The following is a 144179-nucleotide window of genomic DNA, read 5'->3' as shown; positions in this document are numbered from 1 at the left end:
GGATTTTGTATCGGTCAGGGTGGCTCTAATTAATGCCAGCAGTTTCAAATCAACTCCAAATTCATTTAAGATGTTTAGCAGGACTTCCCGGTCAATGGAGTCGTACGCTTTCTTAAAGTCCACAAAGACAGACACATACTGCTTGGACCTTAGTGTACAATATCTGATGATCGTTTTGAGATTTTGGATCTGTTCAGCTGTTGAGCGACCTTTTCTGAACCCTCCCTGGTATTCACCTATTTGATGTTCGACTTGTGCTTCCAAACGCTCCAGGATGGCAAGTGATAGAATTTTGTAAGTCACTGGTAGCAAAGATATTCCTCTGTAGTTATTGATGTTCTTCATGCTGCCTTTTTTGTGTAATGGATGGATCAAAGCTATTTTCCAATCTTCGGGTAGGGTCTCCTTGTACCAAATTTCTTCTATTTGCTTTTGCAAGATATCAAGTGATTCTTCTGGAGCATATTTCCATAGTTCTGCTACTACTGAGTCTTCCCCCGGCGCTTTGTTATTTTTGAGACGGTCAATATGGCGCTTGATTTCATCTCTGTCGGGTGGTCTGGAGTCTGGGTACCTGAGTAAGGGTTCCTTGGCCTCAATGGCGCTTTGCGGTTTAGAGCAATTAAGTAAATTCTTGAACTAATCTGCCAGAATGCTGCAATTTTCTTCATTTGACGTCGCCAGTGTGCCATCCGTTCGCTCAAAGCATAGAGATGGTGGTTTATAGCCAGTGAGTTTGCGTTTGAAGGCTCTGTAGTACTCTCTGCTTTCATTCTTCCTAAAGTTTTGTTCTATCTTTTCAATGAGAGATTTTTCGTATTTACGTTTCTCAGTTCTGAACACCCTAGCTGCTTGGGCACGTTGGGTTTTGTAGGTTTCCCAATCATTTCCTGATTTCGTAGAGTAGTACTGTTTCCACGCATTGAGTCTTTCTTTGAGGACTGATTCGCAGGTACTATTCCACCAGGCATGCTTTTTGCTTCTCTTGATTTCTGCAACGTCTTTGGCGGCCTCAACAAGGAGACTTTTGGCATTGTTAAAGTCACAGTCATTTGGTCTAGCCTTCTCCTGGAACTCCTCGACCCTTTGCCGAAGTTTATCATTGTCGAAGCGTGTGATCTGTTTGGTCGTCTTCCTTGTGTTTGCGGGAATTGGTTTAAATTTGATAAGAGACATATAATGATCTGAGGCCACACTGATGCCTTTCTTTACCTTGACATTCATAATCTCAGGGCTGTTTCTCCTGGAGATTGCAACATGATCAATTTGGAACTCTCCGAGAGCTTGGACGGGAGAACGCCAAGTCATTTGCTTTCTTGGTAGATGGCGAAAGTGGGTCGACATGACCTGAAGGTTGTGATTTTCGCAAATGGACACCAGTCTTTTGCCGTTGGGATTGGTTCTTTTGTGAGCAGGGTAATTTCCTACAACTTTCTTGTACTTCTGCTCACGACCTAGTTGGGCATTGAAGTCACCCAAAAGAAGCTTGACATGGTGTTTGGGGATTTTGTTCAATTTTTCATCCAGTAGGTCCCAGAAATTATCAACTTCGTCTGGATCAGACTTGTTCTTATCGTTTGTAGGAGCATGTGCGTTAACTAGGGCGTAGGTTTTGTTCGCGCATTTAATTTTGAGTATAGACAATCTGTCATTCACAGGTTCGAAATTTGCAACCGATTTACGGATCTTGGTTCTAACAGCAAACGCGGTTCCAAGCATCACAGCTCCATTGAGGATTCCTCTTTGCGCTTTGCTCTTGAAAAATCGGTAGCCTTCAGATTCAAAAATCTCTTCATCTGGGTACCTTGTTTCCTGTAGGGCCACTAAGGATATCTGATTTTCGTGAAGAGCTTTGGTGAGGGTTTTCGGCTTGTCAGTTTGTGTAAGTGAATTTATGTTGAAAGTTGCTAGAAAGGTTTTAGATTTTGGCCTGAGTTTTTGACTCTTCGGGGTACACCGAGACGCTCCGACTCGTCTCTTGCATGATGTCGAGTCTCCCCCAGAATCCGAACAAGACTCGTGCGCCGTGGCGTTCACGACGAGGGATTTATCCGAAGATTTACCCCCTGGGGTATGTTTCTTGAAATGTTGTGCCATCATGCTTTTTGACTTGACTTTGCTTTGGACGGGTACCCATCCTTTTACAACTAGGGTTGTTAGCCCTAGAGGTTGCCTCAAGATGTTTTCTGGCTTCTGGTCATTTACCAGTCTTCGCCGTAACCCTGGCAAGGGACCAGTTTTTTTTCACGGTGGTATTTTATTTCCCTACTACCCTCTGACTCTGCTGGCGGCAGAGCCAGCGAGCTTCCCCAATTCCAATGGGACGCGCCCGATGGAGGTAACCGGTAAATTATTATTATTATTATTATTATTATTATTATTATTATTATTATTATTATTATTATTATTATTATTATTATTATTATTATTATTATTATTATTAAGTCTGTACCGCGGTGTAGGGATAGCCTGCCTGCCTCTTACCCGGAGGGCCCGGGTGCGATTCCCGGCCAGGTCAGGGATTTTTACCTGCACCTGAGGGCTGGTTCGAGCTCCACTCAGCCTACGTGATTAGAATTGAGGAGCTGTCTGACAGTGAGGTAGCAGCCCCGGTGTAGAAAGCCAAGAATAACGGCCGAGAGGATTCGTCGTGCTGACCACACGACACCTCGTAATCTGCAGTCCTTCCGCTTGAGTAGCGGCTGCTTGGTAGGCCACGGCCCGTCAAGGACTGTAGTGCCATGGGGTTTGCTTTTTATTATTATTATTATTATTATTATTATTATTATTATTATTATTATTATTATTATTATTATTATTATTATTATTATTATTATTATTATATGCGAATAATTCCATTAGAACCACTCAAAATACTTAAGAGGCGTTTAGTTGCCTTCCTCTGTGGCCATATTTATTTTATTCTTTTACTGTGGTCTTCCTTTCTGTCTTCAGACCAGAATGTTCTGGTCTCCTTCTTTATACTATACACTTTCCTCTTGGTCAATTTGCCATTTATAAATTTTGGATCTGAAGATTACCCTGTTCTGAACATCTGCTGGTATAATTCCTGCCTGTTTCGGGTCAGTTTTGACTTCGCCAATTCATTTCATTGTGTCCGTTTTTCCCATACTCCTGTTTTCATAGAATTCGACTGTTTGTCTGGATGCATTCTTTTAATATGTCCACATAAACTTAACCTTTTAAACTTCTAATGTAACTGTGATTGTTCGATTTGCCGTGCGCCTCTAAGTTGGTATTGTCCGTTGGTTAGCTTTCAGTCTAGAATTATTCTTACGATTTTGTGTTTCTTTTTCTCAATGTCTGCGTCTCTGGTCCATAATGACTGTCTCAGTTTTGTGTGCTTCGAGGTACATTTTTTGTTATAGATATTTTGGGTTAGCAGATGTGCAGTTTCCATCTTTAGGCATCTAATTCCATTGGTTTTTGTTTCGAGTCCATTTTTCTGAATTGTTTCACTGTGATTTTCCTAACTAATTTTACAAACATATAAAACTGATTTTAACTTGAAAAATCTGAAATATCTGCATTTAAAATGGAAATTATGAAAATTAACATTTATTAAATAAAATACACACTCGTCGAACCTTGTACTCACACTTACTAGTTACCTGCTTACTTACACATACGTTATTTGAAGGGCGCCAGCTGTCACTCAGTACAGCAATAATAGAATGAGACTCTTGACTATCTCTAGGGTGTGGGGTAATAAGCTTACTTTTGACAACATACCATATAAGTTCTGGGAAAAGGAGATTGGCGTTCGGTTTCCCCATTAATTTTGAGGTTAAGATATTTTACTGTCAATGAAATGAAACTATGAATTCGTTTGATAGAACAATATCCATATCATTCTTTAAATAATATATCAAAAAATAGTGAGTCTTGTTGCGATAAAACAGATGAGAATATGAAATTATGACATTGCAACTGAAAGAAACTAGGCATGAATTTGAATTCTTCTTGACCGGACATTTAACAATTTATACAAAATATTTCCCTCACTGATTCACTTGACTGTACCTTCAACACTTTTAGTGTAATTACGACGTATTCCTTTGCTCTGGTGTTTACTGTAGATGTGTCACGCCTAACGTGGTGATACATCCTTGTGACTGCTTCTTCTCCATATCATCTGACTTCTTTGTAAGTCAATATGGTATGACCTCTTGGCAGGTCCAGGGTTGCCCTCTCTGACTCCTTGGTAAGCCTTGCGTCCGCGTCTTCCACTAAGTGACGGACCAACCATTTGGTCTCACTCTCTCAATGACCAATAATGGCTCACTGAGTCTTCACCATCTCTCGTTCACACTGGTTGACGGACCAACTAAGGCCTCTTGATCTAGTAGACTACTTCACTGTACTGCATCCGTATAACTAATGACTGACGCTACAATATGCACCCACCTTATATAGACGTTGGTTGACACAACTACGTAATCTCCAGAAATAACAATGACATACTCCCACCTACGCGACAGATATTACATACAGTGGTGAAATAGCCCAGCGGCGACTGAGTCCGTGCGCACATTGCTAAATAAATACGATGACGTAGCCATGGCGCGGCGATGACTTGGCAGAATCGCCACTAATCTTGCACAATGTCCCAACGTCACCTCCAATCTCTAATATATACAACAATTCTCACTGTACAGGTATTGAGTGTTATCCTACACATACGTATATATGTATACATCTAAGTACAATCTTGCAAGCAACAGGCAATTGCAAAATCGAATTGAATAAAACGGATAATTACAATAATAGTAACAATATCACAGATAAAATAATAATAATAATACTGACATAATAATAATAATAATAATAATAATAATAATAATAATAATAAAATACAGATAAAATCATACAATAATAAAAATACAGATATCATCTTGTAACGGGATTTGAACCGTTACATCACCAACGTACTTAAACTCTGATACTCATTTAATTTTGCCCTATTTTGTTTCCATAAATTTTGGTGCTTGTTTGTTGCATTCATGTATTCTGTCTTTTCAAAAGATATCTGAAGACAGTTCCTTTCAGTCTGATCGTGGCCTGTTGAAATGTCTCGGGTCGTCCGCAAATGCTAAGCAATCTACCGCTCATTTTTCTCTGCCTAAAGTGATCGGTTGGTGAACTCTATTATTATTATTATTACTATTATTATTATTATTATTATTATTATTATTATTATTATTATTATTATTATTTTACTTCTTTATGTATTTATTTAGTTATTTTTATTTTCCTTTTTCTTTTGTCTTTCGTTTTGACCGCCTATGGACCACGTGTGACAATCTTTGCGGTATTTTTAGCATTCACATCCTTCGCACTCTGTCAGTACGTTTTCATTCTTTCTCGTACTTCCTTCTTCTATTACCTTTTCTCACTATTGTTTCCCCACTCCTCTAGAAACTTGTTGACGAACTGTGCATGATGTAATCCTACGGAACCCCCATCATCTCACTTCTAGAAACCATTTCAGTTCTGTCTTCCTCTTGCTGAAGAATTCAATGATTCTCTTCGTTATTCTGTTGCTTTCCATCTTTAACAAGTGTCCATAGAACTCTAACCTTCTCTTCCTCATCAGGTCAACCACTACTTGTGTTCTCTCACACAATTCGTTCTTAGATTTGAGACTCCTCGTTCCATATTTTACATTTGGCCTACGTTTTTCTTAAACTTTTTCTTTCTCTTTTCCGGATAATATCACACCAACTTTTTCTAGTCATATACAACGTCTCTGTTACATACAGGCACTTCGGTTTTAAAACAGTGTCTAGATGCCTGAATTTAAGCTCTTAATTTTATTTTATTTTTCCGTCTCCTAACTTCAACACCTGTCCTTAGTGTTGGTCATGAGCGCAGTTCCCTCAAAATGAATTGTTATTATTATTATTATTATTATTATTATTATTATTATTATTATTATTATTATTATTATTATTATTATTATTATTATTATTATTATTATTATTATTATTATTATTATTATTAGATACGAAAAAGACCAGAAAACTGATCACGCAAAGCTCACTTAGAAGTTGTGCATTTCCTTCTTTGCCAGGCAGCTTTCAATTTTTCTCTCATCGTGGTTCTTCGTTCTTCTGTCCACTTAGCTCCTGTCTTCTTCTTGTGGTTTCTCTCTGACTCTACTTCCCACTTGTTGATTTTCGTTCTGTAGCAGGTTCGGTTAGCGATGTCGGCCACTTTGATTCCTGATTTTATCAGGTCTTGGAGGATTTCCGTTGTCCACCCATTTTGTGTTGATGTTTTCTGTTGTCTCAAGTAAGATTCTTGTCAGTCTGTTTTCTGGAAGGCGTTTGATGTGGCCGTAAAATTTCAGGCGTCTTTTTCTGATATCGGCCGCAAGGTTTGAGAGCTCCTCGATTTTTGTAGGAGATTGCAGTCTATATTCTTCGTCAGTCAGTTTTGGGTCGAGCATTTTTCTGTTGATTTTACGTACCTCTTTCAGGATGTCTTCGAGTACTGTTTTCCTGTGGAGATCCAGTATTTCACTCGCGTATAGTATTTTAGGTTTGATCACAGTATTGTAATGTCGAATTTTTTGAAGATTGAAAGGCATTTTTTGTTGTAAATGTTTCGAGTTCGGCCGAAGGCTCTCTTCATTTTCTGGATGCGGACCTCGGTGGCCTTCTGTTCTTTTCCTGTTGGTACTATAATTTCTCCGAGATATCGGAACTCAGTTACTTTTTCGATTGTGCCAAATTTCGTGTTCCGGAGGCTGCAATGGTTACACATGACCTTGGTTTTTGAGAAGAAGATTTGTAGGCCAAATTTTTCTGAGCATTTTGAGGGTTTCGAATTTGCTGATTGCCTGTTGCTCGTTTCTTGCGAGGATCGCGAGATCATCTGCGAAGCGAGACAGTATATTTTTACATGTTTTCGTGTCATACTTAATGGTTGCCAACTTCCTTGAGCTTTTAGAGCTTGTTCCCATTCTCTCATGATTTTGTCCAGAGCTATGTTAAAGAATAGTGGGGAAAGTCCACCTCCTTGTCGGACACCGGTTTTTATCTGAAATTTTTCAGATATATTTCCCATGAATTTTACTTGGGAGGTTGTGTTGGTGAGAGTTAGTCTGATGATTTTTTGAGTCTTGTTGTCCAGTCCGTACTCACTCAGTGTTTGGAAGAGGGATTGCCGGTCAATGGAGTCGTATGCTTTCTGGAAGTCCACGAAGGTGCAGATTGTGGGTTGTTTTCTTGTGTGTCGTAGTTTCAAGATGGTTTTCAGGTTGAGTATCTGTTCTGCACAGGATCTGTGGGGCCTGAAGCCCGCTTGGTATTCGCCTATGAGTGGTTCTATTGCTTCTGTGTTCTATGGAGGTGGACTGCGGAGAGGATTTTGTATGCGACATGCACCAGGGAAATTCCCCAGTAATTGTACACATCTGTTCGGTCACCTTTTTTGTGAAGTGGAATGAGGAGGGCGTTTGTCCAACCTAGTTTTTCCGTTGTCCAAGTTTCTTGTATGATTTGTGTGAGTTCTTGGAGAGAATTCTTTCCTAGATGTTTAAGAAGCTCTGCTATGATGCCGTCGTCTCCGGATGCCTTGTTGTTTTTCAGTCGTTGTATGTCTCAGTGTATTTCCTCATGTGTAGGTGGGGATGAGTCTGTGTTTGGGTTCGGGTGGGGTTTAAGTGGAAACCTTTCCGTTGGTTCTGGGCAGTTAAATAGTGACTCGAAGTATCTCGCGAGTTCCTTGGTGTTTCCGTCATCTGTGAGTGCCAATTTTCTGTTTTGTTTTCTGAAGCAGAGGTTCTTGGGCGTGTACCCATTTAATGTGTTGCGGAAAACGCTGTAAAAATCTCTGGTGTTGTAGTTGCGGAAGTCCTGTTCGGCCGACTTCAGTTGGTCCTGCATGTATTTCCTCTTGGTTTGTCTGATGACTTTAGAGGTCTGTCAACGGACTTCGCGGAATTTTTCTTCGTTTTCAGGTGTACGGTTGCTGATGAACTTCTGGCATGCGTTTTTTCTATTCAATATGGGTTGGTCACATTCGGCGTTCCTAAAGAAGTGTTTGCTCTTTTTCTGTAGTGGGATTAGCTCTGATGCATTCTTCATGATTTTGTCGTGGAATTCGTTCCAAGTTTTGGCTGGGATTTTTTCCACGTTTCACTGAGATTTGATATTTTTATTTGTTCTGTGTCCAATTTTTTGCTTGCCTTGGATTTCTGGTAGAAGCGTTTTGAGGTAAATTTCACTTTGATTCTTGTTAGATGATGGCCCGAGTCAATGTTGGCTCCTCTGCGGACTTGAATGTTGTGTACTTCTTTTTGTGCTGGGAAGGAGATGGCGATATGATCGATCTGGTGTTTGCCGCAGCAGGTGTTGGGTGCTTCCCGTGTGAAGAGCTTATTGGGGTTTTCCGTAGGGATTTCGACATGATTTTCTGGTCGTGTTGTTGACAGAGCTCGATGAGGCGTTTGCCATTTCTGTTGGTCTTTTCGTGTGCTGAGAATCTTCCTGCGGTTTTTCTGTAGCACTTTTCTTTACCAATTTTACCGTTGAAATCGCCGAGGAGAATGATTGTGTCTTTTTCAGGTTTATTGATGAGTGTGGTTTCAAGTTTGTTCCAGAAGTTTTCTGTTTGTTTCTGATCTTTGCATTCGTTGGTGGGTGCGTGGGCATTTACAAAGGTGTAGTGGCGATTTGCACAGCGAAGTCGCAAGATCACTAGTCTGTTGTTCATGGCTGTGATCTCTTCTACGGAGTTCACGATCTTTTTGTGCACAAAAAGGCCATGCCTAACATTGGTGTGGCTTTTCCTACTGTTCGTGTAGTTTTGCTCTTGAAAATGTGGTAGTTACCATATTCTGATGTCTCCGACTCAGTGAGTCTGGTCTCTTGTACGGCGAGTAGCTGGATTTTTTGCTGATCTAATTCTGATGTTAATCTCAGAAGTTTGCCTACTTGTAGGAGTGTGTTTATGTTTAGCGTGCCGATGTAGAAGGGCGTTTTAGTGGGAAGTTTGCCAGAGAGCTCCGACTCTCTCTCTTTCGTGTCAGCCCGGCTCCTCCAGAATCCGAGTGGCCGGTTGCTGCCTTCGTTTTCTGTTGGCGGATGGATTGGTTACCACCTGGAGTAGTATTGTTCTTACTTGCACGAATCGTTGTGTGCTTGTTCTCAAGCGATTGGGTTGATCCCGAGGGATCAGAGAACAATCAGGTGGGCGAGTTCCTGAAAGTTTCCTGAGGCAGCCGCTCCGACTAGGAGTACAGTTGCCGCACCAAATAGGTGAACAGACGCTACTGGATTTATTATTATCCTATGCCGTTGGCCATGTAGTGGCTCTTCGGCCTTTAGGGGCAGTTTCCCACCCCAAGGGCAAGAGAGTGCCCTGAACCTCTACCCGCCGTTGGCACTTGGTAGAGGAGGACCACTTATACCGGTGGTCACTCGGTTTGTGGACGCAGTTTAACGTCATGCCCGGGACATATTATTATTATTATTATTATTATTATTATTATTATTATTATTATTATTATTATTATTATTATTATTATTATTATTATTACTATTATTTGGAGGCCTTCGACGCTTAAATGTGACACAGTAAGAAATGCTGCTCAGTGCTACGACAAAGATAAAAAATCGAGCGATTTAATTAATAACTGTGCAGGAAGAGAAAAATGAAATCAGTCAATACTCCTGCCTTTAGAAGTCATGATTATGGATTTTAATTAGTGATAAATGTTGAGTTGTATCGGATATTCTTATCTTCAAAAATATCGGCTGTACTTCTCATCACTGATGTGCTCTGGTGACTGAATATTTCGCTCTATCACAAAATAGGAAATAATTCATTGGTTTGCTCGGAATCCAACAAAGGTAACACCCTGGAATGTGGAGTGACTGATAAAAGTTTCAGAGTTATGGAAATTCGCAGAATTATGTAGTCCATTCCTGTTTGGTCCCGGCAGTGCGTGAGTGATCTAAAACCTTGAACATGCTTTATGCATCAGCAGACGAGATATGGCCGTAATTGTAAATGAAGGAAAAACAAAAAGCTTCTGTACAGTAATTCTTCATAAGGTCCATAATTCTTTGTGACACGGAGACCCAGGCTTTTAACACGATTGCTCTAGCGAGAGAGGGTTGTCCCTGCACGAAGGCCACCAGCATCACACCGCAGCTTCAACCCTTCCCCTATCATGCTAAGAGTAGCATGGCGTTACGCTATCCCCTTTGTTGTGGAAGGAAACATTGCCCGCCACGGTTTAAATATTTTTTCTGCTTCATTTATTTATTCTCGCGTGATTATTAAAAAGAAAATATACAACTCGACAGTCTAAGTATTCAGGAGGAATGGGGAAAAATGCAAACTTGCAAGGGAATAATTCATGGAACATAGGATTGTGGTCACTTTCACGTGAGATAGCAACCGGGGCATTACAGATCGAAAATACCACGTTCATTCAAACAATGACCTCCTTAGTTAGAAAGCAGCGCCGGTTCTATTCACGTATAACGTTCCAGATAATTGAAAACAGATGTGGAGAATATAACATACACACTATTAAACCAAGGATGACATGTTTCATTCTTGAAATAACATCATCAGGTGAAGTAATTCCTGGAGTAGAGAGAAAGTGAGATAAGTGCCAGATTTCAAGTTGCTAAGTATTAAACAGAAATATTGCAAATATTTGAATGTGACTTGATGATGTTCTTTCCAGAAGGAAACATGTCATTCTTGGTTTAATAGCGAGTATTTTTATTCTTGTTTAATAATGTGTTATATTGTAGTAGCAATATTTAACTTGTGAAAATCTCTTAATTTACTTTCACCTGAGTCCACACTGGAATGTATGGCTTCCTTCTTAAGAAAAGAAAGTGACTAGTGAGCCACATTCATTGTTGAAATGTATAGATGGCTCAATTCATATAGTGTCTGTGTAAGACAGATTCTTCCTCCTGGCTTGTCCCCAGTTTATTGGGATGTGGACTTGATGCAGTTTTACGGTCGCTGCCCTTCCCCACGCCAACTCTATGTGGATGGAAGTATGCATCATTGCTTGTTTCTGTAATCGAAGTGTATTAAGTTATTAAGCCGAACACAAGCATCCAGTATCCGAGATAGATGAATGACACACACGCAGTTAAAACCTCCGGCTCCGTCAGGAATCGAACCCAGAACCTTCTGGACCGTTCAGCTATTCTAAGACAGACACCGTAATCATACGGTAAAATGTCTCCACACTAGTAAAAATAATATTACCAAAAAATGTAAAAGGAATGACGAATCTGTTCGCATGGAAAGAAGACATTGGAACACATTAATCGAACTAGCTGGCGCTCAATTCTCATCCTTATTATATTAACACAACGAATCCGTGGCAAAACAGTTCCTTTTGGAGTCAGATGGTGAGCGTCACGCGTATTTGCGATCGTGCACACTACCTGTCGTGCCAGACAGCTCCTCGGTTTGTCTCACGAGACTGAGAGAACACTTTCGGATTGCACTTTGTTTGACCCCAGGAGGAAAGTAAACTCATCTGCTGTTACTTTTAGGTCCGCGAGACATTATTAAACATTATTATTATTATTATTATTATTATTATTATTATTATTATTATTATTATTATTATTATTATTATTATTATTATTATTATTATTATTATTATTATTATTATTATTATTATTATTATTATTTACACTGAGGCCTAGTAGGAACCACATGTCAGTTTGAATTCATCACTGGACTACGCTTATATTTCTCTCCTCAGACCACTTTAGTCAGAGTTCCCTTTCATTCTTCTTTGGAATTCATTCATTCTCAAAACCTTATTGTTTTAAATTTCTCTTTCGATACTTTCATTTTGTCTTATTTTCTTTCTTTTCTAAATCCTTCTCGATCTCTTGTGTCCGACTTCCTGTTGACATTTTCTTCCAAATGTAAATTTTGTCAATTTGTTACAACCCATTCTGTAGATATGTCCAAATTTCTCCTTTTTCCCTATTGTTTCTGTTATATTTTCATTTTTGTTATATTTACTTATAACGTCCTCCTCTGCGAACCATGTGACCTTGCCGTGGTGGGGAGGCTTGCGTGTCCCAATGATGCAGATAGCCGAGCCGCAGGTGCAACCATATCGGATGGGTATCTGTTGAGAGACCAGACTAACGAATGGTTCATCGAAAGGCGGGTAGCAGCCTTTCGGTTGTTGCAAGGGCGGCAGTCTAGATGATTGACTGATACGGCCTTGTAATAACACTCAACATGGCTTAGCTGTGTTGTTACTGCTACACGGCTGAAAGCAACGGGAAACTACAGCCGTAACCACCTCCCGAGGACATGCAGCTCTCTCTGTATGAAAGATGTACTGATGATGGCTTCCTCCCGGGTAAAATATTCCGGAGGTAAACTAGTCCCCCATTCGGATCTCCGGGTGGGGACTACACGAGAGGGGGCGATCATCAGGAAGATGGATACTGACATTCTGCGAGTCGGAGCGTGGAATGTTAAAAGTTTGAATCGTTGTGGTAGGTTAGAAAATCTGAAAAGGGAGATGGATAGGCTAAAGTTAGATGTAGTTGGTATAAGTGAAGTACGTTGGCAGGAAGAACAGGATTTTTGGTCAGGCGACTACTGAATTATCAACACAAAATCAAACAGGGGAAATGCAGGAGTTGGTATAATAATGAATAAGAAAATAGGGCAGCGGATAAGCTACTACGATCAGCATAGTGAAAGAATTATTGTCGTCAGGATAGACACCAAACCAATGCCCACCACAATAGTACAGGTCTATATGCCTACTAGTTCAGCGGATGATGAATAAATTGAAAGAATATATGAAGAGATAGAAGATTTAATATAATATGTAAAAGGTGACGAGAATCTAATTGTGATGGGAGACTGATATGCAGTGGTAGGCCAAGGAAGAGAAGGTAGTACAGTAGGAGAATTTGGATTGGGACAAAGGAACGAAAGAGGAAGTCGGCTGGTTGAATTCTGCACTGATCATAATTTAGTCATTGCCAATACTTGGTTCAAACACCACAAATGACGGCTGTATACGTGGATGAGACCTGCAGACACTGGAAGGTATCAAATAAACTTCATTATGATTAGGCAGAGATTCAGAAACCAGGTGTTGGATTGCAAAACTTTCCCAGGAGCAGACGTGGACTCTGACCACAACTTATTGGTCATGAAATGCCATCTGAAGTTGAAGAAATTGAAGAAAGGAAAGAATGCAAAAAGATGGGATCTAGACAAGTTGAAAGAAAAGAGTGTGAGGGATTGTTTCAAGGAACATGTTGCACAAGGACTAAATGAAAAGGCTGAAGGAAACACAATAGAGGAAGAGTGGAGAGTCATGAAAAATGAAGTCAGTAGGGCTGCTGAAAAAAAGTTAGGAAGGAAGAAAAGATCAACTAAGAATCAGTGGATAACTCAGGAGATACTAGACCTGATTGATGAACGACGAAAATACAAGAATGCTAGAAATGAAGAGGGCAGGAAAGAATACAGGCGATTAAAGAATCAAGTGGATAGAAAGTGCAAGGTAGCTAAGGAAGAATGGCTGAAGGAGATGTACAAGGATGTCGAAGGTTATATAGTCCTAGGAAAGGTAGAGTCTGCATACAGGAAAATCAAGGAAACCTTTGGAGAAAGGAAATCTAGGTGCATGAATATTAAGAGCTCAGATGGAAAGTCACTTCTAGGGAAAGAAGACAAAGCAGAAAGATGGCAGGAGCATATCCAACAGTTGTATCAAGGTAACGATGTAGATAATTTGGTTCTGGAACACGAAGAGGCTCCTGATGCTGATGAAATGGGAGACCCAATTTTGAGGTCAGAGTTTGACAGAGCTGTGAGTGACCTAAATAGGAACAAGGCACCTGGAATTGATGATATTCCCTCTGAATTACTGACTGCCTTAGGAGAAACCAGCATGGTAACGTTATTTCATTTAGTGTGCAGAATGTATGAGACAGGAGAAGTCCCATCCGATTTTCGGCAGAATGTTGTTATACCTATTCCCAAGAAAGCCGGTGCTGACAGGTGTGAAAACTACCGCACCATTAGTTTAGTACCTCATGCCTGCAAAATTTTAACATGTATTATTTACAGAAGAATGGAAAAACAAGTTGAAGCTGAGTTGGGAGAAGATCAATTTGGCTTCAGAAGAAATGTAGGAACACGTGAAGCAATCCTGACTTTACGTCTGATCTTAGAGGATCGAATCAAGAAGGACAAGCCCACGTACATGGCATTCGTAGATCTAGCAATGGCATTCGATAATGTTGATTGGAACAAGCTATTTATGATTCTGAAGATGATAGGGATCAGATACCGAGAACGAAGAATTATCTACAACCTGTAAAAAAATCGGTCTGCAGTGATAAGAATCGAGGGCTTTGAAAAAGAAGCAGCAATCCAGAAAGGAGTGAGGCAAGGCTGCAGTTTGTCCCCTCTCCTTTTCAATGTTTACATAGAACAGGCAGTAAAGGAAATCAAAGAGAAATTTGGAAAGGGAATCAGAGTCCAAGGAGAGGAAATCAAAACCTTGAGATTTGCCGATGATATTGTTATTTTATCTGAGACTGCAGAAGATCTCGAGAAGTTGCTTAATGGTATGGATGAAGTCTTGGGTAAGGAGTACAAGATTAAAATAAATAAGTCCAAAACAAAAGTAATGGAGTGCAGTCGAACGAAGGCAGGTGATGTAGGAAATATTAGATTAGGATTCGAAGTCTTAAAGTAAGTAGATGAATATTGCTACTTGGGTAGTAAAATAACTAACGATGGCAGAAGTAAGGAGGAAATAAAATGCAGACTAGCACAAGCAAGGAAGAGCTTTCTTAAGAAAAGAAATTTGCTCACTTCAAACATTGATATCGGAATTAGAAAGATGTTTTTGAAGACTTTCGTGTGGAGCGTGGCATTGTATGGAAGTGAAACATGGACGATAACTAGCTCAGAAAGAAAGAGAATAGAAGCTTTTGAAATGTGGTGTTACAGAAGAATGCTGAAGGTGAGATGGGTAGATCGAATCACGAATGAAGAGACACTGAATCGAATTGGTGAGAGGAGATCGATTTGGATAAATTTGACGAGAAGAAGAGATAGAATGATAGGACACATCTTAAGACACCCAGGACTTGTTCAGTTGGTTTTTGAAGGAAGTGTAGGTGGTAAGAACGGTAGGGGTAGACCAAGGTATGAATATGACAAGCAGATTAGAGCAGATGTAGGATGCAATAGTTACGTAGAAATAAAAAGGTTAGCACAGGATAGGGTGGAATGGAGAGTTGCATCAAACCAGTCTATGGACTGATGACTCAAACAACAACAACAACAACTTATAACGTCTTAATTTCCATTGTTCTGTTGTTCTCATTGAGTCTAAGATTTTTCTCGTGGTTCATCTTTCTTGGACTTTAAGTTTATCTAAACGATAGATCTAAACTAGACATTCAGTTGCATTAAAACATTTTGCTTTTACCACTCTTCTGTAGTACGCTCTTTCAAGATTTTTAGATAAACATTTCTCAGTGACGCCACACGCTCTTTCCATCTTGTCCAACCTTCCTTCTATAGCTGATGTTTCTGAACTATTTTCTTGAAATATTTATTCCAGATATTTAAATTTCTTTACTTTCTCTATTCGACCAATATCTGTCGTCAAAAAATTGGGAGTATTTTATATGTTTGTAATACATTTGTTCTTTCTACAGAGGTTATTATTATCTATATTTGTGGAACCTATGAAGGTGCTACAGTAATGCTCGGTCCTTCCTTTCAGTTTGTTTATCAACGCAATAAAATGTCACGAGTTCACTCTATATTGTGGCAGCCTGGAGCACGCCCTCGTACAATGTACACCTGTGTTGTAATAGGCTGATTGAAAGGGTCGCGCTGTATATCACACATGTCACAAGAAGTCCTCTTCACTTTCCACTCGAACCACCTCTAGTGGACATAACATGAACTACCTCACGTGGCATGTCGCCGACATAAAAGCGGCAGAGAGGGGAAATGAAACTGTTTTAGGTATCTTCTCAACCCTGTATATTGAGTTCTGTTCTCCTTTGAAACACAAGCCTTCTCTTTCTCTTGCTGCAAGTTTATTTAGTAGCTCCTTTGTGTAGGCAACCTTCATCACGTCTGTGTGTTACAAAGACGCATACGATACCGCAACCTCTTTCAAGCTGATAATGCTAATGAAGTCTCCTACTGTATTACGGTATAAAGGAATTCGTTCCGGATGACCGACAAAAGGAGAATTTGTTTTAGAAATGTAGTAACCAAGGTGTGAAAGACAGAAGTTATGATTAAATTGATTATGAACTGTAATATTAGGTTTAGCTGTACGAACAGGGTAAGGCACCTTGACGTGAAAATTATCGAATATTAACGTTTTGGTCTTTCCCTTCGTTGTATAGGGAAAACTCTCCTAAATCCAACAATGAATAACATGTGACTATTTCGGTAATTGAAATGCATTACATGTGGCAGCCCCAAAGCCAACTGTCAACTTCTTCCTTAATATTTACGAAGATTACTGAAACGCAAATGAATTCCTGCAGAACAAAACCTTAGCTTTACACACAACTTTTATGGAACTGTAAGGGCCACAGCAATTTCAATTATTTTGTTCTACTTCTTGAGCTTTTGCAAATTAACTTGTGTCAGAACACTGTATGGATTTATTCCAGTTTTACGTCTCGGATGCCCTTACTGACGCAACCCTATTAACTATTTTGTGTTACTGTAGTGGTTTGTAGTGTAATGTAAATGAAGCAGTTAATGAGACTAAGATAAGTAAGTTACCCAACCGCCTACGCGAGAGGATTTTAGCAATAAAGTGAAAATCCCTGGTCCGGACGGGAATCGAACCCGTGGCCCTATGAACCGATTGCCACTACTCTGATCGTTCGCTGAAGGAGCAGAAGACAGAAATCGAACTCATTACATATTTTTAATTGGACGGTGCGCGAGCAATCCCACAACGCTCTATTCCCCTGACTGGTCACGCCTCCTAGCCACACATGGAAATGCAGGCCATCGCAACAACGATCGTTGTGTTTGTACTAATGTGTAAAGGAAAATGAACCGTATACTGCAGGAGCGCGTAAATACTTCATGAAAATATACATTCCTACAGTACGGCAAAATAAGGCTCATTTTCCTTTATACTTGCATACGAAAATGAACGTAACGAAAATTGTTCTGATGGACTGCATATCCAGGTGTGCTTGGGAGGCGTGACCGGTCTAATAGGTACGAAGAGTATTACGAGTTATTGCTCGCGCACCGTCCAATTTACAAGGAGGGTTTGTTTCCTTCTTCATTATATGTACTTCAAATCTGTTATATACAATAGGAATCTTTGATTTTATAATACTATTGTAGTTTCCTCTTATCATCCTGTAATTTAAGTGGTTTTGTGTAACAGTGGACCACTAGACGTAATTTCGCCACTGCTAAAAGAAATAATTAAATAAATGTAACATAAGTTGTATGCCACTAAACAAACCCAAAATCTTGAGAGGAAAATATTTTTCTTTCTGAAAGCCCACAGGGTAAAATGGTATTTGGATAAGCAGGCATTAGCCTTGCACATATGACTCGTAAAGTATTGCAGTGCTTTCCATAAAAAAAATAGTTAAGTAATCTGTGTTATTTTTACATGTTAATCGCATCCCAATTCACGGTTTGGTTCCATGGCTAAATGACTAGCTTGCTGCCCTTTTGTCAAAGGGGTCACGGGTTCGATTCCCGGCAGGGTCGGGAATTTTAACCATCTTCGTTAATGTGTGTATGGGTGTATGTGTTGTCTTCGACGTCATTTCATCCTCATCATAACGCGCAGGTCGCCTACGGTAGTCAAATTCAAAGACCTGCACCTGGCGAGCGGAACATGCCCTCGGACACTCCTGGTACTAAAAGATATACGCAATTCCATTTCCCAATTCACGAAGTAAGGGGCTCAGGTAATTTGATAATATTGAAATAAAGAGTTTCCCAGGCGGACAAAGTGGACGTGATTCACGACCATGTGTCACCTATCTGTACTAGGACGTGCTGGTATTATAAACTCCAGGTACCGGGATGTGTTCTCTAAAGGCCCAATAGAAGTAATGTCCGCTACATGGGGCTCCCATTCCCGTAAAGTTGGTCAGAGGGGTTTACTTCGCCTTCAAGAGTTATTGTGATACTCATTCTTCGTGTGAGGCCCGCAATCACACGCCTCGACACGAGTGTAAATTATTTTCTAATATTTGAAAATTTTGTCTAGGAATTAAACCCATGTCCTTCGTAGTGAAGCGACCACAGTTTTAGCATCTTGGCTAGGCAGAAGAATGATATCATTGTCTGACAAGTATTTGCCATCCATTAGCATTCATGAAATTCTTAGTAGCAATTTGAACTCTTCTGACAGAGAGAGTAGTTTGCTCCGCACTTCAGAGCTTGAATTCGGGAGATGATGGATTCCAACCTGATCATCGGCAGCCATGGAGATAATTCTCGGTTTTCTCACAAGTTTGCACGAGACAAATTTTGGGGCTGTTAACTTCCCACCCTTTCCTTATGTGTTAATGCTACGTCAAAACAAAGAAACATACATTATTATTATTATTATTATTATTATTATTATTATTATTATTATTATTATTATTATTATTATTATTATTATTATTATTATTATATTTACAAAATTACCTGAAGGAGACAAAATGTTACCATATATTCTCCCAGACTCTCCTGGGTTAGTGGGTGGGAACTGCTGTGTCGCACACGTTGAGTTGGTCCAGTTAAATGGCCGGATGCCCTTCTTGACACGCACTGGAAATTGGACGGAAATTATTATAAATTACAATGTGTTTCTTTTTAAATTGAATTACGCTTCACGAACCACTTTTACGGGTTTCTAACACGCCAATGTGCCATAATTTTGTCTCTACCACCGGAATCAGAGGAGTCAGCCAGGTGTGACTGTAATCCCGAAAGAGGCCAGGATTCCAACGAGCGACCCTCTGAAGTGAACGGCATGACTTGGCTTGCTCAGGTCAAGGATTTTAAACTATATTTGTTATTATTTCTTCTGTCTCTATGACTGGGAATTTTTCAACACTAAATCATCCCAGTTAGGTCGTACACGGGAGACAGCTCGAACGATGTCCTCCAAGTTTCTCAGGGAGTCATTTAGTAAATTAATTCCAAATAAACTTCCAATGTATTTGGTCATCTTCATTACAGACAACACATATGGAAGATACATTAAGTACAGAGTGGAATCCAATCCCACATTTTTCCGATTTCGCGTCGGACGCTGTTAACAATTGAGCTGTGGTCACATTACTTTTCCTGGAGAGTATCTAAGTTAAGGTCTGACACTACAGCCGAGTGCGGCTGTCTACGCACTATCATCACCTCACTGCAAGTCGCCCGTTGTGGACAATTCAAGGAATATACGTTGGAACTTTATTTAGCAATTTATGAGTCGTGAAAAGTAGATATATTTATTATTATCAAGAATTATTCAGTGTTTTAGTTGGATGGATTGTCGTTGTCTGAGTCATCAGTCCATAGAATTGTTTGATGCAGCACTCCATGTCACCCTATTATGTGCTAACCTTTACATTTCTACGTAACTACTACATACTACATCTGCTCTAATCTCCTTGTGATATTCATATCTCGCTGTACTCTTACCGTTCTTTCCACCTATACTTCCCTCAAAACCAACTGAACAAGTCCTGGTGTCTTAAGATGTGCCTTATCATTCTATCTCTTCTCATCGTCAAATTTAGCCAAATCGATCTCCTCTCACCAATTCGATTCAGTATCTCTTCATTCGTGATTCGATCTACCCATCTCACCTTCAGCATTCTTCTGTAACACCACATTTCAAAAGCTTACATTCTCTTCCTTTCTGAGCTAGTTATCGTCCATGTTTCACTTCCGTGCTAGTCTGCATTTGTATCCTCCTTATTTCTACCATCGTTAGTTATTTTACTACCCAAGTAGCTATATTCATCTACTTCCTTTGAAACTTCATTTCCTAATCTAATATTACCCACATCACCTGAATTCGTTCGACTGCACCCTATTACTTTTATTTTGGACTTATTTATTTTCCTCTTGCACTCTTTACCGTCCATACCATTCAGCAATGTCTCCATTATGCATTTGCTGGCAGGACCTGGCGTTTACAGTGCACTATGTCTTCTGGTATAGGCCAGAGCAATTTTCTTACTTTCATAGATCTGCCTCTGTCGTATCCTTGGCTTTGACAATATAAAAGTGACTGAGGTGTGAGTGAGGCTTGTAATGCCAATCCTCATGCAGCCAGTCCCTACTATGAATTATGTGAAAATATTGCTCATAGGGTCGGTTGGTGCATGCATTTCAGTGGGCTTGGCAGACTGATATGTAATAGTAACTCTGACTTGATGAGGAAAGCAACGGGAAACTACCTCACTCCTCATTTCCCTAGTACGCCTCTTCAGTGATGCCTAGGCCATCTATGACAGCTGATGGCAGAGGTGTTGAGGATCCCACCAGCGTTAGCGCTGACGGTCTGAACATACATAACTAATGTCTCCATATCATCTGCAGTCTCAGTTAAAATAATACCATCGAACACCCTCAGAGTTTTGATTTCCTCTCCTTGGATTGTGATTCCCGTTCCAAATTCCTCTTTGATTTTCTTTACTGCCTATTCTATATAAAAACGGATTGATAACTCCATTAAAATAACCATCACTGGTTTCAATAAGTGCACAATTTATTTCGCCATGAAATCTTAGGCAAATCTTACTTTCTGATCATCTCTGACAGTTTACACTATGAACGACAATGTGAACGTGATAGACAGAAATATTGCAATAAGGTGGGAACAAATAATGTTAGTAAAACTGCAACAAAGTTGTGCGGAGTTACGGCCCAATACAAGCCTCTTTCTAACACAATGTCCTTCGAATTTCTGGCGCATGAAATGAATTGGAGGGTGTTATTAATTTTACAGGTGTACGGTCCAATATACTCCGCGACAAACACTGAAAAATAATTGTGTTCCAATATTAGTTTTGAGAGCGCGGCAGATAAACTACGGTTTTATAGCCGCACTGGGAGAAAGTTTGTTTGAGCTGAATATAGTTGGAGTAGCGACATATGAGAACGGTGTGTTTGCCTGTCAGAGATATATACGAATATAACCCGAGCAGAAAATATGAAGTTATATATTTATGTGCAATAGTTTTCGAGGGAGCAGTATTGGTGTAACTTAGAGGGAATTGCCCTCTATCATCCTACAGGATGAGTCCAAAGTCCTGTTACACACTGTAGGTTTCAATGCTTGCACATCGAACATCAAGGTATGTGTGCACGCGACGTTTCCAGTTCTCTAGAATCGTTTGCAGAACGGCTGGCATAGTCATTTTCTCACGTTGCAGAGTTCGTTCCTTCAGACAGTGGACATTCTATCTCTTAAGGGTATATGGAGTACTCTATGTTCACAACTTAACATCGTTCAACATATTAGGAAAGCCTACTGCAGTTAGATATTTACAATGTTTACAACGTATGCATAATTACATGAAGTGACCCTCTAGCACCATCCTTTCTACTTATAAGTGATGAATGGGATGCCTAATAACAGGGGTATTACTGCCTCACGCATGTTACGTCAGGCATTAGCGGTGCACGTCTAGTGCGCCTCCTTGCGTTTGTAAACCTCGTTTTCGAACACAGAGTAGTAGGCTCATATTTGGTACAGGAGTACTATAGTCGATGTCAACATATCGACAATAGCTGGCGTGTCCAGCAACGACGAATACACGGAGATCATTTGATCTATGGAGAATCTGGTCGGAATGCAGCCGAAGCTCGCAGACCGTACGCGCAGGAGTTTGGCACGAATTTTTCCGAACATAGTTTCAGTTAAGAGGTAATAGATCGTTCAATGCACATACCACATGCACACAAGTCTTCGATAGAGTTGAGTGTCTGTACGTGAATAAAGCAATGAATTATTACATCTTATTTTCTGCACCTGTATTAAAACGACTTCTATTTGTTTGATGCAGAAATATACCACGTTGTAGAGCCCCTATGTATCCCCTTCATCATTAGTGCACGTGGGACACTTATAAGCAGAAAGTACGGAGCTGAGGGGGCCCCTGGAACATATTACATGGCTTGAAGTAAAAACTGACGATTTAAAAGAAAGGCATTAACTTTTTATGTGATTTATCGGGATATTCATAATATTTTCTTCGTCTAGTATTTCGATGTAATTTTCTCCGATTTTGTGTGAAAAAATCTCTAATATCAAAATTATCACCAAAGTACAATTTCAGCATATTTATGACAACAGCGTAAATAATATTATCAAGTTTCAAGTCCATGCACTTGAAAAGAACTGCTTAAATATACCTTAAGTATTAAAAACGTTGATTTGTAATAAATATCTTTTACAGCAACAGATTTAATACCTGGAGCACATCTACTGTTTTACAAGAAAAATAGTGTTAAATTTGCAATGCTTCCAGAAAATATACTATCATAAATTATATACCATTTAAAGGGGCATTGTAACCGATCCAAAAATAAAAAGGGGAATAAATTGATTTTTTCATAAATTATGAGGCAATAGGCAACCTGCCGTAAAATAGTCCTACAGTAAAAATCAAGTTATGTCTGGAATCCGTGCTGGCCACACGGCAGGGCCATGGTAACCGATGCCAAGAGAAAAGGAAATTACCAAACGCAGAGTTACTTTTTACTCAGACTTTTGTGAAGTTACATAGCGTTCACGTTAATTCTACCGAAAATTAGTTCAAGCCTCCATTCAATTATGTTATCTTTGTGGTATAATATCCAGTCACCTCAATTTGCACAAACCTACCAGTGCAGCCATTCTAAAAAGATAAGCTTTCAACCTCAAGACGACAACCGTCACGAAACCTTCCGGGGTGAACAGGCAAGCGACTAAAGTAACTAACGTCAAATGTGGCATTTCACTAACATCCACAACCCCTAACCAAGGCCAATGGTAATATTAGTGTTCGTGGCGTGCCAAATATACCGTCCATTGAGGGCAATGATATCATTATGTGAAACTGTGTACATTTGAGTACACCAGTGTTTGTTGCTGCAGAGCATTGGCCTGTTCCTATACTGTATGTGGAATACTTGCATACGATTATGTGTTCAGGAAAAAGATTTGTGATACATACATTTAGGTAATTCAAAATTACTAAGCGAACAATTCGCCTCCAACGCAGATCGAGAGGCGAATTTCACGGGTGTTACATAACCTACGGTGGCGCTGTCATATGGGAAGAACAGAGATTGTGATGTGATAGTAATAGAACGTCACCCTCATCGCCTGCCCGCCCGCCGAGAGTGAAACACAGAAATATCCCAATGGTGAACTTTCTAAAAAAACTGTGCGAAGGTTTATGACTGCAGGGAGGTTAAAGAAAACCGTTGCAGCGACTGCAGGGAAAAAGTGTTGTAAATAATAAACGCGCTTGAAGAAGGTGAGTTGCCAGAACACAGAAATACTTGAATTCTCGAGCATATGGACACTGATTATCGGCACACGCGTGGCATGGAACACGCAAGTCACTATTAGCAATTAAAAATGGATGAAAGGAGTAGCTATCTCATTGAACATTCCCAATTTCAAAGTCAGAAAATATATCCCGCACCAGTTGGATAGCCATTCTAAATTAACATGACTCAAAATATCACAAATTTCTTTATTAGGAGAGATGTTGGTCTTGAGATCGCCGTAAGGACCAGAGCTTTCTTTTCTACGAAAAGTTATGTCTCAATTTTTAGTAATACAATCGATGCCGACATCGTACTAAATGCAGACCAAAGGCAATATCGTGTGAATGCACGTCAAATAGGACACTGTCAATGACCGAGGAAAAGATCTGCTGTTCTAAGCATTACCCATTCATACATCGTTCAGGTGCTTGCGTTCATGTCAGAACGTATAGTAAAGGAACAGCTTTCAGCAAGCGGATGTTAAATGAGGCAAACATATTTTCGATTCACTATGATGTACGCAACCTCCAACTAAAAAATATGATTGCACATCGGTCGTAAGGTGTCAACCGCTCTCGTACTGTCCTGGATGCGTAAAATACTGGAGGCGGAAGTAAAAACAGCATCGCGTCTGTTGCTGGATTCATTGGATTCATTGTCTGTCCACCTGACTCAATATTTTGGACCGCGCATAGAAATCATCACGTAAAACCACAAGGTATTGTCAAGCTGTTTATGTCTATTTCCTTCGCAAGTACAAACTATTTGCGTGACACATGCAAGAGTACGTATGTCATGATTTTCAAGTTGCAGTGTTTGATACACAATCAGTTGAGTGCATCCCTCTGCGTGGAAGGGATCTAGAACACACCACTTCCGTTCTGGTGACACACGCAGCACTCCTAACTCCTAACGTGATTATTTGTTCGTGATGAAATGCAACTTAGTTTCCAACGCTGCATCCACACAGCACGATGTAGAATGATGTGCGTGAATGATATTTGAAAATAGAATATGTACGTAATTTCAGCATTTACATGTCTCATATTTCACAGTTTTAGTGTATTTGGGAACAGTCACGCATCCTTCTTTCCTACTGCCGGATATCACTAAGTGCCACGCATTTTCCAGAATCCGGAGTATTAGGCACTTATAGGTCAGAATGAGTATTTCTTTAAGCGACTAACAAGTATACTCTACGCTGCACAACGGTTATGCTATGAGATTTGCATTTATTTTAGGAGTACGGCCTATAGAACTCCTAGAATTTATGTTACTGTCGCTACATTACGGAAGAACGGGTTGCACGACACTTCCCAATAACCAAATTAGTTTGCATTCTAACCTATTACTGCATAAAAATGCGGTTCCGATTGCTATACATTACACTTCGGTCTCATGCTTGTTCACCCCCAGAAAGTGTGCTGACGATATTTATCTTTGGGTGGGAAGTTACCGTTCAAAGTCCGAGCAAGTAAATCCGAATCTTTCCATCTCCAGCAGTTTACAGTCTGATTAAACTTAGAGTGTCCTGTTTCGAATTCGGTACCAGAACGAGGTAGTATACAGAGTCTATGCGACTTTGTTGTTCAAATACCTGCACGAAATTCAACTTAAACGATAACAGTACTAGTAATAATATTATTCATATCTTCTTCTTCCTTTTTTACTACCACCACTTTTCCCCCACCTGTGGGGTCGCGATTCCGAACTCTGCCACACATGTGGGTTTGATCCTGTTTTATGGCCGCATTCCCTTCGTAACGCCAACCGTGTATGAGGGATGTGATCACTATTGCGTGTCTTTTTTGGTTGGTAGTGCAGTGTGTTGTCCGAATATGAAGAGGAAAGGGTCGGGACAAACACAAAAATACAGTCCCCGAACCAGAAGGATTAATCAATCGCGATTAAAAACCGCGACCCATTTGGGAATCGAAACCGAGATCCTCTCAACTGAAGACGTCAACGCTGTCCATTCAGCCAAGGAGTAGGACAATAATTAATAATAATAAAGTTTTAACTGCGGTGTTTCAGATATTTCGTTTTCATGCCGGCATTTAGGTTGCCGGTGTATCAATTTCGACATTCCGTTTTACTCAAGCAGACGGCAGACTCTTGGATGACCTATTTCTACCGCATAAACAGCAAATGTATCAATAAAGATCTTTCACGTGCCGGCAACGTACGCCATCGAGTGTCAAATTATTAATTTCTCGCCCTTTAAAAGTCTGATCCAGAACCGAATCCATAGAATTTGGTTACTGATCTACAATGGAAGCCTATGTCAGTGAGACTTAAGGAGCTCGTATTGTAGCACATAACACCAGCACATGAATATTCGATGGTTGTTATCATTCTAGCGTCATCATTTTTGGTAAGTTTCAAGCCGATCTTTACTACACATCTCGTTACGTTATAAAACGACCTTCTCCCTTTGAATTCTATACCAATACGTCCCATTCTGATATAACCTACTGAAACCTTCGTACTTAAAGCGGCAACTTCCTTTGAAAATGAAGAAACATTATAATCATTCAAATTACAATATACAGTATTTACCAAGGTACCTTTAGCAAAATCGCTAAATGTAAGAATGTTACTGTGATACAAATCGTATTAGTGAGCCATAGTATAGCACTTCTCTGGATGTGCGCCCTTCCAAGTGGATATAACAGACGTAATTTTCGTCACTAGAATTATGTTCATGTGAACTATTTTCACTTTGGTTAAGAACATCGCTCTCCCCTGCAAAGGATTCAATATTACAGTAACTATAAAGAAACGTTTCTCGCTATCCTTACAAGTGGACAGATATATATCTTTAAATACTCTGAAACATACGCCGATATTTTAGTGTTTTATTGAAAAAGTTTTAAATTGCTTTGTAGTAAAATACAATAATTATGTGACCCAACTTGTGTCTGTCATGTAAATCACATTCATTAAATAGTTATGCAGCAGTTCTGAATGTTGGCTTTTGCCCCACGATAGACTGAACCGATGCTTAAAATATATCCATTTCGTCTGCGATTGGTGCCCAATAATCTGACATATAACACAACGATTTCCTATGACCTGCTTCCAAGAAATCGAAATTTCCCATAAAATAACACATTTAAAAATATATAAATGTTAAAAACAGGAACCAGGTATAAAACTTGATGTCCACCGTGTACTCGTTCTCATTTAGGGTGCCCAGTTTTTTTAGTTATTCCTTTGAGTGTTGTTTTACTCCCCCTGCCCCTCGCACCTGATAACCTTGTCGGGCGCGGTAACTAGAGAGTGCTGAGATCAGTTTTCCGACTGTCGCGGTGCGCGAGGGGCGCACGGCGTACAGCATCATTTGGTGCTACAAAGAACTTAACTGCAAGTTAGACTTACACCAGCGTTAACCCACAAAATGTATGGCTAACATTCATTTCACTCGACAATGTTAAGATTTTAAAATTAAATTAAATTAGAAGAACAATGTCCTGCTCCTTGGCTCAATCTTCAGCGTCTTTCCCTTCGGTTCAGAGAGACCCGGGTTCAATTCTTGGTAGGGTTGAGGATTTTAATTTTAGATATATATTTCCGGTCGCTCGGAAACTGGGTATTTGTGCTGTCTACAACATTTCTGGAAGTCTCACAGCACACACAGCACTACTCTCCAGCACAGTAACTCCCTGTTTCTTAATTAGGGCTAATGGCACGCACCCATATCGGAAGGATTAGCTCACAAGGGCTTCGCCAGATAAGCAATAACCACGTGAAATAAATTATTATTATTATTATTATTATTATTATTATTATTATTATTATTATTATTATTATTATTATTATTATTATTATTATTTTAATTCGTTTGGGCCACCTAAGAACCACGGTGCTTGTGGTTTAGCTGTATTGTTGGCGACTTTCGCACTACTGGTTGCTTGTCAGGCCAAAGGCTCCTCGGGAGAGGTGCAGTGGTTTGAGAGTTCACTCACTAGAAAATCACAAATACAAATCAAGCTGTATCAGCCCACTCCAGCCCACTTAGTGGCCATGATGGTTAAGGCATCAAGTCTATATGGTCTGACACCGTGGTTATCCAGTTCGAGTCCCGTTGGTCGAAAAATATTTCCCCATCAGAATGTTTGCTGGCAGGGTAGGGGAGATGGTTGTATACAATTTCTAATCACTAGATTGCGTGCCAAAAGTCTGTATTAAATTCCAAACTTCTCCGCAGTGATCATATGGAGTGAGGGCGTATGACGCTGTTGATGGCGATTCGTTCGTCGGATGGGGACGTTAAGCTTTGAGCAGACCCCTTGATGTTATTCGACAGGAGTAGGAAAAAGATGGAAATGGCGTATGCCTTTTTTAGTGCCGGGAGTGTCCGAGGACAAGTTCGGCTCGCCAGATGCAGGTCTTTTGATTTGACGCCCGTAGGAAACCTGCGAGTCGTGATGAAGATGAAATGGTGATGAAGACGACACATACACCCAACCACCGTGCCAGCGAAATTAACCAATTACGGATAAAATTCCCGCCCTACCGGGAATCGAACCCGTGACCCCTGTGACCAAAGGCCAGCACGCTAACCATTTAGTCATGGAGTCGCACGGCAGGAGTAGGTGACGTACCGACACTGGGTTACATCATTATTACCACCCCTCATTCAGACGCGCAGGTCGCCTCTTGGCGTCAAATAAAAAGACCAGAACAAGGTGAGCTGATCAAATCCTCGGACATTCCCGGCACTAAAATCCAAAAGAAAGCAGCTCACTCCGCGCAATAAGAATGAATATAGGTGAAAACTTCACTAAAGGACATAGTGATGTGTCCACCTCTCTTTTACCGGTAGATATGAGACGTATCCACGAAGCAACGCTGTAGTTTATTGGCTTGAAGCTGACATACAGTAGTCTGTGCTGTGACATCGGCCTGTGCAAAGGTTTCCGACAAATTCTGAGTGTTAGAAAGGTGAGACTACATTTTTACGTAAGCGTGACGCATGAACGGAGGAATGTATTAGCTCTGGAACTGGCAAAGAATGTGGATAGTGCAGAAGTGTTAAAACAGAGTAGAAGTAAGTGGCCCCATAGTTCAACTTTCCAGGTGGAAATATAAGGTTAAATGAGATTCGAGACACTGTTGTGATTTATACATGAAGGTGGCACAGGGGGGTCTGATTAACAAGTGAGTAACACAGTGCGATACGAGTCTTCTTAATGGTAATGATATTCAGGTGTGTCTCACACTAGTTCCACACCTCAAGTAATTCAAAGCAAGTCACCAGAGGAATCTACACTCATCAATCAAATTTAAATACATGCTCTAATGGAATTGAAATACCATTTTAACCCTTGAACAGCTGAACATACTTCTTGCTAAAACGCTTCTTTTTCTTCAAGTTTGTACTTGTCAACTGCTGATGTTTGTGTCGCTCATCACCCACGAGATCCGCTCCCAGATTAGCTGTTGCAATATTGGGATATATTTGCTGACATACCTACAGTGCGTTATATTAGTTACGTAGAAAAATTGTAGTATTATTTTATTTCAATTAATTCATTTCTACAAGTTGATGGTTATATTTTTCAAAACAAACATTTGTGCACACATTGGATTTTATCCGGAATATTACCATTACTGTATTATGCTAAATAAGCTAAATATTACGAGGAATTAAGACAAGAACTCGATATATTCACAACAAGGCAATGTGTATTATTATTATTATTATTATTATTATTATTATTATTATTATTATTATTATTATTATTATTATTATTATTATTATTATTATGGGACTCCCTGATCCACAAAACCCCACTGATTTTTGTAAATTTTCTGCAACTTGGACATTAGCTATGAACATTAATCAGTTAATTTACATAAAACATTATATTTTTCGTATTTGAATTTTGGTCATATTGATGTACCTTTTTCTCAGCAACGCCGAGGTCCTCGACGTTGTAATTGTTCTGGTTATTTTCTAAGAATTTGATGGTTAATGCCTGCGGGCGTTTTTAATTTAATGCCAATTTCATTTTTTTTAGAATAGTGAACTTTTCAATTTGCTTATTTCCCAAATGACATATATTAAACTCTAAAATCCATAAAATAATATATTTTGTAATTTCCGTGCAGGAAAATATGTGAATCTGTTCAGGCTACCCGTCTATTAAGTTTGAGATTGATACCTTTAATAATTCCAAAGAAAAATGCACCTTTGTCATGGGAAAATAATCTACCAAATGATTGAATTTCACTGTACTTCTCAAATCAAAACAAACCTTTGCGGTGATCGCCATACTTGACCAACCGCTTCACAGCCTTCTTCAGTACTCCTAAGTGTGATCCGTCAAGTGTCTGACGAAAGAAACGTAAAGTGTTAACAGAAGATTTTCGAACTCGTGGTAGTTTTATAGGCCCTGGGTCACCTTCCCCCTCTTCAGTTTCATTTATTTAAAGACATACTTATGCCCACTCATTTTCCTACGAGAAATTTGATACAATTGTTTATGCATAAGTCCCTATAAAAACAATAAGTAGTATCTGTCTCCTTGGCTTAAGGATCGCTATAGTGACCTTCGATTCAGAGGGTATTTGGTTCGATGAATTTAAGTATTCGTGTGATTCGAGAACTGTTTGCACACATCAGTAGCAGACGAAGAACCCTGGCACATACACTTTACATACAACATGAAAATAAACATACGATTTCAAAGGAAGAATTCAGAGTTCATGTTACGACAGTTCTCAGTAACTTAGAGGCACTGTATGGCTGACCAGAGAAATTCTTTCTCGTAGTCTATTGAGTAGAGTATTTTACGCAAAATAACGCTCCCTCTTAAAATTCCCCTGCTTTTAGCTACCAAATTAGGGGATTCGCTCTTCAGTTGTACATTTTGTTCTGTTTCACCAACGAACAAAATGACTTCCTGTGTCATTGTTGCTATATGAACAAAAAATGAGCAGAATTACACAATATTAACAAGAAGTTTATGGTGGGTTTCGTGGATATCGGATGTGGTCGCTACAATGGCGGCCTTAAATCACGGTATAAAAGAGAGTGTTGTACCGGCAAAATTCATCGCCCATAAGGACAGAATTATTGTGTGTAAATCTATGGGGCATTGATGTAAGCAAATTTTTCATCAACACCAAACAATAGTCTTTGTGGACAACACCACGGTGTATATCATTAGATATTGACCAATTACGTGGCCCCAGTCCAGGTGAACGTGAAACAACCCTTTCTTTATTGTTAATTTATGTAACACTGCGAGGAATGTGCGGTCTATAGAGGGAGTTTTGTGGGAATAATAGCAAGTGAATTCATGTGATACTTTGTACTAAGAAATTTATTTTATTAATGTACTTTATTTAGTGAATATCGAACTAGTGGCTGCGACGTTTGGGTCTTATAGGAGTCAGGACATGGTAGGTTCGAACCCCACTGTCGGCAGCCCTGAAGATATCATTCTGTGGTTTTCAATGTTCACAACAGTAAAATGCTGTAGCTGTACCTTAATCAAGTCCACCGTCTATTTCTTCCTACTCCTAACGCTTTCCTGACACATCGTCGCCATAAAACCTATCCGTGTCGGTGCGACGTAAAGCAAATTTATAGATTCGGCGTTTTAAAGCAGGATACAACAATGACCGTATAATAATAATAATAATAATTGTACCGGGCGGTACACCTCTACACCGTTTATTTAAAAGTTGCGCCAGTTGAAACTCCTCTTCTGGAGGAAGGTTGAACTTTATCTACTCTATTAATTCTCTACTTTCTCAGAAGATGTCACCACGTGGAAAATTTTGAGTTTTTGAACTGTGTCACCTTTGATGTGTTTTTGTTTAGCTTGAAGTAAGAAGTGTGAACTTTCTCTTCTAGAGGACACTACTGAAGATCAACAATAGTGCAACCTAGTGCGGAGTCAAAGAACTATTTTGTTGAAGAAATTTTTATTTCAAATGTTTGTTCTATGCTAAATTTCTTTCTGTTATTGTTTAAGTTGGCTGTATACCCCTCTCTTTCCCCTTGTTTTGCATGTAGCGAATCCCGAATTTCTTAAATTAATTTCTATCCAATCAGATGTATCTTCCCCCAACTTGAATCGATTGCGGGGTCCTAGCCAATAAAATAATTGTGGGCGGGTGTTTTCATTCCCCTAACGCCTAGAACCTTCCACGAGAGGTTATAAACTGCTGATTTTTGGGTCTCCGGGCCACTTCTGTTCCATCTTTCAGTGTATTAAGTACATCGCAGGAGGCGGGTAGCGCCTCTTTCTTCTGCAGCGGTCAACAATAAGGTAATGGCCGATTAATAAATTCTTTCTTTTATTGCTCAGCAGTTTAACTCTCGGGGCGGGTGCGAAGCGTTCTACCATGTAACCTTTTCCTAAAATGTAACTACTCTTTTCTTCGATTCTCTTGTAAAGCTACATTCTGGGATAGAGAGTGCTAACCCTCTCGAGCTCCCACTCATATTGTTCGGAGGTGAACTTATTTTTCTCAACGTATTCTTCGATAATGTAAAACAAATTGTTCTTTTCTAAGTCACCTCTGTAGTGTGGGATTAGCCCTTGCATCAGTGGCCTAAGAGCCAAAGTAGGTCTTAAAATCAAAGTGTATTAGGAGTGCAAGTTCGCCTCCTCTCAAATTGTTTTAGAGGTCATTTAATTAACCTGCTTTTCATTTAATAGACCTCAGTAGATTGGGTATTTTACCCCTGTGTTTATGTCCGTTGACGGACAACTTGAAGGTGGAGTTTGGTGTGGCCTGGGAAAGGCTTAAATGAAAGAGCGAGTGGCTCCTTTGGAAACGGAGTGTTGTGTGCCTCGAGGAGGCTTTACTGTGTAATTTGGAGCAAGTGCTCCAGGGTTTGATTGGGGTCTTCTGCCCCTTTGTTAAAATTTGTATATTGGAAAGTTGGGCCAGTTGCTCAAAAATTGTGAACTCAGGGCTCGAAGCCCAAACTCTGTAACCCCTGCAATTGTACATTTCAAATTGTGTTCCGGCTACTAAGTACCTGTTCTTTGTTATTACTTAATATTGAAAAGAAAATATAACCTTGTTAAATTTTACGTTAACTTTGATTCCGTAGTTTGAGACCCATTCACGCCCGCACCTTCTTACACCTCTACCTACCATCAAAACGCGGTAACAAGTGGTAGCAGAGCGTGGTTGAATGGGTCTCAATTTAGCCCCTTTTGACGGCTAAACACTGTTTTGATCCGAACTCTAACCATTTTCTCAGTTGCTGGAAATTTTTTATTGAGGTTGTTCAAAATTTTTCCGTCATCATGCCCGGCCCTCGCGATGTTCTCCTCCTTAACTATTTGCGCAAAGAGGAGTTGATCTACGAATTAACTATTAGAAACGTGCAATCTGGAGGCACGGTTGCTATCGACACTAACAAACTTAGAGAGTCCCTTGATTTGCCCATTTCCATCCCCAATTTGGGGGAGAAAGAAATTGATGACTCTCTTTCCACGATCGTCGAGAATATTTCTGGGCTAGCATCTGTAGTTAGTTTTTTTGATGAAAATGATCCGTCTCCTAATCAAATTAAGCGTGTGCAAGGCAGACTATATCACTTTTCAAATAGAGTTAATGATCTGTTGTCTCTAAAGGTGAATGACGTTCAGAGGAAGGAAGCTAATACGCTCCTTGAAACTATTTCTGAATTGTCTAGTAAAGTCACTCAATTGTTAACTGGGGAAGTTCCTCCCAAATCTGATCAGCCCACCATAGTGAATGCAGGTAGTGAGGAAGCGCCTCCCAAGGGAGAAGTCAATAGGATAACCGTTGCTGCTCAAACTATCCCGGCCCCATTGGACACCGAATCTGAACGCCGTGCATCGTTGAGTAACATCCGTTCTGAATTAACTTCCTTACCATTGAAACCTTTACCTACTATGTCACCCGGGTTTAGCAGCTTGCCTCATCCATTGGCAATGTTGCTCAGAGGTATTTCTAAGTTTTCTGTTAACACCACCAGTGATGTAATTTCATTTTTAAGATTTCTAGTTGAATTTCAGGATCACGCCCTTGTGTTTTCTCTTTCCCCTTGTCAAATTTTGCAAATTATCTATCCTTATGCTATTGGTGTTCTCTCAGATAAAATAGTAAGAGCTATTGCTGAACAGTCATCTATTGAAGATTTTCACGCACACTTGCTTGCAAATTTCATTCCTGCCCGCGCGAGGTCATCTCTGATTCAGAAATACTATTATCGGGTACAGCGCTTGGATGAAAACTTGGCTGATTTCATACAGGACATTAAGTTTTATACTAGGGTGTTTGCTCTCCACTTCCCTGAGGATCAGATCGTGCAAGCTATTGTTGAAGGGATCTCACCACCCTACAGGTCATATTTGTGTTTCGCGGCATGCCCGCAAACTTTCTCGGAACTTGAAGCATTGGCCGTCTCAGCGGAAGGAGTTAGATACGCCGATTCCTTGCGTGTCGCGAAAGAACCCCCGCCTTCCTTTAGTAACACTCGGCCTCCACCTCGCCGATCAGTCACCCCTCGTAAATGTTATGCTTGCGGGTCGCCTGACCATCTGCGCAATAAGTGTCCCCTGATCAAGTCTAGTAGGGCAAATAATGGATATCTATAGAGGGAGTTTTGTGGGAATAATAGCAAGTGAATTCATGTGATACTTTGTACTAAGAAATTTATTTTATTAATGTACTTTATTTAGTGAATATCGAACTAGTGGCTGCGACGTTTGGGTCTTATAGGAGTCAGGACATGGTAGGTTCGAACCCCACTGTCGGCAGCCCTGAAGATATCATTCTGTGGTTTTCAATGTTCACAACAGTAAAATGCTGTAGCTGTACCTTAATCAAGTCCACCGTCTATTTCTTCCTACTCCTAACGCTTTCCTGACACATCGTCGCCATAAAACCTATCCGTGTCGGTGCGACGTAAAGCAAATTTATAGATTCGGCGTTTTAAAGCAGGATACAACAATGACCGTATAATAATAATAATAATAATAATAATAATAATAATAATAATAATAATAATAATAATAATAATAATAATAATATTGCATGAAAATACTCTATATACAGCGGAATGTCTCTCAATGAAAGGTCTGGCAGAACAACAAGTCAAACAAAGGAAGATCTTGGGCCCAGTAAAGGTAAATTGAGAATATAGCTATATCTGCATATGGGAAAAATAACAGACACTATTAGGAAAGGTTGCATTTCTTTCTGTGGTCACTTAACACGATTGACACCAGAAAGATTGACCACTCGAATCTTTGCCTAATTTCTGAATAAGAAAACTAAAGTGGTCTGGTTCACCGAGGTTGAGAAGGATTTTCAAGAATTGGAGATGTTACGTGATGACATCTTGCGATGTGACCCTTTAAATAAGAAACGGAAAGGTTTACAGAGTTTTCGAACAAAAGCTAAAAATGAAGACAGGCAAGAGATGTGAACCGAAGAACGGAAAGAAGCTGCCGAAGAAGGATGGGAGAGTACTGGGCTGCTCGAAACGAAAGAGAAAGAAGAAGAAGAATACTTGATGAAGAATTAAATCTTAGATGCAGCCCACATGCAGTGAATCTGTATGAAAAGGAAATCAAATGATCAACGTTCTGGAAAATTCTCAAGCATTTTCAAGAAAAGGAAGAGTGAAATTCTGGTGTCCAATTCTCAGAATGAATAATGATAGACTGACCAAAATAATTCTCAACTTGACGCTGTCACTGATATTCAAGAACTATAATTGAAATTCAAGGAGATCTGCAGGACACATCTGCATTTAGAACAGTAGTAGAGAATTTCCACTAGCAGACAAAGAAAATCTATAACAAACCAGAATTGGATGCAACAAAAATTTCATCTCGAAGATAAAGGGATTTGGAATAATGACGTACGTAAATACATCGTGCTCTTCAATTGGGTGTAACCTCGTAGTGGGGCCAGCGAAAACCCTTGTGTGAGATATACCATATTAGAATTTTTCCCGGTAAGGTTCAACATTTTGCCGGTAATACGTTTTATCTGTGCTGCGGATCAGTATTACTCCCACTACATAATCACATACCGGTTGTCGCAGGCGCGACGATCATATATAAATCTCCGCGCATGTAGACCGTTATGGCTCTCAGCCTGCTAAGACAACTGCTTCCCCGGCAGAGAGGTGTATATATTGAAATGTTACGTGTCAAGCGGTGTAAATGTTAGAAAAATCGATATAGGCCTAAAAGGTCATTATCAGGAAAATATCGAACGGAACTGGACGGAGTTAAGGGCCACATATGCACCATGATTGTCAAAATGCGAGACTGAAGTTTAAAGTTTGAAACATCTATACATCTCTAAGACGATAAGATCCAAGATCGAAATAGGAATGTTGTGGTGTCCGGTTGGACATTTTGTTCTGTACGTAACATCTCTTCAACACGTATTGCATGTACGTAACACGACCTAATCACTTCCTGCGCCCGCGATGCTATATGTGCTCCCCAGTACAGCAGATCTCGCATCACGGCGTTAGGCTGCCTTAACTTCGAGGATATCCCCATAAGCTCTTTGATGGTTATTTTGAACCGTCCCATCCTCTTGAAAGCGTGTTCAATAATTTTGAAGCCATTTCTTTTCCACAGGTCACGACATACTCCAGTAGAAATGAGTTGCTTCCATTTCCTCACATCACGAAATTCTCACATGTCGTGTTTCTGTCGTATTCTTGTAGAAATCACCGAGACGGTTTAAATGGCACCTCACACGACATCCTACCGCACCTAAGTCCAGGCTTTATCACCTCAAGACAGAAGCTCTATTGCATCGCCGGACGACATCTTTTTAAATGACCTCAGAGCTAAATGGATGTACACAAGGCAGAACTCTCTGTTTTAATAACAAACCCCTGCGACATAATCCTTCTAGTGTTAGGCATTCCACAAATTAAACGTTAACCAGGATCGAAGAATTCTGTCTCTAGGTCTTGTAACGTTCAATTTACTCTCCATCATTTATAGTTCGAACTTGTCTGTTCTTATTACGCGGTCAAAATGACGTAAGATATTCTCGCTGATAATGTGATGAATGCGCTTCCTAAATTACCAGCTGCTTCATTAAGGATACATTATTTTCTAACATTTTCGTGTCTCTGCTGAGAAATTGAAACCAAGTCGTTCTTCGTCACCTCGGCTAGTCATCACCTATAAAATGAGGCTGGTAACTAGAAATTACATACGATTTCATTCTCATTCGGAAATGTTCAAGAAACCAATATGAACGAAAGGGATCATTTCACCATCTGTGATTTACTAGCGCTGAAGATTTACTTAGAAGTTTGTAAATTATCAACATCTTGCTCATCCTTGAAAATGGTAATTACACACCAAAATAGCAAATTCATACCTGCGGGGTGTGTGGACGACTAATTTAAACCATTTTTAAACAATATCCCTTCATATTTTGAAATATTTATGTTATTCATGACGGCATATTGCTCAAATAATGCATTCGTCTATCAATAGAATATCTTTTCTTTGATCGGCTTACGTATTCGTTTCACGTCAAGGCTCATGTCAAGAAGACTGGAGGCTCTTGGTGACTGTAAAAAGGATTTTACTTAAGAGCCGGTATACAGAGTATAAGCTCGCCAACTTACAAGAGTAGATGGTGACAACAGGGATTTCAGCTGAGCCTAATAGTGCTTCCACTCAGTCGCGTTCATTAAATGGCCTTGGCAAATGGAATGGTTTGGCAGCCGTTGTCGTTCGGGAGACGAACAATTGGTCTAAACTTTGGCTCTTCAATGAAATCCATTTTTATAATCATCTGAACCGTAGTAGTACTCGTATTTTTATTGTCTAGTCAAGAACTGTCAAGGCTTTAAACTTTCTTACCGATTCTTTACGCGCTGCTTTATTGAGCTTCAAAATAAGCCTGTGAAGGTCTGAAACCATGTATTAGGAATAAGAGTACCGTTCTAGAGAATTTCTATTTCTTTTCGATGCGCCGCCATATTCTGATTATCTTATCCATCGCATCATTCTCGTAATTCACACATCACCGCGTATCGTATCTTCCTCATTAAAATTCTGATATAGCATATCTAGTTATTACTGATGTCCTGCCTCGAAACTGTTCAGGATGGTGTGACCCCGTTTATAAAATTGATGTAGTCTTTCTTTCTTTCTTTCTTTCTTTCTTTCTTTCTTTCTTTCTTTCTTAGTCCGTTTACGGTTCAGGGTTGGCTTTGCTCTCGGACTCCCAGCTCTACCTGCACAAGGGCAGTGTCCTGGAACGAGACACGTTTAGTCGGGGATACAACTCAGAATGAGGACCAGTACCTCGCCCAGGCGACCTCACCTACTGTGCTATACTTGTCGGAGGATGGGAAGATTGGTAGGGATAGATAAGAAACAGGGTACGAAGTGGCGTGACTTTAAGTTACATATTATTTCGGCCTCGTACCACTCTTCAAAGTTCGTGGCAGAACCGGGAATCGAACCCGGGCTTCCGGGGGTGGCAGCTAATCACGCTGACCACTACATCACAGAGGTAGAGATAAGAGTTAGTCTACACATATCTTTGTAAGTATTAAACACTGGCGTTATTCGAGGGAAATTTGTAGCTATTTTTAAGAAAAAATATGTGATCTATTGAATAAGTGACTAGACATGTATCTAAGAAATAGTGCGTTCGGTTGTTACAAAATTCACCTGACAAATAAGGCTCCTTATGCATGTAAAGGGCCGGTCTCCTAATCTCATAATCCCGGGCTCAAAGCTCGACGAGGCATCCAATTTGAAGGTCACAAAAGAGTCAGTCCAAAACTGGATGTCGTACGTCTTTGGCATAAAAGGCATCTGTGCTCACATGTTTGGGGTTTATATACTAAAATGTAATTAAAACACACCTATACTGAACTGCAAATACTCTTTCAACTGACAAGGAAAATATGAACATCAAAATTGTCAAGCAGGTAACCTAAATGACATAAACTTACGTCTAGAACATGGTGGCTGAAGTTGTAGATTATTATTATTATTATTATTATTATTATTATTATTATTATTATTATTATTATTATTATTATTATTATTATTATTATTATTATTATTATTATTATTATTATTTATTCACCGAAGCCAACGAGGAACACGTTAAGTCTTGTTACATTTGGCAGTAAACTTTGCTTCTTTTTATTATTATTTCTTTTTATTCCACTTCATCTTATGTTTATTCGTTCCGCGCATCTAGGGAGCGTGTTCGCAGACCGCTTATGATTTTCTTCACATTATCTCCCTATCCATTCGCTGAATTCCCTATTGCACTATTCAGTCCATCTGTATCTTCCGTGTTCATAGTCGCAGAGTTTTCCTCATGTGCAGTTAGAACGATTTACTTGCTTCAAACGTACTCGTTCGTCAAGTTTTACTTCTGTCGAGAGTCACAAGCAGCTGAGCTAAGGACGATGGACAATGGTGGGATTTCTCTCATAATAGGATTGGACTAATCTCTTTCAACAAAGTTAATTAAAATAGAAACCTATCAGATTATATTCATATTTGTGATGGAATCTGTCTAATGCTATTATATAAAAACCGATAAACCACTGAAATAATCCCGGCAGGTCATACAAATAAACTCTCCCTCGCGGCTAATACGAGCGTTATTGTCATCAAGTACCCAGTCTGACCAACGCGGTAAGCACGATCTAGTGAATTATTATTATTATTATTATTATTATTATTATTATTATTATTATTATTATTATTATTATTATTATTATTATTATTATTATTATTATTATTGTACCGGGCGGTAGACCACCACGCCGCTAGTTCAAATATTGCGCCAATCGAAACTCCTCTACAGGAGAAAGCCTGAACTTTAAAAAACTGTATTAACTAAACAGTTTCTCAGAAGATGGCTCTGTGTGAATTTTGAAGTGTTTTTGTTTGTCATTGATCAAGAAGTGTGGACGTTCTCTACCAGATGTCTCTACATTAAAACTACGATTATGCACTCTGGTGCGAAGGAATGAACTTTCCTGGAGAAATTTTTTATTCATAAGTTTTGTCTTTACTATATTTTGTTCTGTTATCTTTGGGTTGACAATATTAATCCTTTCTATCCGCCTGTTTTGAATTTAGCCAATCCCGAATTTCTTTAATTAATTCTCAGCCAATCATGTATGTCTTCTTCGATATGGATATGTAGCTCTAAGCTATCCAATAAAGTTGAGGGGCTGTGTCTACTCATTCTTGAAAGGTCTCGAATTTTCCACGAGGGTATAAAAACTGCGGATTTTCTTGTCCCGGGGCCACTAGTATAACATCTAACTCAGTGTGTGAATATGTAGCAGGGGGCGGGAAGCGCCTCCTTCTTCAGTCAGCAGATCTTCAACAAGGTAATGGCCTTTTAACATCTTTATTTCTTGCTAGCTCAGCAGTTTAACTCTCGGGGAAGGTTCGAAAACTTTAATATGTAACCTACCACTTTTAAAATGTAAATTCCTCTTCTGTCTATGTAAAAACTACAAATCTCTTTAACTGTAAAGCGGGGATAAAGAGTGCTTTTCCCTCTCGAGCTCCCCTTCATTTTGAAATTGAGGTGACTACGTTTTCATAACCGTTTCTACGCTTCCTTAATGTATTAAAGTTTCCTCATACGGGTCACCTCCCTAGTTTGGGATTAGCCCCTGTGTATCGGCCTAGAGCCATTTAGCTTTTAAAAAGTGTATTTGGAGTGCAAGTTCACGCCTCCAGTCCTCTCTGTACTTTGGGCCAGTAACTTAACCTGTTGTTTTTTCTTTTTCTTCATGCGAAGGCCGTGAAGGTTGGGTACAAGATACCCCTGTTTCACTGTAAGTGTGCCTTGAGGGCAGATAGAAGTGAAATTCGTTGTGACCTTTGATAGGCTTGAACTTTGAGAGCGGGTCTGCTCTTTCCTAAATTTGATTCCTGTGTGCCTCTAGGAGGCTTAACATTGTAATTTGGAGCAAGTGCTCCTTGGCATGATAGGGTTTTCTGCACCTTTGTTCGATTTTGTACCTTGGTAAAGTTGGGCTAATAGCTCAAGGATTGTGGTTGTGGGGCTCGAAGCCCAAATCTTGTAAGGAACTGTAATTTGTAATTCCTTAATTTGTTGATCTGCTACTTGGTACCTGTTATACTTTGTTATTGATTGATTTTGAAAAGAAAATATAACCTTTGTTAAAGTTTTAAATTAACTTTAATTTTGTAGTTGAGACCTATTCCAGCCCGCACCTTCTTTCACTTCCCCCTACCACGGATAACTCCGTAACAATTATTATTATTATTATTATTATTATTATTATTATTATTATTATTATTATTATTATTATTATTATTATTATTATTATTATTATTATTATTATTTCGTTTCAGTCAGATATGTACGACGCTATTTCATCCGTTTTCTGTCTTGAGCTTTAACACCCGCATCCTTCTTCGGCGAACTTCTTTCCCTTCTTCGGTCGACGTCATGCCTGTCTTCTTTTTAGGTTTTGTTCAAAAACTCTGTAGACCTTCAAGTTTCTTCTTCAAAGGGTCACGTTGCTAGATGTCATCACGTAAGATCCCCAATTATTGTAAATCGTTTTCCGTCTCGGTGAACCAGACCACTTTAGTTTTCTCATTCAGAAAGTAGGAGTGAACAACCTTTCTGCTCTCATTCGTGTTGAGTGACCGCAGAAAAAGAAATATTTTCCTAACTGTCTGTTGTTTCCTCCATATGAAGACAGAGTTCGTGATTGTGTGTTCTCATACATTCTCCATTTCCCTTTACTGGTCCCAAGATCTTCCTTAGAAACTTCCTTTCTTTGAATTCTAGTTGTTCTGCTAGACCTGTGTTATTCATTGAGGGGCATTCTGCTATATATAGAGCTTCATTCGAGAGATGGTGGGTTCAAATCAAATTATCGGCAGCCCTGCATATGGTTTTGCGTGGTTTCCAATTTTCACTTTCCCAGTGCTAACAATTTCTCTTCCTTTTGTCTCGATGTTAAAACGCAGCAAAAACAAATCTTTCTGGAACCCCAACACTTACTTTACATTTCTGTACCTCGCTCCCCATCTTTCCATACTTCCTTTATCCGTCTCCTCTTAAGTTACACACAGTAGATCGACCTCCATGTAAAGGACACAAGCTCGTATTGAACGTCGTAAGAAGTTTTTCATCAATCCTTTGACTATGCTTCTTATTCTCAGTCACTGTGCCGAAATCCTCTTCCACTTGTTTGTCATTCATACTATCCACACTTTTCGAATAGATGACTTTTATCGTAGAATATATCGAAACGTTCCACAAATTACTGCGTAAGAATATAAGTGAACTAAAAAAATTCAAGTTAAATGTAAAATAATGCATGTGTTTATCAAATTTCTCAAAATCATACAAGTAAATTGCACAATAATAAAATTGATTAGCTAATTACTACAAAATAGTACAAGTAAATGTCAAAATTATACAACTAAATTCCAAAATAATACATCTATTTAGCAAGTTTTGCAAAATAATACAAGTAAATGTCAGCAAACATGTCGTTTTTAAAACCGAAGTAATTTCTAGAGTAAACGTCCGACGAAAGTATTCAATATCTTATTTTAAGGAAGAAGGGCGATCTACTGACATCTTCAGGTCGCACGGCAAACAATTAGTCTACCTCTGGCCTCGTCGATTCGTTCAGTTCACCTGTGTAAGTTCTACTGTACAAGTATACGGTAAAAAGAAACTGAACCGGAGAACAATTCAGAAAACGATGGTACGCGAAAATGTCTTTCTTTCGAAAAATGACACGAGTTATAATCGGCTTCACAATGTCAGAGGATACACAGACATATCGGAGTGCTGAAGAGTCCAAAATCACCAATGTCTAGCTTCAGAAAGCTTTTCGGGAACATTGCGTGAAAAGGCCCAATCCCCCAGTGCAGAAAACATTTCAAACCCTTAGTTCACAAATCTACACCAAAACTCGCGCCCGTGACCCGACATACTTCCGTTCGATTATTTTTCCTGTGTTATGATATCACGCAGTAAAGTAAATCCTGCGTAGCAATGCGTGCGGCGGTAATATCAATACAAATAGAGGAATGTTCCCCTCAAATCTAATGTACTCTACGAGGGAAGAGTAATGTATAAATCATACATGGTGTTTGTCTATTAATGAGCGTCTATCTCTATCGTTATCCATCCTCTTCTCTCTGGCATACAACACACATCTCCGTCCTTTTCCCCGCCCCAGCTTTGTATAAATCTGTGATTAATTTGCAGCGAGTCAGTTTAGAGGGCTTTGCATTAAAGCACGACAGATTAGCAACAGCAGCAGTGGGCCATGGTTGCTCGCAACCCAACACGTACGCACTCTAGCGCAGGCTCGCGACAACAACGCATCCATTACCTAATCCCTGATACAACAATCCCACAATTAAGCGTTCGTATTGTTGAACCATAATACCAAATAATCACCCAAACTACCGCCAATAGCACTCTCCAACTCGTGTTTTCAGCGTTTATATTCCCCTCGCAGAACTTCGTGTTACAAAGGAGTCTTTGGTTCAAAGCCATCAATTTGCTATGGCAATTCATAAGAGCAATATTGATATTTGGGATCTAGTGCGATGTGTTCAAACCAATACTGCACCGTAAACGCTAAGCCCGTTTGTGTTTTCGTCATATATTATGAATAATCGAACCACTGGTCTGTAACTTTGCACGTGAAAAATGCCACTTGTGTTAGCTGCGATTCAAGTCATGTTCAATTTTGAGAGAGGTTTTTATGAAGTCTCTCAGCTGCCTTTCCTTGCTCTTCTTCACATAGCTACTTCACTGGTTCTGAGGAATGGAAATTGCTGTCCTTTGCCGCCAAGTAGCCACCAGGTTCGCCACAGGAGCCACATGAAAGTTGGCGTTCAGGTGGGAATTACTCGTATAGACAGGTTAAATAGACGGACAGTTGCTTACCTTCAACACTTTCCCCGTCTATAAGCCGCTTTACCCTGTCCCCAATTAAACGCATAGTTGCAGTATATTGCAGCTCCTCGTCTAGCGGAGGTGTGTGGTAGTGTAATATTAGTGGCTTACAATATTCACATTTGGTTTCCTTCCCACGCGGCGGCGTTAGAAAGTTCTGCCCCCAACATTCCCCTGCATTTTATGATTACTTTTATCGCCCATTTCTTTGACTGATGTTTCCTTCACGTTTCTTCTCATTTTGACAGTGCTCTTCGTTATCTTCCGAATGCATTGAGGCCTATGACCACGCTGTTTTGCGGTTTATAAAAACAATTCCCACAACGACAGAACATTATTTTTACAACAGCGAGGATCGTTGTTGATTCACTGAATATTTCCACAGTTAAACGTAGGCTGCACATATTAGATATAAATGGTTAGACACTGAAGTTTCGTCATTTTTGTAATGTATATATGGGAGAGAGAGAGAGAGACATAGTTACCCTAGAACAAGGTGACAGCGAGAGTAATGCATTGCAACGTCATTCCAATGTTGACACTGTTCACCTTACGATAAAATTAGCTTACATATGTTTGAACGCTTTATTTTTCCTTGCGTATAGATTGTGATTTATTATTGACAATTATTTACGTAAAACATCTGAACTACTTTCTGGTTACTTATTAATCTGTGAAAAGAATAATCACAACTCCTTTTCTTCCTCCTCTTCTACTACTTTTCCCAGATCTGCGGGGTCGCGGGTGCGAACAGTGTCACACATACATTGGGCGCTGTTCTGCGGCTAGATGCCATTCTGAAGCCAACTCTACGAAGAAGAATATAATCACTATTGCATGTCTGTGCTGGTTGGTAGTGTGGTGTATCTGAATATGAAGAGGAGAGTGTTGGGAGGAACGCAAACATTCAGTCCCCGAGCCAGAAGAATTATTCAGGCGGGATTAAAATCCGTGACCTGGACAGGAATCGAACCCGGGACCCCTCTAAACTGAAGGTTTCAACGGTGATAATTCAGCCACGGAGTCGGATAGTAATAATCGCAAGTATCTCCAAAATTATTTTTCATGTGTTAAAAATACATGGAAAATCGGGAATTACTTTTGCACAACGTTTCCTATGTATTTTTTTCGATGCAGCCGATGTTAAAGAAAAACCTTAACCTGTTTTGGACCCTTAATGTACTCTCGAAACAGACATTTTCCGCTGACGTCAACACAAACAAACACAGACAAAAACTGAAGTCACCTTAGCCTTCACATGCGTATACCTAATGATATATTTCAATAAACGCAGAACACGTTAATTGTACAGAGAAAATTTTGATTTAACTTATATAGACGACTGTAAGAGGAATCTCTGACATTTATCACGTTTAATATTCTGGTTGTGAATATTGAAGGCCTCACGTCTGACCGCGCCAGTTCTTTCCGACGTTCCACTTTAAGCTGCTTTGTTTCCTGGGGACTGTCTTGAGGCCCCTCTCGAGCTCGGCCAGGCGGCTAATTCACGCTGGACTTTGTAGCTCCTACTGGGCTTATACCTGTGAAACATTCACTCTATTTGTCTCCCTACATTGCTTTTGAATTCACCTGCTCCCAGATTTGCTTTGTGGCGCCAAATCTATGTTGAGAAATGTATTACCTGTTTCAGTGATGCAATGTGTGAAGTGGAGCCAGGACTTTGCTGTCAGCATACACTACCCTCACAATGGGTATGCTAAGAGTTTTGCATAACTAATAGGGGTTCGTCCAACACAACCCCTACAATTTATGTTACTCTTAATACATGACGGCAGAGCGGGCTAGATGTCACTTCCTAACAGCCAAATTAATTTACTGACTAAAACTCAGTCCTCATGACAGAGGAATTAACTAGACGCAGCTAAAATCCTCGGCCTTACCAGGAATCGAACCAGAACGCTCAGGATCGAAAGCCATTGCAATGGTCATTCGCCGAAGGAGCCGGACATTTAGACTGTAAGTTCCATGGTTAAGTTTCGTTCGTACTGAAGTCTCATTTCCATTTGGGCAAACCATATAATTGATTACATGTAAGGTAACATAATGTTGAGGTGTCGCAATTGTAACGGCGGCAGATTTCATAGACTTACTTATTAAATTGTTTTTGCTGTTTGAATTTCTCACAGCAACGCCCATTACGCTCTTTTAGTTTAATTTCTTTTAGTCCTTCATCACTCACTTTCCTCGATGCAACTCTTACTTTTGCACGATTTTGCGTTGTTATTCTGTACCACTGACCACGATGTATTCACGACAGCTAAGCGCATGATCTCATAAGAGAGTTGAGTGTGACGTCACATATTTAGAACAAATTTTGGCTTAGTTTGGGGCGTTATTTTATGAAAACTACATTTTTGATTTCCAATTGTTTTCCTTGCAACAGTTAGCCTCCTATTTTGTCTGTCAATTGATACATTAAACATAATCGTAAGACGAAGTACGTCTTCTACCCAAAGACTAAAAGCGTCTTAACATTTCTCTTTCCATGTTCCCGTTCTTGAGGAACATAACTCTACGTTGGAACAGTTACTCAGAAACTCATTCGACCTTTACGAAATGTAACTTACAATATTCCATTACAATTGCTTTACCATGCAGTGTGCGACGTAATCACGTACTTAAATGTCCATTGACCGATAAAATGTGTTACTACAAACTTAACCTCGTAAATACAACATACTGAATATTGGATACCTTTGTTGATGTAGTCTTATTGAAGCCTCTCCACATGCTTATATCTCTCCTATTGTATCGTTACCCAAAACGTGCACCTGATATCGCGACACTAAACAGTTAGCAAGGGGATGAAGTCTTGCATCCTCCAAGCATAACTATAGATCTCATGTTTGTTCCACCATTGATGATCCTTACTTTCGTTTCTCTCTTTGGCTGGATATTCAGCGTGGTGACCATCTGTTCAGAGTGCTCCCTGTTCGATGCCTAGTTGGATGAGCGATTTTAACCACGTCTCCTTAATTCCTCTCTCTCTCATTGCTGCTTCATCATAGTACACATAACACTACCAACGCTGTAGTTAATGCATCCCTCACTTAAGGAAGGGCATCCAACCATAAGACAAAGTACCGACACTAGGTAATTGAAAAAGTACAAGTAGAAAAAGAACATTTTAGTGATACACAAGTTTTTTCAGTCTGCAACTCCCCGCTCTGAATTTTTTAAAAATATACATTTTTTTCCATGTCAGATCAGTTAATATAACTTTTAAGTTTTTCAGTCTATCGGGACATGAAATATAATACTTATAATAGAACATAAGTACCTGTAAAATCTTACTATTAACAGAATGAGATATGAAGGCTTCAGAAGAAGCTATGAAGGTCAACAGGCCAAACTGAATAGTATGCTCATTATAGAAAAGGAAACTTGATGGCACATACTGTATATTGAGAGGAAGACTTCTAGCAACAGTTCTTGAAGGTACATCGGAAGGGGACAGAAACTAGCAAGGAGGATAACAACGCTGAAATAAGTGAAATTGGGAGGGGAAGATGCCAGACCACCAAAACGTCGTCCTAGAACAGAAACATATTGAGATAGCTATGGTGTTAGGAACCTGGAAATACGCGCAACACATTATGATGATCATGATGAATATAAAACCTTTTGGTGGTTTTCATCTATAAGTCATCCAATGTTTTAATTCAACGTGACCATTTTGGTTAATCCTTGAGAATAATTCTGTAAAATTGTCAGCGAATCATCCAGTTAAGTTATGAAATATTAGATCTAGGAATAACTTGATTCATTGACCAGAAGTAGCAACAAAAGCAGTGAGCCGGAGGCATACAATCTTAACCGAAATGAAAAAGCCAAAAATAAAAGGTTAATCGAAAAAATACCATGAAAACTGGTGCAGAGGTCAAGGAACAGATGAACCTCCCACCTACACTTTCAGCTGTTCAGAGCGAAACCACCTGTTTTTGATTGACTTTTATTTGGAAAGATTTTAGAGTTCTAGAATCGATAGTCGATTATGTCGACCGGCAAATAAATGATGGTAGCTCGCCAGGGAGGGTCGTTAACAGGTGTCTGGCTAAGTGAGGGGAGATGTTGTTATTGTCAGCTGTTATTGACGTCGGGATGTATTTTGATCGTAAACAGACTGTCTCTGCCTTGATTGATCTGGGGGGATATTCATTATTTTCTGATCTCCGCTGTCTCGTTCATCACAGCAGACGTGCGGGGTTGGAGGGATACAGGATACTTCTTCATGGGAAGGGTGAAGATATACCTATTTACATTTTCGTTGCCTGTCTCTGTGGTGTATTGGTTTGTGTGATTAGCTATCACCCTAGGAGATCCTGGTTCGATTCCCGGCTTTGACACGAAATTTTAAAAGTGGTACGAGGGCTGGAACGGAGTCAACTCAGGCTCGGGAGGTCAACTGAGTAGAGGGTGGGTTCGATTCCCTCCTCAACCATCCTCGAAGTCGGTTTCCGTGGTTTCCCCTTCAACTCCAGGCAAATGCCTGGATGGTACCTAACTTAACGCCAGGGCCGCTTCTTTCCCTCTTCCTTGTCTCTCCCTTCCAGTCCTCCCATTCCCCTTCAAAACCCCTGTCCAGCATAGGAGATGAGGCCACCTGAGTGAGGTACTGATCTTCCTTACCAGTTGTATCCCCCCGACCCAAAGTCTCACCCTCCAGGACACTGCTCTTGAGGCGGTAGAGTTGGGATTCCTCACTGACTCCGAGGGAAAAACCAACCATGGACGGTGAATGGATTGAATAAATAAATAAATAAATAAATAAATAAATAAATAAATAAATAAATAAATAAATAAATAAATAAATAAATAAATAAATAAATAAATAAATAAATAAATAAATAAATAAGTTATTATTATTATTTTATTATATTATTATTATTATTATTATTATTATTATTATTATTATTATTATTATTATTATTATTATTATTATTATTATTATTATTATTATTATTATTATTATCGCGTGAATAACAATCAGTAATATTATACGTGACGTAGCACGTACGTGCCTGTTTTCTTGGGTTTGATAATTGATTTACAAGCTCGGTAATGAAACACTGAGAACTATCCATGTATCCGCTTGACGAGTACGATCGTGAAAGGAACGAAGTGAGAAGATAACATCTCAAAAGTGGTGTCAACCGTGAGAGGGTGATCATCAATTGCTCTCATGGACACAGCATAACTGTCTAAACAGCGAACACTAATAATGACCGCTTATTAAAACATTAAAGCCCGTTATTGGGTGCTGGCGATTTAAAAACCACAGCTATTGGATTGTCTCACTGAGAATGCCGCAACCTCCCATGGCGCAGCAGCGCTGATTAATGTCATGCACGGAGACGGACGTGTCAGATATGAGTTGTAATTTACACACAGTGCAGCTTGGATAAGTAATGACCCCGATAATGCCCGTTAATAGATGCATGGATTTTACATCGAACGCGAGTGAGGTGGCGAACCTGTCACTCTAAAACTGACCATCACACAGTCGAAATCGTTACTCACGCAGAATCCTTTCGGTAGGTGGTTACACTTGACACCCACCATATGAAGCATTAAGGGAACCGGGTAGTGTAGTTTGATTTTAGGTTCACAAAATTTTACTCACTTTCCCGACTACGGCAATATAAAACAGATTGTAATTAGGAGCATTTCTGTGGTCATTATGGATATTTTAATGTAATCATGGATACGCCTACGTCTTGTAATGCCACGCCCTCTTGTTTTCCAACAATATTTCACTTCATACTTCGTGTAACTGAGAACTTTACAGTTTGTAATCGTCGGAGATTATTCTTCTCCTCACATTGCCTAGACTGAGTCTACGTTCACGATCTTCAATTGTTTCTCCGCCTTCTTGATAATTATGATTGCATTTTTACAATGTGATCGTGTTTGGTCTTGCTCGTGATTGATTTCTTTAAGTGTAGAAACTGTTTTCCAAACGGAAATTCCCTGGAAACCGTCTGGGAAGAAAGAGCCATGCGACAAGACATTTTTGATGATACAACTCCAAATGCGTCCGAAGTTCATGAACGTCCACCGAAAACGCATAAACTAGAGCAGCTGAATGTTCAACCAAGGAAGACAGAATGAGAAGAAGACGAAAAGAAAAGCAATGAAGAGGACGAGGATGAATATTTCTCCAGAATATTTGAAAATCATTAGCAAGTTCTTACTCGAACTTCGACCTTATTTCTGTCAAAATGCCAGTTTTGCTCCGTTATGTATCGGGAGCTACAAATTTTACAGACGAAGAATCTCTACCACATACTGAGCAAATACAAACACGTATACTGTAGCAGTGCTAGTTACTGAGATAATAATTAAATATGAACCCAAAATTATTCCAAAAAAGCTCAACAAATTTGCTTGATTATAATTTTTTTAATAAAATCAGCCATAAAATCAATCACTACAAATCTACTATAGAGTATTAATCACGTGTATTTAACCCCTTCTTGACCATTGGGACTTACAAGTCCCGCCCTTATAAAAGTGCATTCACATTTTATTCGCAGAGTTTGGATGGCACTTGACTATTGGGACTTGCTAGTCCCACTTCTGAGCAGGAAGCAATATACTTGTAGTGTTATTACTGGTCAACAGATGGCAGGTAAAGGGTTATATCTTAACTGTGGTATCTAGGCAACCGTAGAGAAAAGTGTAATCAGTTTTCAAATTATTTATTGCCTTGTGTGACAGTATAAAGAAACTTATGAGATAATATTTATGAAGCATGCGTATTTGGGAATATATTTCTATTACTGCACAAGGCTTCTAATATGTAATATCGTAAATATTCACATATTTCTAAAAGGGACTTGCAAGTTCCGATGGGCAACTAGTGACACCCGTGTCGTGAGTGCTTTGTTCCATGCCTTAGTGTTGTTCGAGGGCGGTAAGAATTATACACGTTGTGTTAGTTAGAATTCGAGTGAAATGTTGAAAATGTTTAGGCCTACGACAAAAGGATTAAGTGAAGATGAACTTATTTCTGTCTTATGTGAAGATATTCCAGTGGATGAAGGAAACTTAACTGATTTGGAAGACAGTGACAAAGAAGAAACAGCTGATAATTTTACCAGTGTATTTGATGGAGAATTGGAAGCTGCTGACTGTAAGTATTTATGTATTTTCCCATCAATGGCCTAACACTAATACAAATACAAATAAAAAAATATACAATGATATTTGAATGGTGTTTTGCTCAAATATAATTTCCATTACTTTTATGGGGTTATGTTAGTCACTGACAACGTTACAGAACATATACTAGTATTGATTGATTGATTGATTGATTGATTGATTGATTGATTGATTGATTGATTGATTGATTGATTGATTGATTGATTGATTGATTGATTGATTGATTGATTGATTGATTGATTGATTGATTGATTGATTGATTGATTGATTGATTGATTGATTGATTGATTGATTGATTGATTGATTGATTGATTGATTTTCCCTATTAGTTATGTCAACAGACAAATACACAGTGATGTCTGAATAGTTCTATTCCTGAGTAGGACTACTCTTCATTTGTAGTGTTAGGCCTAATAATTATAAGATAGCAACTAGAATGGTTTGGAGGCTGTTATAAATAGCATATTTGTTTCATTTTTTAGGTGTTAATCCTGAAAATGGTGATGAATATGATGAACTGTGCAATGTTTTTGAAGCAAATAGTGAAGATGGTCCATCAATTGAAAGTAAGACTGCAAGAAATGAAGCTAAACTTCCTGAGCCCAACAGAGGATGGAGAAGAAAGCCTCCTTCGACGGTGATACGTGTATATGAACATCTGTTGTGCAAAGAACAAGAAATGATGGCACTAAAATAGAGGTAAAGTGCCCCATTGTGGTAAAAGACTACAATGCAGATATGGGAGGTGCTGACAAAGTGCCCTCTATTCAGTGAAAATGCAGCCCAATGACACCCCCTATTTCCTAGCCTTACATCATTGGACACTGAATAGGCACTTTTCCCTCTTGGGGAATATTTGACATAATTCTTGTCAATGCCTTCATCATACATAACCAGATGTATCCAAAGATAACAGTCCTGCAATTCAGAAGAGCTGTTGCCCAAGGACTGGTGACAAAAACGAATGTAGGAAGGAAGAGATCCAGCCAAAGACCCATGCCAACTAATGCACCCCAACCTAAAAGAGGGAAAAGTGCCTATTCAGTGTCCAATGATGTAAGGCTAGGAAATAGGTGGTGTCATTGGGCTGCATTTTCACTGAATAGAGAAAGATGTGAAGTGTACAGCCTACAGAAAGTTGAGTCTAGGCCTTACTCAATTTGTAAGATTTGTAAAGTTCATTTGTGCTGCAATGACAGGTAAAACTGCTTTGCCCTGTACCATGAAGCAGAGTGACAGAGCATACTTGTATTTTTTAGTTGTAAATATTAGTTAAATAATTCATCACAAATCATGTGCTTCCTATTTAAATAATAATTGTAAATAATTAATGTATATCTTGTCTCAACATATACATCTATGTTGTGGTCAATACTGGGTTTTGTGACTGTTTACTGCCCAACGGGACTTCTAGGAAATAGGTGGTGTCATTGGGCTGCATTTTCACTGAATAGAGAAAGATGTGAAGTGTACAGCCTACAGAAAGTTGAGTCTAGGCCTTACTCAATTTGTAAGATTTGTAAAGTTCATTTGTGCTGCAATGACAGGTAAAACTGCTTTGCCCTGTACCATGAAGCAGAGTGACAGAGCATACTTGTATTTTTTAGTTGTAAATATTAGTTAAATAATTCATCACAAATCATGAGCTTCCTATTTAAATAATAATTGTAAATAATTAATGTATATCTTGTCTCAACATATACATCTATGTTGTGGTCAATACTGGGTTTTGTGACTGTTTACTGCCCAACGGGACTTCTGAGTCCCATTCTTTTTTTTGTTATCAAGTATTTATCCTTTTTGTAAAATGCTATGTAGTATTTTTCATTTAGAGTGTATTAACCTTAAATTTAACAATATTCAACAAAAATATTTTTTATATATAGTGGTCAAGAAAGGGTTAATGATGTGTACCAATATTCACGACTCTATCTCGCCTAGATCAGAGGAAAAGGCACACAAAGAAGTAGTAGATATTTTGCTTTCTTTAATTCTAAACTTCCAGCAATGGTCACTGGATCAATCAATTCCTACTAAATTCAACAGATGTATACTCACAATTTATTCTAATATTTTAAAATATCACAATGATGACTGTTCAAGTAGTTAGGTGATGAGGATTTATCGGTAACCCACGTTTACACTACCCGGATATTTGAAACAAATTGAAGTAAATTTTGTTTGTTTTTAGGAAGATTGTCCACGTAATTTCGTGTCGGAAATTATTAATTCATATTTTTCGAAATCAATTACCTTGATCTTGCTTGTCGGTGTTTGCCTTACAGCAAATGAGCCATCATATATTTATAACAATTAGACAAAGAACTGGACATGTGCACCTTTGAGGAAATTGAAAATGACACGAGGTTCCTAGTAGCCCATAACATGAACAGAAGGGAATAATAATAATAATAATAATAATAATAATAATAATAATAATAATAATAATAATAATTGGCAGGAATCTTCTCTGTACAGGCTATGTAGAAAAACATAAGAAAGCTCGACAAATAGAGTAGTAAGCTCCAACACCAACCACCTTTGTGGCCAGGTACTCTAGGCTGAGTGAACCTCAAGCTCATGTGCCTCTCCACAAGCGGAAAACTCTTTTCTAAATGTTCGCGATCCTGTCGGGGATACAACCCATATCCGATCACGTCGGCAAGGTAAGGCAACGTCCCTCCCAATGATCACCGTGTTCGCAAATCTACTGACTGTTCCGATGTTTGGTGCTGTCCTCTTATGAAATGTAGATAAGATGTGATGTGGGATAATCCCACCTGTTGTTCTCTGTGAGAGCGCCAAGGAGCTAATAGCTGGAGGGAAGCCTCGACTGTCACCACATAAACTACTCTGGTTGATAACGTAATGTGTTTATTAGCTCAGCACAGCGCCCCAAGGAAATATTCTCTACGAGGGTGATTCAACAAGCTACAGTAGAGTCCCGCTTATCCGGCGGGACGTCGGAATAGCGAGCGTGTCGAGAAAGAACAGTATTGTGATGTTTATATTAACACTCACTGTAGAATATAGTTAAATTTTGAGCATAAAAAGATGTCGTTACAAATTTTAATTAGTTTGTATTCTACTTTGTTTTTCTACCGAATGTATTTTTCTCACTGCTGCCACACATCAATGTTTCTACACGTATCTCAATGCTGTTTCAAGGGCGTTGGATCATTCATAGTGTGACAACACCGACATTAGTCACTTTAAATCTAACGTCTACATCGGTGGCATTTGCAACGTCTGTTGCATCTCCTATGGGTAATCTTACTGATTTTGTGTTACGAATTTGTCGGATAAGTGAAGATTGGTTAAGTGAGCCTGTAATGTGCTTAGTTCCTACACACAATAAGGACTTGGCATAGTTCGCATACGTGTCAACAGTCCAAATCCTCTCAGTGAACTCCCTTTTTTTTTAATTTCGTGTGGCTATTTCTAGCCGGTGTAAGGCAGACCCTCCGATGAAGGTGGGCGGCATCTGCCATGTGTAGGTAACTGCGTGTTATTGTGGTGGAGGATAGTGCTATGTGTGGTGTGTGAGTTGCAGGGATGTTGGGGACATCTCAAACACCCAGGCCCCGAGCCATTGGAATTAACTAATGAAGGTTAAAATCGCCGACTCGGCCGGGAATAGAACTCGCGACCCTCTGAATCGAAGACCAGTACGCTGACCATTCAGCCAACGAGTCGGACAGTGAACTCCCTTACGTCCGATGATCCTGCACATGACGGGGGAGGAACTCCATCTCAATGGTAACGTGACTGTTGATATCGAGATAATAGGCAGAGCGGCGGTTCAAGGATCTGTTGGCTGAGTGAAACACTAGGCTATATCACTAGTTATTTCCATAGGAGGCCTCTTCCGTGGCACATAATTGTTCCATATATTTCGTATGTATATTTGTCGAGGGCTCAGACAGGAGTCATCACCTGTCATAGGTGACCCAGGCATTACTGAAGAGGCATACTAGGGAAATGACGAGTGAGGTAGTTTCCCGTTGCTTTTCTCACTGAGCCAAATGTTGTATTAGTCTGCCAAGCCCACCAAAATGCATGCACCAACCGACGATATGAGCAATATTTTCACTCCATTCATAGCAGGGACTGGCTGCATAGGGACTGGCATTACTAGCATCGTTCATACCTCGGTCACTTTCATATTGTCAAAGCCAAGGATGAGACAGGTCAATGAAAGTAACAACATTTTTCTAGGCAATACCATAAGATATAATGCGCTTTACACGCAGCAAATGCATAACTGTTGATAATAGTACCGTGACAAGTTGATCACTCCTGACAACAAGGACACAGTAAACACATTTTTCAAATCCTTATTATTATTATTATTATTATTATTATTATTATTATTATTATTATTATTATTATTATTATAAGTGAACACGTCCGCCTCTGTGGTTTAGTGGTTGGTGTGATTATCTGCCACCCCCGGAGGCCCGGGTTCGATTCCCGGCTCTGCCACGAAATTTTAATAATGGTACGAGGGCTGGAACGGGGTCCACTCACCCTCGGGAGGTCAACTGAGTAGAGGTGGGTTCGTCGCCATAAGACCTATCCGTGTAGGTGCGACGTAAACTAAATAGAGAAAATATTTGTCTCCAAGTCGTAGGACTCTATTTTATGCCAAGTGTCACGTAATTTGAACTTGTCGATCCCTTTGACATTCGACTGTACGAAAGGGTACTACAGTAATTTTCTAAGTGGCAAATTTATTTATTTTGTGAGTTCGATTTCATTAACATTCGACTCTATTTCTTTACTCACAACTGATATGATTGGGTCGCATGTTCGATTCCAGTAAACATTCGACCGCGTAAAAGTTTATCTTCAAATGATCAATCTTAAACCATGGAGTAGATTTCATTGACATTCTACCGTGTGAAGTTACTACTCTATTCTTTCGAGTGCACAGTTCATTGGTGTTATAATCATTTTCAACTTATTCTTTCTTTTTCATCTGTGCAGAAGCCGCTTTCCAAATTAGTACGTCCACAAGTTTAAATACGTGTTTACATGTCTATATTTCAAGTGACCAATCTTAGTACCCGAACTGCTAGATCTTCAAGACCGTCCAGACGTTCCAGGACCTCTAGACTTTCCAGAACGTCTAGAGCTTCCATCGCTGGAGGAGACGTGGTTCCATGGTGCAGAGAGGTGATCCGTGGAGGAGCGAGGGGAACATCCGACCTACGAGGAGAATCGCCAGCCACATCACGGGGAAAGTTTATACCCACTTATCTTCTGTACAGAGGTGGTATAAAATTTGAACTTTCATCAATAAACTGAGACCGTTTAAAAATAATTCTACGCACTTTATTTGGACAAACCTCTCTATATATATATTTATTACTCCTTTCATGTACCGTTGCACGCCCTACGTGAAGTCTTGTGCTCTTCAAGCCGAAAGTACGGGCATTGTGGAGTGTCCGACCCCTGCCCTAATTAGTGTCATATAGAGGATGATTATCGACTGGTACTTCCGCTTTATATAATATCACCACCACCACCACCACCACCACCACCACCACCACTACCACCACCACCACCACCACCACCATTTCCGCAAGATAATGGGTCTAAAAATTGTGGATCACCAGCAAAGGGGAGAACTTTACCATGAAAGCGAAATATTGATTGAGTCAACGAGGAAAAGAAGGCTCAAATTTTATGGACATTTGTTTAGAATAGATGAGAAGAGGCTGACAAAACAGACTTTTTAAAACACTTGCCAGTACACCTAAAGTTTCACACAAATGGGTCAGGGAGGTAAGGAAGGATCTGAGCAGTCTGGATTAAATCGGAAATACTTCGCAAACCGAGCAAGGTATAGATGAGCTCTAGGATTCTCAATGACGAACAGAAACTGAATAGAGGATGGACAGGGGAAAGAAGACTTCCAGCAATGTGTGATTGTTGCTTAACGTGACCTCAAATGGCCTTAAACGAACATAAGAAGAAGAAGAAGAAGAAGAAGAAGGCGCGAACGTGGGGCTCTCTTCTACGATCACGTACGATGGAAGGACGACTTTCGATGGACAAAACGCATTTTAACTATTTTGACTCAAAACCAAAAACAAAAACTGCCTGGTACGTTAACGACCCCGAAGAAATGGGCCTACGACCAGAAGATACGAGACCATTTCAGAAAAAGGATTGTGACTTTTGTAACTTCGCGGGATGTGAAGTGGACAACTAGTGCAAAGTGGTCGGATGAACGTCGTGCTTGACACAGCGATCTAAAGAAAACCTACCGGATCAGACGAAAATGAGTAAACGCCAGAATGTTTCATGAAACTTATCGTGGTCCCTAGCTGGCTGAGTAGCGAATAATAAAATTGATAATAATAATAATAATAATAATAATAATAATAATAATAATAATAATAATAATAATAATAATAATAATAATAATAATAATAATAATAATCTTCGTTGCCTAAAAAATCTCCACACTAGCATATTCGTCTGATACGTCATTCCATGCTATTTCTCCACGGTCAGCTCGGAGCATACCGCTTAGTCGAACAGCTCGTCACCTTAGGTCGATTTTTACTTTATTTCTTATTTTATGATTTGATTTACGTCGCACCGACACAGATAATTCTTATGGCGACGATGGAATAGAAAAGGGCTAAGAGTGGGAAGGAAGCGACGGTGACATTAATTAAGGTGAAACCTCAGGATTTGTCTGATGTGAAAATGGAAAACCACGTAAAACGATCCTGAGGGCTGCCGAATGCAAGCTGATGGATACGTGACCCAAACCGCGCAGCTACATGCTCCTGGCTACATGACTTGATTTGTTACTTCTCCTTTCTGTTACTTATATTATCAATATTACTATTGTATAAATCTTTGGGAAATGCGTAAGATCTCGTGTTATTTAAACGTAAATCACGTCGCACAGATCTCTGAAACATAACAGTGACTTCGCCGTTGTGCAGTAACTACACAGCCGGTCAAACAGAATACCATTGTCTGAAGTTCAACGTAATTTCATTATCAGCTCTATTGCAATAAAGCCACCAGCAGATCGATCAGTTAGACGGGATTAAATCATGTTCACACATCAAAAGCAGCAGGTTACAGCATTCAGTAAATGTGCTAATTCCATTCTGAAGTCCAATTCCATACTCCGTTAATATCAAATTGTTCCATGTCGCAGCGTAACAGTTATCCCTTATCCAGCTTCCTCACACAGGTAATCAATTTCCCTCGTCTTCTTGGTGAATGTCCAAATATGGATTATGTACAATAATATATACCATTTATGAATGTTACCTACAAATTAATTTTAATGTGACGTGCAAATATGGTAGAAATATTGTGCGTTAATCCACCTTGACATACAGGAAAATGTTTGGAAAAGTAAGAGGTAAGTAAGAGATTAGTCTTATTGTTTAGAAGCAGTACAATTGTGGCCACAATTAAGTGAGTTATTAACAACAAAGACACTTCTCTACAGGCTACAGATGATCCTGGAGTAATGTCGACACTCACCCAGATACTCTTATAAAGCTAGATCCAGTCAATCCCTTCCCCAAGAATTAACCTGAAAACCAATATTTATGAACATTTTCAAAAAAGAAACTAATATTTTCATATTTTCCGAGCTTCCGAAAGGCAATCAAATTTGCATGCTTCACAATGTATCAGTTCCATCACACGGTCATTCAGAACATGACTATTAATGAACTAGAGCACAGTTACAAGATTTGATCAACCCGAGACACTCTGTAAATTAAGTCATAATTCCTCATCGTTTCACATCTGCGGAACTCAGATCTGTGGCGTAGGCTAATTGACAACTTATGTATATTCAGACCATACCAGTCTTGTATTATCCCGCGTTTCCTTGCTGTGCTTGGCAATAGGAAAATTCCTGAACAGAATTGGAATCTACGATCTTGCCTCCCTGATCTGCCTTCTCGCTTGTGCAGGACCACACCCTGCGGTCTCCAACTTGCACCTCACACCATATTTCCGTTGGTGACCCGGCGCTGGCTTTTAATGTTTATCAAACGTTACCATTTCGCCATGCAGTACGGTGCCTTTCCATTATCAATTAAACAAGCAAACACATCTTGTTGTTGATCTTGGCAGTTTCGAATTAAGATAACTTCACAGCAATGAATGCTCCCCTTACACCAAAATAATTTCTGAAAGCAAACTTCCTCTACATTCTCACCCGCACTGGTCATTATTCTCCCTGGTAATCCATCCTCCTCCATTCGCATCACACGAACCTATCACGTAGTCGATTCGTGTGCACAGCTTTATCCATCAAATTCATTCCTAAATGAGATTTTACACCTTCCTACCATTGTTCTCATCTCTTGTTTCTAGCGAACATTCTCCTTACTACGGAAAAGATGTTTAGCTACTAAAGCGCAAGTATTATCTAGCAGCTCTACAGTTGTGTCCGTGAGTTGCGGGTTCTGATAGTTCGGATAGCTAATAGTTATGCAAACCTCACTGCAGAACCGTTGTGCGGATAGAAAACACTTGCGCCTTGGTTAAATACAGTACGTCCGCATTCGTACTTATTAGTAATTGAAAATCCTTTCCCGTACTCATTTCATTCCCGCCTATTACCTTGATCTTAGGAATACCCTAAGACAGACAAAAATCTCCCAACTTTGCAGTTGATCAGCCCATGAAATCCTAGTATGATTTATTCTTGACCAGTTACTGCTCCATTTCTGACTTCAGCGTTCAATTTATGCACCGTATCCATTCTGGATTCTTTCCTCTCAGTTTTATCGGTCTTACAATAAAATGTCCCGAGTCAACCTACACTACCTCTCGGTCTATGCAGGAAGGTGCTTTTTTTAATGTCGTTAACGATAACCACATTTGTGAGTATTATAATGCATAAAAAGTATTGTATTAATCAACAGAGAACTCTCGTTATTTCAGACCTACCAATGTGTACGTGTGTGAATCCTAATTTACATCTGCATGTACAATACGTATTTAGCAATTTGTAATCAAGATACCCATCCCCTGTGTATGTGTGTATTTGTAATTCAAAATGAAGATGATGTGAATATTTAGCCGAGCTCGGGATGATTTCGATACAAATTTGTTATTCTAAAAAGTTATAAATCAAGAAGTTAGGTCTGTTCACCTCTTTCCTGTATATCTTTCTTTCATGTAAAAGCTACAGTTTATGTCTGGTACCTTAGATTATTGTATGGGCCTATTTTTATTTTAATACATCTTAAAGGAACCATGCAGGAAAACGTCTGAAGATAGAAAGACTCCTCATCACATCACTAAACGAAGAAATCCATGGTGCAACAGCCTCGAAGGTTCTTGGCCTACCAAGTGACTACTGCTCATCCTGAAGCCCTGAAGATTATGAGGTGTCATGTGGTCAGCACGACGAATCCTCTCGGCCATTATTCTTGGTTTTCTAGACCGGGGCCGCTATCTCACCATCAGATAGCTCCTCAATTGTAATCACGTAGACTGAGTGGATCTCAAACCAGCCCTGAGATCCTGGTAAAAGTCCCTGACCTGGCCGGGAATCGAAATCGGGGCCTTCAGGTAGGAGTCAGGTACTCACCCCTACACAGCGGGGCTGGCCAGCGCATCACGAGGAAGTGTTTAATATACGATTGCGCAGGAGACCCGAACGTGACAACCCCTCAGCCAAGTTAGCAAGTGCAGAGTTTTTAAACTCTATCTACTTTATTTCATTACGCATTTAGTGTATAGAAAAGTCGAACTATTATTATTACTTTTCTCTCTCTCTCTCTCTCTCTCCGTTAGGGTCTTCTACGGACCACATGACGATTTCAATACTGCATCTTTTGTTGTTCCTTCTTCTTCCTCCAGTACTCCTCCATTTGAGCACTATGTGCCCTTTTCCTCCATTCTGAGCCTGTTTTCTTTCCCTCCCGACCTTAGAAACCGTCCACTTTTAACTCTATTAACGCCGAGTATTTTCCCTGTAATTAATCTTTCCAGTACTTCTAATTTATTCCGCTTCTTATTCAGTACTCTCTCTGTTGCTTCTTCTTCCCGTATGTTGTTTCTTTCCAAATCTTTTTTGACTTTATGTATCCGGGTTGTTGTTGACTTCTTGTTCCTAAGATATTTGAAAATCTGTTTGGTTAACCTGTTGTCATCCATTCTGTATAAATGCCCAGAAAATATCAATTGACTCTTCCACATGGTATCTGTTATGTTTTCGATGTTCCGATATATTTCATCATTATTTCTTGGTTTCAAGAGTTGTGTAGTTCTTAGCGGGCCGAGAATTTTCCGTATAATTTTTCTCTCCAGTACTTCGAATTTATTCCGCTTGTAATTCAGTACTAGACATTCACTCGCGTGTAGGCATACCGGTTTGACTATTGAGTTGTAGTGTTGTATTTTCAGGTTTTTAGACAAACACTTTTTGTTGCAGATATTCCTAGTTATACCGTATGCTCTTTCCATGTTGTGTATCCTTTCTTCTACAGCGGATAATCGACAATCGTGTGGGTTTCATTCTCATCCATTATTATTATTATTATTATTATTATTATTATTATTATTATTATTATTATTATTATTATTATTATTATTAAAATGTGGATAACTGTATTGCCAACACCGCAGGTAATGTAATTTTTTTAACAGCATATTTCCAGCGAAATGATTAACCCTGTTATTAAATTTAAAATGCTGTTAACTTTCTGGTGGGGTTAATGAGGTATTATTATGGATAACAGAATAAAATATTTAACAAAACCACAAACAAGAGATTAATCACGAACTATATTATGACAAAAAGTGCAGCTCTCAAACATCCACTATGTAAATGTCATTTGAGGTCGATCGTCCCAGTATCATGTAGTGAGCTGTTGCGAACGCAAAAGCGATAAAGCACGTGGCTTCGACCAGCATAATCACAGAATAATAATAATAATAATAATAATAATAATAATAATAATAATAATAATAATAATAATAATAATAATAATAATAATAATAATGTGGTACATAATAGCCCAGATCCCGGCCACGCGGTATACGGGTAGCGTAACTGCCTCTTACCCCGGAAGCCCCGGGTTCGATTCCCGACCATGTCAGGGATTTTTAATTGGTTCTGAAGGCTGATTTCAGGTCCACTCAGCGGTACGTGAGTACAAAAAAGGAGAAATCTGACAGTTAGAACGCGGTCCCGGTCTATAAAATCAAGGATAAGGGCCGAGAGGATTCGTCATTCTGAGCACACAACAGCCTTCTGGCTAAGCACCTGGAAGGTTGTTGCGCCATGGGGTTTGGTTTTTGGAATAGGCCAGAGTGTGCAGTTGCCTCGAGTAAAATTATTCGGTCCTGCAAATTTTAAAAAATAGAGAAATTTCGGTATGTGACAGAAGCAACAGTTGCATAACAAACTGAAATCTTCAGGTGTTCATCTGCTCGATTGGAGAAATCTGTAGTTCTCATTAGTTGCAAAGTTGTGCAAAAGATTCTCAATGAAAATTTTAGGACAATTGATGAAATAGACCATGTATTATATGTTTGCGGTTATTAATTATTATTAATGTGTGGAATTTTGATTACTTAGCAGATAATAAGTTTGTGATGGCAGTAAAATCGCGAAATATTTCAAAAAATTAAGAACCTACAGTCTAACTTTAATTCCTAATGTATATTATACTAGTAGGCGATGCTCCTACTGAGCTAGAGACGAAGTTGAATGGTACATCTTTAGGTGGCGTTAACATGGTTACGGCTGGCCATTCTTTCATGAGTTTCCAGAAGCGGCAAACAATCGAATTTGGGGTGAAAAAATTCAAATTTAGTTTTTTAAAATCTAAATTTGCCCTCTAAACCTTCCTCTTTAAAGTGACACCTTCAACATGGCTCAAGAGTAATTGTAACTATTTTATTTTTCCATTTCACTGAGACGGGATCGTGGCGTCATGGCTGACAAACTTCAGTGGGATGTTATTATGTGCTAAAAGAAAGGTTGATTTCAATAGTTGGAACCGTGCATGGATGTTCGTCTGTTTTACAAATTCCTTGAATTTTGTCATCTTTGGTCTGTTTGTAAACATTGCGATTGTTTCGAATGTGTGTTGTGGCAGTATCAGTAATTTATTGATCACTCACTCTGTGGAAAATCCTAGGTATAATGGTAAAGATTTTCAAGGGCTTGTGAATTGGAAGAAGAAGAGAAAAGAAAGCAATTTTCAAGGCAGTGGCAATATATAACCAAGTGTCGGGCTCGTTCTCAGACAGTTGATGCTATGCTCAGACTCGGATATGCAGACAGTACAATCAAGATTTTAGCAAGAAAAGCAAGACAAGTTAGAAGAAGTGCCAGGATATTTCTGGAGGATGTCTTTGGAGGTGGTGAAAGAAGTGGGGTTGAACCAAGCTTGTGATTTTGAGCTCAGTTTTCTGGAAGTTTAAAATGTTCATATTCAAGGAACATTTTCTCAAATGCTACTGAATCTATTCTTCTGAAATGTTAAGAACATGTTCATTTCAGTACCCTAGATCTACCATAACGAGAGTTTTAGTGGGGCAAATATTCAAAGAAGTGTTGAACAAATGAAACACACACAAAATTAATATCTCACTCAGGAATAGCACTCATAAAAAATCTATTGTTTATGTACAGACAACAGACATGTTTGCATGCAATGTCAAAAATGTATATTTATGGCTGTAGTGGTTTATGATAAATTGATCCTTAGGCATAATGTAACGTTCTGAAGAGGCGATCAATTTCCCCTTAACTTTAAAAAAGTACATTAGTTTTTAACCACATTCCGACTATCATTTCAGTGCAGATCACAACGTGACAGGAAATGGGTACATTTAAAGGGGATGGATGCATAACTCTTAACGTGCCTGCATCCTGTATGAGGATATTTACATGACTCTGTGACAAGGAGGAAAGAGGCACAGGAACAAATTTAGTGTGATAATAAACCTCATTATGTGAACTTGGCAGCAGTGCTTGCGAGGGAGAATGTGTGTTCGCTCTTAAAAGGGAACTCAGGCATATAATGACTTCACACGGCCGGAAGATTACACATAGAACGTTAAGAGAAAACTTCAATCGAACTTGTAACGCAAAATAAAACTCGTTCACAGGAGGCACTAAACCGTATTCTGATCCTACAAACAGGCACACGGCTAAACACATCTGTATGTTGATTTGCGTGCGTGGAGGGGCAACATCAATAGTGTTTGTAACCAAGTTACTCGTCTTACCTGACCCTAATCCCCGAACGTACAATACACACTCTATCTTGCGTCTCTTTATCTCTCTCTCACACACACACACAACAAAAGAAAAATATGAAAAGAGAGAGAAGAAAGAATTTTCAGAGTTCGCTTTCAAAAGTATGCATCCTCTCCTGCAAGCGGGCGATAAGCCCATATTTGTATTTCAACACCCTAGCACAATGGAGATATACTCCGGCAACTAAAAACCAACACCAGGGATGTACAGAGCGGTTTGAATGTGTCGGCGTGGTAGAGAAAATTGCTTTGCAATGGTACAGTCCCAGCTGCTGTAAAATAGAACCACCGAACTCGATAGCTGCAGTCGCATAATTGCGACCAGTATCCAGCATTCGAGAGACAGTAGGTTCGAACCCCACTGTCGGCAGCCCTGAAGATGGTTTTCCGTGGTTTCCCATTTTCACACCAGGCAAATGCTGGGGCTGTACCTTAATTAAGGCCACGGGCACTTCCTTCCCACTCCTAGCCCTTTCCTGTTCCATCGTCGCCATAAGACCTTTGTGTCGGTGCGACGTAAAGCAACTAGCAAAAAAAAATAGAACCAAAGAGTTGAGTGGCTTAGGAATAACAAGTGGTGGCGATAATTGTTTAAAGAGGAAGTAAAAACTGGAAATTATTCGTCACTCTCTCTAATAAGAAGAGAAGAAACGGAATATTTCAACAAACTTCTGTTGTTACTACATATGTATATGAAGTAAGGTGTTTGAAAATGCGTCGTTGTAGGAAGTAATAAAATCTGGCACTGGTGCATTTTCTCCGAAACATGGAAAATCATAATAATAATAATAATAATAATAATAATAATAATAATAATAATAATAATAATAATAATAATAATAATAATAATATAATGTTACTTGTTTTATGTCTCATTAACTACTCTTATACGGTTTTCGGAGATGCCAAGGAAAATCATAAATATTGGGTATAGACCTGATACAGGCTTTTAGGCGTATGGCGTGTCAAGAAAATAAGGCGAAATTATTCATGTTTCGCAGAGAACTTTGCTCTGCGTCATGAGAAGAAAATCTCGACTGTCCACAAGAAAGGCTTCTCAAACAGTGAAGTTTGAATTTAGACGATATGATAGAAGTGGAAATGGTACGTTCGTTCGTCATCAGATGGCTCTCCGGACGCGGTACAGCGCTAGCGTTCGTAGCGGAAGCTGACGGAACCATCAGAATCAGTCTGAGAGAGTCACATAACATACCAGGTGTACGCACACATGAAGGTATGACATTGACACAAGTCTGGAATGAAACATCTGGTGATGAGGAACGTACGAATTTGGAAAACAGCGGAACGAAATAACAATAGCAAAGGGACAGGGAAGAGAACTACCTACGTAAATCTTTAATGGCTAGCAACCAGGTATTACTTAATTGGTAGCCAGTGTCCCTGTTGAAATTGTTAGGGTTTCTGCGTATTTCCACAGCTTCCCGTATAATTCTGGACCTGTAGTGTCTATTGTTGGTATGAGCTCGACCACCTTGGAACATGACATCATGACCCGACAATAGAGCGTGCTCGGCTGTTACTGGTTTGTCTGGCTGTTTGAGAAGAATATTACGTTCACAGGCGGTCAAACATGCCGGTCCATTGGTAATCGTATCAAGGAACATTTCACCTTATTATCTTGACACGGCATACGCGCAAAAACCTATATCATGTCTATAAGTACGGGCCACGAAAGCATCAATGGCAATGTTGAGTATGTTTGTAGGCTTAGAAGAGAACTCGTTCCACAATTCTATACTCAGAGTTCAGAATAAATGGGTTTACCGAGCTGACGGAAGATCGTCCTTCTTCCCCTGTATCCACTATCGTGCCGAGTTGGGAATCTCTTTGAGGAACGGAAGATTCCAGTCGATATAGACCTCCATAAACTTCTTGTCTTCTACATCGCCGCGAGTAAGACTTACTCTATCAGCGGGGGTTTTGAGCGTGGCGAGCAAGCGGATAAGCCTAATCTTGATCGCCATGTACAGGTCATACACTGGCTTCACTTCGGGTCTGTCTCGTCTGTGAATTTTACTCGTGCCTATCATAAACGGAGTGACGTGCTCGATCTTGAAACTCGTAGATTTGTAACAGGATGCTTGATATCCACTTCTGTTGAATGGCTTTACCACCTAGCAGGAAAAGCACCACCTCCTATTCGAAGAGAAGTGGAGCAGGGAGGAACCCTGGGTACGAACCACATCCGCAAGGATGGAAGTCAAGAAAGGGTTTCCTTAGAACATCAAAGGAACCGTCGGAAAATCTAGGCTACAACTATGGAAGTCTTCGACCAACCTTCGCACTGGTTGGAGGAGAATTTGGGAAACTTTGTCTCCTTGCCATGACGAGGAACGGCTGATGAAATAGACTGAGATCTGTAGTGGTCAGATCAACGGTTAATTTATCAATATAGGGATACTGTGATAAGAATGTGAATGACCATACAACATCCGCTGCAATGCCAACTGTGTCCAGCCTCCAGCACCTTCATTACCTCACAGTAAATGTAGCCAAGTTCTGGTCACAAAGAACTATGCATTACATGTGCATGTTTCTGACACTGTAACAAATGAATACTGCGATAGAAATTTCTTCGTCATGTTCGCCGTACATGTCCGGTGCGTCATCTAAATGTTTTTCCTCCGTGCACGCTAGTGTGTATTGCTGAGCGAAAAGTAACTCCTGTACAAATTCCTTTCCGTCTGGAGTCGACCTAAGAGCTTAAGTTCTGGTAAACAACATAGTGGTTGCCATGGTTACAATGTTGTCACGAAATTGATGTTTGAAGCTTATAAACTGCCTCTAGAGTGTCAAATCCGGCACAGGTAGTCGGACACTCCATGTTGTACGTTGTCGGCATGTGAAAGATCTCTGGTGATGTTTACTCGACAAAATTCATAAAATCTCAGCCGTAGACGCCCAAGAGAGTTTCGGTATACTCGGTCTGCCATCTAGTGAGCGAGGAGTAAAACAGAACGTCGAAATTGACGAGCAGATGGCGTCAACTTGAAATGTTTGCACACCGTAGCTGAGGCCATATTATTATTATTATTATTATTATTATTATTATTATTATTATTATTATTATTATTATTATTATTATTATTATTATTATTATTATTATTATTATTATTATTATTCTTTCTTCGTTATGCCCATTCATAGAGCGCGTTTGAACTTGTTAGTTGGTTTGATGGTTTGTGCTTTCTTATCCTCCCAAAATCTCTTCATGAATGCACTGTGTTGCATCTTGCGTTCTGTCGACCACTTCCTACCAGTTGTCTTTTTCGGTTTCTCCCCAAATTTATGATTGGCTACTTTTATTCTAAAAGCTCCACTATTTTCCATGATGTCGTCTGTGATATTTATTTCTTGGAGGTCCGACTTAGTTTCTTCTAGCCATTTTATTTTGACCTTCTTTGAGTTGATTACTTTGAATAATCTTTTAGTTAGTCTGTCGCTGTTCATTCTGTAGATATGGCCATAGAAATTAAGGCGCCTTTTCCGTACGGCATCAGTAAACCTGTCGATGAAGGAGTAGAGGTCCGCTGTTCTCCTCTTAATCCACATCCCATTTTCTTTCGTAGGACCAACAATTTTCCTGAGAATTTTCCGCTCCTGCTTTTCAATTTCTGTAATTTTAGAGTGACCACCTAAGCATATGGTTTCTGAGGCATATAAAGCTTCGGGCAATACAACTGTCTTGTAGTGTCGTAATTTTGCATTACGCGATTTGACTCTTTTGTTGTAGTAATTCCACGTCAGTCTGTATGCCTTATGTAGTTTGGTGTTTCTTTCTACATTGGCACTACTGTCTAATCCTGATGGTAGTATAATTTCTCCAAGGTATTTGAAGGAGGGCACCTGTGAAATTGTGCCGTTTTCCATCTCTAGCGGAGTTCTTTTGCTATTTTGACGTAGATTTTCCATGTACTTTGTTTTCTCGTAGGATATCTGGAGGCCTGCCTTTGATGCTATTGTGTATTGTGCTATATTATGTAGTCTCTGTATGGCATACCTTGTTTCATCCTTGGTCTTAGTAATGATTGCGAGATCATCAGCAAATGCTAAACATTTCACATTGACCTTGCTTCCCAAATTTCCGATGTTCACACCCTTGATATCCTATTCCCACTGTCTAATAACTTTGTCTAGAACTAAGTTAAACAGAATAGGGGAGATGCCGTCACCTTGACGAACGCCCTTACATATTTCATAAGGCTCAGAGATTTCTCCAAGGAATTTCACTTTAGAGGTCGTATTTGTGAGGGTCTCCTGGATAAGTGCTCTGATCTTCTTGTCCACTCTGAGTTCTTCTAGAGCAGGGATGGCGAACCTTTTTCAGCTAGTGTGCCATTCTAAGTCTGTTTTATTATTGTCAACTGTTTACTGTGCCACTTGTTATTTTCTTTTAAGGAATGGCTCACCCCCCCCCCACCCCGTACGACTTCGTTTCTTAATTCCCAATTATGTTTCATAATAAGTTATTCTTTTAGTGATTTATTTACTTATTTAATTTAATATATATCTTGTAAATACATTTGACTGCACGTTTCGTGGTTGTATTTTGTAAAAACATCAAAAATACATTTTTAAGTATTTCGAGAATACCTAACATTACTTGTAAAAGTATATAATAAGCTCCCATTATAACACACCTCGTCATCAAATATTATTAGATAAAACAATTAAAATACTAGTATTGCTAATGAACTTCGAATGAAATATCGTTCTCACATTTAGTACCCATGTCATTTATATTAGGTTCATAACTTCTTGTCTTCAGTAACACACAAGAAGCACATAGGTCTGAACCAAGGCGGATTCTAACTGTTGACTTCACAACGTTCATTGTAGGGTGTTTAACGTTTTCTTTAAGAAATTGCATAAACCCATTACGAATACCCACCATACTTGAGGCTATTCTGTAAGTCAAAGCCCATTTTTAATACAAGTTCTTGCTTCACATCCTTCATTATATCCTTACCTATTGTCATATTTCGTAAACTTAACAATTTTACTAATTCCTACCTCCCCTCATCATATTTTCACAAGTAAATCAGACAAAACAGCAATTCTTTCTTGTAAGTTCACATACGTGTTTTCATCAAGACATACTGAATACCTCTGGGAGTTATCCGAATCAGCTTTCAAATGCTCCGAAACATGTTCACTCATTCTTATTAATCTACCCTTGATGGCATTTCTTTAATTCTGTTAATTATTTGCCGTTTGTTGGGAAAGTCTTCAATTAATGTATCGGACGTCGATAAGAAAGTCTATTTCAAGAACTCACCGTCAAAAATCGGCTTCCCATGCTCTAACATGCAGTGAGACAGATGGAAACAACCGCACTGATATTATTCCTTGGCCTGAAAGTTGATACAAAAAAAATAGTTTGCTTTGTGTATTCTTCGATTTTCTGTGAAACTAGCTCTCTTCTTTCTTCATCTGACATGGAACGAACATTTAAATGATTCGTCCGGAAATGGTGCTTTTGGCCTACATTAAATGTGCGGGACACGACGGTTTTCAGTCACAGGCAACACAAAGCGTTATCGCTTATTTCTATCACTCTGAATTCCGTTGTCCACTGTTCTTCAAGAATACGGTTACTACTTTTGTTAAGTTTCTGTTTTTTCGGCACCGAAAACATGTTTGTGAGGTCCGTATACAAACGACATTCAATAAACTGTAACACACAACGAATAATTACGCGCTACTGGCTACCACACACACGTCAAACTTCACTCACTGACCGACTGACGGCCAGGTTTTCGATATTTATTTCTCACGCGTGAAACACTATGACTATACGAACCATGTGATATTGTATAGTCTGTAGCACAAGACGTATATAAAATGTTTAATATGTTCATGTGGCGTGCCACCAAAATCCTGTTCGCGTGTCACCTAGTGACACGCGTGGCATAGGTTCCCCATCCCTGTTCTAGAATATCAAATACTGTCTGTCTGTCCACAGAGTCATACGCCTTCTTAAAATCCACAAAGCTGACGATCGTGCTGGCACTTCGGCGAATCCTTAATATCGTCTTCAAGTTGCATATTTGTTCTGCACATGATCGACGTTTCCTGAAACCCGCTTGGTACTCGCCAATCAGGTGATCTGTCTGTTTTTCTAACCGGTTCAAGAGAGCTTTGGAAAGAATTTTGTATGCGATTGGCAGTAGAGATATGCCTCTATAGTTGTTTGGATCTGCCTTGTCACCTTTCTTGTGCAATGGGTGTATTATTATTATTATTATTATTATTATTATTATTATTATTATTATTATTATTATTATTATTATTATTATTATTATTATTGAAGTTTACAGACTTTTTTTACAATTTGACGTCGCACCGACACAGATAGGTCTTATGACGATGACGGGATAGGAAAGAGCTAGGAGTAGAAAGAAAGCGGCCATGGCCTTAATTAAGGTACAGCTACAGCATCTGTCTAGTGTAAAAATGGGAAACCATGGAAAACCATCTTCATGGCTGGGGAAAGTGGGGCTCGAGCCCGCTATTTCTCGGATGCAAGTTGACAGCTGCGCGACCCTAACCGCACGGCCAACTTGCCCGGTGTGCTCCTGGGTAAAACATGTTCTGACGTCACTCCCGTTACACATATTGACGCGACAAGTCTCAGATGACACCCAGCCCTCATGTCAAATATGCTCCGATTTTTTAAATGAAGGTACCGGCTAAAGAATAGGAAACGCCACGAAAGGCGAAGGTCTCGCACTGCCAGGATCGGAAGAGAACAAGTGTTGGCCAAGGAAGGTAAAGTAAATCAAGGCAATTCCATGCCCAGCTAGAGGTCTCTTGGTCGCCACCAACACACGCTCCATTCAGGGGGCCAGGATGTATTATTCTGCAGAAGTCGACAGAGAAAGAGGTACTCGTAACTGTGGCTCCGACTACGGCTGTATTAGTATTATTACTTTGAAATAAGTGCAGAACAAAAGTAGTGGAGTGTAGTCGAACAAAGTCAGGAGATGCAAGAAATGTTAAATTAGGAAATTAATTCTTGAAAGGAATTTGATTCATATTATGCCGTGGGTAGTAGAATACCTGACGAAGACAGAAGTAAGGAGGATATACCACAAGTAAAGAAGACCTCTCTTAAGAAAAGAAATTTTCTTTCTCACTTCGAACATAGATATAGGAATTAGAAAGAAGTTTGTGGAGACATTTGTCTGGAGCGTGGCGCTGTATGAAAGTGAAAACAGTGAGCAATAACCAGCTCCGAAAGACAGAGAACTGAAGCTTCGAAATGTGGTGTTATAGAAGAATGTTGAAGGTGAGATGTGTGGACAGAATCACGGATGAAGAGATACTGAATCGAATTGGTGATCGATTTGACGAGAAGGAGAGATAAAATGCAAAGACACATACCCAGGACTTTTAGTTGGTTTTTGAAGGAAGTATAGGCGAAAAGTTATGAATATGCCATGCAATTTAGAGCAGACGTAGCATGGAGTAGCTACGTAGAAATGGACAGGATGGACTCGAACAACTTGTTTAACGTCGCATTAACACATCGAACGTTTCGGGCGACGGATCTCCATGTGGGTGGGAGCTGTACAATAACACCCACGGTATCCGCTGCCTGACCTAAGAGGCGACTAAAAGGGGCCCAAGGGGCTCTTAGCTTGGGAGCGTGGGTTGCGACGAGCACGGGGCCCTGAGCTTCCACTTACTTGTGTCAGGCTCCTCCTATCCGACCTCTCTTGGCCAGCTATTGTCCTTTTCCTGCCCCGGCGATATTAGAGCACACTAGGGCTAGGAAGTTTTTATTTTTACGCCCTTCGTGGCCCTTGACTTCCCTTGACCGACGCCTTCATTTTCCGAAGTGTCGGATCACTTCCAGTTTTTCACTCTAATTCGTGTTATATAGACGATGCTTGCCTGTTTGTACTTCCTCTTAAAACAGTAATCACCACCACCACTACCAGACGACAGATGAATGGGAAAGGGATAGAATTGCGAAGGTAGGGGCCGTGGCCTTAATTAAGATACATTCCCAGCATTTGCCCGGTGTGAAAATTGGAAACCACGGAAAACCATCTCAGCATTGCCGACGGTAGGATTCGAACTCACTGTCTCCAAAATGCAAGCTCACAGCTGGGAGACTTTTAGCACGAGTTGTCAGTGTATGCTACCCCTGCATCACGGGGCAGTACACTCTCCCAGCCTTGTTGCGGTGACTGGCCAGGAGGATTAACCACCATTGTGCCCTCTTCAAGACTAGTAAAATAAACCCCCGCCCCTACAGCTGTCACGGTCTGACACACAATGCTATACAGTTGGAGGGAAAGAAGCGAATCTGATGAGCTCAACAAGTGGTTCACTCATAAAGTATGCCAGTAAAACAAACAGAGAATCGATTACATGGTCCCTTCAATGAAAAATAACTGAGCAGCGCTACTGATTGATCAAGTGGCTCTTGAGGCTAACCGTGACATGCTCTGTCCGGTTCCCGTATTGAAGTCAGTAAAAGCTGTCGGATCATCCTTACCCAGTTCACGTTGAAGTCGGGAGATGAGAATATTTATGGCATCGTCTAAAGCTCCGCACAAAGTTAGAGTCTTGACAGTTTTTGAACGTTCCCCCTCACGGTTAGAATATGTCTTATACCTTATGTTGTCAGCGTTATGTAACGTACTAGAGTATTCTCTGCCAAAGTGACCGGTTTACCAATAATCGATCAGAGGTAATCACAGGAAGTTGGCTGCCTCCGGAGCCTCGGTAAAGAATACGGTAGGCTACTGCATTTAAAACATCCCCAAGCAATACAGTACGTAAGGTATTTACTACTACATCCACAAATCTCGACGAAAAATGTAATCATCACGATAAATATTACAATCACATTTTTTGGAAATTAAAAAAAATACAACTTCTTTACCAACCACCAAGCTCGATAGCTGCGGTCGCTTAAGTGCGGCCAGTAACCAGTATTCGAGAGATAGTGAGTTCAGACCCCACTGTCGACAGCCCTGAAAAAGGGTTTTCCGTGGTTTCCCATTTTCACACCAGGCAAATGCTGGGGCTGAACCTTACTGAAGGCCACGGCCGTTTCCTTTCCACTCATAGACCTTTCTTACCCCACCGTCGCCATAACACCTATCAGTGCCGGTGACGTACAGCAAGTTGCAAAAAAAAAAAAAAATTATACCAACCGGTTTATCAATCGACAACTGATCTCTTCAGCGATCTAAATGTACATAATCAGAGACGTTTATGGACTCAGAAGACAATGTTCTTTATTATACACACCAGTGCGAGTAAATGATTGCAGGCTTTATTATTATTATTAGAATAGGGATAGAGAATATAGGAAATATCTGACATCAAATTTGAAATTAAAACCGGTGTCGATATGTTTCTGGGCTTAGAAGACGAGATTATTTGGCTGTTCCCTCTTATTAGCCACTTACGACATACAGATAATGCATCCTTCCACTCCACACACAGGGGAGATAAAATGTTTCGTTTTTACGACGCACCGACACAGATAGGTCTTATGGTGACTAAGGGATAGTAAAGCGCTAGGAGTGGAAAGGAAGCGGCCGTGGCGTTATTTAAGCTACATTTGACTGGTGTGAAAATGGGAAACCACGGAAAACCAACGTCAGGGCTGTTGACAGTGGGGTTCGAACCCACAGCCACACGGCCCCTTGCACGTTCAGATAAAGAGTACCGATAAATCGAAAGGAAAGTATAGCGTCAAGAACTGCGTCCAACAATGTGGTCGCTGATTCAGCACACTATTTTATGGCAAGATGCGAATTGTGACCGTTCACGATACTGTAAATAGCATATCGGGACACCCTGTGATAATAAAATGCCGTTTTCCGCGTCATTCTGTGATGATTGGTCGCATAACTAGCAGATTCTAGCACTATACGGGGCATTACGACGCGCCGCTGTTTTAACGGACGGAAGCCTCATTGCGCGTAATGACCGATGTGAGTTATACGCTAGCCAGCAATTAGATAGCTCCTCTCTCTTGTGGGAGTGAGCAAGAAGAGGCAAATACCACGTGACAGCCTGTGGGCTGTACTTAATTAAGTCGGGTTAACCGAGGGAAACTTAATTCGCTAAGTATTTGTTAATGTATTCAGTGATCCCAGCCTAAAACTTTCACTTGTTCGAAAATTACAACGGTGAGAATAATAATATTAATCACGTGAATCCTGACATACGCATTGAATAAGTAAGAGCTCGTCATAATCAGAGAATTTTCCAGTTGATTTTGACAGCGAAACATATTGCACTTACTTAACATAGCATCAATTACGCGATGTGTATTGGTGCGGCGAATTACGAGAAGACGTCATGAGTCTGGCCAGGCTAGAGCCTAGGTCGGAGTTTTCCAAGGCGTAATGTCAACCATCGGAAAAGTGCTGGGAGACGCTTTAATGATTATGATCAAACCCATGAAGGATGAAATTCCATCAGTGGGATATAGAGGGTCAGAGCTATCTTGTGATATGCTAATCAATTTCGACAAATGGTTATTAGCGGAACTATGTCCGAGAAGTGGGCGTGTTTATTCCTCACCCTCGATTTTAACCCTCTTCAGCATAAAAGAAGTTGGATTGAGGACTATCCATCCATTATCTACTGTGTTCTCGGACTATTCAGACGTGTCGTTGTGCGCATGGTCAGTGAAGTTGTGCAACGTTCTCATTTGTGGTGCACTGCTACGCTTGTACCACATAAGTGATGAAATACCGTGTAAATTGTTAGTTTGAGTATAGTAATTACTCATATGCCACAGATTGTGAAGAGTTTATCCATTTGCGATATTCCGTACTATGCTGTAATCACCGAAGTGAGTGAATCAGTAATAATCTACCTACAGTGAGCTGCGTGGTATCTCAGCAACATTTATGTATGTGTAAATAAATGTGTGCGTGACACAATTAAAGTACAATTGGTCAAATAAATTAAGTGCCGTGAAAACGTAGTCGAAATTGGAGTTGAAAGGAGAATTTAATAAGAAAAATAATGGTTCACATATAATAATACTATAATAATAATAATAATAATAATAATAATAATAATAATAATAAACGGGTAACGTCTGGCGAATATATAAACGTAATGCGTGAGTTGTCTTACATGTCGAGGTGTTGTGAACTAGGCAAGATTGAGATTCTTAATATCAAGTCACAGTGCTAGAGTGTGTACGCGATATTTCAACAACATTTGAGTGTTAATAACTGTATATGCTAATGAGAGGATCAGGGTAACAAAACAGCAGAACATTATCGTTACCGGGTTGGCATAGTTAAGTACATTATTAATTCTAACCGTATCCGATTGTAGTGCGAATCACATAATTAACGCAAATATAATCACAGTGTTTCCTCATTGCAAACGTGAACGGGTCATCGTCGATCTTGGGAGGAGAATCTACGAGTTATCTACCTATTCTTCGTTCTATTGCATCAGGTGTTTCCATGACCGTCCAACCCCTGGTCAAAATCTACAACATGGAGGACTTCATCATAGAGACGAACCCAAGACTCCACGACATCGACGACGTCGAGATGATAGTTTAAGTCCGTATGGATGTGCCCATCTCGAAGAAGAATGATCACAATAGATAAGTATATTTCAAAAATTCTTATGTTTGAAAGTCATTTTTCACCTGTAAATAAGTAAATTTTGCATGTTAATTAGGTAAAATGTAAATAATGTTCGCAAGTTATTTCAATGGGATTATAGTTTATTAGCTTAATATAGTAGGAATTTTTTTCTGGTATGGAAACCAGCATTTTGTGTAACCCCCTGGTAAGGTTAATGTATGATAATTAAAAGATTTTAGTATTGATATCTTTTTTGTGGAGTATTTTTTTTTGCTAGTTGCTTTACGTCGCACCGACACAAATAGGTCTTATGGCTACGATGGGACAGGGAAAGGCTAGGAACGGAAAGGAAGCTGCCGTGGCCTTAATTAAGGTACAGCCACAGGATTTGCCTGGTGTGAAAATGGGAAACCACGGAAAACCATCTTCAGGGCAGTCGACACTGGGGTTCGAACTCACTATCTCTCGGATGCGATCCCACAGTCGCGCGTTCCTAACCGCACGACCAACTTGCCCGGTTTTTGTGGAGTATTATAATGAATGGGAGTAGTATTCATTTAAATAATTTCAATTATTATCATGAGATGAGACGCTATGTATCCTCAGAGAGTTCTTTAACTACTTTATACTTCACACGTAAGACAGGGTATTTTAGAAGTTAGAGATACAATACCGGATGCAAATACGATTTTTAGATCGCGGATGTAATATGTAGATTTTTAAAATGTCGCGAAGAATAGATTCTTCTGCAAATATGTGTGTGTTTATTTTGGCTATTTGGAAATTCAGAATATTGTAAAAATAAACAGAATGGTTAATTACACTGTAATGTTATAAATAAAAAATAATATTTCAACAATCATTTTTTTAACTTTGCTCCAGCTCGAAAGTCTAAGGTGTAAGATAAAAGACTTCGTCCAGTGGAGCGTTATCTGGAAAAGTTCCCATAACACTGGCCGCATTTCCTCGCTGGATAGTAATTCCTATCCGCTGTCTCAGGAATTCTGTTGAAGAGGTGTCTCCAGTGATTGCTGTTAGTCGTTTGCCAATATCTGAAATCAGACTTTTAGCTTCTTGACACCACGTCCCCATCCTTTCGACTGCGAACACTACGAAGATGTAGTTGTCCGTTATTGCTCTGTATTTCGCCCTTTTATTGCGCACGGCCATTTCTTCAGCAGAACCAGCAGCCTTGCCAGTGTGAGGCAAATGCGATGGTGCTAATGTGTCCACACACGTGGCATCCCACAGGAGAGATCTGCCTTTGTTCCATGGGACTAAAGTCAGACCATCAGGGCGTTTTCCGTCTGTGCGGCTAATTCCACTCGGTTCTAGGACAGAAGGGACATCGATAGATGTAAAAGCTCTTTTGATAATATCATTAATTGAAAATCGGCCAGCACTCTTAGGGCAAGTTAAAGCATGGCGTCCATAAACGTCGACTTCCGCTCCACATATGCACTTATGTGACTGGCATATTTTGCAACCAAGAGGTAAGCCGATTGCTATTTTAAACGACATGTTATCCATAAGCGTGCCAACATTGGGTGACAGAAAAGCCTTAAGCCATGAGCCACTTCCTTTTCCTGGATAGCAAGATGTCGTGCTCGATCAATTTCTGTTGGACATGACAAAATCAAAGAATCGAAAATTCGACGGGTGTTTATCATATACCAACTTCTTTGTGAATCCAGGAATACTGGAGGGCTCAAGTTATTAGTCGTGATATTCCAGTGATATCTTGCGTCAACCAGATGGCATATCTCGACATTATCACCGTAATCAGAGAACAGAGGCTTGATAAAGTCAGATACTCCATGAGCGGAAGCAAGAAAAGCGGGGATGGAAATATCACTTAATGTACGAATTCCGAGGCCTCCAAATCTTACTGGTAAACACGCCAGAGTTCAGTTATGTTCCTCAAACGGTATATTTAGTAGAGGCTCGAGACAACTTCTTGTCAAACCATCAGCCTGAGCAAGGAACGAAGGAAATAACCATAGAGGTGTGGTCCGCAGAATGTAATTCACTTTTGGAATAAAAATACAGTCCTTCAATAATAAGTATGCCATGTGAGAATTGATCACTCAGAGACCATCATACAGCCTCATTAATTCTGTTAGCTTTTGCTTCGCAATTTCCTCCACGGCCTCGACTGTAAGCGGTGATCCTAGCAAGGATGGACTGGAATTTGTTGTAACGTGAATACCGCGAACAATATCTTGAATTGCAGAAATTGTTGTCTCATCTCTCGCGGAACAGAAGTAGATTTCACAATTATGCGGATTAACTTCCAAACCGATGTTTTTACACTCAGTGATAATTTTCTTTAGATCCATAAGTACCGTGTCAGGATCACAGCCGATGGTTCCGTGTTTGGAATGTCGAAGTGAGAATGATGGTCAGATAATACGTCACCATTTGATAGTTTGAAGCGAATGGAAATGTGAATGTTCAGAGATAATTTATGTAAAGTGTGAGAAATTATTCCACACTAATGACGATGAAATTAGGTTGAATGAAACAATATGGGAATAAAGTATGTTAGAGTTGTATTATGAGAGACTGCATTTAATGTCGAAGCGGCTGAAGGAAGAGAGATATTTTTAATAAGAGAGTTGAAAAGGGACCGTGCGGATTACCGTTATGTTTAGTGAAAGTGCCAGCTGAATATGCCTCGAAGATTTACGGTCGGGTGTCTGAGGAGAACGGCCCGACCGAAAATCTTCGCAATTCTTGGGACGTTGACTGATTGTTACGACATAACACTCACGCACAGAATAAAGAATTCTCATCATTGTAATAGAATCAACATATTAGTAGACAGAAGAATTCCTCTCAACTTTTATTTCATTTATTTGATTCGATTTAGGGATTTAAAAACATGCATCCAGTTGTAAGAAGACTACGAGTTCGACCCCATCCGAGGGCGACGAATATCGTCACCGTCATTTTGATGATGGAAGGACCACACCATCCATATACCTGTGTTTATATTAAAAAGTGCTATTATGTGTGTTTATTTTCAGATAAATGTGTTATTATATGTGATATCATGGTATTATTGTCAATGTGTTGTATTGTATTATTCTATGGCATTATTCAAAATCCCAGCGAAATACGCTCATGCGATTATTTACATCATTGTAAATAATTATAGGGTTAATTAGTAGGAATCATAATATGACTTTCAAATATTATGGGATGTGCTTATCACAGTTAAAATATTGCTTTAATCACGTAATCATATAATTACATGATCATAGAAGATCATAGTACAACGAAACTTCAACTCATGAATGATAAGTCATGATAATTACACAACGTGTAATTATCAATGTGCATTTTATTATATATAATTAATCAATTAATCAATGAGTGCTTTTAACAGTGTGTGTGAATAATTGAAACGATAATGAGGGGAATGCCTCTCAAATATTCTGGGATTATTTGGTGCAGAATGAAAATTCTGAAAGGACAGATGAACATTAATTTCACTGATTTAAATCCCTCATATCTTTGATTAATGTTAAATTTCATGGCACATTCTATACTAGTGTTCTATATGTGCACTTTTCTCAGTTCAATAAAATTTATATTTGTAAAAACTTAGAATATCGTTCTTCTAATTTAGTAGTGACGTTGTGTTTGAAACCCCTACTTGTAAATGTTTCATTTGATGCTCATTGATAAGGACGTTCCATCGGCCCACTTGCTCTAAAGTATAGTCGCGGTTACTATGAAGTAGGGGTGATGGGACTTCGATTCTAGTGACGTTCTTCGAAGATCTCATCATGTACATTCCATTCACCTAACGCACCAACGTGTTGTTATTATTATTATTATTATTATTATTATTATTGTTAATATTATTATTATTATTATTATTATTATTATTATTATTATTATTATTATTATTATTATTATTATTATTATTATTATGCAAGGAAACCCTGGACTGGTGCAGTATTATGAGAAAAATGTTGTCCTCTTCGGTGGCGTTACCGTGTGTGAGCACATTTGCTGTGAACTGGACGAAACGGCGGTCAGAGGCAGTGGAAACTCGTTTAAAACACTGTTCTGCCACACTGCAATAACGTGAGAAGGGAGATAACGAAGAGTTAGTGGCGGACACTGGTTGCCTGGTTACCGCACTGTCTGTTTCCTGCCCACGCTAAGTTGATGACGATGATTCGGTAGCTTTTACTGAGGTGAAGTCCAGACCACAAATGAGAATGATCTAATGTGAGCATCCGGTGTACTGTTCCACTTAAAAACTTGAAAGCAATGAGAAAACACGTACCACGAATTTCTGAGTTCAGGGCATCGGGCATTGATATTGCAGTCCAAGCGCTGCGTCTCTGGTAATGCTTCTGAATGTACAATAGGCTGGGGACCAGGAAGATAAGTGTACTAGGCTTCGCTCCATCAGATCGCCATCGCACATACTACCTCTCCTCATACTTCTGACATAATTATAGGGATAAAAGAGTGCTGGTATTACACTCCCGTTTACTTCTACACCTTTGTAGGAAGACACTGCAGGACTGCTCTTATAGGAGTAATATCGTTTTCTTTTTATAGATAGATATGCTAAAATGAAACGCAGTCTTTCAGGTTCTCCTTTGTTCGTTGGAATAGAACCCGTGATCATGGGTAGAACACCACCACTGATCTCCCAAGGAAGCTAATAAACCAGTACGACCGCTGGTAATGCTGTAAAATTAATAATAGTAATAATAGTCGGTAATAATAATAATAATAATAATAATAATAATAATAATAATAATAATAATAATAATAATAATAATAATAATAATAATAATGAATGGCATCTGTATAGGCTTGCTGGTGACCGAATGATGATAAAATGAATAGCGAAGACGTCATAAACAGCCAGGGGAATTAACAGAACGAGGGGTTCATTTTGAGAATTGAACCGGGGACATCGGGCAAAAGCCAAGCATCCATTTAGTGACAAAGCCGGACTTTAATTTGCTAAAGCTTAGGCTACCATCTCCACTGATCAGGTGTTAATTATTGACAGTAGCGGAGTCCAGGGCAGTATGTTGTGAAGCAGCCTTGACAACACAGCAGGCTACTCCGTTCGCAATAGCTCCAAGGGCATAAGGCTTGACGTTCACTAAACCAACTATCCAAAAGTTATAACCGAAGTCAAGTGGTAGCCCACGTCTTAATCCCGGCTTACGCCACTGCCAGAAAGAAATACATGTTAAAAGCAGAGAGCTCGGCTAGAAAGAGAAGAGATGTGAGTAAGGAAAATATCAGCAGAACGAGCTGGACTAATAAGAAATCAAACCTTCAAGTTTTAAAAGAGGTCAATGATAGATCGACAAGCAAGATGCTAAAGAAAAATTGCAAGTCACATGCTAAGATACCATAAGTTCCTGACAAATAGTTTTTGAAGGAAAAGTGCTGGGAAAGAGAGGCGATGAAGGCTCATGATGAAGTACAGGAACTACGAAAGAGGAAAACGTGATGATGGGAGAAGGGATTCTAAGGTGGAAAGTACGGTCAAAGAGCTCAGTAGATCCTTACATACCGTCTGGACATCTACAGAAACCAATGGAGTTCAGTCCAAGTTGCAATGGTTTCCACATGTGGATTGTTCTTCACATTCAATTCGAATTTGCCTTTAGCAAATCTATCGGAGTTGCCCCTGACTTCTTCCATTGTTCCTCCTCCATATCTTCTTCTTAACCTTCGACATGATTTTGTGTTGTGAAGAATACGCTCTGGTCCGGACTGGCGAAACACGAACACGGCCAACAAGAGAGTAGATAGGTGGAACCGTAAGATTCATGCCAGTACTAACTAAACTGAGTTTAAACTGGTGAAACATCATAGTTTAAATTTTAATTTGATTTCACAGCTGCAGATTGGCCATTCTTGCTCACGTTGGCCATTATTGCTGAGATAATAAATTACTGGTAGTTTCCATAAATTATATTTTAATATTTATTTAATGACTAGTGTTGAGTTCTGATAAAACAAATGTTAAAAATCTGTTCGAGAAAGGAAAAAAGTCTAAACTTTTAAAAACGCAGCTAAGTATGGGGTGAAAAGGTGCTGAAACATGAAATAGAAGGGAAAAGGTTGGAAAATAGATTAACCTTACAAAGAGGTGCTAAAGGTGGAACAAATTGTGTTCATGTCGCCGCACACAAATATAAAATAGCTATACTTTTAAAAAGGTGCTGCATGTTAAATTCCTCTCACTAGCACTAGTCCAAGACAGGCGAGTTCCTGACAACATGGCAATGCAGCACGAGAAGCCATTTTGCTGGATTATGGAATGAAGCTCATTAGTGGTTATTTCATTTGCCGGGCGCGCGCCCCATTGAACTCATTACGAGCACAGTGATATCAGTAAATATTTATTTTATCCCTCAAATTAGAGAACCAATCTGTTACTGGAACTGTATTAGAAGACCAGCCTGACACATTTATGACTTATAAATACGCTAAAATTCCAATCGCACCAATTACATGTGCAATAAAGATATTTGCTTGGACAACTGCCGCGTGCCACAAGCCACGTCGCCTGCTAACGACGTCACGCACCTCTCAACGTGCAATCCTAAAACAGAGTGCGCCTTAATCGTATTGCATACTTATAGGGCATTAGCCGAGCTCTTTGATAAAACTGGTGTCGCCATATGGCATAGGTCCTCACGTGAATTTTAATCCTTTTTGTACCTCCCAATTCAAAATACGGGTGGAAAAACCAGAGCGATGATCGTTGTAGCGATGATGATGATGATGATGATGATGATGATATCGTTACTAGTATTTATTTCTATGAAGCGCTCACGCCTCGACGTTTTGATCGTTAATGTACTTTTAGCCAACCGCTGTCAAATAGTTCACGACCAGAGTGACCTAACTTCGCCTTCCTGATAAATTACATGGGTCACCCATCAATAATTATTTTTAGTATTAACAAATATATCGCAATTATTGGGAAATGTCCCCATGGCAATGATAATAAAGTAAACTTACAACATAATTACCCAACAACAACAACAACAACAAGGGTACAACAAGCAATTTCATGGAAAGAAAATATTACGATAAATACTTCTAGTTTAATCCAGCATCATCATATACAAATGCACATACAACTTAAGTATTTCCAGTGCTTAACACTAAGACTTACAATACTACTAGCTTAACTGTCATACACAAATCAACACGTACCATACGTATTTGAAAATGTTATAGTAGTTTGAGGGATCTAGTTACAATTATCTTAGCTTTGAAAACATAGCACGCTCTTACACAAATTCGCACACGCCTTAAATAGTGCAGATGCATTCATATTACGATTTACAGCGCTGAATTGAATTATGACACAATGACACTGCTGGTAATGCATTCCAATCGTCAATTCCCCGATTTACAAACGACTATTTACCATAGTTACTTTTCTGCGATCTACCTGTTACTTTATGCAAACGATTCGCCCTGCATATGTAACAGGGCTTTTCCAGTCGACTGCTCAACTGTTCCCAAGCTGTAAGCATTAACCGTGTTCGTTTCCTTCCTGTCCCCGTGGCTCTCATCCTTTTATTAAGGGATATTCACACTTCATTCATATTCTTAAGAATACAGGATCGGGATGACTAATCTTCAGATATTCGATTGTAGAGGGTAAGAGGAACAGGAGTAAATATTAGGAGATTGAAACAGGAGATGCAGTGGTGTAGGCTTCCGATAGGCTATTATAAAAATTGTATTATCATTCACAGAAACTTGCACGCTGAAAGCCCTCATAGTCCATAATGAAAATGTACGTAAGTGTGTCTCGACTTGATGTTGTAAGTGGCACGGACATTATCATAACTGGAGCACGAAGATAAAAGCCACGCCACATTAACCGGAATAACGATGATGTGAGACACAGAAAGGCACTTTGCGCACTTGATCGGTTCATATATTTCGCTCGCCATAGGAAACAACCATCTTACGGCAAAAAGCGGACGAACTCCCTCGTACGAAAACACTTGTTGCGTCGAAAATATCCAGTGTAGTGGCGGAACATTCTGTAATCCACTGGATGAACGTGATAACATACATCGAAGTGATAAGCAAGGCATCACCTCGTCTGTCTCCCGGCGGAGCATCTTGGGATCCTACCTGAGATGAATTCTAAAGCTGAAGACGACACAAACACACTGCTCCCGATCCAGAACAATTAACCAACGAAAATCGAAATTCCTGATCTGGCCGGATATCGAACCCGGGATCCTTCGATCAAAGGCCAGCATGCTAACCATTTACCCATGGATCCGGACATAATAACAATAAGAAGAAGAATTGTTCAGTCAGGCTGAGTGGCTCAGACAGTTGAGGCACTGGAATTCTAACAACTAGGCAGGTTCGATTCTGGCTCAGTCTGGTGGTATTTGAAGTCAGCCTCGTGTAGGTAGATTTACTGGCACCTAAAAGAACTCCTGCTAGACTAAATTCCGGCACCTCGGCGTCTCCTTAAATCGTAAAAGTAGTTCGTGGGACTTAAAGCAATTATTATTATTATTATTATTATTATTATTATTATTATTATTATTATTATTATTATTATTATTATTATTATTATTATTATTATTATTATTATTCGTTTAGGCCTACGATGAATCCTGTGGTGAACTATTTTCTTCTTCTTAGCCCAGTATTCCTTCAATCTACTGTAGCACTATGGATGTGTTTCCTTTCCTGATTCCACTTCACTCCTGATCCCGGACGCAGTGATTTAGCTGTTAGTGACTGGAGAGAGCCAGATGTCTTGATTAACTTTCTGGATTTATCTCGGTTGTAAATCTCAATGTGATCAATGTTTATGTATTGTAGGTCTTTCGGAACTAAATTTGTCCATTTGGCATTTGTTGCTTTCCTCTCTAGATACAGTGTTGAAGATCCTTGAGGTGAATCTCTGGCTGTCCTTCCTGAATATGTGACCATAGAACACCAGTCTTCTCTTCCTCATAGCTGTTGCAATGCTCTTCATTTTACTGTACAGTTCCTTCTTGTGCCTGATTCTGTACCCCTTTCTTTAATGGGACCCATAATCATTCTGAGAATCTCTCGCTCTTTCAGTTCCAGTTTTCTGAGCTGTCCTTTCCGGGACATGTTTAGGCATTCTGAGGCGTACAGTACAGATGGTCTTACTACGGTGTTGTAGTGTCTAAGTTTAAGATTCAAGGAGAGGCATTTAGACTTGTATATGTTCTTACAAAGATGATAAGCTCTTTCTAATTTAGTGCACCTACTCTTTATTACAAGGTCCTTATTTATATTTGAGGTTATCCATTCTCCAAGATATTTAAATGAGTTGGCCTTGTGTATTATTTTGTTTGTTTGTATGTATGTATGTATGTATGTATGTATGTATGTATGTATGTATGTATGTATGTATGTATGTATGTATGTATGTATGTATGTATGTTCAGTCCGTCAGCGATGCCGCTGGTGGGATCCTCAACAGCTCTGCCATCAGCTGCCATATATGGCCTAGGCATCACTGAAGAGGCGTACTAGGAAAATGAGGAGTGAGGTAGTTCCCAGTTGCTTTCCTCACCGAGCCAGAGTTGCTATTACATATCAGTCTGTCAAGCCCACTGAAATGCATGCACCAACCGACCCTATGAGCAGCATTTTCACACCATTCATAGCAGGGACTGGCTGCATAAGGATTGGCATTACTAGCATCGCTCATTCCTCAGTCACTTTCATATTGTCAAAGCCAAGGATAAGACAGAGACTGATTTATGAAAGTAACAAAATTGCTCTAGCCTATACCAGAAGACATAGTGTAGGTCTGGCCAGCAAAGGCATGTATTATTTTGTCCAACAAAGAAATGAAGTTGGGTGCTTCTCTGATGTTTGTCAGAAATTCTGTTTTTGTTGACAGAGATCTTCAGCCCTACTTTAGCTGCTATGCGTTCGAAGGAGGATAGCTGGTACGTAGCTTCTTCATTATTATTATTATTATTATTATTATTATTATTATTATTATTATTATTATTATTATTATTATTATTATTATTATTATTATTTGTCCATTCACCCAAGTATCTCGTTCAATCACTCTAAGTGGGGAAGGCTGGTTAACGGATCTCTAGCCAGTAATAAACCTGGTGCTTGATTCTGGTACAGGCTGAGTGAACCTCAGGTCAGCGTATCACTCCAGAAGTAGATATATCGCATCCGAATGTCTCGCCTTACCGACAGGGCACAGAAGCCACGTCCTTCCGGGTTAACCCAGCACGTCCCTACGTCCTCCACTGGGCAGGCGCCATCCCTCTTACAACGATTTAATGGTTAGTGAATGACTCCAACCGCTTTCCAGATCATGATTTATTATTATTATTATTATTATTATTATTATTATTATTATTATTATTATTATTATTATTATTATTATTATTATTATTATTATTATTTCGAATAGCACGAATAGAAGTATTTGGAACCCCGCTTGTTCAACTGATATTTGCCCAGTATTGTCGTATCTTTCTCTCGTGTAGCTCCTTCCTTTCCTCCGACCAGAATTTCCATCTTCAATGGTTTTCCTTGGGAGATCATCTTGCTCACCCTCCTTTTCCTGACACTGTCAGAGAGCCTCTTCATTTGAGTGTCACGCCATCCGTATTCCGTATCTTCCAGTACTGGGTGCAGGAATTTCACTCTCTGACTTCAATTTCCCGGAGAAAAACCTGTCCCGCCTCCGCTTTGTCCAGCATAATCCTCATATGGAGTCACCGGCATTTGAACGACGGAACCCAGTGGTGAGAGGCCGGCGCGCTGCCGCCTGAGCTATGGAGGCTCTACTAGAAATTATGACATAAGCTAAATAATAATAAACAATGTGTGTTTTTCCATTTACATGTTTACGTAATACTTTATGGCAAGTTAACTTTTATACTGTCCAACAGACAGACCATGAAAACATCCCGTGTCTGTTCACAAACCGCCAACTGCCCTCATCTCCCCCCTTACTTGTATTGTACTTGTGGCGGTCCGCATGTCCGACCCGCATTAGCTCAAGAGCACAAGTTCCACACAAAACCCTGATTGAACACAAAGAGCGGACGGTTATGAACTTTGGAAGAGCAGGTAGCGCTCACTTCAATAGCAACTACAAAATAACTTAAGAACTCAACACCTACTCCTATTATTAGACCGCGAAATTCACGTAGAGGATTAGAGGTTGATGGGGGACCAACTCTCCCTCTGCTACAAATTAAAGACTAGTCTGAGGAACTCGATTAGGTGTTTTCACAGGCCATCACACTTGCGCCACTAGTCCGCTTCGGACAATCTTATAGCGCTACTGAAAGTCTGCTTTGCATGAGCGCTGCGATGTTTGTTTCTAGTTTGGCTCTTAATGGGAATCTAAGAACACTTTGGACTGATAAAGGAGAAAATCAAGTTCTCATCTGGTATGGTTACGTGCTCTAACCCCCCTCGATATTCTTTTCTTTTTTCGAATTTGGCCAACTATGGACAGCATAGAACTTGGGGCTCCTTGGCTTTCATTCTCTTCTCTTTCCAAAACCTCTTCATTCTTTCGCTTCTCATCTTTCCTCCTTTCGGAAATGATCCGTTCGGGCCTCCGTTTCAGTTCTTTCTTTTCAAATGATTTTAGACTGCCGACTTTCCTTCTGAACTCTCTTCTATTCTGGATCCGGATTCGCGGCTAAATGGTTAGCCTGTTGCCCTTTCGTCAAAGGGGATCCGGGTTCCATTCCCGGCAGGATCGGGAATTTTAACCATCATTGTTCAATTCCACTGGCAGGGGGTCTGGGTGATGTGTGGTCTTCTTCATCATTTCATCCTCATCACGAAGCGCAGGTCACCTACGGACGTCAAATCAAAGGACCTGCACTTGGCGAGCCTCGGATACTCCCGGCACTAAAAGCCATACGCCATTTTATTTCTATTGTGCATCTCATCTCTAATGTAATTCCTCTTGACCTCTCCTACCACTTGGCGTTGGCCTTTAATCTCATGATATATTTGGTCCATCGTTTGTCATCCATTCTTACCAGGTGTCCGTAGAATTTCAGCTTTCCTTTGCGCACTATGTACTTGTGGAGCTCCTTTCTTCTCCTTTCCTTCCAAGTCCCATTAGTAGTCTTCTGTGGTACCAGAGTTCTCCGCAGAATCTTCCTTTCCTCCTTCTCGAGTTCTTGCAGCTCCATATTTTTTATTTAAAATAAGCCACTCTGAAGCGTACAATCCTTCCGGTTTTATTAATGTGTTATCATGTCGCATTTTGGCCTTGTAGGACTGCCCGTTTGTTATAACTGTTCTGTGTCAGCTCATACGCCAGATCTTATTTTCTGGCTCTTGCCTTGTTTGTCTCTTTATTTAGTCCGGTGAGTTGGATCGATTCACCCCGGCAATTACGTATATTAAAAGGAACTTTATTTACAGCACATTAAAAGCTAAAGACCGTCATTGGAAGGATCTGTTGAAATAAGAGACGTGCTTCAGAATATCAAGTCGAGAAATGTTATTTTCACTAGAGCTTTTATATGGATTTTTGATCCAGTCTGATTTTAGTTTTCGTCAGGGTGAATAGCTAAGACCTTCGGCTCGAAGTGTGGAGTTCGATACAGGCTCACTCTGGGCATATCTGAAGGTTCTGAAATATGTAAGCTTCGGCAGATTTATGGAGACGCAAAAGAACTCCTGTGGGATAAAATTTAGAAATCTCGGCGTCTCCGAAAACTGAAAGAGTTTTTGTGGGACGTAAAAACCAATAATATAATTATTGTTTCGAATTCCCCTTCTCTACGTGTAGACCTGTAAGCGTGTGTTTGAATATAATATAATACAGTCATAGTTTAACAAATTCAGTATGTGAGCTATGGGACTTATTATGAAATGGAATAAATGAATGTCCGTCGCACGTTGTGCAGTCCAACTCTTGCCAACATTACGAAAATGAATACAAATATCTGAAGGTACAAGAAAGCCTAAAAGCGCCACACATCAAAAGTGCGACCGAGGTGTCAAAGACAACAAGATTAAGACTCGTCTACCTCCTCGAATGAGAATCATTTCTGCTTGAAGATCTCAGAACACGTTTTCCTCTACCCAACACTAGAGCCTCAGAAAAACAACTAATATCAATTAAAACAAGGATGATAACGTCCAGAATTCTATGGACCTGGCGCCATGATAGATCAGACTGCGAGATTGGCAGTGCATGGTTTTCACCATATTATTTGTTATTATTTGTAGCAACACATCTTACCATGAACCAACATAGATGTGTGAATATAAACTATGTGGCCATACGTGTGAGCGGTACCACTTAGAACTCTGCAGCAAAATAACAAAGTTAAAGATTATGAAAAACAAAGCGCAACTGTGCAATATTAGTGTATCCTTCCTCTATTTTTATGGCTGCAGTAAAAGTATTATTATTAAATTTCTATAAGTAAAAGGACACTGGCGAAAACGCATTCCACCGTAACTTATTAGTGACAGAAATAGTGAATAATAACGGTAGCGCAAACGAATTGCAGTCCCTGCCTGGGTTAGCTTTGGGACACAGTGCCTCTAACAAAATGTGTACTAATGACGAAGCGCTGAGAAAAATTATTATTATTACTATTATTATTATTATTATTATTATTATTATTATTATTATTATTATTATTAGGCATATTGTTACTGACATTTTCTTTTAGCTGCTTTCCTGGCAAAATAATATAAGTTAGTGTTTACAGGAAAATAGTACTCACACACATTTATGCGTTTAATATAGGATTATTCTGTTCATCGAAATATAGTTTTTTTAACAAAAATGATGTTCGTACTGTTTCCACTCGTCAACCTCTTGCCCATGAGAGGCCATGGTGGCTGGTTGTAATGCGGTCCTCATGGGAGATTTTCCCACCAGGACGCTCGGGGTCTCTTTTCCCTCCCGCGCCAGTTTCTCGAAAGTGCCTGTTGTTCCGGAGATGTGTCCGAAGTATCAGAGTGACAGTGCACTTTATTTCTAAATTCACATCAAAGAAGAATTCTGAGAGGTGATCCTGACATAAATTATGTTTTCATCTGGAGTTGAAATGAAAATTACGGAATGATGCTTCCAGCTTTCTCAAAACCAAGATATTAATGCACGTTCCTGAAGCACTTGCGTTGTCTCGTACTGTGTACAGTAGAAGAAAGGATTACCACTGGAGGGGGCAGAGGAAGGACTGCTCAGCTGAGTTTCCATGACAACATCGTCCGGCACTGGTCTGGCTTAGGGTGAAATGAAAGACGAGTTAGAGAGTCAATTCAGAACAGTTGTGTTTAAAAGCGCCCAATGGTAACTACAGAGAGAGAGCGTGAGTGGGCTATTGAAACGACAAAAAAAAAATATATAACCACGTTTCCCTTTGCGAAAACCAAATGATCATAAATATGTCTCTCGGTCATGGCCATCCATTAACGGCTGCTAATTTCAGATGACAACCAGTAGTGAGACATAGTCTGGACGGTTGCTAGGTAACACTGTACCTTACATCACATCCTGCACTGTACCTTACATCGCATTCTGCACGCTTGCTAGGTAACACTGTACCATAAATCACATCCTGCACGCTTGCTAGGTAACACTGTACCTTACATCACATCCTGCACGCTTGCTAGGTAACACTGTACCTTACATCACATCCTGCACGCTTGCTAGGTAACACTGTACCTTACATCGCATCCTGCACGCTTGCTAGGTAACACTGTACCTTACATCACATCCTGCACTGTACCTTACATCACATCCTGCACGCTTGCTAGGTAACACTGTACCATACATCACATCCTGCACGCTTGCTAGGTAACACTGTACCTTACATCGCATCCTGCATGCTTGCTAGGTAACACTGTACCTTACATCACATCCTGCACGCTTGTTAGGTAACACTGTACCATACATCTCATCCTGCACGCTTGCTAGGTAACACTGTACCTTACATCACATCCTGCACTGTACCTTACATCACATCCTGCACGCTTGCTAGGTAACACTGTACCTTACATCGCATCCTGCACGCTTGCTAGGTAACACTGTACCTTACATCTCATCCTGCACGCTTGCTAGGTAACACTGTACCTTACATCACATCCTGCACTGTACCTTACATCACATCCTGCACGGTTGTTAGGTAACACTGTACCATACATCACATCCTGCACGCTTGCTAGGTAACACTGTACCTTACATCACATCCTGCACGCTTGCTAGGTAACACTGTACCATACATCACATCCTGCACGCTTGCTAGGTAACACTGTACCTTACATCGCATCCTGCACGCTTGCTAGGTAACACTGTACCTTACATCACATCCTGCACGCTTGCTAGGTAACACTGTACCATACATCACATCCTGCACGCTTGCTAGGTAACACTGTACCTTACATCGCATCCTGCACGCTTGCTAGGTAACACTGTACCATACATCACATCCTGCACGCTTGCTAGGTAACACTGTACCTTACATCACATCCTGCACGCTTGCTAGGTAACACTGTACCTTACATCGCATCCTGCACGCTTGCTAGGTAACACTGTACCTTACATCACATCCTGCACGCTTGCTAGGTAACACTGTACCTTACATCACATCCTGCACTGTACCTTACATCACATCCTGCACGCTTGCTAGGTAACACTGTACCTTACATCGCATCCTGCACGCTCGCTAGGTAACACTGTACCTTACATCACATCCTGCACTGTACCTTACATCACATCCTGCACTGTACCTTACATCACATCCTGCACGCTTGCTAGGTAACACTGTACCTTACATCACATCCTGCACTGTACCTTACATCACATCCTGCACGCTTGCTAGGTAACACTGTACCTTACATCACATCCTGCACGCTTGCTAGGTAACACTGTACCTTACATCACATCCTGCACTGTACCTTACATCACATCCTGCACGGTTGCTAGGTAACACTGTACCTTACATCACATCCTGCACGGTTGCTAGGTAACACTGTACCTTACATCACATCCTGCACTGTACCTTACATCACATCCTACACACTTGCTAGGTAACACTGTACCTTACATCACATCCTGCACGGTTGCTAGGTAACACTGTACCTTACATCACATCCTGCACGGTTGCTAGGTAACACTGTACCTTACATCACATCCTGCACTGTACCTTACATCACATCCTACACACTTGCTAGGTAACACTGTACCTTACATCACATCCTGCACGGTTGCTAGGTAACACTGTACCTTACATCACATCCTGCACGGTTGCTAGGTAACACTGTACCTTACATCACATCCTGCACGGTTGCTAGGTAACACTGTACCTTACATCACATCCTGCACGGTTGCTAGGTAACACTGTACCTTACATCACATCCTGCACTGTACCTTACATCACATCCTACACACTTGCTAGGTAACACTGTACCTTACATACATCCTGCACGCTTGCTAGGTAACACTGTACCTTACATCGCATCCTGCACGCTCGCTAGGTAACACTGTACCTTACATCACATCCTGCACTGTACCTTACATCACATCCTGCACTGTACCTTACATCACATCCTGCACGCTTGCTAGGTAACACTGTACCTTACATCACATCCTGCACTGTACCTTACATCACATCCTGCACGCTTGCTAGGTAACACTGTACCTTACATCACATCCTGCACGCTTGCTAGGTAACACTGTACCTTACATCACATCCTGCACTGTACCTTACATCACATCCTGCACGGTTGCTAGGTAACACTGTACCTTACATCACATCCTGCACGGTTGCTAGGTAACACTGTACCTTACATCACATCCTGCACGGTTGCTAGGTAACACTGTACCTTACATCAAAGCCTGAGCAGTTGATATGGTCACACTTCCGTCGTACATTTTTCTCGCGTCACATTACACAATTTTTCCGATGAAACCCAGCCATAAGAAACATTTATGTCGGAACCTATTAAATGAGTTCATCATACGACTGTTATGTTACTGATGGTATTTATTGCGGCCTAACTTGCGTATCTCTCTGGTCGCCTAGTGACACAGATGCCCGAGCATATTCATTATGTCGCAATACGTTTTGGTCATTTAAAATATTCGTACGAAATATAAATTCTGTAATAAAAATGAAAATCTACAGCCTGTTTCGAATCATTCGACCGGGTCCGGGATGCAATGGGTGAAGCTTCTATCTAGCAACTGCCGAAGCCTGTCACACTCCTCTGGCGCAATGATTAATGACTGACAGATGAAATGAAATTATATTGGAGAGTGTTGCTGCAATGAAGGATGACAGGCGAAGCCGGAGTATCCGGGAAAAACCCTGTCCCGCCTCCGTTTTTTCCAGCAAAATGGAGAACCACGGCCATGGCCGCTTCCTTCCAACTCCTAGGTATTTCCTCACCCATCGGCACCATAAAAGCTATCTGCTTCGGTGCGACGTAAAACTAGTTTTAAACTTTAAGTATGCTCACCATCAAGACCAGGATATTTTAAACTGGTCTACGAGTTCACTCGCTAAGGCAGGTCGAAGTGGACTAGAGCACTCGGACCACGAGGCTCCCGCGAGGAGAGGTTGCATCATAGTAAACAAACGCGCACAAAGAAACAAACACGAACGAACAAACAGCAAAGAAACAAACAAACAAAAAGACAAACAAACAATATCGCATGCATCACTAATATTTCGCCACAAACAGAGCGTGATTCTCGTAACAATGAGTTTCCGTGCGTGCAGACCTGCGGAGTGAAACGTAGTTACGTCAAAAATGTGAAGAAGAAATTGCTGGCTTCTTAGGCTTCATCAGTGACCTATAGCTGCAAAAACAAAATTTCTTTCACCATTTCGTCTAATTAATGGTAAGATAGGAGGCAATATAGCTAATGTGACAAGTGTGCCCACGTTCAGTGACTTCTTTTGACATCTCTTGCAACAAAACTTGGAGCGGGAGAAAGTAATAATGAACCTCCCCTCATCGCTAATTAGCGGAGTGGCGGGCGTGGAGATTTGTTAGCTCCATCACATCACAGCAGCGCCATCGTAACACTAATTGGGGAAGGAGGTCTCGTTAACAATTAATAACTCCCGCGCACAGCGCTCAGCTCACAAAGTGGTGAAAAATACATAAGCCAATTAATAGTCTTGGAACAAGAAGCGGTGACATTGTAAGCAAGTGATAAGGGAAACCGCGACAAGTTGTGTCAAGTTACCTTGTTCACCAGATACTTCCCCTCTTGTCAGTTTAGCGCACGTTAGCGAGGTGCATACCATTTAATAATTTGGTACTGAACGTGATATAAATGGAGATGAAAGAGTTATTGTAAACATTCTGCCGAATTTATATAATTGTAATAATAGATTGATTCTGTTGGTTCCTCCTCTCAACAGTACAAATAATAAGTATTAAGCCATGCCGGGAAATGAACATCTAGCACTAACACGCCGTGCCTGCTATGGGCTGAGCCTATCCTTATTCAAGTCCCTCCCCTGGAGAAGTTTATTTCTTCTAGAGGTGCTCTCAAGCCGGTCATAAGCCACGTGCAGATTTAACAACACCGGCTCGCAAAGCCTAACTTCAGCAGACAACGACGTGACATATCGACGATTTTTTTTTTAAATTCCATATCAGTATGACCAACACCCTAACGTTCAAGATGTTTCCGACCACCCTGCATATAAAATGACATCTGTCTGTCTGTCTGTCTGTCTGTCTGTCTGTCTGTCTGTCTGTCTGTCTGTCTGTCTGTCTGTCTGTCTGTCTGTCTGTCTGTCTGTCTGTCTGTCTGTCTGTCTGTCTTCCGAAATTACATCACTTCTAAGCCTTTGGGTGGAATTTTTGAAACTTCCCACATAATTTCTCAGGGGGATCTGTCATATAATTATGTTTTATTTCAAAATAACTACCCAAAAAGTGTTTAACTTGTTCTGAATGGAGGGACATGTTGGAGGTTGGGCCAGTGCGTACTCTGCAGGGACGTTCTACCAGCACAGCAGACACTGCAGTGAGTTTGAGACCTTACCATATTTGCTGGGGAGTTGCCCTCAAGGAGAACTGCTTAGAATCAAAGGCCACAATATCATAGGAAACATGATTGCCAACGCTCTTCGCCTCAAATGTCTAGAAGTGTACGAAGAAGTCCACTGTATCGCTGATGAAGGCAGCACTGGCAGTATTGGTTTTATAGCGATTGATAGACAAAGAAACGAAGAAGAAATTATTGATTCAACGGAACGCTTTGAATCTTCAGCCTCTCAGCCGATGGACGTGGACAAAAAGATAAAGGTATGTATCAATCATCCCTTTCTACGCTGAGTCTTCGAAAATTGACTAGACTTTTATTTGGTGCAAAGGGAACACTTCTCAAATCTCTCGTGAGATGGCAATAAAAATATCAACTGTCGAGAAATGTTCAAGATGAGATAATCGTCTCAATAATTAAATACTCCGCCTCGACACTTCGACATCATTTATTTGGAGTTCATGTCATTTAACATGGTTAATTATACTCTATCTATTTTTCAAGATTAATCTGATTAACCACCTATCACGAAGAAATTACTGCGTATTATTTTGTGTCGTTTGGCAAACCTAGAATTTCCTGACTCACATGAAATGAATTAAATTGAATTATTTTCAAGAAACCTTTTTCGCTCATTCATACCTGAACTATGTCGTAAGTTCAGCTGAAATTTGTTATGTCCATATCGCACATAGTTAGGATATAAGTCTATTGTGATTTTTCATGAATTAACATTTTAAAAATATCGGTCATTGATATATAGGTATTAATTGAACTTGCAAATAAACGGAAAATGAGGTAATCGTTAATCCTAACACAAAATAAAACCTAACCGTGTGTATTTAAATGTGATAAAATATCTTGATTGGTGCAATAAAAATGACGAGGTCTCAATATAAGAGGACCGTTTCTATCTAACTCATTCTTGCTTGGGAACGTTTCGCCCCACTGTGCCAGGTTACTGATCTCATATTAAGATTATGCGGCTATTGAGGGGTAGTAGTAAGTAGGTAAGTAGGGTATATAAGATCAAAATTAGACTACGGTTCCAATCTATGGGATTCGCACTTGATATGAGAACTGGAAAGATCGAAAGGAAAGCAGCACAATTTGTTCTGGATGATTTCCAACAAAAGAATGGTGTTACAAACTTTGGGCTGGGAAGACTTGGGACTACGCAAGATATTCCGAAGTGTCAGTAGAGAGATGGCGTGGAATGACATTAATAGCCGAGCTGAGTGGCTCAGGTGGTTGAGACGCTGGCCTTCTGACCACAACCTGGCAGGTTCCATCCTGGCTCAGTCCGGTGGTAATTGAAGGTGTTCAACTACGTCAGTCTCGTGTCACGCGTATTTCCTGAACAAACCCCACAAACTTGAAAGTAGGTTTCACACATGTTTATTCATTCCCCACAGCTCATGGTATATTTTTAAATATTTGCTACTAGGTAGTAAAAGACATTCCGCGACATCCTACTTAGGAGTCAACCTAAAATTATTTTCCAACAGAGATTGTGGAACATCATCAATTGCTGATCGATGTTCTCAAACCCTTGACCTCTAGGAAAGATGCAACATGGATGTGAGGCTAGTGGTAGCCAGGGAGGGCTGGAGGCTGGCTGAGGTCATAACTCATCCTACCAGACCAAGGACGGGAGACTCCAGGGAGACCAAACAGCCTCTACTCGCCAACACAATGACCACTCTTTGATTTTCTATCTACATGAGCACAGAAGTCGAAAGAAGAATTAAATTTGATCGCCTTTGAGGAGACAGTATCATACACGCGCTACTAAGTAGAATCTCTCTGAGAGCTTAGATTACATAGACTTCAAGGATATGTTGTAACATTTCATACGCCAAAGGCGTTTTTATAACATACCAAAGAAAGAAAGAAAGAAAGAAAGAAGGAGGTAATTCTGAATGCAAATCTTCCTATAGTATTGTGATCCAGGTTGCATGCCCCAGCGAATAATTATAATCGGCGAAATAAACTGCAAAAACAAAGCTCTTGGGGTGGAGAGAATTAAATTTCCCGTGTCAAATATTTATAAAACAAGCGTAATTGAACTAATAATTCGTTATTGTCAATTGTTGACAATTCTCACTTATCAGCGCGGCCGGCAAATGCAGCATTTATTTATTTATTTGTGTTTACTATATTTTGATAGACTCAAAAGAGTCTTTTGCCGAAACTCCATGAAAACGTGTTATAGCCTACATTTTAACTCACTGTTCTGTGCATTTCTAAACGATTAGAATTGAACATTGTAACGAAGATAACGGGCCATGCTTTCAAAAATTATATTTTACCATAGGAAAAATGAGGCAGTTTATCTCACATTTTGGCACAGACCGTGTTTTAGTTTCGTTTCATTCGTGTGTTTACCGTCACACGGGAATGTCATAACTCTGAAACTCTAAACGATATATGAAAGATTGTTCTTTTTTATACTTGGCTTTACGTCGCACCGACACAGATAGGTCTTGCGGCTCTGAAGGGGTAGGAGAGGCCTGGGAGTGGGAACGAAGCGGCCGTGGCCTGGTGAGAAATTGGGAAACCACGGAAAACCATTTTGAGGTCTGCCGACAGTGGAGTTCGAACCCACTATCTCCCTGATACAAGGTCACAGGCGTGCCTTCCTAACCGCATGGCCAATTCGCCTGGGAATTAGAGGATTAATAGACGACTAGAAAGATGAAGGATGACAACATTTCTTGAAATTAGCTTCAATAACTCATTAATTCTTGGCGAGTGCTTGGGACATCCTCATTTTGTGTTGAAATGGAGATTGTCAAGACGTAGTATAGTTCGTGAGTCTCTGGTGCTAGAGTGTCTCGTATATTTATCTCGTAGAATTCTATCATGCTAACTAACATTGGTCACTATGGCTTGAAAATTTTATAATATGTTTAATTTGAAAATCTCTAAATATCTTCCGTCTGAGTGGATCAGTAAACTATTTCAGGAAGCTAAAGAGAAATGAGCCATCACCTGAAGAGAGAATCTGTTCTCATCTCTAAGCACAACCGAGCGCTATTCCATATTTTGATATCACAAAACCTGTGTCATTACAAGAATTAAGTACAAAATTTGCAATGTTTTCTCCACTATTCAATACATTTACATGTACATAATTATTTCTTGCCACACACGTGACTGTTGAAGCTAGACGTACTATTAAAACAAATTGAGGTAATCATATTCAGAACAAGATACGCATGCATTCGAAATGTTTTCCATGGCCTAGAAAAGCTGTGAATGTAGAACTGCTTAATCGTGTCAGACTCCTCAATTTCAACTTATCCATCCAAAGTTGTTCGCTCGACTCTTCTCTTTTGTCCACGACGAGGCCTTTTTCCGGTACCATTATTCCTGTAAGTAAGTTGTACTGACTCTTCAAAACAATAATCACTTCCATCAGGGAAAAGAACTTGAAAAGTGTCATTGAATATGTGTGAGCTACAATAAATGAACAGTTAGATCCTGATAATGAAATGGGAGACAGTGCAATAGTAAGGAATTGCCTTCAAGAGACGTTCATCTTTTGTAATGACAACATATAAATAAAACTAAGGCAGGCAGAGGATGTATGTCTGTTCTGTTACACCGAGCAGAAACATGAACCCTCAAGAAAACCTCACTTAAATGTCAGAAAGTCTTTGAAATGTATACCTTCTTAGAATACTGAAGGTTACACGGCTAACAAACGAGGAACAGTGCTGCCATCTCTTACTTCGAGAACAAACTAAGAAATGGCCGTTACCTGATCTTACAGCGGCTATTAGAAGGCAGAATTCTGGGTCGGGGAGTAACTAGAAGAAGGAGAACATCGTTGATAAGAAATACCAGTTGACTTGACCGGGATTTCTAGCACTGAAGAGCTATTGCACCTGACAGCAGATCACAGCGTAAGGGAGTCAAGGAACAGCAATACGAAAAAGAACGCCTTCCTTATTTAAGTTTGTTAATCACAGCCTTCTCGTTGATTTCTTTAAAATCACGAATGATTGGCTCTCTTTAGCCATAGAGTAATGTTTCATAGATCTGAACCTTTCTGGAAAAATGTTCTGAAAAATACAGTAAACCGCATCAGAATCCGTTCCGTGGGTCTAGAAAACGTACGGAGACACCTGCCGATGATTTCCCTTTATAATATGTAGAGAGCTACGACATCAAGTAACGTCACAATGGTCGAAAGTGAGGTTTTACGGATGAGTTTCAAAATGTATACGCTAAGCACTTTGGCCACTGTCAAGTGCAATACTTCATTACATTATTTTCAATTTTCTCATCATCATTAAAACAATCTTAAGATGAACATTTTACGTTTCGTTCACGGCCCAACATTCGAACAGTCGATATCATGGAACGAAAGAATCGACAGATGTATTGACTCACGCACTTAGCACAGTGTAGCCATCAAATGCTTTAAAACAAGGTTTCTGATGCTGTTTTACCTTGATTTAAATTCAGTTTGCTAAAGAAGTATGAATTTCCACTCTGAGAAAGTGAGAAACGAATAAAAATTCAGTCATTTTGTGTGATGCTCGTCCACATTCAAGCGAACTCTTTGTGCTGAGGCGACGGCGATATATGAACCTAATAAGCCATTCCGTGCTCACGGGATGAGTATAATTATGTTGACATTGGAATATTCAATAATGGGTTACATAATTTCCTCTAAATTGTCCTGGGGTACTGACAGTGAACCTTAAAAGGAGATCCTCACGTCTTGATCTCAAGCTTGATAACCATCCTGTATAAATACGACCGTAATAAATATCCCTATACAACATACGAAGAATTTCACGTGGGTTTTTCTGAAACTATTAGTCTAAATAATTCACTTTTATCCCTGGAAGCCTCCATACTTCATTCCCAAATAGCAAACAGTTTTGTGAAACTCGCCGTAACGGGTTATCTCGAGGAATGAAATTATAGAGGCCATGCTTATTAATCTGGTCCAGTCTAATTATTTATTAGTTTGGATGCTATGAGTTATGAGTGAAGTTGGACATAAAGGTGAGTTGTGGGGCATTACGTCGTATTACTGCTCTATTGATTGCCGGGTATGCGAAGGCAGAAAACATTAATAGAATTACGATATGTTCGTCAGGGGTACACAAATTCTCAACATCAAGTTGCTATCTTACTTGGCTTCTTGCCTGAATGGTAATAGTAGAGACCTTCGGTCCAGAGGGCCCAGAGTTCGATTTCCGTCCGGGTTGGTGATTTTAACTGCGTGCGGTTAACTGCTCTGGCTGTGGAACTGAGGGTTTTTTTTCTTTCATGTTAATATACTCCCCTTCATATAGGCTAAACACAACACACCACCATAGCGACATACAATAGTGATTGCATCCCTGCACAAATGAAGGACATCCAGCCGTAAAACTAGCCGAAATCCACATCAATTGCATCCTCAATAAGTAGTAAGAAGAAGATATCTAAGTTAATCAGAGGTAGAATGTCTGCCTGCTGATCCCAAGATAGTAGGTCAAACTCTCCCGAGGAACTCGGATTTTTGAAAGGCAGAAGAATGTCGTGCGATGGTGGCACTTAAAAAACTCGGTGGTGGCACATTTGGTGATTTCTAGGAAAAATTCATTAAAACTCATCCAACAGAGATCCGTTTTCTCTGCCATCTGGTGGAGTAAGACGAAACGTCGAAATTTCCACGCAGACAGTTCAAATGGCTTCAAATGGTGATGCGAAGAAGTACAAGTGCGCAGGTCCAACTCTTTGAACTTATCGGAAAAGAGAACGGAAGAGTTTGATGCGCGTCAAATTAAAATGACTGCATGCGGAAGCTGAGGCATATTATTATTATTATTATTATTATTATTATTATTATTATTATTATTATTATTATTATTATTCATCTTCTAAGCATGAGCCTATCTTATAACCCTATCGGGTTAGAATCTCAGATCGCTGTGAGCTCGTATCCGGGAGATAGTGGGTTCGAACCCCACTGTCGGCATCCCTGGAGATGGTTTTCCGTGGTTTCCCATTTTTGTACCAGGCAAATGCTGGGGATGTACGTTAATTAAGGCCACGGCCGCTTCCTTCCCATTCCTAGGCCTTTCCTGTCTCTTCATCGCCATAAGACCTATATGTGTCGGTGCGACGTGAAGCAACTAGCAAAAAACAAAAATATATATCTCACATCTGACAACGTATGGGACAGTCTCGTGTGTTGAAATTCTCACTTTCTGTTTCTCTGTTGTGTAGGTTGTACTGTTTCGGTTTGTGCCAATTTTTTAAAATGTACCCTGTATGTCCTTTAACCACCACATCATACCACTTGCTTTTCCATCAATAAGGACAGTTTTACAATAAAATTTAATCATAGAAGTCTGCTGTTTGCGATGAAAGCCATGTCTCAACCATAGTACTGACTTCCTCATCGATGCGAAATGCTTGCCAGCGAATAACCTTTTTCATATGAAGTAATAGATGGTAGTCACTAGACTCAGGTCAAGAATATGGGAGGTGGGAGTGATGAGCTTGGGTTCGAGCTGTAGAGTGACACCTTAAAATGTCACGAAGCTACAGCACGCCGGTAGACAGAAGGCCACGGCGCTTATTCCGCATTGTGGGCCGAAATAACGTCAAGGTCGTTCAGTACGTAGCAACATTGATTGCTGTTCCTTTCACTAGAAGAACACTAAGTCTTTCCCAAAATATGATTGCCATAATGTTGTGCTTCGAATGGAAAAATTCTGCTTGAATTCAACTTTCGTCGGAGTTGAGATTATAAATCCTTCAATTGATTGCTCCTTGTAATTCAGTGGTCACGTGGGACAACCATACCTCGTGCCCCGAGACGCATCATCACCCTCCTCATGGTTCAAAGTCAAGAATGTTAAAGCTTTGGCACATCATTTAATTTCGTTTTCCTCGGTCAGCACCTTCCAACCCACCGTTTGCAAAACATTTTGCAGCCCAACATTTCTGAAAACATTTTTTTGACAAGTGACCTTGAAGTGACAGACAGGATACTTGGAACCGTCTGTTTGCACGATGGGTGGTGTCAACCTCGCGCACAATACCAGAGATGTCCTCAACTCCGTTAAATAACCTTACCCACGTAAGGACATTTCCATTAGTCATAGCGCTGGAATCTTATACTGCATACATCTGCTAATGAATCGATGCCCGTGGCATATTCGTTACAGTCAAGAACCAATGCGGTGGACCATTCGATTGTCAAAGTCACTTCCATCACACACTACGAAGCAAGAACTCCCTACAAGCGAGGGATCCTATGAGCCGTCGCGCATGAACACGAGTGTTTTGGGACATGTGGAAAACAGGTCTTTAATTTAAGAAACAGTATCAAATATCCCTACCAGTGGCGAAAAGCCTTAAATATATTTCGATCATGCCATTCCATCAACGACCCGCAATTTCCAATAAACGCTAACCATAAGACATAGCATGTACGATTGCTTGTTAGCACTGTCTGACCATCCATGCATTCCTTACATCACAGCCTGATTGGTTGATAGGTAACACTGTCTGGCCATTCATACATACCTTACATCAACAGACATCGTATTTTCACTTTGCTTTTTTATCTCCTGCTATTTCTTATTCTTTTGTTAACTCCTTTCTTATGTCATTTTATCAGTCGCTCGTCCTGTTTGTGTCATTTCATTGTTTAGTTTGTTAGTCGCTGCCGTCCTTTAATCTGCAGTTTGTGTTGCGCGGTGGTAGACAGTCGTGACCTGCGGGACGCTCTCCGGTCTTCGAAGTTCTATTGGATTTCCTCTGCTCTGACGGTTTTGTTAGAATCCAGTTGAAAGTAGACTCAGGCACTTGTGATTTATGAGCGCTCAATCAATTGGAGACCAGTTTAACTACCAAGCTGGAAGGAGTACATAAATAATTACACCTTTTCAACGTAAATCCTCTCTCCCCTAATTCCCACAGAACAGGTTAGGTTACAGAAACAACTTGAAGTCAAGAATATATATGTGGACGAAGAAGGTCGAGGATTTGATTTAGGGTGGCACATCCAAGGCGCCTCTGACCTCTCTCTCAAGGTCTAAACTGTCCACCTTGAAGTCCTTAGAGATATGCACAGTAGTATGCGAAGGTATCAAGGCAGATCCTACCTGGTTAATGTATATATCACTCCTGGATCAGCCACAAATTTAAGAGTTGTTGAAGAGTCTATAACAAAAGAACTATTGACAGGGATGAATCGCGAGATGTGAGCCTCGATTGGCGACCAAACTGAGTCTTGATTCCACACTCCCAACCTTTCTTGGTCATCTCTTGCTTCCTCACAGCCTCGACGGTGTTGGGGTATTCGAGCCGTGGTCAAAGGTAAAGCGAACATTCCTAGCTCTTTCGGGTGCTTAGATTCATTCGGCGAGCCCGCCCTACATCACAGACTGTAGTCTTCCTGCTTTGTATAGAACAACAGAACTTCAGCACTTGTCAATTTATTCCTGCAGATCATTTTAATACCGCATTTAAAAATCCTCACGTCCCTTGTCATCGTTGTTCACCGCCGAGATTCATGAGGCATACAGTAATAATCTCCAACAAACTGAACCCACTGTCCTCACGACCAAGGTTGATGAATTCTCATAAACAAGGAGAAATAAGGTTGCTGGTGCATATAAATTTGTTCTGTTTCATAAGAACAATGTTAGCTTGTGCATTATGTTCTAGCCTAAGGAGCAGGAGTTCTTAATCTGTTCAATTGTGGTATTATTGAATCTCAGCTCCACCCAGTGTGGAGTAATGTATCTGTGGAGCTTTTGTGCTGTGTGTGTACGGAGAGGAATGTGTTGGAGCAATCATAAACATCCAATCCCCGACAAGCAGTGACTGAAATCCTCGACCAAGATGACAACCGAACCCAGGACCCTCTCAACGCTGGTAATGCAGGCTGGAGACCTTTTATATTCACGTCGTTTTGTGGTCTCTCCTCTGAGTGGGAGCGATCCCCTGCCTGGTGACACCTGTAACTCTCAACTTAAGTCTGGCGTTGCCTGCAGGTATACTTGTCCAAGGTTTCTCATTTTCATTCTCCCATTTTGACGGCCCTTGATCAACTGTCGTTTTCTTCTAAGTCCATGACTCATTTTCACGTCCTTGGTGGTCTTTCTCTTCCTCTCTCCGATACTGTCAATCTTCGAGATTTTGGAACTCTTCCACTTTTTTATTTGCTTTACGTCCCACCGAAGCAGATGGGTCTTATGGCGACGAAGGCCTGAGAGTGGTGAGGAAGCGAGAATTTGCGTGGTGTGAAGATGGGAGACCACCGACAACCATTTTGATCGCTGCCGACGGTGGGGTTTGAACCTACTATCTCCCGATGTGCCGCTAACCGCACGGCCATCTCGCTCGGTGTTCCACTGCTCCCTCCAGTGTTAAGAGCGACGGCTTCCAGGTGCACTTTGGCACCACCTTCCATCTTAGGTCTTCAGAGCATTAGAGCAGGACGAAAGGCAGAAGGACACACATGTGTTAACCTTTTTCCCATTGTAACTGGGTTTGAATGTCCTGCTTCGTTGTAGAATTGAAAAATTTGCTATGTATTTTTCTGTATCTTTAGTTTTTTAATTATAAATTTTCTGCTTGTGCTAAATGTTTTACGTGTGTTCGTACCGTCATGCCAGGTGACAATATTTCAGGAGTTCGAACCCCGGAAGTGACTCATATCTCATGTGATGTCACCGAGGATACTGAAGGCAAAAGCACCCTCCCTAAGCCTTCACCGCTCAGAATGTTGGTACCAAGTTTGAAAACTTGCACACTTCAATACTCCCGTATGACTGTAGAAATACTCGCATCACTGTGTACGGGACAGAAATGGTACCATTACCTCGGTGACTATCAAAGCACTGCGCGTTCCTTTATATGATCGTCATTGATCTAGGTGATACTTGAGGAAAATCCGTACGTCAGACAAGATGTAGGTGTTGTTTTAATCTCGTTTGTGCAGAAATTCTAACTTTTCAACATTTTATAGTCAATGCCTTCTTAATTAATTTTAGGGAGGAATTATTAATTGCACGAAAGGAAGAGAAAGATTTTAAAAGTCCCCTAGAACTCACACAATTTTTTAACAATACTTAAGACGATTAGAGCACACTTCAAGAATATTGCGATGTTAACTATAATAAGAATGCGCTCACATTGATTGCAGTTATCTTGAAAGGACGCGAGAGAAAACAAATTGCTAGTAATTTACTGGGATCATAACCGTTTCACTCCCCACAACAGCGAGGAGTTTCTTGTGGTATATTGTAAAAGAGCAATTTATTATAATAATTAGTTTAAATAATTGAGCCTTATTTTGATAAAATTTAGTTTACGATCTGCAGTAAAACACGGGCACATTTTCCCCTCATTAGTGGCGATAGCAATTAGAATATACTGCGGCTGTGTAGTTAGATCGAAACATAAACATTGTTTATCTATAACCCTATTTCTTTTTAATAAACATTTGGGCCATTCTTTAATTTCAGATACTGCCGGGGTAATCATTAAAAGTGTGTTTAAATAGACCGGTAAGGTTATTTTAAGTAATGTACAGTAGATATTGTGAGCTATTTCAATTCATTTATTTTATTATTTAGCGATTTCAATTAAACACTGCAATCCCACTCGGCTGTTCCAAATCCAGCATCATATTCACGGCGTGGTAGCTGAGAGACATCTTTGTTAACTTCTCATAAAGGTGTCCTGGGGTTCGAATCTCTGCCTATAAGTTTAGGATTTCCCAAATTAAATGTGTCACCAGATATCTTTTTCATGAGGTTCAGAGTGTTCCACGTCGATTCCCGAACGGGCCGTGAATTTTAATCTCATTGGATTAATTCATTATAATACTATGGTTTATTTTTAATAGCCTCCGTGGCTCAGGCGGCCTCGCACCGCAGGGTTCCGTGATTCAAATGCCGGTCACTCCATGTGAGATCTGTGCTAGACAAAGCGGAGGCGGGACTGGAAGGTTATTCTCCGTGAACTCCGGCTTTCCCTGTCGTCTTTCATTCCAGCAACACTCTCCAATATCATTTCACCTGTCACTCATCAGTCATTGCCCTTGAGAAGTGCGACAGGCTTCGGCAGCCGGCAAAATTCCTATCCTCCCCGCTAGATGGGAGCATCATTCATTCCATTCCTGACCCAGTGGAATGACTGGAAACACGCTGTGCATTTTCATTTCAGATAATTATGGCCTTTACATCCCACTAGCTGCTTTTTACGGTTTCAGAGACGCCGAGGGGCAAGAATTTTGCCCCGCCCGCAGATACTTTCCATGCACGTAAATCTACCGACACGATGTTCACGTATTTGAGCACATTCAAGTATAATCGGACAGAGCCAGGTTCGAACCCATCAAGTTGGGCTCAGAAGGGAGCGTTCTACCGCCGGAGGAAATCATCCCGGCCTTTGGTTAATTATTTCGGCTCGGGGACTGGGTAGTTTGTGTTTTGTCTCAACACCGTCATTCTCGAATTAAGATATCTCTCCACACATGGTTAGCATCAGGAAGGGCATATGGTCTTAAAACAGGTGCAAGTCGACATGTGTAACGCAGTCCGCACCCGCGACCCCACAAGTGTTGGAAAAAGGGGGTAGAATAATTTCCGACTACCTCCACAGGATTTGAACCCGTGGTCGTGGGATCCAGAATCCGACTCTGCCACTGAGCCACAGACCTGTCCTGAGAGGAAATACAAGTATCTAAATGTTTACCTCTGAAGTAGCGTCCTCCCACCATCTTCTGCTTGAAAATCTGCTTCGTTCGAATTCATACTGCACTATAAGAATTGTGTATTTCATGACTGATGACCAACAAACCTGAAGAGTGTGAAAATATAATAAGGCAGAACATTAAGGGGGTAGTACACCTTTCGTAAAACCTTCGTTTAGCATATTTCAAATTCCTAAAACTTGTTCGAATAATAATAATAATAATAATAATAATAATAATAATAATAATAATAATAATAATAATAATACTCTGTTTACTCTCCAGAGTTGGTTTTTCCCTCGGAATAAGCGAGCGATCTCACCTCTATCGCCTTAAGGGCAAAGTCCTAGAGCGTGAGACTTTGTGTCCGGGGATACAACTGGGGAGGAGGTAAAGTACCTCGCCCAGGCGGCCTCACCTGATATGATGAACTGGGGCCGTGTGGGGGAATGGGAAGACTGGAAAGGATAGACAAGGAAGAGGCAATGGCCTTAAGTTAGGTATCATCGCGGCATTTCCCTGGAGAAGTGTGAGACAATGGAAAACCCCCTCGAGAATGGCTGCGGTGGGAATCGAACCCCCTCTACACTGTTGATCTTCCGAGGCTGAGTAGTGCCCGTTCCAGCCCTTATACTAGTTTTCAAATTACGTGGCAGAACCGGAATTGAACGCGGGCCACTGGGAGTGGCATCTAATCACAGTAATCACTACTTCACAGAGGCGAACACAATAATAATAATAATAATAATAATAATAATAATAATAATAATAATAATAATAATAATAATAATAATAATAATAATAATAATAATAATAATAATAATAATAATAAAATAATAATAATAATAATAATAATAATAATAATAATAAAGTAATATTATCAATTTTAGTTATGCTACGTTCGTAGCAAGAGAGGTCTGTCTTTCCAGTTCAATCATAATTTACATTATATAATGACATTTACGTTGAATGCCAGACGATCTACTTTACTGGAAGAAGAACGCTTCTCCTTTAAGCGGAGTGGAACCTGGATTAAAATACATTAACGGTCGTGGTTGAGAACTGTCGTAAAGCAAGCGCCTTCCACTGACTCTGCATCTTGTGTAAGTGTCGTAATGTAGAATGAACGTTTCTTGGTTTATGAATCTGGTCAAAGTATCTGGCGGTATAATTTGTTGTTTGTGCTGTCTTGGTACGAAGATCGCCGTCAACTATCCAATGTCTGATAAACTCTTTGTGACTTGGCTCCTAATTTGGGAGCCCGATCACGGGGCCCGTAGCTCAGTCCTGGCATTGCGTCCACTTACTTGTGCCAGGCAGCTCATTTTCATCTATCCTATTCGACCTCTCTTGGTCAACTCTTGTTCTTTTCTGACTCCGACGGTATCATAGCATTCGAGGCCTAGGGAGTCTTTCATTTTCACGCTCTCCGCTCCCCTTGTCTTTCTTTGGCCTTTACCTTCAGTTTTGAAATGTTGGATCCCCTTCAGGCAAGCAACTCATGTTGAAAATATCCTAGGGATATGAGCTACGAATTTTAGGTAAATAAATAAATAAAGTACGATAATATATTGTTTATTTATTCCTAAAAATTACAATCCTTTTCCTTATCATCGTTATCCGGTCGATTAGATCAGCCGTTTGCCTTTTTCTACCACTACGAGTGCTAATGTGAGTCAATGCATTGTTCCACTTAAGCACCACTACGAGCGCTAATGTGAGTCGATGCATTGTTTCACTTAAGCACCACTGCGAGCGCTAATGTTAGCCAATGCATTGTTTCACTTAAGCACCACTACGAGCGGTAATGTGAGCCAATGCATTGTTTCACTTAGGCACCGCTACGAGCGCTAATGTGAGCCAATGCATTGTTTCATTTAAGCACCACTACGAGCGCTAATGTTAGTCAATGCAGAGTTCCACTTAAGCTCTTATAACTACGTTCGGTGTGGGCATTTAAAAAAAAAACGCCTGAGGGTATTCAACCAAGGAACATATTACAGAAAGAATTATGTAAATAAGTTAATTTGGCTAGGATTTGAACCAAAAAGAAAATGAGTAAAGAAAAATGATTTTATACTGCTTTTCCGGAACTGCATTCAGGCCTTAAGTTATTTTCGAAGTTTGTTTTTCCAATTTGATGAGCTACTCATGATTTACAATTAGAAACCTTTCCGGGCCCTTTAGCCCTTCAACTTTCGCCGCAATCGAGAAAATAGCGTAATTTTAAGTTTTCCGTAGTGTGGGAACCGCTACTTTGTCTGCACACATGAAGATATCGTTCATGACAGATCAGTGGGCAGTATCAGTTATGCAAGGATACTAATTGTTTCACATACGAAGTTAGAACTCAGCCCATTGCAAGGAGGATGAACTTCGTTGGGGGCTGTCATAAAAGTGGAGGTCCGATGACTAGGACCATAGGATCAACAGTCTGGTAACTTCATAATGGCCCTTCAATTTTTCTGTCAGTCTCATGGTGTAGGGATAGTGGAGAGTCTTGGTTTATTGAGATAGGTATACTTTTCATTGCTGGCGAAGTCCAGGCACTGGACCACTATTACGTAATTTGAATAAATGACACAGAATTAGACACTTACAACGATTAATGGCGTATGGCATCTGGAGAGGCCTGGTATAGGCTTGACTTGACGCCCTGTAGGTGGCCTGTGCGTCTGTGAGGATGGCTCCATACATACGAATCTAATGCTGAAGACGGTAGTAATGAGAGTTAAAATCTCCGACCCGCCAGGAAATCAAACACGAAAACCCTAAGAACAAAGTTCAGCATGCTTGTGAGTTAGCTATGCAGCTGGGCATAATGATAATATACGGTAATAGAAAAGCAAAACTCTGGAACTCACTCCAGTACATAATTATAATCTAAGTACAGTAATATTCGACGCTATCATACCTCAGTCATGTAAAAATCAGTTATGATAAAATAAGCAGATACTTACGGCAATGCGCGTTAAATTCTTTAAGGGAGGAAATTCCATGTCTTGACAGCAGAGATTGCACAAGAGCTGTTGTAGACATTAGTACGGCGAAAAGGTATAGTGAGGCGTGTTGTAGTGATGATCGGATAAGAGGAATTTAAGATATGAAGAAGGATAATTTGGTTTATTTGAACTGAGTATTATGTTAATGAGTGCAGTTTACGACGGTCTTGATCTGCACTGTCTTATAATAAAGTGTTACATTACTATCATTAAATACTGTGGATTAGAAATAAATGGTCATGTCCTGTCTACGTTTTGTCTTGAGCAATACATGGGAGGAGTATTCAGGGATAGGTAAGAGGAGGGAACAAATACGCAATACTTTAAAGCGTATAAGAAAAATGACTGAGAAGCGTATCAATGAATGGAGAAATTTGTGAATTTTTTTTGCAGGTCCAAGGATTTTATTTCTAGCTATGCCTGGTGAACATCAAATATACCACCAGGGATTATTCACATGACGATATACCCTATTCGGGTGTTGTGCCATGTATTATTTTGTATTGTATTGTTTTCATTTCGTTGTTTGTTTTGTTTTGTTTTGTTTTGTTATTTCTTGATTCTAGGAATAAAATGTTTCTCTTTACAAATGACCAGAACATTTCTGAGCAACGGCTATTCAAGGAAACAGATTGGCGAAGTGCTACATACTAAGCCAAAAGACAGATTGTCACGTCCTTTGAGCCTGGTCTTCTTGCCATACGTACAATCTGTCACGGATAGGATTGGCAATATTCTCAGAAAGCACAGTATGAAGACCATTTTTAAGCCTAATATCATCATAGAAAATTGTTTGCGATCTGTCAAAGAACCTATTGGTTTAAACTGCGCTGGAATATATATGATTCCTTGCTCCTGTGGATCGGTTTACGTTGGCCAAACATGTAAAAGGTAGCAACAAGGGTTAAAGAACATCGCGGCACTTACGTCTTTGTTTGCTGTTGTTTTTTTTTTTTTTTTTTTTTTTTACGTCGCACCGACACAGATATGTCTTATGGCGACGATGGGATAGGAACGGCCTAGGAATTGGAAGGAAGCGGCCGTGGCCTTAATTAAGGTACAGCCCCGCCATTTGCCTGGTGTGAAAATGGGAAAGCACGGAAAACCATCTTCAGGGCTGCCGACAGTGGGGCCTGGCCGCACTTAAGCGACTGCAGAAGTCTGCTGTGGCAGAACATGCCATACATAATGACCATCAAATAATTTTTGATGCAACTTCTGTCATTTGTAAAGAGAAACATTTTATTCCTAGAATCATTCGTAAGGCGATAGAAATTGCTAAACGCCCGAATAATTTCAACAAATAATTAATAATGTCAACTATATTTCTAACAGGCTCTCTCTATCTTGAGTCTGGTTACTATGGAGTGACAGTTGCCATTATGCTTTGTTATCGCTCTGAAGACGATCCTGGTTGCAGGATCGAAAAGCGTCATCTGGTATTTAATATTACACGACCTAATATCCCCAAATAATTTAGTTTTGTTTATGTTTCGCTTTGTTTTTGTTTAATATTTTATATTTTGTTTTGATTTGTTTTGTTTTTGACAATCGATCTTAAGTTTAGCCTTCAAAATGTGAATTTCACACCGCTGCATACTCACGTTCATATGCACCACATCCTCTGCGGGGGGACATTAACAACTTGACAAAAGAAAACTGTTAACATCAGGGAGATGGATGTTTTTGTCCAGAAAAGTTGAAATCTACCTTAGGTTGCAATTAATGTCTGTAGCTGGCATCTAATTGATCCCTTAACGTATTTAGGAATTAAATATACAAATTGTCCGCCTCCGTGGTGTAGTAGTTAGCGTGATTAGCTGCCACCCCCGGAGGTCCGGGTTCGATTCCCGGCTCTGCCACGAAATTTGAAAAGTGGTACGACGGCTCGAACGGGGTCCACTCAGCCTCGGGAGGTCAAGTGAGTAGAGGTGGGTTCGATTCCCACCTCAGCCATCCTAGAAGTTTTTATCCGTGGTTTCCCACTTCTCCACCAGGCAAATGTCGGGATGGTACCTAACTTAAGGCCACGCCCGCTTCCTTTCCTCTTCCTTGCCTGTCCCATCCAATCTTCCCATCCCTCCACAAGGCCCCTTTTCAGCATAGCAGGTGAGGCCGCCTGGGCGAGGTACTGGTCATTCTCCCCAGTTGTATCCTCCGACCCAAAGTCTGAAACTCCAGGACACTGCCCTTGAAAGGTGGTAGATGTGGGATCCCTCGCTGAGTCCGAGGGAAAAACCGACTCTGGAGAAGAAGAAGAAGAATAAGAAGAAGAACTATACAAATTTCTCTATCCCTCTATTCTTTGCTTCCTGTTCATTTAAATGTCATGAAGTAGTCTCTTAGCTTTTCACATTGGACTGACGCAGGAATTGCTGATCAATAATGTTGGAATACAAATGACGTAAAATTATTCGTCTCTATGTCATGTAGTGGAAGTCTGTGGCCTTCGGTTTAAAGAACATCTAGTTAACTCGTCCATCAGCACAAGAAAGAAGGTTGTTGAACGTTTAGTGTGCTCAGTCCAGTCCGGCCCCACGGTGTAGGGGGCAACGCGTCCGCCTGTCACATGGCGGCCTCGGGTTCGATTGCTGGTCGGGTCAGGGTTTTTTAATTTAAATGATTAATATGCCTGGCATGGGGACTGGGTGTTTGTCCCGTCCTTAACGGTCGTTTCCTCACATTCAACACTCTACACTTGCGTAATTCCAATTACACGCAGGTTCATATCATGTGGTGCAATTAGGGGCAAAAGATCTCTATAGGTCGACGCCCCGAACAAATAGCATTCTTTTAAAAAAAAAATCTCAGTCATTTTATTTGATGAGGGTATGTGGACCGCCCTAGAGCGAAATCTTGGACAAAAAAAAACGCTTCAAAATGTGCGCTGGAGAAAACTACTGAGAATGCTTTGGACAACTCACCGCATGAACATGTGGACTGTCGTTCAGCGTCAGAGTGGATCGAGAAGGCAGCCTTCAAATGTTGAGAGCAAGCTCCATGAGGATACATGATGAAAAGTCCCTTTGTGTACCTCAAAATGGAGGAGTATGGACCATCAGCCAGCTGCTGAATTATAACAGTCACGATGCCTCAGCCATGAGGAGAAAATAGCTGCACTTCTTCGCTACACGGGAATTATGAACTTGTTTTCGGCTTAGAAAAACAAAAGCCGCGTACAGATTCTCTGGTTGTTCCCCTCTTACGACATACAGGGAGCACTCCACCGAGAGTGGAGATAAAGAGTATCCACAAGAGAACGGTAAGGGCCATGGATTGTCTTTCATTTTCTCACAATCGAAGCATGTTATTATTATTATTATTATTATTATTATTATTATTATTATTATTACTGAAGCAAAATTAAAACGTTACTGTACGATGGTCAGTGGCAGAGCACAGTGTCTATATGCGGCGGAAACCATGACAAAATTAACAGTACCAGGTATTCAAAGGAGAGAAAGGTGATTCCTTAGGAAAATCTTAGGTTCAAAAAAATCACTAGATTCATAACCCATGTTCCGATTGAGACCGAATCGAGAATATTATGAAAAAGTTGAGAAGATAACAACTTTACAATAGAAATGGCTTGATTTCGCCCTACTCAATACATGTATCCATCTTTTGATGGGGAGATGTTTAATCAAACATGTTTCGGCATATTTTGAGCCATCTTCAGTGAAAAAATATTAAAAGCTACATGGATTGATGTTTAAAGAGTATCATTAAACTCAATGAGAAGGAATATATGAAATCCAAGTGAGACATGATGATAAATCTTAAATAAATAAAACAAGGTTGTGACAAGGTTGGAAACCTCTCAGTCTCAGAATTTTGTATGCCACTCTAAAACGAGGATAAAATCACAAATGAAAATGTAAGAACAGTCTATCTTCAATAATAGCACGTCCGTGTAATCTGGAGGGGAAAGAAGCTAGTGGAGGTAGTATAAGTGAGAGCAAAGGGCAAGTACAGCGTTGTGTGGCTCGATATAGTGGAAACTAATCTGTAATGAAAAGGGGAATGAATGCATGTAAGAAGCTTGAGGTAATAGACAAGGGATAAAAATGAAAAAAAAAAAAAAAAACGTGACTCACTTATGAAATAAAAGATGCATGTATTGAACAGAAGGATGTCATAAAAAGGTTTCTATTGTAAACTGAAAACCACCAATACGGAATGATACTAATGTCTTGTAAATAATAACTACTATCAGGATTATGGGCACAGTAAAAGAACCGGGACAAAGGATACTTACTCTACAAGAAAAGTGGAAATCACGACCTTTATGGCTTAAAGAAGTTGATGAAGTGGGGATCCAGGAGGGAGATATACAGGAAAGAACAACCTTTGCTGGAATGAGGGATGCACCGGAGGAACTCGTAAAGTCACTCAACATCTCGATTGAAGAGCGAAAGACTTAAGAACATCTGGAAGGAGTGCAAATAAAAGGGAATAAGTTTGAGAAAGAAAAGATCTCGTGAACTGTTCAAACGTTGTCCATACATGACCTTAATGAATGAAATATTATTATTATTATTTTTATTCTTTCTCCGTTAGTGTCTTCTAGGGATCGCGAGACAGATTCAATGCTTCACCCTTTGCTGTTCCTTCTTCTCCTTCATCTGCTCTCTATGTCTCCTTTTCCTCTTCTCGGAGCATTCTGAACCTGTCTTACTTCCCTTCAGACCTTGGAATACTTCCAGTTTTAACAAGGCCTATCTAAAAACCTCTCTCTCTCTCTCTCTCTTTCTGTTGCTGCTTCTTTTCTCATATTGTTTCTCTCCAAATCTTTCCTGACTTCATGAATCAGGTTGCTGTCGAGTTCTTGTTGCAATATGAAGAACTGTTTGGTTAACGCGTTGTCATCTGTTCTGTATAAATGTCGAAAAATATCAATCGTCTCTCCTGCATTATATCTGTTATGTTTCATATCGATGGACTAGGTTCAATACCTCGTGTCTCACAAAGTTATTCCTATCCATTATTTCCCTTAAGACTGGTGGCGCATAGGCGTTCCGGTTTGACTGTTGCGCTGTAGTGTTGAATTTTGATGTTTTTAGATAAACAGTTTTTGTTGTAGATATTACTATTATAATGTACATTTTTGTTATTATTATTATTATTATTATTATTATTATTATTATTATTATTATTATTATTATTATTATTATTATTATTCATCTCGTTGGTGCAGAGGTAGCGTGTCGGTCTTTTATTCCAAAGCCCTCGGCTGATTTAATTGAATTCTGGACTCAGGGGTAGAACGGTATTCACTTGATACGCGAGATTTTCTCAAGTTTCATGACGAAGACTGACACTAAACCTGGTTGCTGTGGTTACAGCGGGGTCGGAATACTGACGGCGCTAATCATAGATAACGCCCAACCCATAAACATATCCGTGTTGAAAGGATCGTAACAACTGAACTTACGTGAAGAAGATCAACTGAAACTCGACCTAAGACGGCAGGAAAAGGAGACATCGTCCAGAACAATTGCGGAGAGAAGACTGTTAATGAGCCGGGCGCTCTAGCCATGCTCGTGAGACAATAAAACGCAGAGTGCATGTGCAGAACACGAACTGTCGCAAGATTTAAGAACCTGTCTCAACATTCCGACGGAATGTTAAACAGCTCCTGCTATAAATTTAAATCCCCGCAGTAGTGCCAAGTACACTAAACGAAAACAAACGACGTATTTCACTTTCCTAAATAAACATTTAATACTTTTATATCCCCTCAAGAAAGGTTTGGTTATTTTTTCTTACTGAGCGAGCAATAAACCTGATGGGTTCGTAATATTATAAGACATGACATTAATGGGATGTGACGTAAAAATTCACGTCGTCTTAGTTTTACTTTGAGTGCATTAAACATTTCTGTATTCAAAAACATATAATATGTATATGTTCCTGTAACAACGTGTGTTTTAAATGGTTCTTTAAATTTGACGGCGCGACCTCAGCTGCAAAATTGGCATTTTTGTAATCGTTAGATACACTTTTTCAGAAATCATAAGAGCTATAGTCACTGAATCTGATCAAAGTCCTTTAAAAGGAACAACGATTACTTGAAAACATTATAAGTAGTTTCTTCTGATGTTCGACGGCAAAATATTACCTTTATGACACCGCATTTTAGCATTTAGCATTTTATGATTCTTCCGTGAATATTTCGCATTTGAATTTTAAAAGTGATTTGTTTGTTAATTGCGCCCCTCTTTGTTAACTGAGGGAGAGAGGTAGCTGATATTTTGCCCTCGTCTCAGTTCCTTAGGCCCTTTTCTTTTCTTCGTTAGTGGTTTTACGTCGCACCGACACACATAGATTTATGGCGACGATGAGATAGGAAAGGGCTAGGAGTTAGAAGGAAGCGGTCTTGTCCTTAATTAAGGTACAGCCCCAGCATTTGCCTGGTGTGAAAATGGGAAACCACGTAATACCGTCATCAGGGCTGCCGACATTGGGATTCGAACCCACTATCTCCACGATGCAAGCTCACAGCTGCGAGCCCCTAACCACACAGCCAACTCGCCCGGTAGTTGCTTAGTCTTGTCATCATCATCATCATCATCATCTGTTTACCCTCCAGGTTCGGTTTTTCCCTCGGACTTAGCGAGGGATCCCACCTCTACCGCCTCAAGGGCAGTGTCCTGGAGCTTCAGACTCTTGGTCGGGGGATACAACTGGGGAGTATGACCAGTACCTCGCCCAGGCGGCCTCACCTGCTACGCTGAACAGGGGCCTTGTGGAGGGATGGGAAGATTGGAAGTGATAGACAAGGAAGAGGGAAGGAAGCGGCCGTGGCCTTAAGTTAGGTACCATCCCGGCATTCGCCTGGAGGATAAGTGGGAAACCACGGAAAACCACTTCCAGGACGGCTGAGGTGGGAATCGAACCCACCTCTACTCAGTGGACCTCCCGAGGCTGAGTGGACCCCGTTCCAGCCCTCGTACCACTTTTCAAATTTCGTGGCAGAGCCGGGAATCGAACCCGGGCCTCCGGGGGTGGCAGCTAATCACGCTAACCACTACACCACAGAGGCGGACTCCTTAGTCTTGTAACAAATAAATTAGTATGAACGAACTTACACAAATGAATCTTAAAATATGGGAGTCGCCCCTAACATAATATCGTTATACGAGGGCTGGAACACAATATCTAATGAACTAACAAGTACAACATTCCTTCAATCTAGTCAGCCGTCAAAGTCTACTACACTTTGCCAAATGTCGCGAAGACGTCGGGGACCGTTGGTGACAGCGACGGAGCGCCCTACTGCGCGGGGTATCGGCGGCCTCGGAGGACTTCCCTCAACTTCGGAAACAGGTCGAAGTCGCAAGAACTCATGTCTGGTGAGTACGGAGGACCTCCCACCGTTGCAATAAGAGCTTGCGACATGATAGGGCGATCGTCTCGTAATAAACGTGGAGGTTGGCGCCGCAGACCTCGGCGTCTCCTTTGTCCAGCCAGAGCATACCGGTGCCACAACTGTACGTGGGTGAGTTGATGCGGATGCCAACGGGACGCAATTTTCCCCATGTTAGTCTGTGCCACACCGTTTGATGACCTCTACGGGTAATTCCCGGATGGTCTGCAGAAAAAGAGACCACTCACGATGTCAACCTGATCTTGGGGAATGGACGGCTGATCTGTGTGATGCCTCCTTCCGATCCGCACGAAACGCCTTCACCCATCGTTCAACCGTCGTATGCGGTAACGCATTCTGGTCACAGGTTTCACGTAATGCTCGATAACATTCTCATGCATTTTCCCGCAGGTAACCATGATTTTAATCCACGAACGCTGATCACGTTTTGAAAACATGCTTTAGAGTGGTCAAATCGACACTCTTCACTTCAACGCCACACAGCAACAACACTCCCAACTGGATGCCCGTGAAATGCACACAACACATCGACAACAGCGCCATATCCTATTTGCGCATGCCCAATCTGCTGTGAATGACTTGACTACGTTGCCATTATTTGATGTTCAGCCCTCGCAGACGAGATCTGCCCCCAGAACAGGTCCACAGGCTGAGATCGAAACCCCCTTTTACGGTGTCTAGAAGTCATGGAACGTCAAAAAGAAGATGTGCAATTTTTCTACGAATGCTAAGCTACCTTCAAAAGCAATACTTGAACAGAGGCCAACGGTGCAGACTCCTACCTGATAAAATACATACCTTGCAGTTCAGCCTGGATTTTTTACTATCACCATGCCTTGTGATTTACAGTTTTATGTCCAATCCGATCCACGGGTTCAGGATTTACTGTACCGAAAATATCAGAAGCATTGACTAGGATTCCAACCAGTGACACCTTTGTTAAAAGAAAATACGAGAGATATCACTGACATACCACTACGTCCCCTTGTTTATTTTTGTAAGTCACAAATTAAGTGATTATAAGCTCATGACAATTATATGATGAAGAACTTATCTAAGAGAACTTGTAGTATCACTGGTTGCGAGTAAAATCTGTGCTATGAATATTGAAATTCAAATCTAGGGCAATGTTTTCAACCCTTTACTTGGGTGAGCTCCGTGGTTTCCATCGGGCAAAACATGAATGAACCTACCACCATCATACCTTGTCGGAGCTGAATCGAGTCAAAACGGTGTGTATGGATAATTCTCGTCACAAGGCATAGATTAAGTTATTTCAGGCAATCCCGATTTGTATGTAATAGGTTGGATAGACTATCCTTAAATATACAGCACTTGCCAAAACACGCATGGGTAGCACGAAGACTGCAGCGGGGAACATTAATAATAATAATAATAATAATAATAATAATAATAATAATAATAATAATAACTCCATACAAAATACGGGGACATCACCCGAGTAGACAAATTCAAATACCTGGGTGAGATCATCATGAAAAATGGACTGGACAAAGAAGCACTTCAGGAGCGAGTACGCAAACTGGAAATAGCCTACCAAACATCCCGCACAATCTACAACAAAAAATGCCTTTCCCAAAACACCAAGATACGTCACTATGAAACAGTTCTGAAGCCTGTAGTTCTATATGCAGCCGAAACCCTGTCTCTAAATGCCAACAAAGGACTCCTTGAAGAACTGGAGAAAAGAGAATGCAAAATTGTGAGAGGGGTCTTGGGATCAAAGTACAAAAATGGAATCCATCAAAAGAGATCCAACGAGGAAGTCTACAGCAAAATAGAGAAAATTACCGACACAATCAGAAAAAGACGGGCACGATTTTACGGTCATCTGAAAAGAATGGACGGAAGAAATTTAACTAAAGAAATCTTTCACTTTCTTGATTCAAACCCCAAAACCACAATTTCCTGGTTTAGAAATACCAAAGAAGACCTGCAAATGCTACATATCTCAGCTGAAGACGCCCTTAACAGAGATCTCTTCCGCAAGAAAATATTGACGAACGGGCTAAACCGAGGCGAGCAACCGAAGAGAAGACACGGTGCCCCTTGGACAGAGGAGCGTAAGCAGGCCCACTCACAAAGAATGAGGGAAATTTGGGCTCTAAAGAAGGCCAAGTTCAGTGTCAAATGCAGCAAGACTTAACGTGGTCCTTGATGGCCCCAGCGAATTATATAATAATAATAATAATAATAATAATAATAATAATAATAATAATAATAATAATAATAATAATAATAATAATAATAATAATAATAATAATAATAATCGTGCGGCCTGTGCTACTTTGTACAGGCATTTTAATTTGGCCCCATACAGGCAATCCGCCTGTCAATCTAGACATTCCGTTTTTGTGTACCAGATGTCATAGTAAACTGGATTTGTCTTCGTTATCTCTGGCTGATTTTTAATTAATTTGTGACGCTAAGCACAAAATGAGTCACCAGTCTCCTACATGCCGATATCGTACAAGATGAAATATCAAATGCTTTTTTCTTCGTTGGCCTTCAGAAATCTGACTACCTCTGCCGGATTTGAAGGCGCGATCTTCACATCCGAAGGCCGACACTCTAACAACTGGATGGACCAATAGGGGCAGCTATAATAATAATAATAATAATAATAATAATAATAATAATAATAATAATAATAATAAACCGACCTTGATAGCTGCAGTCGCTTAAATGCGGCCAGTATCCAGTATTTGTGAGATAGTGCGTTCGAACGCCACTGTCGGAAGCTCTCAAGATGTTTTGCGGTGGTTTCCCATTTTCACACCAGGCAAATGCCGGGGCTGTACCTTAATTAAGGCCACGGCCACTTCCTTCTCACTCCTGGTCCTTTCCTATCCAATCATCACCATAAAACCTATGTGTGTCGGTGCGACGTAAAGCCCATCGTAAAAAATAATAACAATTAGTTCCCGAATGTTTATGACATGTCATATTTTTTCTTTACATTGTTTCCATGAGAATACAACTTAAGCATGATTTTATCTCCATTGTTAATTTATTTCCTTTAGAACATCTCGATTCGTCTCCAAAACCAGTCGCTTCCAATGAATCTGTTTCCTATTTTCTAATACTTCACCTCTCACAACCGTGAAGTAGTTCACTCCAGACGAAGGATTTTACAAAATCCTTTCTTGTTTCTAATCTTATATAGGCATTTGTTAAAAATCTTCCCCTATTTTGAAAGTACTGTTTAGCAGGAGCTATTCTTCTTTTGATGAATATAATATATTTTGTGAAACCCTCTCGAGTTGCTATGCTATGCTACAAATTACGCCTTGAATGTCTTCTTGAACAGGTTTCGTTAACTCACAGCGAAATATCTTCTAAATAAATATATGAATGAACTAATCTCGTTAACCACCTCCTTTTGTCCTCACAGTGTTTTGACATCACCCAACAGAAACAAAACATTGTTTCAGGACGTAGATGTGTCATATATAAAAGCACAACACAACAAACACATAAATACGAAATATGATTGTTATCTGCCATTAACAAGCCACAAAAACAAATTAACACAAGTTTGGATCACAGCATCAATTCCCTCCTCTAAACAGTTGTTTCGAATTTTGACGTGACCCACACATCAAACTCTGGTGCCTACAAACTAAATTATGAGAGTGTCATGATGTTTTAGTGCTGGCGCCATTCATCACAAAGTTACAAAAGAAATGTTTGAAGTACATTAAAAATTTCCCTCGAAAAGAATTGAGGGAGGTTTGTGTGTACACACAAAACATAACATGGTGTATTATGAATACAAACCCGTGATTGATGACGTACTGTGTTTGCTGGGACGCAGCAGCCCACGAGTAACTCTCACCGCCGTGCATTATTATTTCAAGGAATCCTAGACAGAAAGCTTGTCAATATCTTGTATCGAGTATCCTATTTAGTGTTGCTCAGACCGAGTAAGTGACTGCGCGGTCTGGGTCACATTTCGGGAGAAGTGGCTTCGAACACCACTGCAGCTCATTTTCCACAGTCTCCCATTTTCACTCCTGGCAAATGCCTTAATTGAGAAGACGATCGCTCCTTGCTCCTACGACACCGTAAATCTTTGATGTGCTATTGGGACGTTAAATCATTAACACACCAGAAGAGTTGGCCGTGCGGTTAGAGGCGCGGCTGTGAGCTTGCATCCGGGAGATAGTGGGTTCGAATCCCACTGTCGGCATCCGTGAAGATGGTTTTCTGTGGTTTCCCATTTCCACACCACACAAATGCTGCGGCTGTATCTTAAATAAGGCCACGGGAGCTTCCCTCAAACACCTAGGCCTTTCCTATTCCATCGTCGCCATAAGATCTATCTGTGTCGGGGCGACGTAAAGCCAGTAGCAAAAAATCATTAACAAAAAATCAAAAATTAAAAAATCTGAATTCATATCAGTTCATAAGAACAGGGGTTTGTTCAAATCAAGCACAACTCTGTTATTTTGCACAAATATTAGTAGAAAGGGTGAAATAATGAGCATCTACAGCATGGTTCCAGTCATTCGTCCGGATCAGGAATAGAATGAATGAAGCCCCATCTAGCGAAGCCTGTCGCACTCCTCTGGGGCAATGACTGACAGATGAAATAAAAAGGTATTGGAGAGTGCTTCTGGAACGAAGGATGACAGGGAAAACCGGAGTACCCGGAGAAAAACCTGTCCCACCTCCATTTTGTTCAAAACAAATCTCAAATGAAGAGACTGGGATTTGAACCAGGATACCGAGAGGTGAGAATCCACGGAGGCTCTACTACTACTACTACTACTACTACTACTACTACTGCTACTAATATTGTGCAGGTTACTGCATACCTGTTACTCCCATCAGTAAGTTTGCGTTTTAACCTGTCACTACCTTAACATACAAGCTATAATGAATACATACATACATACATACATACATACATACATACATACATACATACACTTAACACTATCATTTCACAAAAATAATAATAAAATTAAATGAAATTACGATAATGTTGCTTAAAATTTATTCTTAATCAGCGACAGTCTAGCTCAGCGTTGACATTAGAAGTCGCATAGAAAAAGCACGCAGTATTTATAGACAAATTTCGTCGTTCTTCGACAGTAACAAGCTAAAGTCAAACTAGGTACGTTAAAGGATGCCAAGAACTTCATCACGTAGACTCTCTTATATGATAATTATAGAGTCGTGGATATTAATCAATTTATTTATTTATTTATTTTTATTTATTTATTTATTATTTATTTACTTAGTTATTTGTGTAATTACTTTACTGTACTTAAGAACTTTCTTTACGTTCCACGGACTCAGATAGGTCTTTTGACAACGATGGCATAGGAAACGACTAGGAGTGGTAAGAAGAGAGTGGGGTCCTAATTAAGGTACAGCCCCAGCATTCGCTGGTGTGAAAATGAAAAACCACGAGAAAAACATCTTCAGGGCTCTCGACAGAGGGTTTCGAACCCACTATGTCTGGAATGCTATGTGACCCAAACCACAGAGCCAGCAGGATCGGTGACATTAAGAACAACTAAAAGCATTTCAAATGTGGATATAGCGAAGAATGCTGAAATACCCAGGACTGTTATAGTGACAAACAGAGCGAACTTCAGCCCTTATCTGCCATTAAACTGTCTATTTACATAAAGAATATAAATATCAGTTTCTTCAATAAAATTATTATCAGAAGGCAGACGAGGACATGCAGAATACAAATATCCTGGTCTTAGACTGCAAAAGAGTAGTCACTTTTGTAGCGAATCGTTCAGGTTAGCGGAAGACAGAAACGCCTTCCCCTCATGGCAGCCAACATTCCGGAGACCGTAAATTGCATTCGAAGAGAAGAAAATATATTCTACACAAAATTCTGGACCAACACTCTAGAGCGGGTGATAAACCAAAACGTATTTTGGCTATCGAGGTTCGGTTGGTGTGAGGCTTAAGAATCTCGGCTCGTGCAGACCTCTAGCGTGAAGTCGCAACACCAACACAAACATATCTCTCTCTCTAACGGTGTGCACAGTGCCTCCAACCTACATTTGCATCACTCTGTTGAAACCTCAATTACTTCGTTTTTTAGATCCAAATGTTCACGTTGTGTTTCTTCAGCATTACCCGTTATTAAAGTTTTGTACTTTTGTACCCATACAATTTTAAAGCGTTTTGAAGTTATTTTCCATCTCCTGTTTTCTTTTAATAGCACCCTCTCTTTAATAAATTTTCTTCCCTGCTCAGAATCTCGCACCTTACGTCGCTGAGTGCTTCCTAAAGCTGCTTATTAGAATCTGAGGTGTTTTCACAATAACATTACTTCACGGAGGTGTATTGCCTTTCTAATAATAAGTTAGTTGTGTAGCAAGTATATCAGGTATAATAATAATAATAATAATAATAATAATAATAATAATAATAATAATAATAATAATAATAATAATAATTTAACTACAATCACAAACTCCACAGTTCTATTCCTTGAGGCAAGCAACTCAATGTTGAAAACATGCTAGGTATATGGGCTACGAATTTTAGATAAAAAATATAATAAAGTACGATAATATATTGTTTATTTATTTCTAAAAATTACAATCCTTTTCTTAATTATCGTTATCCAATCTATTAAATTAGCAGTTTGCGTTTATCTGCCACTACGAGTGCTAATGTGAGTCAATGCAGATTTTCAATTAAACTCCTGTAACTACATTCGATGTGGTCTTTTTTTTTTTTTTCAAAAAATCAAAACATTCCTGAAGGTATTGCACCAAGAAATACATTAAAGAAAGAATTATGTAAATAAGTTAATTTGGCTGGGGTTTCAATCAAAAAGTAATTGAGAAAGTAAACAAACAATTTTAGGCTGAACTGCATTAAGTCCGGAAGTGATTTTCGAAATTTGATTTTTTTTATTTTCATATAGTTACCCAAGATTCACAATTTGCAACCTTCCCGGGCACTTCCGGCACGAGTGATGAAATTGCTTAATTTTACGTTTTTCATAGTACGCCCCCCCCCCCTACTTTGACTGCTAAGAAATGTTTTCAATGAAAACCAAATTCGAACTCGGAAACTTCGACTGTGCAAGAAGTCAGGAGCAATAAAAGTCCTGGAAAAGATGGGATTATTGCGGACCTTTGGAAATGATAGAGCGATCGTTGAACTGACCCACTTCACAAGGAAATAGACAAGACAGATGTTAACAATTACAGGAGCGCGCAGCTGTGACCTTGCAACCGGGAAATAGTGGGTTCGAATCCCACTGTCGGCAGCCCTGAAAATGGATTACCGTGGTTTCCCATTTTTCACAGCAGGAAAATGCTGGGGCTGTACCTTAATTAAGGCCACTGCCTCTTCCTTCCCATTCCTAGACCTTTCCTGTCCCATCGTCGTCATAAGATCTATCTGTGTCGTTGCGACGTAAAGCAAAATAGCGAAGAAAAAACGATTACAGGGGAATATCGCTACTTCCAGAGACATGTAACATCTTTACAAATTTACCCCTACATCGAGCAGAAAACAAATGGAGCTATGAATTGGTGAGTATCTACGACGTTTTAGAAAGGGCAGATCATGTGCGAACAGATCCTGAATCTATACTTGATAATAGCATACCAGAAAGTACTAGAAAGAGAGGTACAAGAAATTCATACTCACATTTGTGGATTTTAAAGGCGCCTATCTTTCCTAGAGAGGAAAATAATAATCCATATCCTAGCAGCAATGGGTCTAGACAGGAAGACAAGATAACTCATTTTACAGACAGTGACTGCACAACATCCAAGGCCAAGTTCAGATGGATCCTATCGGAATCTTTTGGAATACAAACAGGGGTTAGACAGGGAGATGTACTGTCTGCCCTTCTATTCAATTGTGTTTTGATAATGTAATTATAGACTGGCGCCGAAAAAATGCAAGGAATAGGTGGTATAGGAATGGGATGCAGGAACAATGGAATTGGAGTTGACTGTTTAGCCTTTCCGGATTCTGTCAGAGTCAATAGAGGAGGCACGGGACGAAATTGTCCAACTCCATGAAAAGGAAGTAAGGCAGGCCTACGGATATCCTTCGAGAAGGCACAATGCATGACCAACATCAAAACGCACCCAATGGATGAGAGAAAAAGGCTTCAGAAAGTAACATAATTCCCAAAGGACGGGTCGCAACTCATCGAATCGTGAATTTTTCAAAACATTGGTGCAAATTTTCAATGTTCGCAATCGCTTATCGACAGATTGTTCTTGTATTCGCTAGTCACAAGCCTGACTGTTTGGAAAGAAAATGATACAGAATCACTCACTACGGCGGCGAGTAAAAGTGGAACTTCGAGGGCTGAAATCATGAGGCCCCTTTGGGTAGAGTTTGAAACATCACGCTAATATTTTCGTTGTGGTTTTTAGCTGAGGGAATGAGTTGCCTGACTTTGTTAACACCTGTGCACTCAGGTAAGTAAGATGTGTAATTTAAATATAATTCTGACCTATTTATCTTTTCTGCTTATCTAGTCTTGACAGCACATCCGTTTAATCAATAAGGCAGCACGTTCCTAACACAGTGTTCTTCTTTAACTTACACACACATACATATACGTCTACAAATACATACGGAGAGAAACGCGGCTGCAAAACGCACACATCTTGCTACCTGCTAGATTAAAGGAATTGGAGAACGATATTGTAGAGAATGCAATCCAGATCGACGAGGAAAGCAATATTGTAGCGAACCTGGCTGTCTTCGCTTTTTTGTTCTGCCTTGCGTGCAGTCGACAGAACAACCTCACCGAAGATGAAACTGTTAAAATATCCTCAAGTGGATCCCGGGAAAATGGAGAGAAGTTGAACTGCGACATGCTTCCACGACAGTTCAAGTATTTGAGTCTTAGATTTAGATCGAGTGCTCGGGAGATTGCAGCCAAAATGTCACGAATACAGATAAGCTGTGTCTCCATCTAGTTGTCACCTTTAAAACTCTTCGTCATCAATTCCTTCTTCATTTCCTGGATTGTTTTCTTTCCCTTATATATTGTCTTCCTCTTCACATCTATATTGAACACGGTATTTCGGTAGGTATCTTCTTGAAATTCGTACTTTTTTCTTATTATATTTCTCTTGGATTAAGTTTTAATACCATAACTACTAAGTATATTGTCACTATTATTCTTATGGCATCCATGGTATCCCCTTCTGTCGTAAGACGCAAGTAAAAGGGGTCCTAGGGGCTCTTAACTTGGGAGCGTGGGCCTTAGCTGGCACACTGCTCACTCTCATCTATCCTATCTGACATTCCTTGGTCAACACTCGTTCTTTTCGGACCCCGAGTGCACTGCAGTTTTCGAAGCCTAGTCATTTTTTCTGTTTCACGCCCTTGGGGGCTCTTACCTTTCTTTGGCCGATACCTTCATTTTCCGAAGTTTCAATTTTTTGCCACTGATTAGTGTCATTAGAGGATGGCTGCCCAGTTGTACTTCGTCTTCAAACAATAATCTCCACCACCATCACGACATGTATGTGTGTCGCATGTGTTCGATTCTATATTAATATAAACAATGTTATTATTATGTTTACTTTTATTATTATCATCATCATATTTCTCTTCTCTTATTGTTAAGGTCTACCAGGTACCGCGTGCTAATTTCAACTCCTGAGCCTTGGAGTTCCTCTTGGTTTCTTCCCGGTACTCCTTCATCTTTTCGCTGTGGTTCTTCCTTCTCTCCTCAGATCACTTTGTAGCAATTTCCTTTACTGTGCAATCGTTTCACATTTATCACTTTATTTCTAAAAGTACCTCTTCTTTTGATTTCTTCTTCTCTTATATTATTACGTTCCAAATCTTTCCTGAATCCAGGTTGTTATCTTTTTTCCGAAGATGTCTGAATATTTTTTTTTCTTAATCTTTTATCATCCATCATCAAAATATGCCAAAAACCAGTATATTTTTGTTATTGTTTCATATTATGTATTTATTATTATTATTATTATTATTATTATTATTATTATTATTATTATTATTATTATTATTATTATTATTATTATTATTATTATTGTCATTACTATTATTTATTATTTTATTATTATTATTTTACAATTATTATTGTTGTTATTTGAATTATACACTTGGTCGTTACTAGTTAGAAGTGTGTTAGGTTATGCTAGGGTAAGTATACGAAAGGAAATACATCCGAAATTTTTCCCGAATAAATAGAACTTGATGTCGTATCATGTTAGACTTCGTTCTAAGGAAGTCAATGTTCCACTCACGCGTTTATTCACACTTGTTTTACATTAAAAACTTAACAAGAATGGGAATTAAGATAAATGTCCATTTAGATTGCATTTATTCACTTTTCCTATGACGTGATAATCTGGGGTAATTCATCAGAGCTCTTCAAACTTTCTCAAAATCAAAAAGATATGCTACTGAACTGAGGATTATCATGACTGCAGTCCTGATCGCGAAACATTAGTACAACGGGTCACCACTTGCGTCGCCAATATCTTCGCGCGGTATGACTGTCGTATGTTAATTTCTCGCGGGCGACGTGACAGTAATCGCGCGGTGCGCAAGGCTGCCAATCTGTCTGCTTGGGAACTAAGACGAAGTGCTATGATTTCTTTTCTTGTCGCCCTCTCGAAGGGGGTATGCTGTAATGACAGAGACTGGCCTGCACACACGTCTTATTCTATGTGGCCAAGTGGTGAGAAGAGGAATTGATTTATATTAGCACTGTTTTTTTCCGACTGGTGAGCCCTGGACCAAGATGATCTTTTCTCTTACCGTACGACACCAGGGTATTCTATGCGGGCTAGTGGTGGAAAGCTTAATTAGTTAAGAATGCCTGATAGGAACAAAGCCTACTGAAGTGTTCTTGGTAGACAGAGCCTAGAGATCGAGTCAGCACTGCATCTGTCTATTGTTGATTCAATACCTGTGATTTGCATGTGTGGGTTGGTAACGCTATGCATTTCTAATCATTCATGAAAATTACGTCATATCCGATTATATTTAAGCCAATACGAATGCTATTAGCTAGTCCAGCAATTGAGAACAGCGTCTGCTACTCTTCATTAAGTTATAAAAGTACTTGTACTCTGGTGGGTTCCTGAACATGGCAATGAGCACATGTCTTCTCTAAAAGGAATTCTTTGAACATTTTCTACTTTACTTACTCATCTCCTTACAAACGTCCCTGAAGGGGGAGGCGGGCATCCTTGTCAGGCTAGGGTAATTTATTTCGTGAAGGAGATGTTGGGAGAAGGTGAGAGGATTGGCCGTCGTGCCCTATACTAGGAACTGTCCAGGCATTCGCCTTGGTGCAGGAGAATGGAAAACCAGTGAAGAGAGCGGACGATGCGGACTAACCCCCTCCGTGTCCCGATCACACGACCTGCCGATACGGGCCAAGCCGTTCTGGTTCTCCCTCTTGACCTTCGCTTCGGGGCGGTGCAAGGTCAATGTTCGTTCGGCCGTATCGTAAAACTCGGGCGCTGTGGGAGGTCATTCGTCCGTCACTTTTTCGTATCGTAAAAAACTTTAATGAATTAGATTCAGATTACTTAAGTAATTGCGTATGTAAAAGTGTAGCAGTAAAACGTAAATTATTGTAATTTATTCTCCGTTTACGGTAGTCTGAGCCTGTGTCTGCAAGCTCAAGTTAAATATCTGTGAATATCTCCGAAATAACAAAGTGAATAGCTACAGAATGACATTACATGGTAAAAGAGCGGCGAATTCTAAATCTAGAAACCTATAACGACGTTCACGGAACGTTCCAGAGAATTTCTGGTGGAACAGAAACTGAAAGCGACAGCCGAGTCAGGCGTGCAAGGAATGTGAGTTGATGGCGAGGGCGACATATTGAAGTGTGCGTTGCAAGTTTCGAAACGTGTTTAATCGAAAACAATATATCGGGGGTGCACGCACTGTGCAACACAAACAATGGGCCCAAATAAATCTATGCCAGATGCAAAGAGGCTATCAGACCATCTCTAACGACGCTGTAACTGCACGACAAAAGTTACTAATTTAAATAGAGATTATAAGCGTTCATTTCAAACGTCTCACTTCGACCATGAAAAGAAGTCACACTTTTTGGTATCAGGCCATCCTGGCTTGTACGATGAGCACTTGCATGTAACCCTCTGGAAGAATATAGAGTGACGGATCTCTGCTAACTGCCTCGTACCTCAAAACCGTCTATATAGGACGCTCGTTACTTGTGTACATTCAAACTCCAGAAGTTTTGAGTAAGGGTTCAGGTCAGCACCTTCTAAAGCAGACCTCTTCGCTATAAAAGAGGCAGTAACATGCTGCTGTGCTCAAACGTCCAGTAACGCTCACCGCCATAAGAGATAAATATAATCTACATCCATTGGCCTCAAACATTTGGAATTTAATCTTATCCAGCAATTTTCAGTTGCGTAAAAGGTCAGGTTGGAAATGAGAGGGCGGACATGTTAGCAAGGCCATCAGCTCGATGGGAAATGGATTTAAGCTTCCCCATGTGACCCGCACCTCATGTGAAGAAGATATTTAGAAGTTAATTGAAAGAAAGTTGGAACTCTGTGCTCGTGCGTGTCACGCGGGAGTTGTTCATCAGCGAGCACATTAAGTGTGAAGAAAAAGGAAAATTAAAGCTGAGTGCGAATTACCAATATAATTATTTAAAAGGAAATTCACCTGTTAGGTTCCATCTAGCAGTGTACATCCCATACCAATTCCTCAGTGACCACAAGGTGGTTCTGGCACTGACATATCTGGCAACGGACGGATGGGAGAGGAATAGGATTGGAGGGTAGCATCTGTGGTTTTAATTAAGGTACATCATAATGAACAAGATGGGGGAAGAGGATAGTCGTGATGTTCATAATGTTCTCGAAAATTACCTCGTTGTCGTGGATGAAAATAAAAATTTAATGAAGCAATCGAAGACGTCAATATTAGAATCAGTAAGTACTATCAGAAAACTCTTTTTTGACTTAAGAGAGTAGACGAATTGACACGTGGAAACAGTGAACTGCATAAAGAGGTTATTAATCTCAAAGAGAAGATCGACAGACTAGGCACATGCATGGCGGGACAAGTGGCGCAGTCTACAGGCCACGGCCGTAAACTGGGTTTTAACAACGCAACTGATGCAAGCAGGGAGCGTAAGAGTCCATCTGGTGACATAAACAAGAAATTATTTGCAGACGTTGTTGCCAATAAAAGGAGAGTTAGTTTAAGCTTACAATAAAGACTAAAGGAAATCATTCTGCGAAAACAATTAAGAGTTGATACAATTTGAGTGTTCTTAATTTTACCCCTTATGAGCAATTAAGGTCACTACACAAGATATTTAAAGGAAATGATGCAGTGCATATTAAACCATCTTATTCAGAAAGATGATGAAATGGAAGATATTGTTCAGCAAAAGCAAATAAGGAAGGAAATAGAGGAACCAACAGACACTCCGGACGCCTCGAAATTTACAGAAGAAGAAATAAAATCTGCAATCAAAGATATAGGTCTTAAAAAGACACCAGGTGAAAATGGAAAATATTATGGTGGACGTATGAAAGTATCCCTAAAACTGTGACATCATTATATAATGGTTGCTTGAAGACTGTTTATTTCCCGAAGTGATCGAAAAATGCGAGAATCATACCGATCACAAAACCAGGGAAAGAGAAGCTTCAGGATCCATCCAAATTCCGACCAATAAGTCTGCTAAATGTGGCGGCCAAAGTATTACAGAAACTTCTAATAAATAGAATTAATCACTACCTCTATACCAGTAAACTACTGAACGAAAATCAATATGGCTTCACAGCTCAAAAGTGTACTACTGATGCAGCTATGGCACTTAAGGAATTTATAACTGAGGCGTTAAAAAATGGTCAAATGACCGTTATTGTTAGTCTTGATGAAAAAGGACCTTTTGACTGTGCATGGTGGCCATGTGTTCTAAAGGCCCTAAAAGATCTGAAATGCCCGAGAAATTTGTACTGCCTTACTAAGAGCTACTTCAAGGATAGAACGACGTTCATGAATTCGAATAGTATCCGGGTCGAAACACTAGTTAATAAAGGATGTTCTCAAGGTTCATGTTGTGGACCGGGGTACTGGAATGTACAGTATAATGCACTGCTCAGTTTAGAACACCAGCATTTGCTGATGACGTTATAATTGCAGTCAGGGCTGAAACTGAAAATGAAGCAGAAAATATTGTGAATATGGAATTACGGAAAGTTACTAAGTGGTCAGCAGACAACAAAACCCGTTTCAGTGAAAGTAAGTCAAAAGTTATGTTAACGTGAAGAAGAAGAAAAGCAAAGAAAACAATTGACATATTTATGAATTGGAAACGTCTTGAACAAGTAGACGAGATGGAATATCTTGGAATGACTATAGACTCTCACTTCAGGTTCAATGACCACATCAAAAAACCAGAGAAAATGTATTAAATTAATAAACGCATTATCAAAATCGGCAACAATAGGATGGGGTCTAAAACACCAGGCTTTGGAAATAATATATAAAGGAGCAATTTTACCAAAGCTGATATATGCTGCACCTATCCGGTTAGAATCCCTTGAAAAGAAATTAAATCTGATTAAATATGTGAGAGTGCAAAGACTTATTCTATCGAGAATAGCAGATCGCACCGCACTGTATCTCATGAGGCACTGTGGATCATCACAGGAATTACTCCTATAGATATCAAGGCAAGAGAGATTGTTACTCTATACAATATCAACTCAGGCAAAGCAACTATGAATGATGTCATTAATTACCCAGAAAGACCTATGAGATGGTTCCACACAGCCAAGTTTCCTGGTACCGAAGACCCAAGAAGAGCATTAAATGAATATATCCCATGGAAAATTTACACAGATGGAAGCAAAAGTGAAGAAGGAGTGGGAGCTGGCATAGCTGTATACAGATCTCGTGAATGAAGATACCAATTGAAATTTAAACTGCAAGACAACTGTTCGAATAATCAGGCGGAACAATTAGCCATATTAAAATCTCTGGAATTCTTAGTAACTACTAGGACAGAGGATGACGAAGATAAGAAAACAATTATTTACACAGAAAGTAAGATAGCAATCGACTCCATTGGGGACTTCAGAGATCATAAGCAACTGATTGAGAATATAAGAAAGACTACAGCTACTCTAAAAAGAAATAACTGGAGAATAACATTTGAATGGGTTAAGGCACATATAGGTGCTGAAGGCAATGAACTGGCTGATAACATTGCAAAGGAGGCTGAAAAATTAAGTGAAAGCTGCTTCGATAGAATTCCCATCTCTACATTAAAGAAAAATCTCAGAGAAGAATCAATTAATGAATGGCAGCAAAAATGGGAACAAACTTCAAAAGGCACACTTACAAAGGAATTCTTTCCAACAGTTGCAGGCAGATTAAAATCCAAAATCAACTTAACACTAAATATGACTACAATACTGACTGGACATGGAAATATTGCTTCATACTTATATAGACTTAAAAAATTATACGTAACTCCGAGTGCTCCTGTAACAGTAGCCCTCAGACAATAGATCATATAATTTTCGTGTGCAGTGAAGTGAAAAATATTAGGCAATCCTTGATAAATAGTGTTAATAGAGGTGATAATTGGCAATGCAGGAATCTGTGCTATTGAAAAAGCATTTAAAGGAATTTTCCAAATTTATTAATGCTCTGGACTTGGAAGCTCTCAGGAAAAAGGAAGATTGATATTGATCATATTATCAGTCGTCTAGAAATTGAATTATTCAAAAGTAATTTATGTTTGTGCGTTTGTAAGAAAATGTATTGTATGTGCATGTAGTACTACTCATGTAGTGGAGCATGCAGAGAGTATGTGCAGTATAAAAAAAATAAGGTACATCAACGCTTAACAGCTTTCATCTGTTTCTTAGACAATGTTTTTAACTCATTGTAGTATTCTTTGCAGTATTTAATATTTAAATATTATATTGTTATAAACAATAGCCCTAACATACTTTTAGGTAAAATAGGGCAAAGTTCATTGGAGAATAAATAATAATACTAATAATAATCTATAAGAGTTTACTTTGCCAAATCCGTCTGTCCGTTCTACTGGACCGATTTGTTTCAGTTCTGTTGTATTCTCTCCGAAATACCTGCCGATGAATCATGAGACATTGATAGCTCTCTAAGTTGAGCCAACTTTGAGCAACCATAAAATCAAATAATTAAATAATCACTCCAATAATTTCAGACGAAGGCTTATCCTAACCCTCAATAAATTCTGTACTTAGCAGGTTGATAAACGAATAACAGTTTCATTAATATTCTGATGTATGTGATTTTCATCCTTAGTAGTATTATTGCATGCAGCCATGTTTGATTATCACCTGTCAAGCCAGAGAGTATACACTTCTTCTGATCATGGAAGAATACTATTCCCTGCTAAATACTCGTTGATACTCTAACCTTCCCCAGCTCCAAATATGTTCAGCAGATGGCATAGCTTCCCTAATAACTTACATGCTGCTAAGAGAAAAAGTCTACGAACAAACAGACCCCATCATGACTTACGTCTTAGACATTATCTGGGAACACTTATCGGAGTATAACCTAGCTACACTAGAAACAGTGAAGGCTGTGAATCTTTAAAATGTTCTCTGCCTGGCAGAAAACGTGTGGTCCTAACCTATGAGCTCATAAGAAAACCATGATATATATAGCTGCAATTAAACGTACAATTTCCTTCTACGACACAATACCAAGCTTTATATAAAGAACTTAAGGATTGAAAAGCGAATATATGGATATATTTTTAGCAAAACAGACGCCATATCGGCATGAGAATGGATTAGTTCTGACTACGAACTGTGCCATACTATAACGCACTTCTTATTAAATGTTCATAAAAATACTGAAAAGGCCAAACAAGACAATATAACTACGACAGGCATATCAAAGCGAGATATCTGACCTATTTAAAACGAATGCTGCGGAATAATAATAATACTCGTAATTTCATAAAAACTCATGCACATTCCTAACTAACAAGAACACATTCCACACAATAAAGGCTTACGGTAGAAACTCCTTTTACTGTATATTTTCATTTGAGATATTAGATCCAGGGGCACAACCTTGCTAGAAGCTGACTCTCAGACCTTCCCTTGTACATCTCACTGTACTCCAACTGGTGCTAGCTCTACTCACACAATGATTAAAATCCTTGAGCGTCCTCAATCCGGAAGCTGAACAGTAGGTAAGAGGCAGTACAGTTCAGTTCAAAAACTGTTGTTTGTGAAGTTGAACTGAGTATAGACCAGCGATTGTCTGTAGCACGATTGTTGTACACTGAATGGTGTGATGCCAGCCAGGCATTGAATTTGAGATCAATACCGGGTATTGTGATCAGGTGTAGGACACACTCCAAACACAAGTTAATGGGTGAATAAGTTGCCCCTTCGTAGCTAGAACACAGTATTGCCTGTGACATCTTCATATGACAGCTATCACACTAGTTCATGACATCTGTCATTGGCACACACGGCCTCCGAGTGACGGGTGTCATTCCACTTCACAGAAAATACTTTGTAGCTCGATTGAAATCTGCTGGAAACATTCTAATTATTCCCACTAAACAGGATATGTCCACATTAATCTGCATAATCGCACACAAAGGGGATACAAAGCATTGCCTCTGTTTGTTTGCTTGATACAGCCATGGTGTAAATTTATAGGATGTGACAGACTTATAAGCGGCAATCTCATATGACATTGAATCAATATTTAAAATTTTCTATTTTCTTATTTACTGGTATTTCGTTGTGCTGAAATTAAAACCGACGATCTCTGTTACACTTACCAACGTTACAGTTATAAATATAAAACTTAAAATATCACGAAAAATTATTTGAATATTATTTCTTACTAGCTTTTATCCGCGTGGACCAGGTCGTGGGAATCCAAGCGTTTTCCGTTTTCGAATTTTTGTTCTTCTGGTTGATCCACCCCCTCCCCCATCCCCGAACCCCAGCGTTTTTGTTTCTATAATTGTGACAAATCGAGGTAGGCTATGCGATCTACAAGGCCATGCGTGTTTAAAACGTGACAACGTCTCCTTGCGACGAAAGTGCGGAAGATAAGGCTTACAGGGCCATGCCTTCAATGTCCTTATGTTAGAAAGGTGTTTCGCATAAGAGACGCTTACTTTAAAAAGGCCTCGGAAGGGTTGTTTCAACTTCGGAAACAGATCGATGTCACAAGGACTCATGTCTGGTGAGTGCGGAGGGTGTTCCCAATGCCACTTGACATTGTTTGCGATGCAACACGATTGGACGATCGTCTCGCAGAAAACAACGTGGACGTAGAAATCGGCAACAGTAGTTGACGGTTTGTCCCCCAGGCACAGATAGTCATATGCCACATCAGTTCCTATCGAAATCTGTGTGGTCGTGGAGAACCTCGGTGACGCCATTCCTTCGAGTGACACTTTGATTCAAGCTCGTAGGCTTGTCACATGAGTGGCGACAATGCAATGCGTCTACTTTGTTGCGGTATGTGTCCACCTGGATGCCAGCCAGTGGATACTACACGTCGGTAAGTTGATGTAGAACCCAATGAGATGCAATGTTAAAACCTTTCATCAGTATGGGCCAATATCTACGGTTAATTTCCGGACAGATGGTGTACGGGAGCGAGACGGCCGACCTGTGTGGTGAAAATCCGCAGTCTCTTTTCGCCCCGCACGAAACGCCTTGATCTGTCGTGCAACCGTCCTGTACGCCACACTAGTCACCGATAACATTATGATGCATTTTCGCCACGGGCGACCTCGATTTTAATCCACGAATGCTGATCACCTTTGGAAACATTCTTTAGAACGGTGAAATTGACACTCTTCACTTCAACGCCACACAGCAACAACAGCGCCACCTGACCACTCCTATGGCCGATGTCCTGCAAGTATCCGGACTACGTTGCCATTACTTTGCCATGACTCTATTTACAGATAGAATAATTCATTATTATAAAAACTATTTATCTTAACATTCGTGCAGTTTAAGAAATATTTTAAAAAAGATAGATATGGTACTTTATCGCTGTAACTCTAAATACTTCCTTCTGAAAGTCATAAATTTCACTGCAGCCATCAGGATACTGACTATATTTAAATATACATAATTAGTTATTTACAGAGAAGACTCAGATTAGTTACAAAGGGGCACTAGGAAAGTTTTGCAATATGCAAAAACGGTTGGCTGGACACCCCTGTTATGGTGAGGGATGAAAAGAGGTGTGAAAACCGGTCTAGAAGACAGCAAGGCGCGACTTTCACACCAGTTGTTATCAAGCAGTAGGATTGAAAGCAAGTTAAAATGTCAGTATGGTCTAAAAGTGAATATCGCGCGATTATCCGCTACAATTTTGCTCGTGGATTAACTGTTGACCAGTGCCTGGAGGAAATGACTCCTGTGCTGGGGAAAGACTGTCCACATCGGACAACAATTCTCCGCTGCTACAAAGAGTTCCAGAGGGGAAATTTTGGGGTTGAAGACGATCCTCGTTCTGGGCGACCGTCTGAATCAGTGACTTAGGAAAACATTGAAGCTGTGAGGAAAATGTTGCAGCAAGAGAGGCGGCTGACATATCGACAGGTAGAAGAGACCCTCCACATCCCTGGATCAGCTATTCATTCAGTTCTACATGACCATCTCCATGTTAGAAAGGTTTCTTCCCTTTGGGTGCCCCATTCACTTTCAGAGGAACAAAGGGCACATCGAGTGAAATGGTGCCGCGAAATGCTAAAACAGTTTGAAAATGGGACTTCGCGTAACGTCAATAGCATCGTTACAGGTGACGAAACTTGGCTTTATTATTACCAAGGCCCTACACCGCTGGCTGCGCAGAAGCCTGTGACTGGGGAAGACATGGCCATGCGCGTACCGCCATGTTGCGGGCGCTCCTCAGCTTGACGCAGGAATCGTATGGAATTCATGCTTTAACTTGCATTTTGCACACATGAAAACATTCGCCTTATAAAATTAATGACAGCCTACACCGACTACCGTGTACACACGCAATAAATATACATAATATCAAGACTGTGGTAATATTAAAATATACTTCTGTATAAAAAACTGAACAATCTACACAAATCCTTTGCATAGCCTATAGGTGGCGCACCTAAAATAAGAAACCTTTAGCAGACTGAATAAGAAGACTGAAAAATACGCTACTACAAAAGTACACTTGCGGTACCTCGAAAATGATCATGTCGCTCACTTTAATATAAGGTTCATGTTTGTAACTGATGTGTTTGAACATTGTACGCATGGCTAGAAGGCCAGACTCAAAGGACGAGAATCACGTGGCAATCTGTCTCTTGAGAAACCTAGGATCAAGAATTATTTAGCTTTATTGAATATATGAAGACATGTTCAAAAAGCGGTCTACAACTTAAGTATGATTAAAAATTACCTGTCTCTCAGCAGACTGGCGAACACATAAATTAAATATTGACAAACTCCTGTACCGGTACCGATAATAATAATCTTCAATATCAACAAAAAAAAAAGGAAACCTGTGAAATAAAATCTTTCTATGAAAGGTAAATAGCTTATGATTCCTCTCAGATAAGTTTTTGCTAGTGGATTTACGTCGCACCGGCACAGATAGGTCTTACGGCGACGATGGGATAGGAAAGGCCTAGGAGTTTGAAGGAAGCGGCCGTGGCCTTAATTAAGGTACAGCTCCAGCATTTGCCTGGTCTGAAAATGCGAAACCACGAAAAACCATCTTCAGGGCTGCCGACAGTGGGATTTGAACCAACTATCTCCCGGACGCAAGCTCACAGCCGCGCGCCCCTAACCGTTCAACCAAACAGCAAATTTTACTCAATTATCTGAACAGATTGTTTAAAAAGTACATGACTGCAGAAATATTTCTAAAACAATCAGATACATGTTTTATCATTTTCTGAATATGAAATACCGGCTCTGCGGTGTAGGGGTAGCGAGTCTACTTCTTACCCGAAGTCTCCGGGTTCAGTCCCCAGCCAGGTCAGAGATTTATACCTGGATCTGAGTGCTGGTTCGAGGTCCACTCAGCATACGTGATTACAATTGTGGAGCTATCTGACGATGACATAACGGCCGAGAGGATTCGCCGTGCTGACCACATGACACCTCGTAATCTGCAGGCCTTCAAGGTGAGCAGCGGTCGCTTTGTAGGCCATGGCCTTTCGGGCCTGTTGTGCCATGCGGTTTGTTTGGATATCAAATAACGTAATTGAATGAGTAGAAGTTAAATTATCATGTTTGTGTGATTTGGATTTAGGTAAATGCTGCCTGACATTCGTTACACTGGCGCTAGTCTTCTGTTGTGTATTTCTTCAAGTGAAATTAATGTCTAGGGTTAGTTTGAGTTTCTCTGCGAGGTTTAGGCTTAAGTTCTATTTTTTACAATTTGCTTTACGTCGCACCCGCACAGATAGGTCTTATGGCGACGATGGGATAGCAAAGGCCTAGGAATGGGAAGGAAGAGCCCGTGGCCTTAATTAAAAGTACAGCCCCAGCATTTGCCTGGTGTGAAAATGGAAAACCACGGAAAACCATCTTCAGGAATGCCGACAGTGGGCTTCGAACCCACTATATCCCGGATGCAAGCTCAAAGGTGTGCGGTCCTTACCGCACGGCCAACTCGCCCGGTTAGGCTTAAGTAAGAATGTTATCATTTATGATGTAAAATCCTCCTCATAATATTATCTTCTTAAATATTACTGCTTTTACAAACTCATTCTGAATTAACATAATCTGAGCACATACAAGTTGAAAGTGCGTTCTAATTTTTCTCTAATATGAGCACCATGGTTTACACCAAAAAGAAAAGAAAATGAAATTGAAAGTGAAGCACTTGCAAACAAAAAAGATTAATATCATAGTGAAAAGTTAATTTGATTAGCGTTTTCTAATGCAGACTAGGATTGACAAGATTGTAATGAGCTTTGTTTAGACTTTATATTGTCAGATTTTTCTGGAATAGCGTATTAACAATTGTATTCTTTTATTATAAAGCAAGTGGGGAAGAACTGGAGAAAATAAGATATATGATACTAATAAATCACTTTTCAAGTAATTGATAATTTGAAGCAATACCTTACCCTACCTAATATTAGAAGGTTTTATCAAGTTGTATCAACCATATCTTACAGATTCTATGCCCAGGTTTATCAAATTTGTAATACCGCTACACAGTTTGTATGAAAAATATGTAGTCTTTTTCAGAACAGCTTTTTAGTTCTAAAGAATTATCCCCGTTGAATTGGAAAAAAGCAAACAAGAAAAAGAAGCCTAAATATGCTAAATTTCATGTCCATGCGTTCTCTGAATCAACCACCCTATAACCTGCTTAGTTCTCGATTATGGTAAATGAAAGTTATTTTTTAACAGTTCAGTTTCTACTCACATGTGAAAAGAAATACCAGATCCCTTCTGATAGCAGTCTGTACAAATGAAGGCTGCACACGAATTCACCCTCGTGAATATCTTTCCATTCCATAGGTAATGCCTAACTTTAGGCCTAATATAGCCGATCAATTTAACTAACGTAAAGTATCAGCTCTCACATTCCTTGAAAATATTTGACAATATATTATCACTCCGTCACATATAATACCAAACCAGATCCACTAACAGGCATGATTCAAATCGAAAATATGCAAGGGTCTGTAAACATTACCACGTGCTAGTCATGCATTCGAAGCTGAAGCGCCCGCAACATGGCGATGCGCGAAAGTGTTCAATATTCCGCTTAGCATCAGCGCGCTCTGTGAGTCTAGATAAGTAATATTAAAGTCTTTGATTATTACCATGTCCCAATAAAATCCCAGAACAAGGTGTGGCTGTTTGAAGGCGAGGGTACTCCTGTGACTGTGCGAAAGTCAAGGTCAGTGAAGAAAAGGATGAATGCAGTATTCTTTAATAAATGGGGCATCCTGACTCGGGTTGTGCTAGAAACACAAAGGGCAGTTACTGAGAAGTGGTTCAGTGAGACTTGTCTGCCTCAGGTCATCCAGGCTCTCAAGCAGCTCCGTCCAAGATCACGGCTCAACACTTGGCTCTTGCATCACAACAATGCTCCAGCACATCGTCCTAATGTAACAATGGATTTTCTCCATACTGTCTTGATCTTGCCCCATGTGACTTCACACTCTTCCCAGAAGTGAAGATGAAGCTGATAGGGCGGCGTTTTGCATCCGACGAGGAGCTTCTGGCAGCATGGGATCTAGAGTGTGAAAATGTAACCGAAGGAAAGTGGCAGAGTTGGTTCAGTGACTGGTTTCAACGTATGGAGAAGTGAATTGAGTGTGGTGGAAATTATTTTCAAAAAGTCTAAAGCGTTCACTCACATTGCAAAACTTGCCTAGTGACCTTTGTAAGTGACATTAAATGAAATCATAGGACACAGCAATGAAAATTAAACAAAGTGGTCTGTAGTCCAGGTTACGTGTCCCGGAAATGACTCCTGATTGGCTGCCTGGATACTTTATGTTTCGGGCAATTCACCTCGTGGGATTTACTAACTGTAGGCATCAAATTGGATTTTCGACACCCTATCTGAAATGGATTTTATTCGTTTAGACTATTTCTATATTATGGAGATTCTTATCAAGGTATATTTTCCATCATCACCTCAAATTTGATTTCTTTTCGATTTGATACATTTTGGAAACAAGCCTCTCATATAAATAGGACAAGTATCAACTTTCATCGATTTTCTATATCCTCCTGGCGCATATCCTCAACAGTGGTCCTCTCCGATGGTGGTGAATTTGATGATGGCGTCATGGGCCGGTCACTACTAACTTCATCGTTGCCTAACTTATGATCTGATGGCGATATATTCGAGATTATTTCTGTGTCGTGTTCTCGCTTACTATCTCTCTGCAAGAAACGAAACTGTGTTGAATAATATCGAAGTTCACTATCACTTATTCAAAAAAATGTGCATGTATTCGCTCTAATGCCACATACATTTATTAGCCTGTAGATTTCGGAACATAAGGCGGCCAGTACATTTTAAAAGATTGACGTGTGAAGCACTCCCTGCAATACTCCGGATTCCAACATCGAAAGCACGAGGTCCAGTGGAGAGACGTTCCATCATCGCGTTAAATTTGGAACTGTTTTATTTATCTGAAGCTTATCGGATTATCGAATGTATCACTAAGGGCCTGTACTACGACAGCCAGATAAAAGTGCGGTATAAATTTATTTGGCAGTTTGGACATTTATCTGGAAGTTCGGTTGAAACCGCGTACTACGACTTTCGTTTATGTGCAATCTGGGAAAATATTCTCGAGTATAGCTATGCCGAAGTTGGAGAGGCTGTTAACGCTCTTATCTGGGACTTAGCTCTTATCGGGGACGCTGCTGTAAAGAATCAAGATGGCTACTCATGAAGATGAATCTACATCTGCATGATGCTGTGCGAAATTAAGTTGTTACAATGTAATTTATGTATATATTTATAAAGTATGTCACGCTTCCTGTCCAGCTATCACAGAATTCTTAAAAATTTTCCAAGCTAGTAAGTTGTTGCTACTGAGTATATCAGTAGTACACAAGCAGTCAACCGAATACTTCATAGGTAGCCGTGGTCGTTAGGGCATCAGAGTCTGCTGTTAAGCAGTTTTTCGCGCGTTCGAGTCCCAATAGTCTAACATTTTTTTAATTTGTAAATGGTCGTCGGTAGGGTACTAGAGGTGACAGTACACATTTCCTAATCATTAAAATGCGTGTCAAAAGCGTGGGTTCTATTCCAAATCTATCCGCGACGCACATATGGAGTAAAGGTATACGACTTTGTTCATGGCGATTCGTCCGTCGAATGAGGATGTTAAGGAGGTTATATTTATTTTACTTCATAACAACTTGCTACAAAAGTATTTACGCTAAAGTGAGTTAAATGCTTGCCAGTTACTATTCTCACATTGTATTGAAAAGAAAGAAACTAACTACTTATTCAATGAGCAAACAATAAATTGAATTAATAATAAAATTAATGATCCCACGCTGCATCAGTAGCATTAATTACGAATATAAACTTTACTTTCGTCGTAACGCGCAACCTCGTAAATAGTACTAGACAATAAAAGATGCATAACCTGAATCTTTACTTTTGCGTCCAGGTTACATTTTCAGTCTTTTTATTTTCTATAACAGTTTCAATTTCGTTATACAGTTAATTAATTTTAACATTCCTTCGTATGTGTATATTTCAGTCCTAATTCTGTTTTTGACCTGGACTTCCACATTATAGCTTAATAAGAGTCTGATATTGGATTCTAGTAATACAATTTCAAAAGGAATAGAGCTAAACAAACGAAAACACCAGGGAACACGTATACCACCGCGCTAAATTTCACTACATTTTCAGTAACCTTATTACCAACCCAATAAAAATGTTACTACATCTTCCGCATTACAATCCCGCCATTAAAATCCGTTGGTAGTACGCAAGAAAATATTTAACTTCTAGTTTGCAAAACTGCAGCCTACGTATCTAGCTGTTTATCTGACAGTCGTAGTACAGGCCCTAAGAGTCACAAATAGACAGTCATCTATCCCACTCTTCCTTAATGTAGCGAGAGTAACATAACTTCCAGGGGTCGTCGATCCCGCTGTTCGGTGAAAAAAATTAAATGGCGTATGGCTTTTAGTGCCGGGAGTGTCCGAGGACAAGTTCGGCTCGCCAGATGCAGGTCTTTTTATTTGACACCCGTAGGCGACCTGCGCGTCGTGGTGATGATGATGACGACACATACACTCAGCCCCAGTGCCAGCGAAATTAACCAATTAAGGTTAAAATTCCCGACCCTGCCAGGAATCGAACCCGGGACCCCTGTGACCAAAGGTCAGCACGCTAACCATTTAGCCATGGAGCCGGACGCTGTTCGGTGATGTGGCGAGAGTAACATAACTTCTAGGGGTCGTCGATCCCGCTGTTCGGTGATGTAGCGAGAGCAGCATAACTCCTAGGGGTCGTTTATCCCGCTCTTCCGTAATGAAGTGAGACTAGCATAACCTCTAGGGGTTCGAAGGCCGGCCTCTAATGTTCATGGAGGTCTCAAAAGAGAACCGTTGTGCGGGCTACAGAACATATCGTCCCTGTTGTGCCAAAACGGCGAATGTTACAATGCTCATCCTATCCATTATTTCCCTTAAGACTGGTCACGCCTTCCAGCCACATATTGATATTCGGTCAATCAGAACAATTTCCGTTGAGTTCATTTTCCTATGTGCGTGTGTAAAGAAAAATGAACCTTACTGTACCATACTGAAGGAATGTATGTTTGCATGACATTTACCCACTCCTAGAGTGTGATGTATTTAAGGTTCATTTTCCTTTACACACCCGCATAGGAAAATGAACTGAACGAAAATTGTTCTGATGAACCGCATATCAATATAGAGCTGGAAGGTGTGACCAGTCTTAAGGGAAATAATGGATAGGAAGAGCATTGTTACATTCGCCGTTTTGGCAGAACAGGGACGATATATTATTCGCTTCAGTAAGTTTACATTCTAACCTATAAAAGCCTGAACACCCGGCTCTATTCAAAGAACAAAATTGCATTCCAGCCTGTTTATAATACTCTAGATCATCACGGTGTAGGATCTAAGTTTCCCGGGTCTCAATACAAACGTGAATTGAGTTTAGACCACAACACATAATAAACCGCACCCCATGGCAGTAGCAATACGTGCTCGGTGGAGAGTAATTTAGATGTGGTCCCGCCACTCAACTCATTGTTATACGAGCGGAGTGCCTCAGGGATCGCACGCTGCTCCTCCATCATTCGTTATTTTTCTTTCTTTCTTCATTTATTATTTTATACACTTCATAATTAACATGGTATCGTTACTCTCGAAAACGTACACAATTGAATATAACAGTTTTCTCCAGTTTTCAACAGAATATACCTATGTGACCCACTTGTGAATGTAATGATTAACTCTGTTGTCTTACGTTAAACTTAGGAAAGTAACATCGAAAAGAAAACTAGATAATTACACCGAAGGAAACCTTAAACAAGTTATTTCTTATTCCATAGGAAGCATGAAGTATATCTAGTTTAACAGATGGAAATGAAATACAAACAGAAGATGACGTCCAAGCTAAAGCAGAATTCAATAATAGAAGAAAATTTACTTTACAACGTTCAGTGAAATTACAAAATTACAACAAATTACAGCACACTTAAAGGACGTGGAGGTACTCAGTTATTTTGTGTAGCCAACCTGGATTTAGTTTCTAGCGACAAGAAAATCTAGATTAAAGGACGTGTTGTCTTCGATCGAGCGGCCAATGATTAAACGACGAAGATATGCCTGGTAGAATACCT

Source organism: Anabrus simplex, chromosome 11, assembly GCF_040414725.1.
Source record: "Anabrus simplex isolate iqAnaSimp1 chromosome 11, ASM4041472v1, whole genome shotgun sequence".
In the NCBI taxonomy this organism is placed as follows: domain Eukaryota; kingdom Metazoa; phylum Arthropoda; class Insecta; order Orthoptera; family Tettigoniidae; genus Anabrus; species Anabrus simplex.
This window is presented reverse-complemented; position numbering follows the sequence as displayed.